General features: G+C 37.0%; 1 long non-coding RNA gene across 2 annotated transcripts; it reads left to right on the top strand.

Annotated features, from left to right (window-relative positions):
- Positions 1 to 2,726: 2,726 nt before the first annotated feature.
- On the top strand, positions 2,727 to 71,220 carry LOC123390427. 2 transcript variants are annotated; one of them, XR_006605018.1, is made up of 5 exons: positions 2,727 to 2,937; positions 7,219 to 7,306; positions 8,347 to 8,514; positions 9,904 to 9,960; positions 12,501 to 12,586. It is a non-coding gene; the product is annotated as an uncharacterized LOC123390427 (long non-coding RNA). The 2 variants fall into 2 exon arrangements; XR_006605017.1 differs by lacking the exons at positions 8,347 to 8,514; positions 9,904 to 9,960; positions 12,501 to 12,586 and adding exons at positions 65,684 to 65,786; positions 70,830 to 71,220.
- Positions 71,221 to 108,970: the final 37,750 nt, after the last annotated feature.

Raw genomic sequence — 108,970 nt, 5'->3', positions numbered from 1 at the left:
AAACTGTCATCAAGATTTGTGTCTCATTCTTTTTTTTTTTTTTTTTTTTTTAAGATCCTATCCATTTATTTGACAGACAGAGATCACAAGTAGGCAGAGAGGCAGGCAGAGAGAGAAAGGCAAGCAGACTCCCCGCCAAGCAGAGAGCCTGATGTGGGCCTCGATCCCAGGGCCCTGAGATCATGACCTGAGCCAAAGGCAGAGGCTTTAACCCACTGAGCCACCCAGACGCCCCTTTGTGTCTCATTCTTAATTTGTATTTTTCCTTTTTTTTTTTTCTTTGCACCAACAAAAGTCATAGGGAATGATTCTGATTCACCTGACTGGGTTGGTCCCTAACTCTGAGCTATTCACTGCAGCAAAGTCATGGACTAAACTCCTGGGTCAACTTTGTTCAGAAGCCTATTCTTAGAGATGGGGCAGTTGGGGGACTGGTAAGATCAGCCGCACTCACATCATAAAGACTGGACCTGGGTTAGGGGAGATTATGCAAAGGAAAATTGAGCTGCTCTGATCAGAAGTCCAAAGAGAGTCGGGTGGGCAAAACCAACAAATTTCTACCTCAGGGCAGTAGAAGTTTATATGTCTTTTATATCAGGAGAAATGAAACTGGATTGCCTATATAGAAACAAATGCATGGAGCACTGGGTGTGGTGCATAAACAATGAATCTTGGAACCCTGAAAAAATAAAATTAAATTAAAAAAAGAAATAGATACTTTTGCTGAACATGCTTTTTAAAACTGAAATGTGGTGAGTGAATAGTATGCTGGCTATGCAGCTGACACTTGGAAGAATAGCTGTTTCAATGTAGTAATTCATGGAACTGGAAGAGGAGCTGTTGCAATGTAGTAATTCATTTTAATCAAAGATAAAAGAAAGAACTTGCCACATCAAGAGCGTGTGTATCAATAATACATCTATCAATGTACAGAAGATGTCACATATGATTGAAAGCAATCGAAGTGATATTACATCTCTCAAGAAATAAAAGCCAAGGGTAGGTTATTCCATATTGAAATCATAATCATAATTATTCATTATTTTAGATAGTACTGACACGTTGAGAACTTGTTCAGAGAACAGTTAACGAGGTGACTATTCAGCCACATTCTAATCTATTTTATATAATCTGAATCAAACTAGTCAAATGGAAAAACTGATTCAAGTAGAAGCCTTCTTGTTTCTTGTTTCTCAGTTATGGTATTTATATGAAAAAGTTGGTAAGCGGTGATAAAACACATACAGTGATGTGTGTCTGTGTGGGTCCATTATGGACTTAGTTTTGTGATATATATTTCCATAACTAATAAAGTTAGATAAAACTAAGTATGAGCAGAATTATAAATCTTTTATTTATGTAATAGTGCACTAGATATTTGCTAAAAAGATTTTAAAATTTTGTAAGAAATGATCTTTCTCATTTAAAAGGTTTAGAGAATCATTTAATTTCCAACTTGGTTTGGTTGGATGGCATTAAGAAGCAAAAAATATTCAAGTAACCCTATTACCCCTCTCTTTTCCTTTACTTTTTTTTTTTTTTTAAAGAAAAAGTATTGACTGCAAGATGGAGAGAACAGTAAAATTTGAAACATGCTAATTTCCTGCCAAATTTCAGGAATCCGTTTCTGATTTTTAACGGGCATGACAAAACTGAAATTGGTGAGATCAAAGTCTCATAGGAGTTTAGAAGCGGACAGAAATTCGGTAAATATTACAATATATAACACATATAGACATATAAAGACAAATGCTGTAAATAAAAGTTTGAAAAGCATCTGCTTTTAATACAAACCACAGGTCAAAACTGTGAAGGCACTTCTAGATAATTATTTTCCTGAATCTCTTTTTTCAAGAAACTTGCCGGGGTATTTTTGATCTGTCATTGCAGAGTCTTTCCTAAGTTTCTGACCCAGGCTCACTGAACCTCTAATTCAGAGTATGTTGACACGACACGGTACCTACCACGTCCTGGGCACGTTACCCACATTTCTCAGAGAAGTGAGGAGCATTCAGGTCGGCCAGAATCTAAATTCCATCTGCAGGTTTTCAGTCTGTCATGGTGCCTTGCCTATCACACATGATATGGGTGGTTACGGTTGTGCCCCTCTGTTCCGGATGATTCTCTGTTAACTCCTCCCTAATATGCATCGGGGTCCCCATGGAACACTTACAGTCACCTGATCTCTGGTCCCTTACCTAGTTTCAAAATTGTGATGGGAATCATACTTCTTAATACTGAATCACCTTGGCCCGGAAGTCTCATAGGAAGCAAAGGGTTGATGTTAGTATTTTAGCTCTCTCATACTTGCTGTGCCATCTTGGACAAATGCCTTAATCTGTTAGTGCCTCAATCCTTTCTTCATTCCTCTCTTTTACCCATGAGATCCTCTACCCTCTTAGCTGAGCTTTGTGGAATTTCTAGTGATGCCAATGAATTTGACCTTATGTTAAATTATCTTGTATTTTTCCTCTCTTTTTAAAAAATAATTCTCGTGTATTAGGTATGATTTTGACTTGCAATTGGGTGGGGGGAACAATAGACAACATTTTTTTTACAAGCTGAATGTGGACTGGAGACCCTTACTTTTAGTGTAATCTTTTGTGTGTGGGGGTGGGGGTTGTAGATTACGACTTTTCTTTAGAGTTGTGTGAACACTCAAGTGTGTGGAAAATGGGAGAAGATCCTGTCCTTCATCCATTGTGTTGGTTGTCTTTCAGTACTCCTCTTATCAAGTGATGCTGTTGGGAAGAGTGGCTTCCCTACATTTTTGAGGTACCGCTGCTCTGGGAGAACTCAGGTGGCTTCACAGTGCTGACCTTGGAATTCATGGCAGACACTGTTCTCTGTAAAGAAGAGTCTTATGTCTTGGAAGCCAGGATTCCACAGATGTCCAAAAGCTTTCTCACCTTTTTTTCCCTGGCACTGGGCACACAGGTATATGAACATGCACCCCATATGAAAACCACAAAGTCTTCCAATTTCTTCATTAGTCTCCCAGGAGCCATTTTCTAAAATTACTCCAAGCACAACCTCTTTCCCCCCTCCCTGCTGGGATGACCCAACATAGTAATCACAGGTGCTTTAAGTCCATAACAAAAGCCTAAAAATTCTTGATGCCAGACAACCTCTTTCTGCCTCTGAAACCCAAAGCTGTTAACATGCCCTAGAAACAAAGCAAATCAGAATACAATGTGGGAAGTTCCCATTTCTAAGGGTTTGGATAACAGTAATGATATTAAAATTGCATTTCTTTAGAGAGTCTCATACAGGAGAGGGGATAAGACAGGAGTTATTATCTCAACAAATTATCCAGCAACATTGTTCTTCATGTATATTTTAAAAGGATGTCAAAAAAGTCTAAAAGTGGGGACAGTGAATGCTTAACTTTCATAGCCACTGCTTTCTGCCTCACCCACCACAGAGAGAGTTAATTACTCAGTTCTGTCAAAGGTCTACACTTGTTTGCTAATTCTCAGTGTAATGGATAGGACAGCCAGTACTAATGAATTTGATTCAGAAACTGAAATTAGAATACGCTTACCATCTGTTCCCTAAATATTATATAATGTGGAAAATTCTAAAATGTAGTGATGGTGCCAAAGGAGTAGGGCAAAGGGGAAAGGTGAAGGGATGACTGATCAAACTTTTATGTTTCAGAAAGGTCCTGGGGAACATGTACCCACTTTAAACCCAGAATTTGCTCTGCGGCCTTTGTTCTGAGCACTTTCGTATTGTGAGTCCATCCAAGAAAAAGTGTTGGGAGATATATATATTCTAAAGAAACATTTAAAAATCTTGCAAATTCCTTGGTGAAAAACGAAATTTCTAGATAGAAGCTGGAAAAAATATTTTTGCTGGTCTACCTATTGAGAATGAATCAGCACCATGGAGTTAATAAAACAATTCAAAGAAAATAGAGAAGAGTTGGATGTTCCTAAAGCATGCTACCTTCCACATAGGATAGCATCATGGACACTTCTCTAAAATAGAAACCTATGTGATGAACAGAGCAGTGAACTAACGTGAACGGCCTAGTATATTAGGGTTCTCCAGAGAAACAGAAGCAGTAGGAGATAAAGATAAACATAAGCATTCCTATGATTTTTGGCTTTTCTTCCATTTATTTATTTTAAGGAATCGGCTTGCTAGAATTTAGAGGCTGAGAAGTCCCAAGACCTGCAGGGTGAGTCAGCAAGTTGGAGACCCAGGAGACCTTGATGGTGTAGTTCAGGTGTGAAGCTGTCAGGCTTAGACCGGAAGAGCCAAAATTTGCGTCTGACGGGTGGGAACAAGTTGATGTCCCAGCGAAAGGTACTTAGGGAGGAGGAACTCTCACTTTGGGTCTTTGTTGTTCTCAGGCCTTCAACAGCTTCCAGGAGCCTGGTCCAGCCCCATTAGAGAGGGCAATCTAGTTTACTCAGATTATCAACTTAAATGGTAGTCTTACCCAAAACACCCTCATAGGAACACCCAAATAACTGGGTACCCTGTGGCCCAGTCAATTTGATACATAAAGTTAGCCATCCCACCTGGGAACTCTTACCTGAATGAAGAGAGCTCATGAACTAAAGACAAAGGGATTTTTATCCTTCGGGTCTAGTTTTTTGAAACATCATGCAGATTGCCACTCATTTTTTACTCTTATGTATCTATTTATCTAGATGTCTAGCTTCCCTAAAAAGATTTTACTTATTTTTTTTTAAAGAGTTAGTTTGTTTATTTATTTATTTATTTATTTATTCTAGACAGAGGAAGAGAGAGGGAGTGCAGGGGGAGGAGCCGAGGGAGAGGGAGAAGCAGACTCCTCGCTGAGCACAGAGCCCTAGGTGAGGTTCAATTCCAGGACCCTGAGATCATGAGCCCTGCAGAAATCAAGAGTCAGAGCAGACAGAGCCTTGCAGGTGCCCCTCTCTGAGCAGATTTTAGTAGATTATCCAGATTCACTAGCCTTACAATTACCAGTGTTAGTTCAGGCTATTACACAGATAACTGATGCTCATTAAATAAAAGCCTGGTCAATTCCAGTTCAGAAGATGACATTATCTAATCTAATTCCAAGAGGCAAGCCTATCCAAAGACTAACAGCACTGCTGCATTATTCATATGTTTGCAGTTTACTTACGTTAAGGTCTCATGTACATCTAATTTGTGTTTTTAATTTATTTAAAAATTTTATTTATTTATTTGACAGAGAGAGATCACAAGTAAGCAGAGAGAGAGGGGGAAGGAGGCTCCCTGCCGAGCAGAGAGCCTGAGGCAGGGCTCAATCCCAGGGCTCTGAGATCACGACTTGGGCTGAATGCAGAAGCTTAAGCCACTGAGCCACCCGGGTGCCCCTAATTTGTGTTATTTAATGTGTATAAGAAATCCACACAGAGGCACACTTATACACACACTTAAACCATGCAATGAATTTTAAAGTAAAATACCCCTGTAGAATTTTCCGTGTATCTATCTTACTCCTTTATGCCCATTTTCCTTTTTTCGCAATTCATCTAAATGGCATTTGACAACTAATTTCAGATACTTGGTAAGCATTCCTAAGATTTTTGGCTATCCTTTCCTCTATTTTCTAATGTAAAAGACAAGCAGCTGAGAGAAAACAGAACCAAGTTTGACTGGCCCCGATACGAATTTCAACTATTTCTATTCCATAGCTACCAACCAGACTTACTGTTAGGAAAATATTAACCTTAGCCACAATCTCAATTTTATCATATCAGCAAACGTTGGAAACTCTGAAATCAAAACTAATTACACCAAGAATTAAATCTAATTTGGTGGGCATGTGAATTTATAAAATAACAAAGTCACAAGAGAACCCTCACTTCTCCGATTCTTTTCTGGAAAATGCATTATAAACACACTGTATTTTCCCACAGGAACCTAAAATTGCGAATGCATTCCTGCTCAGTTACTCACCATCAAATAAGTCATGGTTGTGACTAGCGACACATGATAAAAGCAAAGATGAAATGATAAACTTGTAATAAACTAATACAATTATTTTAGAAGTGCTATAGGATTGGGAAAATGTTTTTTTCAATATTTTCTGAGATTTTTACTAAAAAAACAATTCTCCAAAATGTTGGCAACTAATTTAAAATATTAAAACCAAAAATGAATAAAAACCCAACCATGAACAACACTCTGGCGGTCACAGAAAACATGGATACTGGCCAGATAGGGCATCAGTCCCTAAGCTTCCTTGCAGTTCAACCACGGGCTTGAACAAACAAACTGATAGCCAGAGAAGTTAAATAACTTGTCCTCGAACACACAGCAAATCAGAATAAGAGTTGGGACTAAAAATCAGTCCTTGTGAATTTAGCTAATGTTCTTTCTACGTCAGAGAAGGAACAGTTGGAGATGCATTTTTAAAAATGGGCAAGACTGTGGGAAGAGAGAGGGCATTCTGCCCCAAGTGTCCTGCTATTAGTGGAAGCAGCCAGTTCCCAGTGTGAGCAGGAAGGTAGTCCCGACTGCAAACAGGGACTGCCTTCCGAGCTCTCTCTCTTCCACAGGCCAGGGGCAGGCCGGACAAGGCAATGAATTCCTTTCTCTGCTCGGGACTCCTGTCATATGGCCTTTTAAATTCATTTATTCCAACGTCTTTCTTTGTTTCATGGCTGCTATATTCTATATTCCTATGAGAAATATAAATGTAACAACATGTTTTCTGACATCCAGAAATGGAAAAAATTTAAAAAGTAAAGCTAACATACATTGGACATAGATAAAATGAAGAAGATAACTACAGAGCCACAAAACAGTTCAATAGTAAGGTTGATTGCCTTGGAATTGATCTCGGCTCAGGGACTGATGGGAATGAGCCAGGCAGCTTAAATGGTACCTGGGGAAGTTTTACTGAAGACTTGTTTCTGATCAATTTTCTTGTAGCAAGCAGAAGCACTTAAAATTATGCTGTTAACCTTACTCTATGCTCAATGTTATGTTTACCTTCTTTTAATTTTTAATTTTTTATTTTTTATTAGCATATAATGTGTTATTAGCCCCAGGGGGACAGGTCAGTGAATCGCCAGCTTTACACACTTCACAGCACTCACCGTAGCACATACCCTCCCCAATGTCCATAATTATGTTTACCCTCTTAAAATTTAGACCTTGCAGCATTTAAATATGTGAAGGCATCATCAAGTACTTCAGAGGTGGAAGAGAGGTCGCTTCTTACTGATCTCTTTGTTCTATCTTTAGGTCTCTTGTTTTCTACATCAACTTTACACATAAGGGACAGCTTTAAAAGAAAAGCAAATTCAAGATGGATTTATTCAAGAAGAGGCAGGTAGGTGCCCAAGTCATTTACAGACTGCTGGGCAACATAGACTTTCTTTAGCTGGGAGGTCTGCCTCCTTTTGCCTACCCTTTCAACCTGGGATGAACCTTCTATGGACATCATAGACCAAGCAGGTAAAGGTGCTAAGAAATGAAGCTCAGGTGTCAATCAGGCAGACCTGAATGAGTTAGAATACCTAAAATACTAAACAAACAAACAAAAATTATGCCTGGTACTATTTCCTTGTTGACAACTAAAATTATTCAGATTTCTTGCTATATACTCCAAACAGGGTCTATTTTTAACCAGAAAAAAAAAAAAAAGCAAAACTTTTAACAGGTTTCCTTTAACAGGAAGATTTTTCTTCTATATTTAATAGTTTCCTACTATAATACATCATATTTCATAATTACTGAGTTTGTGCTACTATCTACTCATGTGTTGGTTTTAGATAAACATGGACATATAGTGACTTTCTTTTTTTTGATGAATGACTAATAATTTCATTTATATTCTTTTGATATTTGAGGAATATCTAGTTTCTCTAATGCAGATCTTAGGTTTGCTTATGAATTAATAATATGCCATATCCTATGATATATATGTAATCCTGAAATGTTCTCCTTTGGTGAACAATGGAAATTCCACCATTTGGTGGAAATGTTTTCCCTTTCTCTGTCTGATCTTCCAATACAACATGGTCATTTGGATCCTGGCTCTGCCACTCGCTGTCTGTGTGACCTTAGACCAGGTACTTAACCTCCATGGGCCTCAGTTTCTTCAGCTGAAAATGGAAATGATAGCAAGAACATCTTCTTATAAATTATGAATTAACATTATAGAACATATAATGAATTAACATTATAAAACATATAAGCACTGCCAGACACATAGTAAGTGCTACATACATGTTTGTAAATAAGTAAAATACTTTTCCATCATCTAAATATATATGTAAATATCTATGCAACACAAGATTGCTTTCAACTTAGAGATTAACTTCTTTTCTTCTCTGGTCCTCCTTTCTCTTCTTTTCCCTCTTCTATTAGGCTTTAGGAGAACAAAACAAGACATCACCAGGGAAGACTGACTTTGTGTATGCCATCTTTTCAAACCTGAGATTACAAATTATAGCAAGTAATAGAAAATTCGATTCCATCCCGAAAATTCGATTCCATGCACGAAAGCAGAATGGGTGTCAGGGTTGGCTTAACTTAGTGAGTATAACTTTTCTCTTCTTTTTTCTTTTTTTTTTTTTTTTTCATTTTCCTTGACTTTGTTCCTTTTAGTACAATGGGCTTTTCTTTAGTCTGACTTGCCTCATGGAGGCTCAAGGCTCCTTATAATGGGGCATATAGAAGATGAGGGATAGTCTATTTTGCTTTTAAAACCAAAGCAGTTTCTTGCCAGAAACATCCAGAAAAAATTCCTTTATGACTTCTTGGTCCATATTAGGTTACAAGCTAATTCCTGAATCAATTTTTGAGGCTAGGGGGACTATCGTGAACTAATTAGATTAAATGAGCTGATCTTTACTATGGAGGATGGCATTACTTTTAAATACATGAGGCCCAGCTCCAGTGCCAAGGTCCATCAGCTTCCTTTTAAACCACTGGTAATGGTGTGAGGAGTAGATGCCTGCGAGAGTGGAATTGTGTTAGAAAGATGGAGGAGGAGGAGATACTAGTAGACAACCATTGATGTCTACTACATAGATTATGTTCCCAAAGGAGGAGACTGGAAATGCATCACTGTCAGTAGTAGATGTCTAAATGAGGAAGCAGTTATGGCCAGGCACCTTCAAATTCCACAAATCATTTTTTAAATTATATACGTCATTTTTAGGATTTTTGTGGTTATTAAGACCACGGATAATCAGGATTCCATAAGCAACCTTGTCTGTCCATGGAACTGACTTGGGCACCAGGGTCACACAAATCTAACTGCAGCTTCTGGGCTTATTATTGTTTTTTTAAATTAATATAGTATTAAATGTGTTTCTTTGTATTTTGAAATAATTTTAAGTTTGTAGGAAATTTGCAGGAGTAGTGTAATAAACTTTTTTCTCAGAACCATTTGAAAGTAAGTTACTGAGATGATGCCTGTTACACACCAGTACTTAATGTGTAATTCCAAAGGCAAGGATGTATTACTACCCAAATATAATCATCAAAGTCAGGAAACTAATATTCCCCCATTACTTCTAGCTTGTTGCTGATCCCATTTATGTTTTTTCAGTTGTCCCAATAGGATGATTTATAGCAAAAATATCCAGTTTAAGGATCTTTTCTTAGTTCTTGTTTCTCTTCAGTCTCCTTCAGCCTTGAATCTCAGTCATTCATGACCTTTATGGGCCAGTTATTTGATAAAATACCCTCAATTTGGTTATGTCTTATGTTTCCTCATGATTTGATTCAGATTATGTATATGTGGCGGGAATGTCCCAGAATCCCGGAAGTGACAGTGCATTCTTTTTATTCTGTCCTATCAGGTGGTCTGTGATTTTAATTTGTTCCATTATTGGTGATGTTTACTTTGACTCCTTGATTGAAGTGTGTCTGTCAGGTTGCTTCACTATTGGCTTACTCAATTCTCTTTGTAATTAGCAGGAATTGGGAAGAGTTTGTGTGCAGAAGTAGACTAGACTTCAGGGCAAGCTTAATGTAAGTTTTTTTTTGGGGGGGGGAATTTCTTTGATTCTTTTAATATACAATTATGTAAATATCCCATTCTCTGTCAAACTTTCACCCATTTGTTTCAGTATCCATTGATACATTTTGGCTAAATTCATTGTGTTATAATGGTGACGGTTGCCATATATTTGATTTTTCTAATTTAAGCATTCTTCTATATTTATTAGTTGCCCTTCTAGTGTAAGATTCTTATTTACTTGTTTATTGCTTTACATTGATATGGCCTCACAAGTTCATATATTATAAAATGGACTGTAATGTAATGTGATAATTTTGATGCTCATATTGTTCTTTATATGGTTAATCGAAGTTCCATCATTCTGGCTTCTGTGTCAGTTTGGCACATCCTTTTCATTCATTAAGTACTTCATTACTTTCCAACATGAAAGGGTGTTCCAGACCCATTTGGTAATTTCCAATGCCAGCCCCAGAATCAGACATTTCTGTAGGGGGCCCTGCTTCTTTTAATGGAGAATGGTATATAGAAACCAAGATTTGAATGCTGGTTATGCTCATTCTTATAGGGTGACCCTCTCCCCAGGATCTCTCAGTAGCCAGAGGTAGAGAAAATATTTGAGTTAAGTACTCTGTGTCTCAATTTAGTGTGCTCCAAATCTAATTTTAGCTTTGTTGGAGGGATACTAGTCTTAATCGTGTAGGAGATATTGGATTACACACAAAATGCTTCCATGAAATGTCCAACTGTATTAGTTTCTGATGGTTGCTATAACAAATGAAACTTGGTGGTTTAAAGGAACACAGATGTGTTCTAATGCTATAATGAAGGTCAGAAGTCTGAAATCAGTTTCACTGGACTGAAGTCAAGATGTTGCGAGGACTGATTTCTTCTTGCAGCTGTGGGGCAGAGTTTGTTGCCATTTTCCAGAGACCATCTATATTCCCTGGCTGATAGATCCTTCCTCTGTCTTCAAAGTTCATTCCTCTAATTTCTGCTTTTCTCTCCCAGTCTTTGCAATTGGCTTTCTCTCTCTCTCTCTCTCTTTTTAAAGATTTTATTTGTTTGACAGAGATCACAAGTAGGCAGAGAGGCAGACAGGCAGAGAGAGAGAGGGGGAAGCAGGCTCCTTGCTGAGCAGAGAGCCCGATGCATGCGATGCAGGGCTCAATCCCAGGACCCTGAGAGCATGACCTGGGCCAAAAGCAGAGGCTTAACCCACTGAGCCACCCAGGTGCCCCGCTTTTTCTCTTTCTGACTCTGTCTCCTGCTTCACTCCTTTTAGAACTCTTATGATTATCCTGGTTATCCAGATAACTGCCTCATCTCAAAATTCTTAATTTAATTCCACCTCGAATTCCGTTTTGCCATGTAGAGGGACATAGTCATAAGTTCCAAAAACTATGACATGAACATTTTTGGAGCCACCACCCCACCAATACTCAGCTAGTCTCTTTGCATTTTCTAACTATTTGTTTAGCATAAATGTCACTTCTGAATTGTATTAAATAGTACACTTGGATTTCCAAGTGTTATAAAAGAACAACAATTTGGTATGAAGAAAAAAAAAGGGGGACTTTATTGGCTCCCATAAAGGAAAGTTTCAAGCCTATGTTCTGCCCTGATGAATCCAAGGAGTCCCAGATGTTGGTGGCATCTTTCTCTCTGTCCTTCATCTCTTCTTTCCCTTGTGTGTCTTCTCAGCCTGGCTCTCATCTCCTATTGGCAAGAGGGCCTCTAGTACTCCAGAATTTATTTTTCCATTTTGGAACTCTAGGACATAGGGAGATTTTTTCCCCCCCCATATTGTCAATAAATTCTAATTAGTGAGTTTCATTGATTTAGCTTTAATGGGACTCTATAAATCAAAATGTTAGCTATTATTAGTGAACCACAACCATTTTATGTATTTTTAGTTTATTTACCACTTGATGTATTATTAATTTGCTTATTCGTTTTTCTCAACTTCTTCTACCTCCCTCCTCCTTTTTTACTTCCTTTCCTTTTAAATATTCTTATTTCAAAAAGAATCAGATAGTATATCTATGATTCTTGCTGTCTCTTAACTTTTTTTACTTGTTTTTTGAGACAAAAATAATTTAGTAAGGAAATACAATCTTAAGATTTATTTTGTGGGTGATAACTATTATTTCACAAGTAATAATGGACTAATTTAATTAATAATTACTACATTTAATAAATTTGTTTTTCTTAATATGATTTTTTAAATAATGAATTTAAGTTGATTAAAGTTCCTTTCTTATGTGTTGGTGAGCCCAAGATGAGAACAGAATGCATAGTGTTAAAGATAATTGGATACATGAAATACAATTGAAGAGGTTAAAATCTGCATATGCTCTTAGCATTTTCTGTGGTGTTGATTTTTTTTTTCATTTGTTTTATGTTGCTGTTTTCTTTTGTTTCTATAATTGAAAGTTTTATGAAGTGTAAAGAGATTTGGGCCATTTACTGATCTGAATAGGTAATTTATGCTGTCTTTACTGGTAGCTCTTTTTCAAAATTTTCTAGTGCCACGTATCCTATTTATTTCCAGGAATAAGCCCATGTCAAATTCAAACAAAACCAAGTTTACTTGAATATTAAGATACACTTTTAAAATAATGGAAGTTTTTATAAGGTAAGCTTTACCAACTTCTATTATATTTTTTAAAATTTCCAACTCTTATTGTACTTTTAGTTGGAACTAGACCGTATAAGTGTTTTAATGCCTCTTTCATCAGAATTTATACTCTTTTGAGGGAGAAAGCAGGAGAAATGGGCACAAAAATGGAGCTTGACCAGTACTTTTAGACTAATTGATACTCACATTATAAAGCAGGACTCTATTACAACACCTCTTTAACTGAAGCACCATAATAAAAACTTATATTTTTCATACTGTGGATATATCAATTGCTATTTTACAGACTATGATTGTCAAATACTTGTTGCCTATAGATGCTATTATATTTTGCATAATAAAAATAATTGTTTTGGTTTAGTGTAGAAGAATTATGTTGAGATAGTGGGACACAGTGAGAGTGTACAATCATGGAGCGATGAGTTTTCTATCTCCAGTATTTTTAAAAACTTTTCTATGGAGTCAGTTCTCTTCTTGCCCTATGGATAAACTTAAAGCTAGTTTCATGACTTTTCAGGTTACTTTCAGGCCCTTTTAGTCCCACGGACAATCTCAGGTCATTGGAATATTTATTTTCATGAAATAGAATTTTCAAGTTCACTGATGCTAAAGATTCTCCCCTTCCCTAGGTTGTGAGACCTGCTGTGGAAAGAGGTGGCTAATTAGCTTCTTTCTTTTATATCTTCAGAGAGTGCTTCTTCTCTTTTCTCACTCTGGAGACTGCCTCTCTGCTCCTCCTTTAGAGCTGAAAGAGGTATGGAGAGGGGAAATACATTTACTGACACTACTTGTCTGTCACTGATATTTGTTAGTTTCCTCTAGCCAGGTCAGGTGTATAATGTCAAGTTTTACTGGCAAAGTGTTTTTGTGTGTTCTCTGGAGAACACCACACCTTCCTTCCTCCATTGTTGGAGGTCTCACATCTATATTTCCTTGATGCTAGTGAGTACATTTTTTGGCTGGCTGTTTATAGTTTCTCTGTCAGCTCTTAGGAATCTAGGTTTACTCTCTGTTGGGTTATCTCATGTGGGAAGGCAGTCATGGGCAGGACAACACCCAGGCCATTTGTTTCTTTTGTCAGGGATACATCAGATTCACTGGAACAATCTTTCTGGACTCTGCCTTCACAGCGAAGTCAGCTATGTTCTGCCATCAAGCAGGTTTATCAGGTGTGGTTCTGATGTCAGGCAGTTGTGATCTCCAGACTCCAGAAAAAATTTGTCAAGCTTTCTGACTAGGTCATCAATGCCCCTTTCCATAGTATACCTTCCAAAGTAGCTATAAGAAATCTGTAGGAGAGGAGAAAGATGAATTTTACCTATATAAACTATAAGTAAATATTTTTGTACCAAGTAGTTGGCTCAAGTTCCAAGGCATTTGCAAAATGATTGCTTAATCAAGTTCATTCAGCTCAACAATTAGCTCTTATTGGTACTGTAGTTTCATTCATCAACAGTTTGTAAATAATAACAGCTGGTTTATAAATATTATGCAAATCACAAAATCATTTATTATCAATAGTTTGTTAATGGACTACTAAGAAGCCAGGAAAAGTATTGTCATTTCAACAATTACTTCTGTAAAAGGGACAAATTATAAATTATAGGCATACAAGTATTAATATACACTTGACTCCAAAATCAAGACAATAGCTTTTTCTTAAAAAAAAAAAAATATATATATATATATATATTTTTTTTTTTCTTAGTTTGGTATGCTGTGAGATTTATACATTATTTCTAGAATTTATCATTTTGCATCATTTACATGTACATTCTTTTAATGTCAGCCATTCTTCCTGTAGAAATTCATCCTTAAAAGATTGATAAGTATGCTGTGTGTTTATGTGTATGTCATTTACTACTTTTTTTTAGTACAGAAAATCAGAAAATAGTAATGGTAGATAGAAATGGTACATATTAATAGTAATATCTATTACTAGTAGATATTAATAATGGTAGATATTAATAGTAATGGTAAATAGAAAATGGTAGATGTTGGTTAAGTCAATTAGGATAAGTATATGTAATATTTTGCAACCACTAATAATTGATGTATACCCTTTTTTTTTTTTTTAAAGATTTTATTTACTTATTTGTCAGAGAGAGAGGGAGAGAGAGTGAGCACAGGTGGACAGAATGGCAGGCAGAGGCAGAGGGAGAAGCAGGCTCCCTGCCGAGCAAGGAGCCCGATGCGGGACTCGATCCCAGGACGCTGGGATCATGACCTGAGCCGAAGGCAGCTGCTTAACCAACTGAGCCACCCAGGCGTCCCTTGCTGTATATCCTTATTTATTCACACTTAAATAATTTCCCAAAATATTGTTAATTGGGGAAATAGCCTACAACCTGATGTGGATCGTATTATTCCATTATTGTAACAAAGAAGATAAATATTTTTATATATGTCTGGAGAATTGTGGAAGGATATGCATTAGATGTTTTGTACTGGTTATTTCCAATGGTAAGATTCATATATTCATATATATTTATATATATATATTCATATATATTTCTTTAAATGGGCCTGAACATAACACTAGAAACTGGGGATACAAAGGAGAAAAATGTTGAAATTTTTGCCCTCATACGGCTTCTGTTCTATACACTAAATGAATAAATATAAACTAAATAAAGTTAGTATAAACTCAAAGAATATTTTATGTAGGCAATAGCTATATCTCATAAACTGTGATATATTTTTATTTTCATTTATTTCAAAATAGTTTATTGTTTCTCCTTTGAATATTCTTTGACCCAAGATTTATTTATAACTGTGCTATTTAATTTCTTAGTAATTGGAGACTTTCAGATATGTTTTTGTTATTGAACTGAACTCAATTTAAATTGAATTCCACTGTTGTTATAAAACATACTTTGTATAACTTCATTTATAGCTTTTTAAAATGAGTAGTACATTAGAATTAGTCTTATTGATTCAGCCTATTTCCCCCTTAAAACCTTCCTTAACTATTCTGGCTTTCCTGACAGCCTGCTTTCTTCTCTTAAATCATCAGTAAAAATTTATTTTTTTCCCAGTGCACATTCTTCCAAGTTAATGGGTGTTCGTCCCATTGGGGGATGGACTGGGAGAATCATCATGGTATATAATGCAGGACTTTATTTCTAGGGGTCTAGCTGTCTTTTTAGGCCAATGGGTTCCATTCTAGACCTGCAAATCAGCTCAGGTCCAGGAACTGAGCAAAGGATTGTACATTCTTATTGGAGTGGTCACCTTCAGTATAATGTCTTGCTCCCCTGGCCTCCTGGTTACATGTTAAGTAGCACCTAGGTTGGCTGCCTATCAATTCTGCTCATTGAAGTTCCAAGTTCTCTAAAACTGCCTCAACGTATTGCAGGTCCAGAGGCTTCGGTTGCCTCTCTGACTTTGCTGGTTCTCATAGTAATTTTAGCTGCTTGAACATTACGCTGCCTGTCCTCAACTACTTCAGGATCCCTTTATCTCTGAAGATAGTAATGAGCCCAGTTCTGTGAATGCATTTCTTGCCATCATACTTGGTGTGCCAAGGAGAACTACCACTGAATTTCTCAGTGGTGCTTGTTGCCTCTCTCTACCACATTTCCTGATGGCCTTTGTGAATGGTTAGTATTCTGGGTTATGGAACATAATCCTGTAATCCTTTTTCTGGCCTCACATGTTATTCCTCTTTTACCAGTGTCTCTATTCCTTTGTCTATTTCCTGCTGTAAGAAATCAAGCATTTCTACTTTGGTGACATCATCTTTTTCCAGTCCTCCAAGAGCCATCTGAGCCGTGAATTGGCCATTTCCTGGAAGTTATAAGGTACTAAAACCCATGTCCCAAGAAAATGTCCCCAAATAAGTGAATTCTTGCTTTTCCAGTCTTCTATACCTTCCTGGCTTGATCAAGTGCCTTCAAATATCAATCCTAGAAGTTCTACTTTCGCTTCTGCTTGTCAATGCTTAGAAATTCTTGCAACTCTCAAGGCATATCATTTATTTCCTCTCTTATCAGATCCATTATGTTCCTAGTCAGGTTCCGTTGGGTTTAGCCCTTGGTCATTATCAGCCTTGTCAGTCAAATAGGAAGTTCCTGAGAGGAACATGAAATGCCTTGTGAGGAGGAAGCCTCCATATCATCTTCTAGCAAAGCACAAGTGATAGATTTTAATAGGGAAGGGTGTACCATTTGGTAAATCCACAGGTTTCAGGGGTTACGTTGTCAACAACCTCAGGGGTATCTACTCAGATGGCCCTATCTCATGTTTCAGGATCCTGAGTTTCCTCACCAGAAATCTGACTTATATAATGCCCTGCATTGGCTGAGCATTCAAACATCTCTGGGATTCTGAGACTAACAACAACTAACAAACATCTCTGGGATTCTGAGAATAGCTTACCCTCAGCTATGTCTGCTCTTTTTCTGTCTGAGATAGGGACATTCTGTGGGCTATTAGAGAGGACACAGTGCTTTCACTTTTAACCATTTACAGCCTGTGACCAGCCCCCATTCTCTCATTAGCCTTCTACGTGTCAGAACAGCTTAGCAATGAGTAGGATTGTTTTTCAAATGCTCACCATTGCACATGGCATAGTATTCTCTTCCACTGGCACATTTTCCCAGCCTACTACTGTTAACATTTTAACATTTGTGCTGCCACCTATGTTAAGGGCAATGTGTGCCTGCCTACTAACCAGGATGACATCCTATTCAATTGCCAGGTAGTAGGTAACTAGTCCAAGTATGCTTAAAATTTATTTTTTACTTTTAATATAACTTTATTATTATTATTATTATTATTATTATTAGAGAGAGAGCATGCATGCATGGGGTATGAGGAAGGGAGGCGCAGCGGGAGACAGAGAAAATCTTAAGCAGGCTCCATGCCCATCATGGACCCTGACACAGGGCTCAATGTCATGATCGTGAGTTCATGACCTGAACTGAAATCAAGAGTTGGATATGCTTAGCCAACTGAGCCACACAGGCGCCCTAACATCTTGGTCTGACTACCTTTACCTTGGTTTACTTTTCATTCAGTTGGGTTGGTTTGGGTCATTAAGAAACAGTTGCCAATGTAGGGTTCAAAGTAGAAGAAATTAATTAACTAGGGAAATGCCTGACATCTGTCATAGTCTCAACACTAATATTAGCGACAGTTTCAGAGTGCAGCAACTGGGGTCCTCAGTGATGTGAGGTACTTAGACTCCCTGCAGTCAGATCTGAGAGGCATATTCTCATGTCCACCACACATGCCAAATGCTAGAAGAAACAAGTTCTGAATCTATTTTTACTTTGAAATCTACATGGGTGATATTAATTATATATCTAATTTAGAAACAAGGTGAGGAATGCAATGAAAAAGGTAGGTTTAAGTATGGAAAAAAGTTAATCTTGCGGGACATCAATCTTTTAGGAGTGATAATTTGGGAATCACATGGAAAGAAAGAAGTGGCCGGAAAAGTCAGAGTAAAATTGTAAAGAGGCATCCAGTTACTTCTCTCCATCTCCATCACCACCAACCCACTCTAAAACACTATCATCTTTTAATTGAACTATTATAATAGGCTGCTATGTAGCCTGTCCACACATTCCACTGCACCATTTTTGTGTGTGTGTGTGTGTGTGTGTGTGACCATAATCAGAGAGGTCTTTAAAAGAACAAATTAGATTATATCCCTCCTCAATTTTCACCCTTCCTTCTTAGGATAAAATGTAAAGTCTTAAAAATGGTCTTCATGACCTTGTTTCTACCCATCTTTCCAGCTCCTCTGGTATGCTTGCCCACACTAGATAGTCCATTCACAATGGCTATCCTTTAAATTTCTGAACTACTTCCCTTTGCCTTGGAGTTTTTATATACATTGCTTTTGTTTTAAGGCTTTTGATTCCTCTTCATTCATCCTTTCCTAACACAAATAGCAAGGAAGGAGAGACTGTCAAGAAGATGATAGAGGGGCGCCTGGGTGGCTCAGTCGGTTAAAGCCTCTGCCTTCGGCTCAGGTCATGATCCCAGAGTCCTGGGATCGAGCCCTGCATCGGGCTCTCTGCTCAGCTGTGAGGCTGCCTCCTCCTCTCTCTTTGTCTGCCTCTCTGCCTACTTGTGATCTCTCTCTGCCAAATAAATAAATAAAATCTTAAAAAAAAAAAAAAAAGAAGATGATAGAAATCCATTTTGTCAAAGGCCTCTCCAAAGTCCAGTGATGCAAAACTGAAAAACTCCTATTGGGGTTATAGATAAAAATGTCATTGATTAAATCAGCAACTATTATTTCCAAAGGCATGGCAGAAGCAAAAGACACAGTGGAGTAGGTTGAAGGGTGTTTTAGAGGTCCAAAAGTGGGCACAATGATTATAGACTGGTTTGGGGAAGTCTAAAGAAAGAAGCAAAGAATATTGTCTTTCTAAGTAGGACATAGGGTCAAGAAACATTTGGTTTATTTGTTTGAGATCTGAGAAACCTGAAGAAATGTGGAATATAGCCTCTTCTAGGACTTCTACAGACTTGTTTTTCCGGGCCGGCTCCCTGCAATTGGGAGGGAAACCTCCTCACCAGTTCTCTCCTTTGAATTGTCTCCTCATTTTTTATCTTTATTTTCCATGAGCACTTAAGAATCTGAGCTCCATTTTTGCCTAGCACTCTTCCTTGGCAGAATTGATGACTTTTACATTTCCCTTGGATTTCATTCTTTTTTGGTGCCCTGTTCTATGGTTCCTTCCACTTGTCCTAAGAACGTAACATATACCTATCACGTTCATGTTAAGAGGTAATTTAGAATATGAATTAATGCAGTGATTTTCAAGCTTTTGAAAACACTAGAATCCCTTATTCAAACAAATTGTCAATGCATTGCACTGACAAAATCACAAATGACCTCAAGAAGAAGGCAGGTGGGAGAAGTAGAGACTTACCACCCATTCCATATTCTAGGAAGTTGCCAAGATACTTTTTCAAAACTTGTAGGATTCAATGGAATATGAAAATTTCTGTGCTAGATCATGCTAATATGATTATTTTATTACATGAATTCATGTACAGTGCTCATAATTGAAAAAGTTACGAAGGTTTCTTGGAGAGAACACAATGAAACTAACTATAGAAATAGAAAATTTAAGATAGGAGTACCCAGCTGGCTCAATAGGTTAAGCATCTGACTCTTGATTTCTGCTAAGGTCATGATCTTAGGGTCCTGAGAATGAGCCCCCTGTCAGCTTCTGTACTGCGCATGAAACCTGCTTAAGAGTCTCTCTCTCTCCCTCTTCTTCCCCTCCACCCCAGCCCCTCACTTATGGCGTTCTCTCTCTCCTTTTCAAGAAAGAGAGAGAGAGAGAGAAAGGAAGGATGGCAGGAAGGAAGGAAATTAATTTAAGACAGGGTAAAAATATTTTAAGGCTGTTGGGCCATACCATTTAGCTTTTTAAAAATATTCATAAGATTATTCTTTCTCTTCAAAGGATTTGAACACCCCCTTTTCTTGTTTTATTTATAAAGGAGATGGAGAAAATTTGGTTTAGAGAAAAGATTCTCTTTATTCAGGTACATGCCCAAAGTAGGCACTTAATAAATGTTGTTGATGATGTTCATGAACCTGGTTGGATTTGAGAAGTGCGAGTGTCAAGTTAGAGTGCCTACCTGCTTCCAGAGCAACCGTTAGGGCCAGGGTGCTTATACTAGTTTCTTCTCAGGGCCGCAGTTCTTGTTTGTGCAAATTTTGGAATATACAACTCCATGGAGCACTCTTTACAACAATTGACATTATACACGTGACTACAACCAATTTCTCATACATAGCGATCAAGTGTCTTGAGGGAGGAGAACACTTTTCTTACTTACCCAGTCATCTTTTTCAATTAACAGCTTGTTCAGTTATTGGCTGGCTGCATCCGGGGGACTGACTCAAATTCATTGAATGCTGAAGAATTTGAAATGTAAACCAGATGCTGAGAACAATAATTGGGAGTGGATGGAAATAATTCTGTTGGTGGTATTACCTTGTTTCCTCAACAGGAGAGTCTATGTGGGAAATAAGCCTTATGTAGAAGCTTGTGTGATGAATGTGTCTGTTGCAGATTTCTTGTTTTCTCTGTCCTCTTTCCCATTGGGAACTGCTCTTACTCATTCCATGTAGCTCTTAGGAACTGCCCATAACAATGTCCCTCTAGCAGGCTATATGGCTGGGAATGGAACCTAGAGGGGGCCTGTCATAATACCCCATTCCCTCAGCTATAGTGTTTGACTGAAGAATAATAATCCTAGAATGGCCCAAGCTAGGCCAGTATAAAGTGTATAAGAAAAAAGAGCTTTCCTTTTCCTCTTGGATCATTTTAAGTAAGCCCTCTGTCCTCTACCTCAGAGAGGAGTAATGAAGTAAATGCACCAAGAAAAAGAGAGCTTGGAGACTGGATGTTGGAGGGGACAAGAGTAGAGAACAAGTAAGGAAGAACAGATGACAGTGAATTCTTGAAGGGCCTGGGACCAGCTCTATCCATAAATGTTCTAACCAAAAGTTTTAACCAAGAAAGTTCCCTTTCCTACTTAATCTCCTTGAGTTAATTCTTTTTCACTCACCATTGAAATGTTTCTGATGAATGCAGTTTGGAATTAGAACAAGGAGTCTAATCTGAGGCCATTAGGCCTGCTGTTCTCCAAATGACATGAGCTGCACCAGCCACATGAGAAGAGACCCTTTGGAGCACCGTTCTTTGGAAGTGAACTTATACATCCCGTCATCTTTGGCTCTACCCCTTAAGTTGCTGGTAGGACACCTCCCTCTGGCCACATATTTTTCTTCAGATAGAGGCTGGTATAAATTATTAGATTATAGCTTTGTTTCATCATGATCTCTATCATTTTGAAGGATCTTGTTTTTCCCTGTGTCTCTTTAGACACCCCTTTCTGAAACATTTATTGGGTTCATTTGTGGGTGCCCTTTTTCCTTTATTTTGCTTTGCTATGGATTGTAAGCCTATCATTTTCTTAATAACAGCCTATTTTGGAAAAACGACAGCATCAACAGTATTATGCATTACAGGCTAACTAATGTTAAAAAAGTCTCAGAATTCTGTAAGTATGATAGTAAATTTCATCCTTCAGGTGTTCATTCTTCTAAATTTCATTCCCGTTAGATCATTTTGTGTCACTGCTTTGGGAACATCTAGCCGAGTCCTCTGTGGTATCTTCTATCTCTACTCAAAACAAACTTTCTTAGAGCTGAATTTTATTAAGCTTCTTTAGTCTTTTGTAAGATAAAATTAGATGCCTCAGGTAAAGAAGCCCAGCCGCAAATGGTGCTTTTAAAGAGACTGATGGAATAAAGAATAAATTTCTTCTAAATTATGTCACGAATCTCTTCCTTGGCGTCTTAGAAAGACACTGGCAGAGCCACAGAGTAATAGATGTTGGGTTTGGGACTCACTTGTTTCACTCTTTGCCAGGAGCTGAAACTGCCGAAGATTTCAGGCAGACTCTTGTGACCGTAGCTAAATGTCAGAAAGTAGTACCAATGCAGGAAAAAAGGAGGGAGACTGATTTCTTCCTTCCTTTTTACCCATGAACAACCCTCTGCTCTATTCCACCCACTTCTTATTAAATGAAATGATAATGACATAATATATGTGAAAAGGCTGTGTTTAATGTTAAATGCCCGTTTAAAAAGACATTATTCCTTATTTCAGTACTGTAAGCCCTTCTTCGCTCCAGCAGTTTTCTCTGATTATGTTTCTCTGGTATGGTGGAGTCGAGAGAGCGTCAGGTTTAGAGGAGAGAGACCTGGGTTTCAGTCTTGGGTCTTCTCTATGTTTCACAATTTCTCTCCAAGCCTCGTTTTTTGTTTTTGTTTTTGTTTTTTTTAAATTTTTTATTTTTTATAAACATATATTTTTATCCCCAGGGGTACAGGTCTGTGAATCGCCAGGTTTACACACTTCACAGCACTCACCAAAGCACATACCCTCCCCAATGTCCATAACCCCACCCACCTCTCCCAACCCCCCTCCCCCCCGGCAACCCTCAGTTTGTTTTGTGAGATTAAGAGTCACTTATGGTTTGTCTGGTTTTTTGTTTTTGTCTTTGTGAGGTAGAGGAGATTATGACTCTGTCCTTTCTCCAAATAAAATGAGAAAGGCATATCTACAAATGCACGGCTTTAGAGAGAAAAACTTAGAACAACGTACACAGGGCTCAGAAGTCTGATTTTTCACTGATAATCCCAGAATAACATTCATGCAAACATATACATATATGCACACATACACAGGCAAATGCACATATACACGTAGGCATGCACTATCTTTCCAACACATTCTTACCCTTGCTTATTCAGAATGACCAGAAGAGGTAATTTCAGATTTGAGCCATCTCAAGAAACACTTTTTTAAACAATTTTATTTTAATTTATTTTTTTTTTATTGTTCCAAAATTCATTGTTTATGCACCACACCCGGTGCTCCATGCACTACATGCCCTCTACAATACCCATCACCAGGCTCACCCCACCCCCCCCAACACTTTTTTTTTATATTTAATTTTTAAAAAAATTTTTATAAACATAAAATATATTTTTATCCCTAGGGGTACAGGTCTGTGAATTGCCAGGTTTATACACTTCACAGCACTCACCATAGCACATACCCTCCCCAATGTCCATAACCCCCCTCCCTCCCCCCAGCAACCCTCAGTTTGTTTTGTGAGATTAAGAGTCACTTATGGTTTGTTTCCCTCCCGATCCCATCTTGTTTCATTTATTCTTTTCGTATCCTTCAAACCCCCCCACATTGCATCTCTACTTACTCATATCAGGGAGATCATATGATAGTTGTCTTTCTCTGCTTGACTTATTTTGCTAAGCATGATACCCTCTAGTTCCATCCACATCGTCGCAAATGGCAAGACTTTCATTTCTTTTGATGGCTGCATAGTATTCCATTGTGTATATACACCACATCTTCTTTATCCATTCATCTGTTGATGGACATCTTAGGTTCTCTCCATAGTTTGGCTATTGTGGACATTGTTGCTATAAACATTCGGGTGCACGTGCCCCTTCGGATCACTACATTTGTATCTTTAGGGTAAATACCCAATAGTGCAATTGCTGGGTCATAGGGTACCCCCCAACACTTTTAAGGCTCCTTTACAGGTGTCCAGGAAACTTGCTTCAACTTCTCTGACTCATATCATATTGATCACTTGATGTCCCAGGGAACTTAATACCCAGATACATGGTATTGGGATGGGATTCCTTTAATAAATATCCACCAGTCCAGTCCAGTAAGAACTGTTGGGTGTAGTTGATAATCAGAAGGGTCAGGAGGTGAGACATTTGACTCTTGCTTTTTTTGAAGTGAAAAAAGCTGCATGACCGGCTGACATTTGACAGGCCCATCCTCCCTCAGCAGCTTGTTGTATACCTATCTGACAGGCCCAAACCACCTCAGTGGCATGTCCACTTTGCTTCATTCTCCTTCACAGAAGCTTCAGCCTCTGTTTAGTGGTGGGGGAACACACTTGTAATTTCTCCAAATGAAACAATGACATGTTTCTCATTTGTTCTGCAACATGCTGACAGTTGTTATGTTATAGAAAACATGATCTAACAATAGCTGTTAGTAAAGTTAACGATTATATTTTAATATATAATGCCTCACATTATCTCACCTGATTACTGAGAGGATGGAATTAAATATGGTCTGAGGAAGTTTTGTTTGGTCATCTTGCCCTGACTTGGTAGGAACAATTAGAGGCTGTTGTTCACCTCAGGTTTTTTTTTTTTTTTCTTCTTTGTAAAACGAAAGGGTGAGACTACATGACTTCTCAGGTTTCTTGCAGTTATAATAATCTATGAATTGATAAATAATAGAAGGAATGCACAAGTAAGTGACATTAGTGATCAAATGGACTTAAGGGAAATCAGTCCAATTTCATTTTCAAGCTTTAAAAAATTGCTCTGGACCTTGGCTTCCAAGGATATCTAGGTATATATTACATAGAAAATAAGCTTAGTTTCTGAAAAAATTGGAAATATCTTAGTAATTATGTTATTAAAATTTTATTCACTTTTGATACTAAATTTCATTTTCTCTATCATGAAGATGTATCTACATCTCCCTGTCTGTATCTATACCTTCATCTACATATACATGTATATGCGGCTACTAATGGATATTGAGGCATTATCCATTAGCACATTTAATTTGTTTTAAAACATTAATATCAAAATTAATATTTTCATCCAGTCGTCTTACCTTCTACGTATCTTTTTCAAAAAGTAAAAGCAACTGCTCTGGACTTTATAGACTCATATTGCTCAAGATGTGACAGGAACAGAAAATGAAGTTTTAGGAAGGCAGCTGAAGGATTCTAAGTAAAAAGGAATATGTCAGATTAAGTAGATCCCTTCACCTTCTCTCCTGTTAGTATTGTCATAGTAAAAAACAAAACAAAACAAAACAAAAAAACAAAACTAATAATAATGCCTCAAAATTGCCAGCAGAGGTCCTCAGTCTCATAGTTTATCAATTCCATTTATTGAAAAATCTCTTTCCCCATGATGTAACAGTGATTTCAAGGACTCCTTTGATTCGTCAGATAATGAATGATCTACAGGTTTAAACTATTAATCAAAAAAGATATATGTAAGTTAAAATACAGTTAATATGTACAACAGGATATAATGTGTTAGAAAACATCCTACAGGTGCAAAAGAACAAGGACAAGTTATGTGATTTTGAATTGGGGGGTTTTTAGAGAAATTTAACAGATAAAGGTTAAGAATAGGCATCTGTTTTGTTCTTTCCTCAGTTTGAACTATTTTTCTATTTCTAGGAGAAAAAGAAAACAAAAGGATTCATTTAGGAACTTATTTAGGTAAAAATTCTGAATTGTTTGTTTTTCATTAAAGTTGAACTTTAAGAAGGAAATAAAATAATCAGAAATAGAAATAGCAAGTGGGAGGTTATTGCTATCTGAAATAATTAGATAATTCCTGTTTGAAATGCCAATCTTCCTTATCCCTTTCTCTTTGTCTTCATAAAAAGACACACGAATTATCACTGTAAACTCTCTTAAAAATGAAACAAGATGGGACCAGGGAGGGAGACAAACCATAAGAGACTTTTCATCTCAGGATACAAACTGAGGGTTGCTGGAGGGGAGGAAGGTGGAGGAAAGGAAAAAAAAAAAAAAAAAAAGAGAGAGAGAGAAATGGTAAATCGAGGTGCCGCCAGAGAAACTTGGGCATTTCTGTTGATAGAGCTTACTAGTTTCCTGGTGTTGTGTGAGTGTTAGTTGAGGACAAAAATCAATTTTTGATACAATGGCCAACGTTCTGTCTGGGCCTCAGCTTCCTAATCTATGTGATATCTGAAGGTGTGGTTCTGTTTGCATAGGGCTTGTGTGTCAAGGAGGCGGGGCAAAGGGGTGTAACTCCAGGACCCGACGCGAGGGTCCCAAATACGAGGCACATGGAGTAGGTATTATCTCAGGGCTAAGAAGCAGTATGGTGGGAGTCAGATAAAGAGGGAGGAATGATTCCAGGAAGTGAAATTATGATCATTTCAAAGTGAGGAATAAAGACTCTTCTAAACAACTGTCTTCTCACTTAAAAAAAAAAAATCTTTTTGAGTTTTTTTTGCCGATTTCCTTTTCTGATATTTCTCTGCTTCCTATCTTTTTTCTTTCTTATTTTTTGGTGGTCCTTGGCTGCCTTGAGAATTGCAGAGTTTTTAGGAGTCAGACAGAGACAAGCTAATGATGGGCATAAGGGAAATACGGCTTTTCTTAAGGGTTATCTGGGAGACTCTAAGTATCTATGAAAATGAAGTAGTCCTTTAAGATGCTTTTTTAAAAGCTTCTAGAAACAAAGTAGGTGTTAGTTAGTTAGTTGAATTCTTTTAGAGTGCATGAACATCTTTGGAGAAGGACTTGTCTGTTTTACTTCCATACCTCAACCAGCAGGAACTAACTGAGTGAGAAGGAATAAGCAAAAAGAACGGTGTTGTCACTTTCAACCTGTCCGTTGAGTGTGACTCTTTATTTTCTTTCTAAAAAGGGGGCCTCTCAGATATTCTCAGGGCTACCCAGAATGATTTGAGTAACTAATTTTCATATACACAACAATATAGTAGGCATAGTTATACACAGAGGTCTTTGAAGTCAGCTAGCTATCAAAGGCTTTGGTTTTACGTGAAGATGTTTGTGGTATATGTAGTCTTTTATTCATTCAAATGCTGTATGTACACAATGTGGCATTTTCCCACTGCATTAAAAATGCTGTTTAGGAGTCTATATTTTATTAATTTTTACGTCTTTTTCTCTTAAAGCTCTTTATGTGATGCTGCTTACCTGAAGCATTCCATTTTATCGGATGTCCTTATAAACAATATTTAAACTTCTGAATAGCAGTACCAATATCTAAAATATTTGTTGACCAAGTGAAAAATATAACAAGGTGAAACTTTTTGATAACCTGTTGCAGAGAGTTATACACAAACTCATAAACATGTCTGTTTTATACACAAATTAGTTCTTAGAGTACGTCCAGCCATATTATAGAACACTTAAAATAATATTTCATGAGATCCAGAACTTATGTATTATTTTATAATTAAATTCATTTACATGCTTAAATTCTCTTCAGGTAGGAAGGGAATCTATAAATTTCAAGACTTACATTGGTAGATTTTACTTCAGTTCTTTGGCTGTTACCCTAGTCTGTTTTGGTGTTTTTCTGTGCTTTGGTAAAGGTGAGAGAATTGGATTTTATTGTTCTCAGTTTTCTCCCTTCAAGTAACAATAAATATCTTAAATCTCATGGGTTAAGAAATTTTATCCCTTTCTTACCAACTAAACTTAAATAAAATAAATAAGACTACTCATTTATGAATCAAACCTGAGGCATTTATCGCTCAAGAGTCACAGATGCCCTTTTCTCTGTATTTCTTAGTCAGTGGGACTTTTAATCGGACATGGTATCTACTATTCTTCTAAAGGGGAAATGAAAGGCCAGTGTGTCCCTCAGGGACTGCCATCAGACAAGCACTAAACACTGTCCAGAGTGTGACAGAAGCTGCTTATAGTTCCTTCCTTACACAAGCAAATGTTATAAGACACATCCAGAAGAGAGTGATATGGAAATTCTGAAATTAGTTTTGAGGGGTGAGTTTTAGAAGCATTATTTTCTTTTAGTGCTTGAAAATTTAGTCAGTAATACCCAGAGCACAACTATTTGTTTTCACATATTTCAAAGCCATTTTATACTCATTTACTCCTGTTTAGTTCCTAGCTGATGAGTTACTCACAAACCTTAATCTTTCTCACCTCATTAGTTTTCAGTTTTGCACATCAAATATCTTCATAGATGATTGCTGCTTTTCTGTAGAGAAATGCTGATGTGCTCAGGCTAAGTTATAGAGAGGAGTTGAAGGAGGAAGGAGACAGAGGGAAAAGCAATAGACAACCTCTTCAGCAAGGCCACTTAAGTGGCAGAAGTGGATTGGTTTCTAAATCCCCACACTGGGGTTAGATGTTGGTATTCTAGAGAGTGATGATGATAGTGTTGGGACAATTTGATCTTCTGATTATATTAAAAATAGAAATAATTTTAAAAATGAAGTTTAAGTTTTAAATTTTCTCATTAATATTGATTACTGGTTCCCACCATTTTTTTTTTTTTAAGATTTTACTTATTTATTTGATAGAGAGCACAAGTAGGCAGAGCAGCAGGCAGAGGGAGTGGGGGAAGCAGGCTCCCTGCTGAGCAGAGAGCCCAATGCGGGGCTTGATCCCAGAACCCTGGGATCATGACCCGAGCCGAAGGCAGCCGCTTAACCAACTGAGCTACCCAGGTGCCCCCGGTTCCCACCATATTATGTGAGCAGAAGCATTATTCGGAAATTGAACCAAACCAAGCCAAAGCAAAAACCAAAGAAAACTTACAGCATTTTGTGACTGTGTTAAGGACTTTTAACCCTGAGATAGAGACAAATATCCTGAGCCAGTATATAGTCCAGATTATTATTATTACTATCATGAGTCATTTTTATGCCAGTCATTATTTTCAGTAACTTAGTACAGGCATGTGTCCAAATAAAGAGATGGTCTTGTTATTTTTTTAAGATTTTATTTATTTATCTTGAGAGAAAGAGTGAGACAGCATGAGCGAGGAGCAGAGGAAGAAAGAGGAGAAACAGACTCCCCACTGAGCGGATAGCCTGATATTCCCAGGACGCTGACTGTGTTGAAGGCAGACTTTTAACTGACTGAGCCTGAGATAGGGTCAATTTATAGATCTCCTGCTTTTAAAATTATTTGTGACTTTTAGGTATTTATTATTTCTGTTTTGTGGAAAAAAAAATTATAATCTATTTCCAATGCTATACTAACTTTGCCAGGATGGGAAAAGTGTTAAATCAAGGAAGGATTAAATTTAACATTTGTTATATAAGTATCAAATTAGATACGGTGGCATAGTGGATGAGCTGACTGGTATGTATCCCATTTCTTCTGGTTTTTTGCTTGTTTGCTGTTTTTTGTTTGTTTTTGTTTTTGTTTTGTTTTGTTTTTTAATAGCTTTAGTTCCTAATGTTATATAGCCAATAGGGTCAGTAAGACTGGATCTATTTTTTCCACCTGTTTTTTTTGTTTTGTTTTGTTTTGTTTTTCGGTGGAGTTGGTCTGCCTTACCATCTTACTGTTTTGGGCCATGATAGAAGATGGATAGTTAGAGAGAAAACAAAAACTTCAGAAAAAGAAGATTATGGTGGCCATGAAAGTTGGGAAACCCATACACTCTCAGGATGTTTGCCTCTGTCCACAGTTTTGCCCATCTATCTTCATTAAATATATGAGGAATTAATTGAGGCAGAATATTGAAATAGATCTAGATTTTAGATTATTCTATAATGCTGAAGTTTAAAAAATAGAGTTGACAAGGGGCTGGTGGAAAAGGACATATTTGTTTATAAACTCTTCAAGTTTCCTATTCTTTTCATTTTAGAAAATAGCATGATCAATATTTTCCTCCACACTTATTATTTTCTCATCATCTAAATATTGTCATTAATATACAAAATATTTCACTTAGAATTTCATTCATTATGAATTTACATTAATTTGAAGAGGAATTTAACTGAAATTTACCTTTATGTTCTTGATGAAAAGAAATTTGCTAAGAAAATTAATAGTAAGTGACATTTGAATGGTACATCTTCCTAATTAGGTAAACTAATTATTTTCAGCCAGTTTAGAAATGCTTTAAACATAATATAGTGTAATTGCTATTTATGAAATAAATATCTAAATTACATTTCAGGTACATCAGTAATTTAATTAAAGTCATTCTCATCAATTCATTAAAATAAGACTTTAATGTTGGGTAGCTTGTTAATACATACAACTGGAATAATAAAGCTGTGTACTTAAATTTATTTTATATTTATAATTAGATATATAATAAACACTTTTCATTATATAAGATAATTATTTTTTTTACAATTAATAAAAACTTGATAAAGTTTTACAGTCTCAGTTTTTTCATAACACGAACGGACAGGGAGGATTTTGAAACAGTTAAAAGATCAATTTATTTCTTCATTAAACTCCTTACAGTTAAAAGCATTACATTACAAGTTACTTTTACACACTGAAGTGGAATCTTGCCAGAATATGGTTTTTTAAATCCCTAGGGATTACAGTATTGATCATGGAAGCATTCTAAAATAATGGCTGGAAATGGGGGTACTTTGCTTATTCTTAACAGAAAACACTGTACAGTGTAAAAATAGTATCAAAAGGGCAATAGTACAAAAAAGTGTATTATTACAAAATAGTATCAATTAATCTTGTGATGAATGAGTCTCAATTTCCTAATCCACAATATGGAGAATTTGGATCAAATGATCTGTGTTGGGCTATGTATAATTCCAAAATAATATATATCTATGCTATTGCTATCACATAGCCTCAAAGAACATCAGTATCATGAAATTTTGTATTTGTTTAAAACAGCAAGACTTTTGGGTTATGAGTTTATTCATGAGGTTAGTTTATGAGATCAAAACATTTCATTTTGAGGAAACTACCGAATTTTTACGACTGTTGCCACTGAAGGAAAAGCTACTTTATTTCCTGGTGGCATAAATGATAGGCCGTCTGAAGTTTGATTCTGTTGTTGGCACTGCTGTTTGGGGACACCTGAAGAAACCGAAGTGACTTCTTACTTGCAGTCGGTATTGATGCTATCAAAGGATGTAATCAGTTATTTGGAGTGAGATGTTCAATACTTTCCTTTCAGCATGCAACATTTTAAAAATGCTTGCTTGAAAGAGAAGTTTATATTTAAACGGAACTAGTGATCCTTTTGAAATAGAATTATGCTTGTGTCGTCATGACAACACAGAATTCCATGCTCCTGCTTCCTATAATGTGTATTGCTCCGAGTCTGGGTGTTTTTAAGTGTTTCATTCATTGGTGGCAGTGTGTGGTGATTGGCATCGAGAAAATAGATCAGCCAGATGACATCTATGGTGTCTGCCAACTTTGAATTTCTAAAACACATCAAGCATTTCAAAGAAGGTAATTACACTGTCTCTTTTAAGAGGGAGGTGAGATACTTTTATTTTCTATACTAATTAGTGTATTTAGCGCTAGTGGCTATATCAGTCAACTGCCACTAGTCAGTGGCTTAGCACAACAAAAAACTTTTCTTGCTTAAGGCAGATGTGAACAGGGCAGTTCTCTACTAGAGGGTGAGGTCTTTGTGGACCCCAAGAGACTACTGTGAGTGCTCGCTCCACTGTATCTCTTTCATCTGCCTAGCTAAGAAGGTAAAAGAGAAAACATGCAGAGTTGTACAGGTTGTTTTATAGCTCATTTTGGAAGTGACATCCGTCTGTTCTGCACACGTGTCATTGACCAGAACCCAATCACATAGGCATTCCTAACTGCAAGAAAGGCCCGAGGATGGTATGTAGTTTTAACGAGGCCCAGAAAGAGAGACGGGACCAACAAGCAGCCTGTCTCTGCCATTGTGACTTTTTGTTTACAAATGTTTTATGTTGAATTAGAATAGCTTTGGAGAAATTCAGATCTCTATTTAAAATTCTCTTTGAATCATGAACAGGTGGTAGCTGCTATATTCATCAAAATTTCTTGTTGCTTTTTCATGAAAGACTTTTTCACCTTTATTTACAATTTAGGCTATTCTGAATTTAACCATTAAGTTCTTTCTTTCTTTCTTTCTTTCTTTCTTTTTTTATTAAGATTTTCTTTATTTATTTGAGAGAGCAAGCAAGCAAGAGAGCACAAGCAGGGGAAGCAGCAGGTAGAGGGAGAGGGAGAAGCAGGCTTCTTGCTCCATCTCAGGACCCTGGGATCATGACCTAAGCTGAAAGCAGATGTTTAACCAACTGAGCCACCCAGGTGCCCCTAAATTCTTATTTTTTGTATCTATTGCTACCTTACAATCTCACTGCTTCTGTTGAATATAACTCCGTAACTTACAAAGTAATCATCATAATAGGACTTTTGTAATTCCTTAGAGGCCAGATAAATTTCATTTGAAGTAATTTGAATTATTTCGTTCTGAAATATCACATTTGGTTTATTTATCTGATAATACAAAAAAGGTGTTCTTTTTTTTTTGAGAGAGAGAGCATGTGAGAGACTGCTGTGGGGAGAGAGGCAGAGGGAGAGAGAGAGGGAGAATCCCAAGCGGACTCTACCCTTGAAGCTCAACATGGGGCTCAGTTCCATGACCTATAATCACAACTCCAGCTGAAATCAAGAGTCTGATGTCTAACCAACTGAACCACCCAGGTACCCCCCGACCAAAATGTTCTTAAGGATGTCTTTGATGTTCCTTAAATGTGCAGTGAGTATACAGTCATGCATGACCAGTTGAAAGTGTCCACAAATTCTTTGACATTTCTCCATGGAAAAGTGGAGTCTGTGTTCTTCTCCTTGAATCTTGGTGAGCTCTGGGTCCTCTTTGACAATAGGATATGGAAGGGTTGGTGCTGTGCCAGTTTTCATGCCTAGATCTTTTAAGAATGGCAGCTTCCACTTTTGGGATCTTGGAATAGATGCTCTTAGAATGAAGCCATGGTACTGTGAAGCTTAAGCCACATATGCAGAGCATATGTAGGAGTTCTAACTAACAGCTTCAGTTGATCTCCCAGTCTGTAGCCAGTATCAGTTTTCAGCCACGTGAGTCAGCCATCTTGGATGTTGTTCCAATCGATCCTTTAGATGACTTTAGCCCCAGGTGCTTTCTGGATATAATCGATAAGATACTTCAAGCAAAAACTGTTTGGCTTTTCCAGTCAAGTCAGAAATATGAGACATGATAATATATTGTTGTTTTATGGGATGCTAAAAACTTGGAGCATCATATTTTTCTTTATTAAGATTTTACTCCTAAAAAGCTCTTAGTACTATCACAAGTTTTTACCAACCTTTGGATATGGTTGAACAGTCTTTGAATTTCGGGAAGTAAACATGAATCATATTGCTTTCTATTCTCTATCTATCCATTTATTTATTGGTCTATCTATTTATGTTAATTGCAGTGTTGCTTCCAGCTGGGACAAGTGGGTAGATTAATATTTGAGGCTGAGTGACATTGCCAAGGACTGAGTTCAGTAAGATATATTTCTCAAGGTTGGCAGCAGGCAGTATTCTTATAGTTTTCTGGGTCATTGTCATAAACCAGAATCCTAAGAACATAATAATGTAGTTTAAGGGAACATGAAGCTGAATAGTTTGTCTGTGGTAGCAGTGTCAAAATATAGTTGGCGGGAAAGTGTTGTACTCAGGGAAAAACAGACTTGAAGCTGGACAAGAAATAGGGGATGCAATCATTACTAGACCAATAATGTGAATACAGGTAGGTCAAGCTCTATGTAGATTATAATGGTTTATATTCCCTATGTAATCCTTATATTGCGTGACTTGGAGCCAGTAAGGATCAGATTACCTTAAGTACTTCTCTCAGATAGGAGTCTAAATCCTAAAATACAAGCACCGCAGATCAGTCGTTTGAGTTGTTCATGTTCTGGCCTCCATGAAAGTGTGAATATTCCTTGGAGAATATCACTTGAACAAATTCATGCTCAGGTATTAAGGATTTTCAGATATAATCTTTCCTCTCTTGGGAGAAGAATTTTCAAAGCATCGGTGTTTTTATTTAAAGAGCCTTTCAAGAAAGCATTGGTATTGTTCTTGGGTAGATGGTGAGTATTGAAATAGAGAAAAAGAAGAGATGATCTATATTGTGTACTTCATAGTTTTATCTGAGTTTATGCTAAAAGTCTTTGAATTGCTTACAATTCTATATATGCTGCATTCTGCTGGTCTTCTTTGAGTTCATAAATTGTACATATTTTAAGAAAATAGTAATATAGTAAGTCAACAGCATTTATTAAAACCTACTATTAACTAGTAAGCATTCCTTTTATCAGTTTTATTCCAGGGTATATTTAAACTTTCAGAAAATGCCAATGTGAATCCTGAACAGACTATGATAGCGCTTTCTTCACCATGTTTAGAATTATTCTTTTGGTAGTTCCTTAATGTGTTATGTGTAAATGGAATAATAACCTAGGAGAAAAGTTTGTCTAGATAGTACAGCTAAAGTAATTTCACTGGCAGACTCCCCTTCTTCCTATCGTTCCAGTCTTTGGGAGCATGTAGCCGTCTATCGAGAGACTGCATTTCCCAGAATTCTTTTGGTTGAGAGTTCCTACATGACTAAGTTATCACCAGTGGGATGGGAATAGAAGTGATATGGACAACTCCTGCCTTTTTTCTTAAAAATTAAAAATAACCCAGATTTCCTCTCTTTTGCTCCTTGTTTTGAGTATCAACATAATGTGTGTTTGATCCAGTTTCAAGTGTGGAGATGAAAATAATACCTTAAGGGAGTGGTGGAGCAACTAGATAAAAGGGTCCTATAATCCTAAAGGACCCTGTGGACCAGAGCTATCCTAGCAAACTTGAATGCTCCCCTTGATATCATTATATGAGAGAGAAGTAAACTATATCTCATATAACCATGGGTTTTTGAAAATCTCTTTGGTAAAGTACCTTAGCCTTTAGTGTAACTAAAATACCACAGCTGTTATGATTAAAACAAATATTCTCTTCTGTGAAATAGCTCAACATATAGTCTAGTGTATATGGTTGCCAATTGCCTCAGTAATTCAGTGATGTTAAAAGAAGTTCTGAAACTGATACCCTAGGTTCAGAATGTAGACTCAGTGGGAAGGATGAACATTCAGGATGTAGACCCAGTGGGAAGGCATCAGATTTCTTCCTATCAACATATTCCTTATTTTTATTGTTCTCTTGTTTTGCTGTTTTTTTTTTTTAACACTTAGACTTCTATAGCTGCTTAATAAGTATCTCTTTCATTCACTTATTGTGTCCTTACTTTGTTCTAAGTATCAGAGAAAGCAAAGACGTATTGGCTCTGGTTTCAAGAAGCTCATGTTCTTGTCTATTTTAAAATCTCATCTCCCAGAACTAAGAACAGTACCTACCATGTAGGGTATTTGACAAATATTTGAAGACTGAATGAATATAATGGATAAGAAAAGATCTATACAGAAAAGCTTAGTAATACAAGATAGTATTGGAATACTCTCTTAGAGAGTCATCAGTAGAGTAGCAGCTCTGAAGGATGTATGAGATTTAGCTGGACAGAGTTTATGTTTGTAGAGACAGAAAGAGGTAGTATGCACAAAATTAAAAGCAATGTAGATACTCTCTGTCCAAAAGAACTTCTTCAATGATGGAAGAATTCTGTAATGGCAGCCTGTATGGTACCCAGGAGCCATATGTATATATTTAATTATATAAAGTTAATTTTATATAATTTCAGTTAATTATAATGAGCATTTAAATAGCCACATGTGGCTAACAGCTACCATATTGAGGGCACAGTTATAGATAATTCAACCATAAGGATGTATAAACAAACATTTAGCTATAAGAATGAGCTGGCTAAGTTTTGGGCTTAGCAAATGCCTGAACTCACTAACTAAAGTGCCTGACATGGAAGTACTGAAGTATAAAATCTAAAATAAAGCTGAGGAAAGGTGTACATCCTCATGTTCCCACCTGGAAAAAGCCAAGTTTGCACTGGAATTGCCATAGCACTGCTCTAGCTGTACACACACCCATGGCCTTGAAAGGAATTTTAATTGAGAAAATTAAAGGAGACAGTCAAGATTTTTAAGCTGGGGTCTGTGTTGTTTTCTCTTTTATGTCCCAGTTACTGGCTTTTAAAAAAAATATAATTCTGAGATTGTGTGGATCCAGACATTCAAATTCCCATTACATAATCTTTCCTCAAGTTACTTATTTCATGCAGCCATGGCATGCTAGCTAAATAATGAAATTATTTATTTCATGGAAAGCCAGGGACAGCAATCTTTGAGTCTAAGTATTGTCCAGGAAATTATGATTTGTGAAAATAGAATCTAAAATGTTTTTCTTAAATCTACTGTAATTTATTTGAAAGTTGTGCATTATTTATGTCGACTTGCCCCCAAAGATGTTTTTTATCCATAATAAGTGCTGATAGCTAAAATTTGGTGAGGACAGTTGTGAAATTTATTAATATAGTATGTCCAATTTTGTGCAATTATGTGATAAAGACAATTAAATGAGAAGGAAAGATGGAAATGAAGACAGGAAAGATGAGAAAACAGGACAGATGACATATTTCCTGACTTCCCTAATGGAATATCTACTTACGTTGAATATTTGAGTCCAGTTTCTCTATTCTTGAGATGCATGCAAGTGAAATGGAAGAGCAGCAAGTCCTCTCTAAACTGACAAGTATCAGAAAGTGATAAATCTCTCTCCCAGCTGTCATGGTGTACTGCATAGTATAAGCAATCTGCAGTTTCTGTGATATGGGAAAAAAGAAGTGGATGGGAAAATAGAATATTTTTCCTTTCAGATATCAAGGTCATTTTATGAGATGTAAAGACAGAAATGTTTCTGGGAGGCAGGCTGCTCCCTCCCAGAGAGCTTTTATCGATCTACTGTAAAAAGCCAATTTCTACTTTCATATGTGTAGAACTCCTATGGAGGTCAAAGGTAAAGGACACACCTGGATCCAAAAGAGATGTTTTAGCTTGAATTTTCTAAAATAAATTTCAGCTGGAAAAAAAGTTATTATGAAATATTAAGCCCAGAAGATTCATTCTACACACAGTGTTATCTCTGTAATGTTTCTTTCCTCGGCAGGAAACTTGATGCACTCTATATTTGTTTTCAATTGCTCTGTCCATCTATCTCACTTCCAAAGATTACCTTTATTCCCCTATTTGGCCATTTAAGGGAAAAGAGAGAAAAGAAAAGGTTTAGCACAAAGACTACTGGAAACTTTAGTTTTTAATTTGCAGCTATTTGTTTTACTATTAAGTAGTAACAGTTGAGTGCTTTGGGGCAAGCTACATTAAACTCTTTGATATTCAGATTTAGCAGTTTTAGATTGGGCATAATGATCCCTGTCAATTGTTGATGAAAGAATTCAATAGGGATTTTTGTGTTGCTGTTTTTAAATTGGAAATATTCATGCTTTGAGCTTCTATGCCCTTCTATTTGCAATCTTGCTTTCATTTATATTAGACCAGTTATTGGGTGGTTACTGTGTTAAAGATATTCTTCAGGTTCCACTGTAAAAATGAGTTTTGTGATTGGAGTAAAACAAGTTTTTGAGAGAAAGTCTAAAAAATATTTTTGGTTTATTCAGTAATTTTGTTTTTTGATGAAACGTATTTCTAAATTTTTAATTGATTTCTGACAAAAAAATTTATTCCCTACCTTGCTGGAACATTTGTAACTCTTTAGAATATAAAGAATTTAATCCTATGGCTCCAGTAGTCTTGAAAACTGATTTCCTTAGCAGATAGCCCATCCCTGACCTCTGAGGCCATCTGTTCCAAAATCTGGACCTGTAGAAAATCTGTGGACATCCTCACAATAATTTCATGCTATAGTAGTTGAATTATTCTCTCAGGGATAGTAATGACCTCTGCTCTAAGCCTTCTGAAAAGTCTGCTGGTACTCTGTATATTAGGACTGGAAGTAAAGGAGCTTCTCGGAATTTCTGATTTAGTTTGGGACTGAAGCATTATGTGCAGAATCAAGAGTTTCTGAAAGGCTGGCCAGGTGTGTGATTTATGGCTGTCATTATTCACCTTGTTATTTCCTATACCCAGGTTGGACTTAATCAAATCTAAAGTATATCCCACCATAATCTTGCTCCACTAGTCTTCCATTAGCAAGATATCGCTGAAAATGCTTCTTCCCAGTGTTAAACAAGGGGTCCTTTTGTCAGGAAGGGTATATATGTGTAATGCAAATTTATATCTTCTGTCTTCAGGTTGCTAGCTGTTTTCTTCTCCATTGATCCATGCCATGTAACCTCCCAAAGGCCATATTATTCAAAGTTTTGAGCCATTTAAAACAAGCCAAAACTTCCCTGGGTCCTTTCTTCTTTTGCCCAAATTTCCATTGCAACATTTGATGTCCTGTATATATCTTTAAAGGAGAATAGCTGTATTCAAGGCATTTTAAGAAAAAGAACAGGCTAATTTTTTACACAGATATTTAATTTTTTCAAAACAGAAATTTTAAAAAATACATAGAAGAGACTAATATAATGAGCCTATACCCCTCTTCAAAAATTATCTACATTTGCCAAATGTTTTGTCACCTTTTATCTTGTCAGTCTATTTTAAAGTTAACCTGAAAAATCATACCATTCTACATATACATACACTGCTCTGCATTTCTGACACATAAAGATAAATTTAAAATGCAGCTTTCATATAGTAATCATTTCTAACAAATTTAATAATAATTGCTTCAAATCATTTATATCTAGCCTTTAAGTTTTTCTGTGACCACAGTGATGTCATTTTGAAATAAAGGTTAAAAAAGGTCCATAGTTAACATTTAGTTATTATGTCTATAAAGTCTTACTGTATAAAAGTCTTCCCTTAGATACCACTTTTTTTTTTTTTTTTTAAGATTCATTCATCTACTTGACAGAGAGAGATCACAAGCAGGCAGAGAGGCAGGCAGAGAGAGAGGAGGACGCAGGCTCCCTGCCGAGCAGAGAGCCCGATGCGGGACTCGATCCCAGGACCCCGAGACCATGACCTGAGCCGAAGGCAGCAGCTCAACCCACTGAGCCAGCCAGGCGCCCCTAGATACCACTTTTTAAAAAATAATTGATTTGTTGGAGAAAGCAGTTAATTTGTCCAGTAAAATGTTCCACATTCAGGATTTGATTATTTCCTTGTGGTGTTATTAAATCTGCTTTCTTCCCTATTTCTTGTTCACTGGTCATTAGAACTAGAGGCAGTATGGGACCCAGATCTAAACTGTGAGGGAAGAATACTTCGTAGTGGCTACTGTGTGCTTTGTACTACATCATATCAGGAAGCCTGGTCTCCTTTGTTGATTAATGATTAATGACACTCAGATTAGTCAGTGGAGTTAGCCTAAACCCTCCATTTTACAGAAGATCGTATGGGACTTTAAACTGTAAAATGCTATAGTTATAAGATTCCTTGTAGTTTTAGCACCTGTGGATAGTTATTGTCTTGATTCATCATTTAATTGTGATTGTAATTTATTTTTTTTAAATTAAAGATTTATTTATTTATTTGAGAGAGAGAGAGAGAGAGAGAGAGAGAAAATCTCAAGCACACCCCTGCTGAGCGTGGGGCCCGAGGCAGGACTCCATCTGACCCTGAGATCATGACCTGAGCTGAAACCAAGAGTCTGACACTCAACTGACTGAGCCACACAGGCCGCCCTATTAAAAGCTTTAAACAACAACAAAAAAATCCTAAACTTACGGAAACATTGGAAGTACAGTACAGGAGATTATTTCTTCCTATGTCTTTCAAAGTTTGCTAAATGATGTGATGTCTAGCCATTCCCTAATACATCAGTGTGTATTTCTGACAACAAGGACATTCTCCTACATAACAACTGAATCATCAAAATCAGCAAATTAATATTGACATATTACTATCTTCTAATCTCAGAGCTCATTCAAATTTTGCCAAATATTTCAGTAATGTTATTTATAACAAAAGGATCCAGTTTGGGATCATGCATTATCTTTAAGCTTCTTTAGTCTTCTTTGATCTGCAACAATTTCTTAGTCACACTTTGATTTTCATGGCCTTGGCTTTCTTGGAAATTATAGGCCACTTATTTTGTTAAATGTCCTTCAACTTTTTGTTTGACTGATATTTCCTGGTGAGCAGATTCAGATTATGCATCTTTGGTTGAAATACTAAAAAAGTGATCATGTTCTTGTTGCATCCTATCTGGTGACTCATGATTTTGATTTGCCCCATTGCTGATGATGTCATCTTTCATTACTTGGTTAAGGAAGATGGGGTTTGTCAAGTTTCTCCATTGTCAAGTTACTCTTTAACCCTTTGCAATCACTCAATATTTTATGAGAGATACTTTGAAACCTTAAATATTGTACTCTTCCATGAAATTTTAAATGTATTTATTAAGGGCTAGCAATATGGACTCATACATAATCTCTTATTTTACTCAATGAGCTATAATCCATGAATATTATTTTTAATTTTTATAGTCAAATCCATTGGACTAGAGTTCCTTGAAAATTGGCCCCATGTCCTTTTGACATGCTCATGTTATTTTTCAAGTACTTACTTACTTTTTGATATAAGATGATCCAGGCATACCATGGTCTTTCATTGCTCAGATTTGGAAGCAGCTATTTCTCCTAGGATCTCTGGTTCTTTTTGTGGAGATTAGTATTTAAAAACCAAGATTGGATACTGGGGTTGCTCAATGCTAGTGGAACATCACTGTTCCCAGGTTCCTCTCAGTGAACAGACCTACATACCTACATAGATGTATATACACATATTTGCGTCAACATTTATTTATTATCTGAATATATTGAAAATCACTCGACCAGATATGAAGATGGCGGAGAAGTAGCAGGCTGAGACTACTTCAGCTAGCCAGAGATCAGCTAGATAGCTTATCTAAAGATTGCAAACACCTGAAAATCCATCGGCAGATCGAAGAGAAGAAGAACAGCAATTCTGGAAACAGAAAAACAACCACTTTCTGAAAGGTAGGACCGGCGGAGAAGTGAATCCAAAGCGACGGGAAGATAGACCCCGGGGGGAGGGGCCGGCTCCCGGCAAGCGGCGGAGCAACGGGCGCACAAAATCAGGACTTTTAAAAGTCTGTTCCGCTGAGGGACATCGCTCCAGAGGCTACCCGGGGCAAAGCCCACACGAGGTCAGTGTGGCCTCAGGTACTGCAGGGTCACAGAAGGATCGGGGGTGTCTGAGTGTCGCAGAGCTTTCAGGTATTGGAACGGGAAAGAAAATCACTCTAATACTTCTACTGTTGTCTAATGTATGGGATTTATTCTAGTTTTCTCCCTCTTTTCTCTGAGAGAAATTTTTTAAAAAACTTTTTTGATTACTTCTCCTTATGTGCCCAATTGCTCATTACTCCAATAACCCTTTTCTGGGCAGATGCTTCTCCCCAGCTTGAGCTCTGACATTTTAGCCAATTTGAGAGTCTGCATGGATGTCTTCTTTACCCTGTGCCATTTCTGACAGTTCTTTTCAAGCCATCCTTCCAAAGGACAACTTTCTCAGTCTGCTTGAGTCTGATACCCCATGACTTACCATTCTGAGTGTTGAAGTTGCCCTCACAACTGTTCATGCTCTCTGTCCCCATAGTGGTCCACCCCAGCGGGTGGATATCCTCTGATTCTGTTCAGGTTCTGATATCCCCACTGTATAAGGATGTCATCCTCCTTCTGCTTAGACTCTTGTGGGGATGTCCTCTACACTTTACTTAGATTCTGACATCTCCACCATGTGAGGATGGATTCTTAGTCTTGGAGTCCCTGTAACAGGTGACTCATTTGCACATGGTTTGAGTTCTGACACTCCAAATACAACAGCCCTCTTATGCAAACATTATCCTTATTGTGGTGGACAGACTCTTGAGGTAGCCCTATGTTCTATGCCTTCTTGTGTCTAGTTCCTTGTGTGAACCACTCTTCTTGAGTGTGGTTGGGACCTGTGACTTGCTTCAAACTAATAGAATATGGCAAAGGTGATGGGATATATATTATTGTGTGAATATGAGTACCTAATTACATTGCTTAAGATTGTTGGGCCATCCTGATGGAGTCTCAGTCCCTTGCTGGCTGTAAGGAAGCAAGTGTCCATGTTGGGGAATTCTGTTTGAAAGAAAACCTCTAGGAGCTGATGGTGGCCTCCTGTCAATAGCCAGCAAGAAACTGATGCCTTTACACTGTTAGAAAGAACTGAATTCTGCTAACAACTTGAGTGAGATGAGTGTGCCTCCTTCTCTAGTCAGATAACACCACAGCTCCTGCTGAAAGCTTGATGTCTATCAACCTTGTGGGACTATAAACAGAAGACCCAATTAAGTTGTGCCTGGACTCCTGATGCACAGCTACTATAAGATTATAGATGTGTGGTTTTTAAGTCTCTCAATTTAAGGTCACTTATTAGGTAGCAGAAGACAATGAAAACACTTAACCTGCTTAGGGTATTCCACTCTGGAACAGCCTGGGTCCCCCTCGCCCTCAAGTCTGGGTGTCTACTTGCAATGGCCAGACTAATGATTCTGGATTGGATTGTTTGGTAAAGAAAGGGGATGATGTGAGAGGGAAGAGAAGGATAGGAGACATGGAAGGAAAAGGAGAAGAGGAAGGAAAGGCAAGAGAAATAATAAGAATGATGACTTTCTAAATTTGTTATTCCTTCTGTCATTTTTACCTGCATTTTTATTTACTTTAAATAAAAGTATTACCTCAACTAAAATTACTTTGCTCTGCAGAATTATATTTGTATAGAAAAAGAAGAAAAATGCTTAATTTGCTCCTTTATATTTCAGTGTTCAGAATAAGGAGTTGGTGCCCTAGCAATATCTAATAGTGATCACGGAGTTTCTTTAGAAAAATATAATTATAAAGTCATGAAGTTTTTCATAATTGAATTTGACGTGTTTCAATTTATTGTTGTTGTTATACCTTTTGATGTTCAAATTGTCCCATTTTGAGGTTATTGTGAGCCCCTTTATGTTGATTTCAATGTCCTATTGATATTGGCCCCATTTGTCTTTGATGGCTTTTTACTTTCTAGCACAGCAAAGTGATCCAATCTGTGGTGTAAAATTATGTTCTAGATATGGAATAATCAAAGAAGCCTACTCAGAAATGTTATTTAAAAATTATGATCTGGGAACTAGAAGGATTATTACTACTAGGTAATCATTTTTTCTAGGCCTTTTCAGTGGATAAAGTGTGAAAACATGTAAAGTTTATTCTTTAAGAGTAAAAAAAATTGTGAGTTCATACTGATTTTTTTTTCTTTTTAAAGCTGATTTTATTTAAATTCAATTAATTAACATAGAGTGCATCATTAGTTTCAGATGTAGAGTTCAGTTATTCATCAATTGCATATAACACCCAGTATTCATTACATCACATGTCCTCCCTAATATCCATCACCCAGTTACCATACTGATTTTTTAAAATTCAAATTTAGACTTTGCAAGTACTAAGAGTTAGCTAAACTTGAAGTTAAGGGCATAATCCTCCAGTCTGGAGGCCACATCTATGCAAGACTTTTGACCCCAGCTGAAAGTTTGGGAGTCCCCAGGGCCATCCTGACTTCATGTCAGCTGGCTACAACTTTAGAGTCACCATAGACTTCCTCAGAAATGAAAATTAGCTGTAATGAATCAGAGAATTCATGAAACTTCTACATTTATGGTTATGGTTTTATTACAGAAAATGTACAAATTAGAATGGGACAGAGGAAGAGACATGTAGAAGAAATGTCCATTTGGGGAGTTCCAAGCCTGAAACTTCCATGTCCTTAGTGGCATGTTACTTTTGTGACAATATACACATGCGATATTGCCAACCCCAGAAGCTTCTGTGTCTAGAGTTTTTATTGAGGCTTCATTACCTGGGTATGATTGATCAAATCATTATGCACATGGCTGAACTCCGTCTCCAACCCCTTCAGTTTCTTGGTTGTCAGGCTGTTATCACATGATTCAAAACTCCAACTCAGAGCACATGGTTGGTCTTTCTGATGTTTCCAGCTAACATCTTGAGTCATCTCTTTAAGATAATCTACCTAGAAACTCACTGAGAGTCTACCAGGTTGCATAAACTGCCCAAAGACACTCCTACCATTCAGGAAATTCTAAGAGTTTAAAGTTACTTCCTAGGAATTGGACAGATCTCTTTTTGAGGAAAATTAATACTTTACTACACAGTAAAGTTTTACTTAATGCTTTTCCTTATAATCATGTCCCTTTATGGTAAAACTCCTGGTTTATGCTCTTGGATAAGATTATTCTCGGTTTAAGGAATTAAGGAAGTAGAAAATACAAGAAGGCTACCTATAAAATGTTATACCAAAAAAAAAGAGGTCATAAATGAGTGTTGTAAGATGTATAATATACAAGGGCTTGATATGTGTGAATGAGAATAATCATAAGTAATTTAATGGAAGAGGCAGATTAGAGCAAATCGAACTATTATAATGAATAGAACCCCAAATGTAAGTTTCAACATAATGGAAATTCATTGTTTGCTCATGTAGCAGTCTGGGGGCTTCTTGGTTCCATATAGTTATCAAAAATCCAGGCTAGTGTCAGAAATTGCAGCTTTAATACAATTAACCTTAACTTCTAAGGTTAATCTGTATATCATCATCCTGGTCCCCTGGTTGTAGGAAAGAGCATGAAGCAGTGATTTCAGGACTCTTAATAGGTTATACCCATGAGTGGCTCATGCTACCTCCCTCGCATTTCATTGGCCAGTCCTCATTCTTAGGGCCCCAACTGTGAGCAAGGGAGGCAGAGAAATTTGGTAAAGATATATTCCCAGCAGGAAGGTAAAAATTAATTTGGTGGTGAGTAGGCAGTCTCTATCACACAGAGCTTGAGTTAAACTTTGAAGAAGAAATACGATTGGAGAGAAAAAAGAGAACATATTTTTGGGGAAGATGGAGAACAGAGCAGATAAAGGTCAAATTACACAGTTGTGAAAAAGCAAATTGTTGGGAAGGGCTAGAGGCATGATTTGATAGATTGTTCCTTGGTTCACATGGATTTCTAAGTACTTGCTTCAAAATTAGTTTCTTCAACTAGATTAGGACCTTCTAGCCTAGTCTCTGTCACATGGTGGATATCCAATTAATGTTTTAAAATCAGGATGCTAATTTTGATTACTTAAACACTTAGTTTAATCAGAATAATGTTCCCTTTGAGAAATAACTTATCTGCCATCTTTAGGATTTCATGAAGATCAAAAGCTTTTGCACAGCAAAGGAAACAGTTAACAAAATCAAAAGACAACTGACAGAATGGGAGAAGATATTTGCAAACGACATATCAGATAAAGGACTAGTGTCCAGAATCTATAAAGAACTTAGCAAACTCAACACCCAAAGAACAAATAATCCAATCAAGAAATGGGCAGAGGACATGAACAGACATTTCTGCAAAGAAGACATCCAGATGGCCAACAGACACATGAAAAAGTGCTACATATCACTCGGCATCAGGGAAATACAAATCAAAACCACAATGAGATATCACCTCACACCAGTCAGAATGGCTAAAATCAACAAGTCAGGAAATGACAGATGCTGGCGAGGATGCGGAGAAAGGGGAACCCTCCTACACTGTTGGTGGGAATGCAAGCTGGTGCAGCCACTCTGGAAAACAGCATGGAGGTTCCTCAAAATGTTGAAAATAGAACTGCCCTATGACCCAGCAATTGCACTATTGGGTATTTACCCTAAAGATACAAACGTAGTGATCCAAAGGGGCACATGCACCCGAATGTTTATAGCAGCCATGTCCACAATAGCCAAACTATGGAAAGAACCTAGATGTCCATCAACAGATGAATGGATCAAGAAGATGTGGTACATATACACAATGGAATACTATGCAGCCATCAAAAGAAATGAAATCTTGCCATTTGCAACAACATGGATGGAACTAGAGCGTATCATGCTTAGCGAAATAAGTCAAGCAGAGAAAGACAACTATCATATGATCTCCCTGATATGAGGAAGTGGTGATGCAACATGGAGCCTGAGAAGAATCAATGAAACAAGATGGGATTGGGAGGGAGACAAACCATAAGTGACTCTTAATCTCACAAAACAAACTGAGGGTTGCTGGGGGAAGGGGATTTGGGAGAAGGGGGTAGGATTATGGACATTGGGGAGGGTATGTGCTTTGGTGAGTGCTGTGAAGTGTGTAAACCTGGTGATTCACACACCTGTACCCCTGGGGATAAAAATATATGTTTATAAAGAATAAAAAATTAATTAAAAAAAAATAAAAAAAATAAAAAAAAAAAATAAATGTAAAAAAAATAGGATGTATCACTTTTAAAAGAGATCTCATCAACTAATACTTTAATAAATGTGCTATTTATTAACTTATTTTTTAGGCAGAGACTTTAGGTATATTTTAGAATTATATCACCTGGAACTACCAGTTAACCTTTCATAGTGTTTATTTGCTCTTGTGTTTAGGTACATTGAATGTGTGCCTTTATGAGACAGATCAAAATGATCTACATATTAGGGATAGAGATTGAAATAAATTTTGTTTACTGAAAACACAGGTATTATGTTTACAGTGAAAGAAGATATCTTTAAAATAGACCACAAATAAAGCTATTCAAAAGAAGAAAAATGTGGAGAAGATGGAAGAATAGTAAATGATTATAGAAATACATGAGATATAAATATCTTATCCTTTTTTATTCTTATCTCTTTATTTAGCTAGAAGATGAAAAATTATTCTGAGTGAAAGTACTTTGATTATAGTATTTACCATGATTTTGTGTTTACTGATCTAAGCTTTGTTCTCATTTGTACTCAGAGCACAGCATCTAATAATAAAACATAACAGTATGGTTAATTTTTATTCTAAGTACATAGCTTGACTTACTTCTTCAGGATCTGCAAATGTGTAGGTGAAAATATTGCTAGGGAGGGGAATGACTGGGAAAAACAATGTGTGTTGCTTGTCCTTTACATCTGATTGAATTTGTTTAGAATGGAGAATTTCAGTTACTATGCAAGATCTTTCCTTTGACCATCCAAATCCACTCTGTCCTTCTCTACCATTTACTGTGGCCTGAGAGGCTACACTGGATAGACTGCCTTGGTGGGGTTTCTTGTCCTCTGACTTTAGTTTGGGTTTGTCAGTGGGAGCACCTGCAGTATAGGTCAGAGAGAGAGAGAGAGAGAGAGGAAAAATTATTCTTCTAGTTTTTACACTGTGGCATTGTGTCAGAAGATGAATGTATCCTTTGTCCAAAATTCACAGCTCCTTTTATTTTTATTTTTTTTAATTTTAAATTTTTTAAAAAAATTTCTTTTCAGCGTAACAGAATTCATTGTTTATGCACCACACCCAGTGCTCCATGCAATACGTGCCCTCCATAATACTCACCACCTGGCTCCCCCAACCTCGAGCCCCCCGCCCCTTCAAAACCCTCAGGTTATTTTTCAGAATCCATAGTCTCTCATGGTTCACCTCCCTTTCCAATTTCCCTCAACTCCCTTCTCCTCTCCATCTCCCCATGTCCTCCATGTTAATTGTTATGCTCCACAAATAAGTGAAACCATATGATAATGGACTCTCTCTACTTGACTTATTTCACTCAGCATAATCTCTTCCAGTCCCATCCATATTGGGTATTTGGGTATTCATCTTTTCTGATGGAAGCATAATACTCCATAGTGTATATGGACCACATCTTCTTTATCCATTCGTCCGTTGAAGGGCATCTTGATTCTTTCCACAGTTTGGCGACTGTCGCCATTTCTGCTATAAACATTGGGGTACAGATGGCCCTTCTTTTCACGACATCTGTATCTTTGGTGTAAATACCCAGGAGTGCAATTACAGGGTCATAGGGAAGCTCTATTTTTAATTTCTTGAGGAATTTCCACACTGTTCTCCAAAGAGGCTGCACCAACTTGCATTCCCACCAAAAGTGTAAGAGGGATCCCCTTTTTCCACATTCTCTCCAACACACGTTGTTTCCTGTCTTGCTAATTTTGGTCATTCTAACTGGTGTAAGGTGGTATCTCAATCACAGCTCCTTTTAGGTAGCCCTGCCTACACAATGCTCTCCCTCCCTCTCTTTCTCTTTTGGTGTATGTGTGTGTGTGTGTGTGTGTGTGTGTGTGTGTATGTGTTTCTCTGTTTCTCTCTCCTGGTTTCTAGTAGATAATCCTTATGACCCTCATTGCTTCAGGCCTCCAAGTATTAACATTACCCCACTGTTACTGGCCCCAGGATACTGCACTACCTTTTATGGTTTCCTTACAACTTCTCCACACCTTTGTAAACAGACCTATTCATGAAATTCTCCTCACATAACAGATTTGAGACTTCATTATTTTTGGCCCAAAACCTGTTTGCAATAATTGGAACCAGGGATTAGAAGGGATACTGGGAGTGAATTGCTCACTTAGTTCAAGAGAATGTTCTTTCTAGGGGGTGTGGGACATGGATAAATTTTGTCCTACAGTAACAGTATGATCATCTCAATATTCATAGTAGTGGCATGGGATTACGTCCAGGTAGAGGGCAAGTCACTGGGAGATCAACTGTGAAATTAGTTGCTATCATGGCAATAATGATGATAGAAGTTAGGGTCCTAGAGAGTGTATACATGGAAATGGAGAATTTTAAAGCCTAGAATATGTATAGAAAAGCCAAACAGCCTCAAAGTCTATTTAGGTGTGCTAAATAGGTCAGATAAAACTGACAAAAGTAGGGGCACCTGGGTGACTCAGTGAGTTAAGCCTCTGCCTTCGGCTCAGGTCATGATCTCAGGGTCCTGGGATCGAGCCCCACATCGGGCTCTCTGCTCAGCAGGGAGCCTGCTTCCCCCTCTCTCTCTGCCTGCCTCTCTGCCTACTTGTGATCTCTTTCTCTCTGTCAAATAAATAAATAAACTCTTAAAAAAATGACAAAAGTAATTGACCTAGCCATAAGAGGCACAGAAGTTCAGCCCCAACTAAATGTTCAGCATTGTCAGGTCTATTAGTTAAAGTAAGAACAATAAAGGAAAAGCATGGGGATACTGAAATATGGGAAAAAACGATTTGGGTAGATGTAGACAAGATTGACCCAAATCCTTATATGCTGGCAAAGCCAGAATATCTCCTTTATCTGAAAGAACTAGACTTACCCTATAAAAAAACACTTTTGATGATGGTATCTGTTGTCTCCCAAGGAGATGCTAATAACATAAGACATCCTCTCAACAAGGCGGACCCAGCAAATGCTACTGGTATACAGTACCCAACCTGGACTGTTCTCTGGGGCTAAAAGCCAGTTACCTGGTCAAAAGTTGATTGCATGATACTTGCATGATCATCATGGAGGGGACAAAATTTAGTTTTTCATGATCTGGGTATGGACTTGCATTTCTTGCCCTATGTGCTGGTGACATCACTGTTAGTGCATTTATGCTATGGGATAGCATGCTAAGGGTTGCCTTAGCCATTGCCTTGGTATTCTTTATGACATTGCCTCCAATCAGAGGACTCATCTGACAAGAAAGGAAGTGTGACAGTGCACTAATTTCTATGGAATTAACTGGTTTTATCATGTGCCCTAATGAATAGAAGCAGCTGGAATATAAATGGAGGAATGGCTTGTTGGAGCTTAGTTACAATTTCAGTTGAGAAGTAATATATGCCAGAGAAATGAGTCCTGTAATGCTGCTTTATCCTTTATGATTTTCCTACACCTCAACTTTTATGACATTCTCTTTCATTTATCAAATAAGTCACTTTTTTCCTCTTATTTTCTGCCTTTCTATGTAGCTTGATTTATAACTGATCAGTTAAAGTCAGGGTGCATTTCTTGGGATTTATGGAACTAAACAGATAAAGGGATAGTTGTGAAAGATTTGGCTTTTTAGCTGTAGAATGTTGCTAGTAATTAGGAAGGTACTTTTAGGACAATACAAAATTTAATCTGAGAGGTTAAATTTAACTTGTAAATGGAGCAAACTCTTTGTTCCAAGTGTTGTATCTTCATTATTATGACATCAGGGGTTTAAAAAAGTTTAGATACATTAAAAGTACAGGTGTGTGCGTCAATGGGTGAGAAATATAAGTAGTAGGAGATTCCACAGCCCTTGGTCTCTATTTCAGAGACACATGAAGTAGCCTCTCTGAGCTCTATTATGGCACAGTTCTTTGCTCAATCTCTGTTTCATTTGTCTAAACAGGAGCATGTTGGGGGAGGGGTTTAAATACCTGGGCCCAAAATAGCAAATGCCACATGGAAATCATACAATTTCCCTCCTATTGATGGTGGTGCTTGTGGGGGAGGTGGTGCTTGTTTTGGTGACACAAGTTTGTAAAACTGAACGTCTTAGTCTTGAGAATTTATTCCTCAAGGTTACTTGAAGGTTAACTTAAAATTTAAAAATTAATGACTTTTTAAAATTTTAAAATATTTTATTTATTAATTTGAAATAGAAAGAGAGAGAATTGAGGGGAGGGGCAGAGGATGAAGGAGAAGCAGACTCCCTGCTCAGCAAGGAGTGCAATGCTGGTCGCCATCCCAGAACTCCAGGATAGTGACCTGACGCTTAACTGAATAAGCCAACCGGGTGCCCCAATTAATAACTTTTTTTAAAAAAGATTTTATTTATTTATTTGAGAGAGACAAAATGAGAGAGAGCATGAGAGAGGAAAGGTCAGAGGGAGAAGCAGACTCCCTGTGGAGCTGGGAGCCCAATGCAAGACTTCATCCCGGGACTCCAGGATTATGACCAGAGTTGAAGGCAGTTGCTTAACCAACTGAGCGAGCCACCCAGGCATCCCAATTAATAACTTTTTAAAGTTAGTGCTGAATCATACTTACTAGCCCATTACTCCATGACCTAGACAACCCTTTGAATTTTATTTATTTCTCTTAATAGCTGCACTCATTTTTCTGGTTCTGTCCCTTTTGCTAGAATTCATAACATTGAATGGTATTCTGTAATCCTGAAAATTACAATTTGGAAAACTCATCTGATCATTTCTGATGATTCTACAAACTTTACTAACATACAGTTATGCTGGATCTCTTAACTTGAAATGCCTGACCACTACTGGTGAAAGCCTAGAAGTTTTAAAGGGTAAGTTGTACTTATTGCCCTAGACAGAGACCAACCCATTCATGGTACATACCAGCAGAAGTTTACTGCTCTTAGAAACCATATACTTTCCTGATCATATTTTACTGGAGGCTCTTCTTACAGATCATATTTTAGGGATTTTAGCAGGTTGACCTCTAGCTTTATATTCTTTTGGACTAAATTGTTGCCAGGTTAGAGTATGTCTAATGGCCCCAACAGAGAGGCTCCAACCATCTATGAATAGGATGTGTCTTAATGCAAGGTTCTGATGCCAGCCATCAGGCCCTCTAAGTCACATGGAATTACTTGTGGTTTTTCAGAGACAATATACTTCTCTCCATTTACCCTAAAATATCCTTCTCCTTTTTGTACTTCATTTTTCAGGTCCCATTCCATGGAAGACATTCCCCAGTGGCTCAGTTCTGTGGTAGATTTTTATCTAATGTGCCCTTATAGATAGTGTGCATCTATTGTCTATTTTGAAGTTGACTATTCATTCCACTAAATTATGCACTCCTTGAGGGAAAGAACTATAATTATATTTGTGTTTCTAGTAGTAGTTTAATGCTTTTGGAATACCATTTTTTTTTTTTTTATCTCTGAAACCTGGATTCAGGTTCCAATGTACCATTCATAAAGTGATTTACCCTGGATGAACTATTTTTGAGCCTCAGTTTCTTCATCTGAGAAATGGGAAAAATGGTTTTACCTAATACAAGTATTTCGAGGATGAGATTACATATATACGAAGCACTTAGCTCAGACCCTGGAGGATATTAGATGCTCAATAATTATTATAAAGTATTTCCAACGATGTAGAATAAATATTTCAGTTCCCATACATACTTATTGAACTTGGAAGCTTAACAAATATGGAACCATGTAATAATCTTGAATCACTGGCCCATGGGAAAAAGTGTTAATCATCAAGCAAATAAAAAATACAGACAATGAGCAAGATCTGACAATTAGTTCATTACCGTGCCGTTGCAAACATTACCCTACCACCCACACATGTATTATTACATTTGTGTCAGTTACAATATTGCTATGAAGTTGCTTTCAAAATGCTGAAATTGAGAGTTGTTATAACAGTTAGCTTGCTTTTGACTGATAAGAATGTTGTTGAAAGAATGGAGTTCTACCTCATTTTTATGACACAGAGAGTTTTTCATGGTCTTTCTTCTTTGTCACCTAACCTAGTTTCTCTGCTCTGTTCCACATTTTTGGATTCCTGTCATAGACAGTTTTATCATGAACACACTCATCTGGTAGTTTCCATTCCTCTCAATTTCCATAGCAAGATACTCAATCCTCTTTCAGGATTTGGATCATGAGGTGGTTTTGCTGATACGGCTTTTCCAATAATCTAGTATATAATTTGCCATTTTATTTTTTGTGTTCCTACCATACCCTATAGAATTCATGTCATGTTTCTTCACAGGGATATGTCTTCCTGCAAACCACATGTGGGCAGAACATGGTATATAGCAAATGCTTACTATTATCTAAGCAGAACAATAAATGATACAGTATTTGAAGCATATTTGAGGCACATTATAGACTGTAATGCTTTCATTTCAATTCCACTTGTTCTCCATGTCCATTAATAAACATCTATTTATTGCTCATATTTTCAAAGGTGTCCTTAGGTTTCTTAAATATGCATTTGGATGTGTAGATTAACGTATTTGCCTATAGTGATTTGGGAAGATAATCTCTACAGGAATCAGGGAGATATGCTTATAATATTTAAGGTTATTTTGTTTAAATGGAAATCTTATTCTGCCTTAGACACAACCAGTATGTTGCCAGATGAGTAAGGTAATGAAATATGAGAACAGTGAAAATAAAGGTAGGATTTCCACACAAGACCTACGGGACAGTATCCAATTTGCATATAAAATGAACTTATATAATTTGGTCAACGTGAAAACACTAAATTTAGATATGGGACCATGGTTCAAGTCAAATCAGACCAATAGAAGGAATATTCCAAAGTCAAACTAAGATGAATACTGAGTTTGATCAGTATGCATGCAACTGAGTGAAATCAGTTGCAGGGCTAGAATTTAGGTTTTTTCCATTGTGCTCAAAATAAGATGGAAACTTGCCCTAGCCTACTTTGGCTGCTCCCTGTATCTGACCTATGTTTGAAGTGCAGACATCTTCTCATTCTTTTGCTCTCTCCTATCTGTCATTTTACCCTGGCTGTATGATGGGAGCTGGGTTTTGGTTGCCCTTCCAAAGTACTTATATAATCTCTCCCTGTTCTTCCCCTTGCCCAAGGGGTTGCTCAGATATGAAGGTTGAGATGTGAATGGAAGTCCAGCCTCCACTCATTGGAAGTGGGATCTTGTACAAGTTTCTTAAACTCCCTGAAGCACAATTTCTGCCCTTCTTAAATGAGATTACACATCTTCACAGGGCATTTATAAAACTCTGTGGTGGAATGCATATGAAAGCAGTATGTAAATTGTCAAACACGATGCAAAGGTGAGTTTAATGTTATAAATCTGTGTTACATTGTGCCAGCAGACAAGAACGTTTTATGCTGAACTCTCCAGTATTTTTTTTAAAAGGGTGGTATTGGTAGAAGACATTATTCTGTTACAATCTGTTGAGAGGTAGAATGTGAACATGGGAACGTATCATGTTCTAGTCCACTCACTGGACAACATTTGGGGTAAGAGTTTGTCTATAGAGCCCAATTTTCTATGTAGTTGAAGATTTAATCTTTTGTTTCAACACTTAAAAAATATTCTTGATGGAAATTGTTTAAAAATATATTTAAAGGTTGAAGGAGTTAGTGAAAAAGGACTGATGGATTATTTATTGTGAACAGAAGGAAATATAAAATATATTCTGGCTCTACCTTATTGCCTTGTAAAGAGCATAGTCACCATGATTTTCCATTTTATTAGTAATTCAGGGGCATCATTATGAATATCAGTTACACTCTGCTATAACAGTATAATGACTTCAGGGAATATACTGCATATTGGGTTATCTGCCTTTATATCCTATAACTCCAAACTGCATTCTGAAATTTGATTGTTTTATAATTTTTATTTCCTCCTCTGCTGTCTTTTCTCTTCACTATGGGGTAATACCTATATTAGCCTTGTTTTTTGCTAATTTATTACTTTCTCATAGAAGTCAAGAGAGAGCCAGTGTTTTCCAAATAGGTCCACCTCTCTATAGGGCTCCCTCAGAAGAAGGCTATCGGGCACTCCAGGACTCTGAGAGCTGTAGAGAAACCTCCAACCCTCTCTACTCCATTAGATGCTCAGAAACTTGCCCCCAGAGTGTGTCCCAGGAAAGTCAGAACTAATAATCAGGACAAGAAGCCAATGCTTTCCAGGTTATCACTCATTTCCTACGCTTTAATCCTCTCTGTCCAAGATATGTCCTTTTTGACCTCATCTCTTACCTCTGAATCTCCTCTAAAGTACCTTCTGGAAGTCATGAATGAAGGAGACAAAGTCTGTCTGGGGCTGAGAGAGCGACTATTGACTCAGATTGAAAAGCAACCCTGCCATTTGGGAGGTCAGCTGGGGGCAAATGTAGCTACAGAGTTAGTAGGACACAGCATGCCTGCAGAGTTCAAGTGGCAACTGTCAAATTCCAGGATTCCCCTTTCTGAGTGACTATTACATTTTAGATCCATGTTGCTATCCTCATCTATTGTTGGGGACAACCATTTGCTAAGCCACCCTCACTTCATAACAGCTTTTAATCCCTAGTTAATTCTTATTTCTCCACATTTTACCTCAGAAACTGCAACCAATCCAGAACCGATCCTTGCTTCCATTCGATGTTCCCTAGAATCCTTCAAGCAGGAACCCAGCCCTTATAATGCAGGCTTTCTCCTCCCTCTTGTTAAAAGCTGAATTCCATGGTTCTTCTGGAGTTCCTTCCCTTGCTGCATCAAGTCATTAAATCTGATTTTTTCGGACTACAGGTTTGTTCTTCCTGGTCTTTGGACAATTAGAGTGTAACATGATTTACTGACAAATCCCCGTTATCACTAACCTCTTTTCTGAACATAACATTAATATCATATTCTGACTGGATCTGAACACTTCTTCCCCTGAAGCCCTCCTCAAAGTAACAGCTATATTTTCTTTCATGTATCTTATACCACTGGGCCTACAGATGGACTGTATGTCCTCTTGGCTGATTTCAGATCATTCTTCTCCTTACAAACATTCACTTTTAAATCTTATTTCATCAGATTACATTACTGGCCTCCCCCTTCCTTGTGGTAATCATCTACTGCCATCATCTGCCTCACCCCTACTCTGCTACCTTCTGTTCCCGGAAATGTTTAGCTCTTGGCTTATTGGCATTCTTTACCACAATATGGTTGTTTTAATTTTTAGTGACTTCAATCTGTGTAGATGATACTTCAATACCCTGGTTCCTCAGTTCCTTGATTTTTCTCTTCTTTGTTGACTTTTGTCTTTAGCCCTGCCTATATCATTCATTCCCATGGTTATGTTTTTGATGCTGTCAATACACATAATTTAATTCCTCCATGATCACAATTTCAGCTCCCTGAATACCAGCTCCTACTTTCTTCTCATGCTCTTGACTATCTCAGCTCCAATAATTTTTCAGTCCTACTGGGTATAATTCTACCAGCATTTTAGTGCCTTTAACCTCTGTGCCTTCAGTTCCCTCATTTTTGTCTTAAATCACATCCTTTATCATTATAATAACTTCTTACTTGATCATAAAAATCATGTTTAATCCAACTCTCCCCCTGCTCTATGTCTGCATGACTGAACATGACTGCAGAAGAACGTAAAACCATGCTGTTTGATTTCATTTTATTTTATGATTTTTGCTTGACAAATTGCATTTTGTATTGTGACAGAAAATATTTAACATAAAATTTACCATTTTAACCATTTTGAAGTATACAATTCTTTGGGATTAAGTGCATTTACACTGTTACAGAACCACCACCACCATCCATCACCAGACCTTCATCATCTTCCCAAACTAGAATCTGTATCCATTAAACAATGGCTCTTCACTCCTCAACTCCCCAACCTACTGGCAATTGCCATGCTACTTTCTGTTTCTATGAATTTGACTGATCTAGGTACCTCAGGTAAGGACAATCATACAATATTTGTCCTTTTGTGGTTGGCTTATTTTGCTTAGCATGAAGTCTTCAAGGTTTGTCCATGTTGTAGCATTGTGTGGAATTGTGTTCTTTTTTTTTTTTTTTTTTTTTTTTTTTTTTAAAGATTTTATTTATTTATTTGACAGACAGAGATCACAAGTAGGCAGAGAAGCAGGCAGAGAGACAGAGAGAGAGGAGGAAAGGCTCCCTGCTGAGCAGAGAGCCCTATGCGGGGCTCAATCCCAGGACCCTGGGATCATGACCCGAACCGAAAGCAGAGGCTTTAACCCACTGAGCCACCCAGGCGCCCCGGAATTGTGTTCTTTTTAAGGGCTGTATGTATATATCATTTTTCATTTACCCATTTATGATTTTTTCCTAAATTTGTTATCACTTATCTCCTTTGAGACTCAATTCTGCCAAATTGTCTTCTCCTTTCCCACATTTATTTTACTCTGTCTCTTAGACTGTTATTTCATATCTTATTCTACTTTTTCAAATCCAAAAGACTTTACTTTCAGCTATTGATTTTGCTTTTTTATATTACTGAGAAATTAGAAGCATTCAAGAAAGAATGTCTGTAAGATTCCAGTGCCATATCTACCAATGAGCCTTAGCACTGACATACACTGTTTTCCCACCTTTCATTACCATCTATTTTGCACCAGCTCACTTTTCCTTTTTATAACTACTTAAGGTCATTGCTATAACAGTTGTCTTCTCTTTTGCCTACATCATCAGGTTTCCTTTTTTAAAAATTTTAATCTTTTTCCTGTTTTATGTATTTGACATTTAACACTGTACAGCATAATGACTTGATTTACATATATTAATAAAGTGTCCCCCACAGACAGTTTGATTGACATGCATCATCTTAAATAGATACAATTTTTTTTTTCCTTTGAGATGAGAACTGTCAGGATTTACTTTTTTTTTTTTTAAGATTTTACTTTTTTATTTTAGAGCAAGGGGGTAAGTATGGGGTGGAAGGGCAGAGGGAAAGAAGGGAGAGAATCTTTAGCAGGCTTCACGCCCAGTGCAAACCCCACACAGAGCTTGATCTCACCACCCTTAGATCATGACCTAAATCAAATTCAAGAATCAGATGCTTAACCAAGTGAGCCACCCAGACACTCCCAGGATTTGCTTTCTTAATAACTTCCAAATATACCATCCAGCAGTGTTAGCTATAGTCATCATGTACATTATATGGAGGGGAGGTATTTTCTGTTTTTTTTGTTTTTTTTTTTTTTTTTTTTCAGTTGAAAAATTGTGAACAGGCCAATTCAGGAAGACCTACTACCAAGTCACCACGAAGTCTAAGAATTACAGTTCTGAATTATTAATTGATCTAAAGCATATGCCTTCAATACTTTTTTTTTCCAAATTTTTATTTAAATTCTAATTAGTTAACATATCGTGTAATATTGGTTTCAGGAGTAGAGTTTAGTGTTTCATCACTTACATACAACACCCTGAGCTCATCACAAGTGCCCTCTTTAATAGCGACCACCCATTTAGCTCATCCCCACACCCACCTTCCTCCATCAACCCTCACCTTGTTCTCTGTCCTTAAAAGTCTCTTATGGTTTGCTCCCCACTCCCCTCTTTTTTTTTTTTTTCCCCTTCTCACACGTCCATCTCTTTTGTTTCCTAAATTCTACATATGAGTGAAATTGTATGGTATTTGTCTTTCTCTGGCTTATTTCACTTAGCATAATACACTGTAGCTCCATCCATGTTAACGCACATGGCAAGATTCCATTCTTTTTGATGGTTGAGTAATATTCCATTGCATATATATATACCACATCTTCCTTAACCATTTACCAGTTGATGGATGCGTGGGCCCTTTCCATAGTTTGGCTGTTGTTGATAGTGCTTCTATAAACATTGAGATGTTTTCCATCAGCATACAATGTGCTGGAACTTCTCTCATCTTAAAAACAACAAAACTCTTCCTAATTTATTTTTTTTTCCTATCACCACTAGCTTTTCTCCTTAACTTTGCTATCAAGCCTCTGGAAAACATTCTCTATACTTCCTGCCTCAATTTCTTTTCTTAAGTTAGTTTTAGTATATCTTTTGCTCTACCACTCTAGTGAAACATCTCTTATCAAGGTCACTAATGGCTTCCAAATTGTTAAATACAATCCAAATCTCAGTCCTCATGTTACTTGAGACTTCTAAAATATTTAATACCACTGATCTTTTCCTTTGCTCTGATGCATTTTTCTTGCTTGGCTTTCTAGACAACTACTGTTCTTAACTTTTCTCCTATCCCACTGAATTTTTCTTATTAGTCTTCTGCTGCTTTCCTCCCCTGTCCCTGCCCTGTCCCATTTTTCTGATTTTTAAATGATAGAGGGCCCCGGTCCTAGTCCTTGATGCTCTTTGAATTTCTATTTACTCCCAAATCTAAATGATCCTTCAAGATCTTAATGAGCCTTATATAACTATAATCTGGCCACTTTACATAGTTTCTTCCTTTGCTTCCTAAATGTCTTTACTTAAATAATACTTTCTCAGGTTAGATCACATTGGACCCTCACACCCAATCACAGCAGTTTCTATTCTTTTTTTCCTGTTGGCCTTTATTACTATTTAGCAAACTGTAATTTTTAGTTATGTACCTTTTGTGTTGCCCACGAGAGCAAAGATTTTAATTTGTTTTGCTTTGTATCATAAACAAATACTACTGTACCCCCCCAATGCTTAAAACAATGCCTGACACATAGTTGGAGTTTAGTTAATATTTCTTGGATGAGTGAATGAAAAATTAGTACTGAGAATTAGGAAATGTAAGATATTTAGAGCCATGTGTACAAGAGAAAACAGGTCCTTGGTTATTATCTCGATGGTTTTCCTGTGAGTAAAATTTTAGCTTTATGAAGTAGCAGCTTAATAACAAAAATAACAACTGAGTACTTATTATGTGCAGAAGCCATCCCACATGCTTTTTTCACTTCTTATTTAAGTCATACAATCATAAGAAATAGCTATCATTACCTCTGTTTTATAAATGAGGCTAAGCAACTTGTTCAGGATCACCTTGCTAGTAAGTGATTATGTTGGGATTCAAGATCATTTCATCTGACTCCAAAGTTCAATTTTTTTCCCACTATAATAATGGTTTACTTTTTGGCTCTTGGCTGGTGTTTTGGTTAATGGGGTATTAATGTAAGCAATAAAGTAGTCAGAAAAACTGAATGATACGCCATTAAACCTTTTGAGTTTATCATTTTCTTTATTATGCAGACTTAGTATAATGCAGTTTTAATACCTTCTGTATTTGTGGGAGATCTGAATAGTCAAAATGTAGGGCAAGCTTTGTTTTCATTTTTAATTGAAAATTAAAGGTTGCCCTTTATCAAAATCTGCATGCCTGTAATAATAGAAATAGATATGCTTGACTTTTGTTAGTATAATATTTGGTTATTAAAACTGGAATTTTATTTGGTTTGACTATTTCTCTTGCATTTAAGAGTCAATAAAAAAGCTCTCCTGCAGCTAATTTAAAAATAACAACAAATTCTCATGGATGTAATGCAAATATCTGCTGTGAGGCAAAGCCTGCTTCATTTTATTTATTTATTTCTGCATTCATTACATTGATTACACTGTAATGGGATTCAGGGACCCTAACAATGGAAGAGAAAATTGGATAGGTGCATGTGAGAGAAAATTAGTCAGCTATTTGTCCTACATTTGGACATGACATTGTGATTTTTGTTTTGAGTTTTGTAAATCATTTATTTTGGGACCATAATAAGCAACAAAGGTATCATTCAATTTTCCAAATGTAATTTGGAGCAATTTTTTTCTTTTGATACATTCATTTTTGATTATGGGATAAAATGTATTGATAAATTAGTCTTTTATATATAAATCAAAATAAAAAATGTTCATTGTCAATTATACATACTTGAGTAACTGAATGGTTTAGGCATTAAAAGAACCGATTCCTAGCTCCAACGTTTACATTTTCTTAATCTCTGTGCCTTGACCTCCTCCTCTGAAAGCTCAGCATATCCCAAATCCTGTTTATTTTATGGATATTTTGAAACTTTCATCAGGTAATTTATGAAAAATCACTCTGTGAGTTGGAGTTCCTATGTAAATGTAAAATGAAAGTGGTTTTATTACTATCCTTTGGCATAAAGGGATTATTAAATTTTTTATCAATTTGGGGCACCTGGGTGATTCCGTCAGTTAAGCACCCAACTCTTGCTTTCATCTCAGGTCATGATCTCATGGGTCATGGGATCAAGCTCCAGTTTGGGCTGCATGCGCAGCAGGGAGTCTGCTTGAAGATTCTCTCTGTCTCTGCCCCTCCCCAACCCCACAGGTGCATGCTTATGCACACATAGTCAGTCTCTCTGAAGTAAATAAATAAATCTTAAAAAAAAAAGGGTTTTTCAACTTTATACTTTCTCCAAAATTGATGGAATATTCACCTTTCAAAGTTGTTTGTTAGTTAATGAAGAATTTCCTGGAGTATTGAGTAAGCCCTTTGTGGATTTACTGTAATGGTAAGGAATTAACATCCTAAAACTTACTCAGATTACATTTTCTTTCTCATGTTCCTTTTTCTGTTACTAAAATAATTAATGTTGATATTTAAATTGTTTCTACTTTTTGTGGTTATAAAAAAGGCTGTAATGCATTTTTTGAGTGCATATGCCTCCCAGTATCTGTATAATTTAATCCTGACTTTTCTGGTTGACATGGTATGCAGTTTACAAGAGAGTCTGCCTAGACACTATCTGGACTCAAATGAAAGAAACTTTTGTTAGTCTCTCTCCAGTTCTATTTTATTTTATATTACTATTTTATTTCTTTGAAAGAGAGAGAGTGGTAGAGAGAGGGAGAGAGAGAGAATCTCAAGAAGACTCCCCACTGAGCACAGAGCCTGATGTGAGACTCAGTATCACGGCTCTGAGATCATGACCTGGGCTGAAATTGAGTCTGCTACCTAACCAACTGAGCCACCCAGGTGCTGCCAATTCTTCATTTTAAATCTGTAATTTTAAATCTACAAGATGATCATCTGAACATTGTATGCTACAATATATGTTAAGTATTGAATCATAACTTTTTTTGTCAAAAAGGAAAAGGAAAAAATAAGACTTTTTGTTATTGATTTCTAGTTTCATTCTATTGTGGTCAGAGAATATACTTTGTATAACCTGTGTCCTTGGTTTTATGGCCCAGAATATGGCCCATCTTAGAAAATGTTCTGTTCTCACTTAAAAAGAATGTATATTCTGGGGCGCCTGGGTGGCTCAGTGGGTTAAGCTGCTGCCTTCGGCTCAGGTCATGATCCCAGGGTCCTGGGATCGAGTCCCACATCGGGCTCTCTGCTCAGCAGGGAGCCTGCTTCCTCCTCTCTCTCTCTGCCTGCCTCTCTTGTCTACTTGTGATCTCTCTCTGTCAAATAAATAAATAACATCTTTAAAAAAAAAAAGAATGTATATTCTGCCTTTTGTTACGTAGAGTGTTTTATCAATATCAACTAGATCAAGTTGGTTGTTAGTGTTATTCAAGTTTTCTATATCTGTATTAGTTTGCTAGGGCTTCTGTAATGAAATACCACAAAGTGAATATTCAAGGGTCTGAGGTCAACGTATGGGCAGAGCCATTCTTCTTCTGAAGGTATTAGGAAAAAGATTTATCCCAAGCCTCTCTTCTAGCTTCTGGTATTTTCCTGACTTGAGTTAGCATAACTCTAAAATTCACATAACATGCTTGTCTCTGTGTCCAAATTTCCTTTTTTTATGATCCAATCCAATCATATTGGACTGGGGACTTATCGTACACTGATAAGATCTTGTTGTAATTTAACTAACTACCTCTGTAATGTTCTATTTCCAAATAAGGTCATATTCTGGGATATTGAGGGTTAGGACTTCAACATCTGAATTTTTGAGGGGACAAAATTTAACCCTTAACAATATCCTTACTGATTTTTGGTTTACTTTCCTATATATAATTGAAACAGGTATTAAAATCTCCAACTCTATGTATTTGTCTATCTTTGTATTTCCTTATAGTTCTATCAGATTTTCTTTATGTATTTTCAAGTTCTGTTATTAGGTACATAAACTCTTACAACTGTTAAGTTCTCTTGATGAATTAACTCCTTTATCATTATGAAATAACCTCCTTCCTTCTTGGTAAATATATAATATTTTTTGTTTTGATATTGATTTTGTCAAATATTAATATAGACACTCAGCTTCCTTTTGATTTGTGTTTATCTGTATTCATGTTTATCTGTATATCTTATTAGTCATCTTTGCTGTTTTTTAATCTCTATCTCATTTCTCTGAATTTATGAACTATGGATTCTTAGAAATGTCTTGACACATAGGCCGTGTAAAGATTTGAAACAAAATGCTTAATAATTTAAATGCTCCTCACTGTTTGAAGAGACCTCAGTAGATGAAGAGGTCTCATTATTTTCTATTATTTTCAGCCAGCAACATGCACATGATACATAAAAACGATCTTGGGGAACCATGCAAGATGTCCGAGTTATCTTCCTGCTTTGACTGTGGCCCTTAATTTTGGGTATCCTTGAAATTATTAGTAAAGTTTTATAGTCAGTAAGAACTCTAATTTGTGGGAATCTGATCCTTTTGATAATCAGATCCCTTTGTTGGCTCATATGCTTAAACGTTTAGATGCACACCTGTCAAAAAAAGAATTTTAAATTTTCTAAAACATTTTGATTTTTTTCAAAAAGATTTTATTTATTTATTTGACAGACAGAGATTACAAGTAGACAGAGAGGCAGGCAGAGAGAGGAGGGAGCAGGTTTCCCACTGAGCAGAGAGCCCGATGAGGGGCTTGATCCTAGGACTCTGAGATCATGACCCGAGGTGAAGGCAGAGGTTTTAACCCACTGAGCCACCCAGGCACCCCTAAAACATTTTGATTTTAAGGTCCCATGGGTGATAGCTGAGGTATATGGCTTGAGGGATAGTAGGGAAATAAGCTTTCCAATTAAAGATTTATTACTCTCTTCAGATTTAAAACAGACGAATAGCAACTTTAAAACTGGCAATAGTTATCCCAAAGTTCTTATCCCTAGTAAATCTGTTACTGTTTTCCCCTTTTCTATATTCTAACATGGGTTCTACAGGTAGAAGGAAGTTTACTTGATCTTACTGAGAAGAGGGATGATTTGTGTAAATGAGGGTCCTCTGCTATTAGCTGAGTTCCCTCTTGTCTTCCCTGGTCAGCAGTGCTTGCTGGCATATGCTGCTATGTTTTGAGCTGGTGAGACTTATCTGATTTCTCTGCAAGACCAATGAATAGGGGAATGTCTCTCTCTGTCTGTAGACTAGGCATCATCTTGAAATCTGCTCTTCCTGTAGGTCCACTGAGACTTAGCCATATCACCTCTCAAACCCCAAGACCTTGAATCACTCATCCCTCACCATAATGACCTTATGTCAGACCCACTAGCTTCAGACTATGTGTGAATGCTTGGATATTTTTTGTAACCCATGGACTCAAAGGAATCATGCGGACAAAGGAGAGGAATGCTTCCTCCTACCCTCTTTGGCTGGCTGAAATGTTCTCCACACAATATCTAATTTTTTGCAGCTGTTTCATATTGTGATAGATGATTTTCCTCTAGAACCTCTAGGGGTGAGTGAGGCAAAAGCCTATAGAATTTCAACTTTACCCTGTCTTATGCTTTGATGTCACTGACTCTTACTAATAGGGGGAATAATAAAGAGCTTGACATCCAACGTTTTTCCCTCTACTCTTGGTACTTGCTATCCCTTTTAGCTTATCTCTTGCAATCTTCTTTCCTCTGTTGAAGGAGTTTCTCTGTAACATAAACATGTACTTTCTATTTCATGACCTTCTTTGAACCCATCTTCTGCTTCCTGATGCAGTAAATCTCAAACTAATACTTAATGACTGAGCACTGTAGGAGGACATGATTTATGGGATCATAATCATATATTGGTTTGAGATTTCCAAAGTTATTGTCCCCAATTTGCAAATCAAACCTACAACAAATGAAGGAAGCAGATCAGAGAGTGTTCAAATTTTATTAAAAAGATTTCCAGGGGTGTTGGAACTAGATGAAGTTGTAGGGAAATGAATTGCCATTTATTTAAAAAAAAATTGTCTGCAAGGGGAGCTAGATGTTGTTGCAAAGCATAGTATAATTGGGGCACCTGGGTGGCTCAGTGGATTAAGCCGCTGCCTTCGGCTCAGGTCATGATCTCAGAGTCCTGGAATCGAGCCCTGCATCGGGCTCTCTGCTCAGCAGGGAGCCTGCTTCCCCCTCTGTCTCTGCCTGCCTCTCTGCCTACTTGTGATCTCTCTCTCTGTCAAATAAAATAAATAAAATCTTTAAAAAAAAAAAGCATAGTATAATTAAATGAGGTATGAGGGTCCTGCTGACTCCTTCAATACACAGGACACTTATCATAGCTTACTTCATATAATGCTTTTCATTAACTTTGTAAGTTAGATTTTTTAAGCATAAACACTCCTTTATCTGTAAAGAGCTGGTAAAGAAAGTTACAACCAAGCGTGACAGGGACAGAATATGGATTCAGAAATCCCCATTTTGTGAATCCCAAACCCGTGTCTATCTATCATATCATTCTATAGATGCTGTAAAAAACCCAAGGCTCATGTCTGCAGAACTATAGACAGTCTATAATCTACCCCATAACACCCATGAAAAGGAATAAACAGGCTATCGTGGTCTATGTGATTTTTTTCCCATTTAAGTAAAGCCTGTACACACCTATTTTTCTGATTAAACTCTTATAGATAGACACATTGGTAGGGAGACTATTCCTGAGTGTTGCATAGCTGTAGGGAAAAAACCCTGACAACTGATAAGTGAAACAAAGTTTAGGATTTGTAAAGGAGATAACTATAAATGTACATTAGTGTTTGGGGGTAAACAAAATGAAACATTTTTAGTAAAGGATATCATAGATGCTTAAAAATATGTTGCTATAAAAAACTTAAATTGGGCTCAACAGTTCTTGAGACTTTGATCTAAATCAAAAGGTTTTTGGACAGCTTATGGATTTTTTCTTCCCTGAAACTGTTGGAAACCATAGATTTGAAAAGGAATTTCACACAGATATGATTATCACAGCAGTGATAAGCTGTTATCTCTACAAAACAGAAGGAGTCAAGTCAGTGTTTTGTGGGACCAGGTTTTTTAGCCATGGAGATACCGGAGGCTGGTGTGGCAAAGCCAACTGAAAACATGGGATATTATGCATGTTAAAGGAATCCCAGTGAAGTTTCACCAAGAGAAACTTCACCAAGTCACTTAAATATAAATAAGGTGCTTTCATATTGAATGGCTTGGAAAAGGGAACTTTTGCTCTTTCTCCATGAATTTTAATTTAACAAGAATGCATAGCCATATGAGATAATGTTATCATCTATAGCCATAATCTCCACATTTTCCAAATTGCACCTCTTATTAGTAAAATATTTTAAAGCACACTTCTGCAAATTATATTCCTTTTATTTATCTAAAAATTTTTGGCATTAACATATATTATAAAAGCACACAAATGAAATTTAAAGCACAAGTAAAATGAAATAATAACATAAAAATTTTTAAAACTTTTTGCTTTTACTTAAAATACTAATATTATTAATACAAATAAGATTGAATGTATTTCATTCTTTTTGAAATAGGTGGTTGAACATTTTTGTGATCCAGTTTTTTGGAGGTATTATTCTAAGGCCATAAAATGTGGAGGAGATCTAATGCCATAGCTAGATTTCTGTGGATTCTCAAGTGAGTTAAGAGTTTTATCATCAGTTTGGCTTTAAATTGTTATTCTTGTTGGGTGTCATTTACAGATCTGACCTCTAAACTGCTTTGTGCTCAATGCAGAGAATCAGTAACTTTCTTTTTCACAAACTGCATCAGGATGTTTGATATCTCTGCTCTTAAATGTTATTCGGTTCTCCTAATATCAAGACTTTCTCATGGACCAACTTTGCCCATGGGTTCGGGCCTCTTACAAGTGGATTCTGCTTTCTCTCAAATCCTTCTCTGTTGTTACTCTTACTCAGCTCCTTCCATATCCAATTATATTTCATATAATTTATATAATGTCATATAATAATTTCATATATATATTTGTTTATATATCACAAACCACTAGTCACAATAAAGCATTTACAGAGACTTTAAATGTCTTCCTTTCCTTTCTTCCTCCATCATCCCTCTTTAGAAGGAAGGAAAGAGGACCTAGATGCAGTTTACACTCTGAATGATGCCATTGCCTTCAGAAAGCAGAAATGGTTAAAAATAGTTTTGTTTTTAACTGAGCTGAAATTCACATAACATAAAATTATCCCTTTTCAAGTATACAGTGTGGTAGCACTTAGTACATTCATAATGCTGCACAACTACCACTTCTGTCTAGCTCAAAAACATTTTCCTTAGCTCAGATGCAACCTCATTCCCATTAAACAGTCGTTCTCTATTTCTTCTTGTCCCAGCCCCTGGCAGCAACGTCATAGAACATATGACCTCCTGTGTCTGATTTGTTTCACTTAGTACAACATTTGTGAGATTATCCTTGTTGTAGCATGTATCAGCACTTTATTCTTTTTAATGGTTGAGTAATATTCCATTTCTTATACATACCATATTTGTTTATCCATTCATCTGTTAATGGACATTTGGGTTGTTTCTACCTTTTGGCTGTTGTGACTAGTGCTACTATTAAGTACTTTGTGTACAAGCATTTGGTATAATCTTGGTTTTTAATAAAATTTTTCATTCCTTAATACTGTTTTCTCTTTTGTATGTTTAATCAATTACTACAGTGATCTGATATCTAATGGGGTATTTGAATTTTTTTTTTTTGAATTTTATACTGATCACTACTTTGGCTTTCCATTCACACCCCTATTCTACCTGCTGGGGAGCTTCTGTTTTAACTCTTTTCTTCAGGAGGGTGCGGAGACTAGATTTGGCCAATGCTTTGGTCCTGGAACACCTTATGCCTCATTGTGTAAGTGGGAAAGAATGTTGAGTCACTGCCGGAAGACATGCAGTATGGAGCTGAGGCAAGAGTGATCATTTGAAGGGAAGACCCAGGAGTATTGGGCCTTGGAAGCTGAAGGAAACAGGGGCAATAGTTTAAAGCCAGGTTCTGGGATTCAGTGGACATTATTTAAGACAAAGACACATTTCTGTCCTATTCCTATGTTCTTTCAGTGCATATGTCTCATATTTCTGTGACTTGCCTTGTCTTTTTGAGTTAAAGGTAACCTCAGCCATCAGCTAGATGTTAAGTATTACTTCTTCTTATCCCATAAATCAGAATCAAAAGACTGCTGTCATCACTTTTGTTAGTGATCAGTTGTATTGATAAAAAGTTGACTTAAACTCTGTTACTTTTCATCTAAGGCTTCTGCGCTACATTGGAAGCATGCAGGGATAACAAGTGAGAAGCAATTGTAAGGAGAGAGCATTATTAACACTCAGTTACAACTTCTGAGCCATGAGTTAACAGCTTGTCTACAAATCTATGTGTATGTGTTTTTTTCTTCCCAGCTAGTCAATTCCTCCTAAATCTTTGAGCAATTGTATAATCAATGGCTGCTTAAACACTTAAGGCAGATAGAGTCAATAAAATTTCCTAAAGAAATTGGAATTAACTCTGTGTTGCCTTTTATTCTGTGGGAAAAGAGATCATGTTTATTGTCCATTTGACAAGTTTTTATTTGCAGGTTTACTTGAGGGAGTCAAAATTAAAGCAAATAAATGTTAGAGGGAGAATATTGCTTATAGTGAAGACTAAGAATACTATATGGATTTTTCATTGTTAACGTTTTTATTTTTTCAAGTTTTATTGAAGCATAATCAACAAAAAATTATATATATATATATATAATATGTATGATAGTTAAACAAGCATAAACATTGTGAAATGATTACCACACAAATTAATTCATACATTCATCATCTTTTATTGTTACCTTTTGTGTGTGTGTATGTGTGTGTTGAGAATAGTTAAAATCTATTATCTGCTAAATTTCATGTATCTAATGCATTATTGTTCACTGTAGCCACTATACTGTACATTAGATTCCCAGAATTTATTCATTTTATAACAGAAAATTTATGCCCTTTGATCAACATCATCCCAACATCTATCCTCTATCCCCTGGTAACCACCATTCTACTTTTTAGTTCTGAGTTCAACTTTTTAGATGGCACATATAAGTGACATCATACATATTTGTCTTTCTATGTCTAGATTGTTTACTTAGCATGATGTCCAATCCATGTTATTGTAAATAGCAGGATTTTCTTCTTTCTTGTAGCTGAATAATATATAAAAACATATATGTATGCATGGTATATACATATATACCACACCTTCTTTATCCATTAAAATGTTTGGTGGACACTTAGGTTGTTTCCAGGTCTTGGCTATTGTGCGAGAAATGCTGCAATGAACATAGGAGTGCAGATAACTCTTCAAAATACTGGTTTCTTTTGGATATATGCCCAGAAGTGGGATTTCTGGATCATATGGTAGTTCTATTTTTAAATTTTTGAAAAACCTCCTAAATTTTGAAAAACTGAATACAGCCATTCATCAGTTTACATTCCTACCAACAGTGTACAAGGGTTCCCTCTTCTCCTAGACAATACTTTTATCTCTTTGTCTTTCTCATATAAGCCATCCTAACAGATATGAGGTAATATTTCATTGTGGTTTTGATTTGCATTTCCCCGATTAGTGATGTTGAGCTTGTTAGTTGTCTACATATGTGTGAGTCTGTTTCTGGGCTGTTTTCTATTCCAGGGGTCTCTTGATCTGTTTTTATGCAAGTACTATACTGTTTTGATTATTATAGCTTTATAGTGTAGTTTGAGATAATTAAATGTGATGCCTTTGGGTCTGTTCTTCTCTCTCAAGATGGCTTTGTCTATTTGGGGTCTTTTGTGTTTCCTGTAAACTTTAGAATTATTTTTGCTATTTCTATGAAAAAATGCTATTGGAATTTTGATAAGGATTGCATTGAATCTGTACATTGGTTTGGTTAGTAAGAACATTTTTACAATATTAATTTTTCTAATTCAAGAACATGGGATATTTTTCCTTATATTTATGTCTTCTCATTTTTTCTGTCATCAGTGTCTTATAGTTTTCAGTGTACAAGCCTTTCTTTTCCTTGGTTAAATTTATTCCTAAGCATTTTGTTCTTTCTGATGCTATTGTAAATGGAATTGTTTTCTTAATTTCTTATTCAGGAAATTTGTTGTTAGTGTATAGAGATGCCATTGATTTTCTAGTGTTGATTTTGTATCCTATGACATTATTGAATTTGACTATTATTCTGTGTATTTTGAAGGGCAAACTTTTTAATTTGAATAAACCCCGACTTCTCGATTTTTTTCCTTTTATGGACTATACGTATTTTTGTTGTGTTTTAAAGATCTTTGCCTAATCCAAGGTCACAATTTTCCCCTAAAGATTTTATGACTTTCATTTACATTTAGGCCTCTGATTCATTTTAACTTAGGCTTCTAATACATTTTGGTACCAATTATAATAGAAGACATTGCATATACGAGTTATAATAGTTACTTTGTTGTAAGAAGCATGCACTTACTTACGTGTTTCAAGTAAAAGTAAATTTATTGAATGAATACTGGGAAATCTGATGGTGGCTAATTTTAGAAGTATAATAGGGTCTCATGAGAATTGGAGTCATTAGTATCTTCTCTCTCGTTCTTCTTTCTTATTTGGCCACATAAACTCAGGTTTGTACTTTGGCCAAAATATCCTTTTTCTTCAACACTTGAGAGACCCGGGTCTGTTGGAAGCATTTGCCATGGACTACTCATCCGTTTTCTCTGTATTCTGTCTTTATGTCACCTTCTTGGCTTCCAGATTGTTGGTTTACTATTCATTTTTGTATGAGTGTGCTTTTGCTTCATATACTTTCCTGATTTCAGTAGATGTGGACCTTACTTAAAATAATCCCTTTTCTAGCTTGTTCCCACGGTTTTGCATGGGCTGTTACCAGGTTTCTCAGTACTATTGGGTGAAAATAATCCAGATGTTTGACAGTTTTTTAGGATCATGAATCTTAAACTTGCCTAAATGGCTAAAAAGTGTTATCCTTGGGGCGCCTGGGTGGCTCAGTGGGTTAAAGCCTCTGTCTTCAGCTCAGGTCATGATCTCAGGGTCCTGGGATCGAGCGCCTCCTAGGGCTCCCTGCTCATTGGGGAGTCTGCTTACCCCCCTCTCTCTCTGCCTGCCTCTTTGCCTATTTGTGATTTCTGTCAAATAAATAAATAAAATCTTTAAAAAAAAAGTGTTATCCTTTACTGCATTACCATTTAAAAAGAATTAATGTGACTATTTGACAATAAAAGAAGGCCTATTTCTTATTTTGCAGATCAACTACAGCTTTTATCTTCATTCAGGAAATAGAATCTGGATGACCCTTATTATAACATGTTATATAGTGACTATAATACTGACTAGAGAATAGTTGAGGCATTAGGTGACATATTTATATTGCAAATGCTCAATTCTGACCTCCATCCTATTCTAAGCCATTTATTGGGAACTTGGGAAATTTTAATTGAAAACTTTCTACAAGCCCGTCCATAAAGGGCTAGTCCTCTTCTGTTTCCTTCTACATCTATGTTACACATCTCACTCTGCTTTGTGCCCCAGGAAGCTGTTATGTGGGCTATATAAATAGTTCCCTAGATCTCTGGATTTTGTCTGGGTTTGGTAAATTGGAAGTCCTAATCAAAATGAGTAACTATCTTTTTTTCTTTTTTGCCACCTAGAAAGAAAAGTATGATTTGAACCTCTGATCTCTTCTTGTGAAATCTCTTGGTGCATGTGATCTGGATGGTTGGTGCAAAGCTGCTTTCGTAAAGAAGTACCAGTCATCAGGAGTACTACTGGCCTTTCCCAGAAGACAATGTTTTTCTTGCTATTCCTTCTTTTCTTCTTTATCCTCACTTTTTTCCTTTTTATTTTTGAAGTTGTGCCATACTGTGTACATAGAATTTTCTATGCCAAAGTGAGGGTCAACTAAATCCTTAAGTGTCAAGTGTCAAGAAATACACTCATGACTTTTGGAAACTTTGGTCAGATCAAGGATTTAAAAAAGAGGTCAAAGTGTTGCCTGGGTTATCCAGTTAGTTAAATGTCTGCCTTCAGCTCAGGTCATGATCCTAGAGTCCTGGAATCAAGTTCCCCATCAGGCTCCCTGCTCAGTGGAGAGCCTGCCTCTCCCTCTCCCTCTGCTGCTCTCCCTGCTTCTATTCTCTCTCCCTCTCTGTCAAATAAATAAATAAATAAAATCCTTTTTAAAAAAGGAAAAGGAAAGAAAAGAGGTCAAAGAGTTAGAAGGGCTTTATTAGAAAATTGTCCTGGTAGACTTCTGTTGTCATTCTGTGAATCCCTTCCTAAATCTCAGACACAAAGGGATGCAAGAATTGAGAAGGCTGTCGTACTTATACATGACAAGCTGATTTAGTCTATGATTGCAAGAGGAAAGTCAGATTTTAGCCCACAGTTTAATAGAATAAAGGAACCATGAGTGTTTCCTGTGGGTCAGAGGTAGATCCCATAGGGAAGAGCATGCCAGAGATCTGGTTTTGGTTTTACCCAAAAGAGGGAGTGATGGGATTCCAATGGTGAGAGTCTGTGTACGGTGACATCAGACAACCAGGAGCAGACTCATGAAGGAACAGAATATATCATTAATGTTATAGAATTTTAAGTCAGTAGGGCCTGGGAGAGGAGCTTCTGATGGGTTCAAAAAAGCATCCACAGGAGAAGAATCAGCTTGAAACATCTGCTGTGCATGTTGTGGTCTAGTATACAACACATTTAAAAGTGTCCTATGGGCATACGATACTCTCTGTATGATATAAAGTTAGGAATAATGTTTTTCCATTAAAAGTTTATTATTGAAGTATAGTTTACATATAATGTTATATGAGTTTCAGGCGTATAAAGTAATTCAACAATTCTACACATTACTCATACACTAACCATGATAAGTGTAATCACCATCCATTACTGTACATTTTATTCTTCTTAATTAAAATTGAGTTCCTTTATGACACTTATTTTTACTTACTTGAATGAACATAAATAATTGGTTGTTGAAGACTGCCATTCAAATTTTGTTTCTTGTCTTTGCATCTGGTAGCTTTTGTTTTATAATTTAGTTTGATGCATGAATATTCAAAACTGCTATATCTTAATTATAAAAACTGTCATGATCCCAATAAATAATTGATAAAGGACATGGAAAGTTCATTTGTAAAAGAGAAAAAAGAAATGCAAAAATGTATATGTGAAAAATGTTAAATGTGAGTAATAAACAAAACAGTAAATTACTGTGTTCATTGAAAAATATTTATTAGCAAATTTTTTTAAAGGGTTTTATTTATTTATTTGTCAGAAAGAGAGAGAGAGAAAGCACACAAGCAGGCAGAGAGGCAGGCTCCCTGCTGAGCAAGGAGCCCAATGCGGGACTCGATCCCAGGACTCTGGGATCATGACCTGAGCCGAAGGCAGCGGCTTAACCCACTGAGCCACCCAGGCATCCCTCATTAACAAATATTTATTGAGTATCTATTATGTGTCAACCACTGAGTTGCCCAGTGGAGGCACACGACTAATATCAGATATGGTCCTTGTTCTTATTGTGCAGGTGGAGAATAATAGGTCATATTTTTATGTGTTCTTATTTTGCCTAACAGATCAGCAAGTATAAAAATTGTAACGCGTAATGTTGATAAAGAAGCATTGGTTAAGGTATCCTTGCAAACTGGTGATCATAGTTTTTGGAAACTTGTCAATATTGGTCATACTTTTTAATCTAATTATTGTATTTGTAGGGGTCTTTAGTAAGAAAATAATAAAGAAGTTAAAAACATGAATAACAATTTTTAATAGCACAATTTATCTTAGCAAAATTATATAACGATGTTCAGGTAATAGTCAGAGGTTATGTTATGGAATGCTTATGATAAATTGCTAAGTAAAAAGTAGATTATAAAATTTTCTGTATAATTTCCACTATGTAATACATCTATTAAAAAGATACAAAGACAATACATTAAAATGAGAATAGAAAATTAAACAAGAAGCTCTCCTTATGGTTTGGGTACAGGCAAACAGACTCACCTTCACTTCCTAAACACATCTTGGTGAGATTTCAGCTACGAGGACATTGATGGAAGCTTGGTGAACATTTCATTCTGATGAGCATGGCAAGTAATCCCAAGACTCTTTCCTTTGGAGGTCGATGTCTATAACAGCTGCTGTTCTCTTTCTAGGTTGAAATAATTTTTCCTGTGTTCCAGCTACAGAATTTGGGTTTGTGCTTCATTTACTCACTTTAGAAACTCTGGCAGACTTCATTTAGCTGTTTGGATCACTGGAGAACCATATGATATATAGGTTATATGATAGTAAATTGACAGGTTAAACAAATATGACACCAACTTATACTGTATATTAAAATAGAAATTAAACCTGCAATTTTAGCTAATGTAAAATCTAGAAATTGCTTTGAAGATCTTTCAAAAAGCTAGACAGTACTGTGGAAGGTACAGTTGCTATACTGTAGAGATAATTACCAGAATAAACTCCATTTATTGCTTTGTCAGCAAGAAAAATGCTAAAAAAAAAAAAAAAGCCATGGTAATAGGACAAATGTATAACTTGGGAATGAGCATCTAAAACCAATGAATTTTGGTTTGATCAATGCCTTGTTCTTTTTTGCTGCTGTCTGGCTTTACTAGTCATTGAATATCACCAAAAGAAAGCCAAGGGAGGAGAAAGAAATGGAAGAAAGTTTGAATAACGAGCAAATGCAAAAATGTATTCCTATTTATATATACTTGCTTTCATATAGAGGATATACGAAATATGTATATTTCGTATACATATATGTATAATACGTATGTATACGTATTATATGTATATATATATATACATGTATATATGTATATGTAAATATGTATAATACGTATATGTATATGTATTTATGAGTTCATGTCAAAATTTTTAAACTTTACAAACTTCCAAGTCCTCCTATCATGATTTTATGATACATATCTGAATATAATTAATGATGTCAAAGTAAATGTCTCTGGGGACAATTAAATGTTTTACAAACTCTACTTATTGGCTTAGTCATTTTAAACAGTTTCAAAACAGCCCAAATCCTAGAACAATGTAAGAATGACACATTTGTGGAGGTTTAGTTCAGTGTAATGTGACCAGAGGGTAATACTAAATCTCACCTTATTTGCTTATCATTGTCTTTATAAAACTGTGTCCTTAAGAGCACATCAGACATGGTAATGACTGAAAATAAGAACATGGTAAACTACTCCCAGAATCTGAAGTGTCAGACTGTTAAGAGTGAATGAGTAATTGAGATTAGCCTGTTGATGATGCCATTCAAGAAAGTTTCAGACTGTGCCTCCGGAGGGGCTTGGGGTCCTTGGGATGTAGCATAAGAAAGTGTTGATAAGTGTGAGTGTAACTTGAGACCTCAATCAGTTGTACTCTACTTCAGTCAAAAGAGAATTATATATTAACATACAGGAAGAGGGTTGTCAAGAGCCTCAAAAGGAGGAGCTCAAGCTTTTGTTTATCTCTGCTTGGGAAGGGAGAGTCCTTCCAACCACCTGAGAATTCGAATTTTGTACATCCTTCTCTCTTAAAGGGTTGAGTATGTTGACCATCACAGTTCAGTGGCTTTTGAAGCAGTGAATCCTCTTACTCTGATTCTACAATTGTCAAGCAAAAATTTGTAGATTTTAACTATAGAATTTTTATCAGGGAGACAAATAACAGATCTTTTCTGTTCTAGCATCAAATAAGTTAATTGAATAATTCAATAAATATTTATTGAGCATCTGTTGTATGTCTGAGTCTTAGGTCTAGTTTAGGATTTATCTCATTAGCGGTTATTTGTCATTATTAAAAACGTTATGACACAATGTTATATTTATTTGGACTTTATTTTTATTTAGACTCTATTTTTATTTGGACTCTTATAATTTGATTAGCACATTAGTCACACTGACTTGTGTTAATGTGTAAGCATTGTCCAAAACTTAGTTTTTAGAGATGCAGAGAAGAACAAGATTCTTGACTATTGTAATGTCCCCCAAATGGTTATAACAGAACACAGATCTTATCTGCATGATTAGCTTGTCACCTTCAATGACATTTCTACCTTCTTTCTTCTAACCTGAAACAATGTTTTCAGAAGCTGTGATGAGACAAGATTTCAAATGAAGTATGTCAAAAAGTGAAAATGATCTTCATACCACTGTTCCTGAGTAAGGATAATGTAAGAGGGGATGTATTGATACTCAGATTCTTACACAAATTAGAATAAATACAAGTAAATCACATTTTAAGTCATCTAATTTGCTCTATAAAATATATCATTTCTCCATTTAGAAAATCAAAGCACAAATGTTACTTTAAAGGAGTTTCTTTAAAACAACTTTGTTTATAATGTCATATTTTATTTGAAATACATTTTTTCTTAGCTAAATTTTTAAACTTAATTTTCTTTTCTTCCTTCTTTCCTTTCTTCCCCCCCTTCCTCCTTCCTTTCTTCCTTCCCCATAGCTCAGGTTATACGAACCTCCCTTATGATCATGATAATCTCTGTCTATTCTGGTCTACACTGTAATGCTATGTAATTTTGTTCAGCCGTAGTATTAACTGCAAGTTCTTACACATACAGAGACTGCTTACTTGCTACATCCATTCTAAGTTGTAGATGAGGCTTTATCTTTTTTTTTCTGCACAGCTACGGTTAATAAAAACTGTATGTACACCTTTACTTAATATACCTCGAAATGTTCCAGTGTACTTGGCTTTTTCTTCATTTATATAGATGGTTTTTGTTAGATAAATAACTTCCGTTCTGAAATCTGAGCTCAGAGGACTACACTTAACTCCCCCCTTTTTTTTTTCTTTTTAAAGATTTTATTTATTTGAGAAAGAGAGAGAGGGAGAGCGAGTACAGGTTGGGAGGTGGAGGCAAAGAGAGAGGGAGAAGCAAACTTCGCACTGAGTATGGAGCCCAGCTGGACTTGGGGCTTGATCCCAGGACCTGAGTCGAAGGCAGATGCTTAACTGACTGAGCCACCCAGGTGCACCAGGATTACGCTTACTTCCTCTATGTCATAAGTAAACATCTCTTTGGTTTGCCCGTATCTGTAGGTTATAAGGGGTTCCTTTGAGGACAGGCAGTTTTCATTTTGAGTAACAGGAAAACACACACACACACACAAACACACACACACACACACACAATGTAGGTGCAAATGTGTCTGAGTAGGTCTGTGTGTTTTTATATATTGCAACTTTTATATTTGTTAATGTTATGGATTCTCAGAGAGGTTATGAATGCAAATCATAAACCGAATAAAATATCTGTGGAGTAATAGCCCAGAGATCTGACTCAGATCTTTTTGTTGTTGTTCACATATGTTATGACAGCTTCTTCTCATTATGACAAAAATGAACCAGTCCCCCAAAATTATGCCAAAAAACAAAGCAACAGTAAAAACAAAACAAAACAATGCTGCATATGTAGAATTGGGAATTTATCAATTAAATTATTGTATATAAAGCTAAAGGCATGTTATCCAGGCCTTAAACTGCTACTTACAAATAATTTTGCCTGTAAATTTAAAAAAGTCAGTAAAAAATGTCTAGTGTTTTTTTAAAATGAAAGACAAAGATATACATTAAGTTATTAATGTTTGCTATTTCAGGGAGAGCAAAATTATATTTTATTTTAATATTTTACTTTGTCTATCATTTACGTATCTATACTAAACATGTTCTTTATACTTGAAACCAACAAACCTTATTAAGATAATTTAGATGTATTTATTTTGTAGTTTCCTTCTTTACCATACCATATCATTCACATCCCTACTTATATGAGCAAAACCAGAAGCCTTCAAATTTCTTTTTAAAAATTTTATTTATTTACTTGATAGTCAGAGATCGCAAATAGGCAGAGAAGCAGGCAGAGAGAGAGGATGAAGCAGGCCTCCAGCTGAGCAGAGAGCCCTATGCGGGGCTCAATCCCAGGACCCTGGGATCATGCCCTGAGCTGAAGGCAGAGGCTTTAACCCATGGAGCCACCCAGGCGCCCCAGAGAGTAGCTATAATTTCTATTTCCTAGCTCTTTTGTGTTAATTGTAAGTTTCTTTATAAGGAAGTAATACACTATTAAATTTAAAGAAAATTATTAAAAGTGTCTTTGTCAAATGGAGAAACACATATAAAATAAATTTTATTATGTGTTTTCATTAAATAGATTAATAGACATATAGTTAACTATTCCTGTAATTGGAGATGGTTTTTCAAATACTGAATACTTGAACTGCTAGTTGATGGAGTTCCTCACTCTTCTATACTACTCATGCTCGTTTAATACATTAGCTATTACATACACACATCTAATCTTTGCACTGTTTTTTCCATTTTATCTCATTAATACAACATTCTATGCAATAGGTATTATCTCACCCATATTTAAAAGAGGAAAATAAATCACACAATCACACAAAATAACTAGTTCAATGTCAGAATGATAGTATGTGACAAAGAAGAAATTAGTACCTAAATCTGTTTGACCTCTAAGCCATGAGGTGGTATGCATCTCTCAAAGAGAAGGGATTCAATTTGCAAACCAACTTCAGTATTTTGTTATGCACAGTGAGACTCAGTGAAGATCCTGTCACTTTATTCCCAGCTGATTTATTTTTTGGATGAAAAGAAATCTTAGAGCTGTCAGTATACCAGTTTAGGGACAATTTTTAGACCAGAACATCCTAAGATATCCTATATTTCAGTTATTCTTTATGTGACCATCTTTTTTTTTTTTTTAATGTTAAGTTAGTTGCCATACAGTACATCATTAGTTTTTGAGGTAGGATTCAATAATTCATTATGTGAATGCAGTCGGTGGCAACCATTATGATAGAAGACTAAACAAAGTAAGATTGTCATACGTATACAAGGATGAGGCAGGATATGAAAAATTAATCTCCAGAGGCTGCAATAGGGTAATGTGGATGCTTTAGTCTGAGGGGACATAGGAGTGTCCTGAGTGGGAGTGTCACCATGGAGCAGTTCATAAGGTTCCGGAAAGTAATGGGGTATTAATTCATGTCACTTCTCCTGGCCAATCCAAGAGCATTGATGGAAGGCATTCACCAGATAGCAGCTAGAACAGGTTTCTCTTTATCACAGGACAAGAGATGGATGGTTTAGACCTTGCTTGTACTTGCACAAATTTCCCTGGTGTGGAGACTGGCTGGGACTGGAAATGTTTTTTGCTAATTTTCTTCTTTCCACATACCTCCTCTCCCTTCCCCACCAGATTTAGTGGCTTGTCCTAGAACTTAAAAACCGATCTAACTCCCTTTTTCCCTCCTAGCCACATGACTCTCACCTGGCCTCCTGACTTTTCCTCACACTTTTGTCTGGAGAATATTATGACAAAAACACACCCTCGTGCTGAACTTCCTTCAGGGGCTCTCTTTCAGACTCCAGCTTTTTTTTCCCTGTCAACAAAAGCTCTCACTTTTGCAAATCAAAGTCCTCACATTTGAAACTTGTTTGTGATAATGGCTTCAAAAGTTTATTTAGTACACGCCTCTGATGGCTACTAAGAACAAAAGGAAAGAGGAACAGAACTATAAACACTTCTTTTTTTTTTTTTAAGGAAAGTAGTATCCATACATAATTATAAAATCAAATAATTTTACAAGTCTTATGATTAAATACCTTCATCCCTTGCTCTTTCCCTCACCACCCCCAAGTTTTTCTCTGTAGACACAAACATTTCAACATTTTCCGTTTGGTTCTTTTGGCATTTGCCTCTATCATCCAAAAGAACATGCTTGGTTTTCAGTTTTGTATATTGTGATAGGCAGAATAATGGCCTCCAAATACATCTACTTCCTAATCTCCAGAAATCGTGAACGTGTTGCAAGTGGCAAGGGACAGGTGAGGGAATGGATGGAATTACAGGTTCTAAATAACTGGCCCTAGGATTAGGAGAGGAGTCTGGTTATCCAGGTGGGGCTAATGTAATTACAGTTTCCTTTAATTGTAGAAGAGGGTCCTAGAGATTCCTCATTAGAGCGATGGGTTGTGGGAAAGACAAACATTTGTTCCTGGTTTTGAAGCTGGAGTTGAGCCTACCCATGATCCCAACTCCCCAAGCTGGGAAAGCCAAGAAAACTGGCTTTTCCCCTCCAGCAAGACACACTGACGTACTGCACACCTTCGGTTTGACGTAGTGAGAGACACGTTTTGGACCTCTGCACTCCAGAACTGTAAGTTTCTAAGTTAATGTTTATTTAAACCGCTGAATTGGTAGTCATTTTTCTTATTAGCAGTACGGAACCAAAACATGTTACCAGTGGACTTCATTCAGCTAAAGGTAAAGATGTAATTTTCTTTTTTTTTTTCCCTTCTCAACTTTTTCCATCGCAATATTGGTTATCTTTAAATTCAGTGTGTATATTTTCGGGGCTATTTCTTGCTTTTCTCAGGCGAACTGTAGCCCATCTCCTACAAGTGCTCATTTTCCTCAGAGGGACTGCGGCCGTTGGTGTTTGCTTCGTGTTTGAAATATCAGGAGCTTTCTAAGAGGACTTTTTGGAGACCTGGAATGTGTGAAATGTCTTGATGCTACTTTCATGGTTGACAAATAGCTGGGTATGGAATTCCACGTTGGAAAAGAAAAGTTATCATTATTAATTTTTTGTTATTTTGAAGCCATTGCTTTGGTTTGCTTGGGTTTCTTGGATCTTTGTTTTTTGTCTCCTTTGCTTTAAGCCTTTAAATAACACACATACACACCCACAGAGAGTAATAGAAAGTATCCATGTGTTTTATAACCTAGTTTGAAGTGATAATGGTATAACTGTCTCTTGGGTCAACAAATCCTACGTTGCTGGCTCCAAGGCCATCTCGGGATCTCCTTTGTGATTTTACCAACTTCTCTTTCAAAGGTAGCCATTCTCCCGATGTATTTATTAATTATTCTCTTCTTTTTACGAGCCATAAATGCTTTTCTAAACAATATATTTTAGTTTCCCCCACTTTTTACATTTGCTGTCAACAGATGCAGATGATAATACATTTGAGTCTTGAACTACTGTGTTGCATTTCAGGATCATTAAATTTGTCCATGCTGTTCTGAGAGGCTACATTTCGTCCATTCTGTTGCTGTGGGAGTGTGCCATGGCTTGACTTAGACCACACTTTCCTTTTTTTTGGTGGGCATTTTGGGTTTTTTCATATCCATCTGCCTTTCATCTTCCAAATTGCTATTTCCTTTCTGCTGTTGACCTTAATTCTTTTTAGTCATTTATAATAAAATCCTTCATGCCTTTTTTTCCTTTTAATGATATTTTACTTTTATTTTCATGGGTGGGTTGGGGGGAAAGGGGTGGGAGGTATATTCTGTGTTTAAACGAAGTAAGGATTGTTAAAATATTATGTGGTACAGTAGCTATGGAAATTATTTTCAATGTCTTTTTATACACTTGAGTTCCCTTGTTCCTTTTGCGCTCATAAAACCAGGCTGACAATCTTGGGATTATGTTGAAGCCACTTTTTGTAAAACATAAAATTATTATTTGATTGGTTAAGGAAGATCAGTTACTGTGTTTGATGTAAGGATTCTGCTCTGTAAAGAGAGGGGACATAGCTGCATATGTAAGAGGTAAAATAACCACAAAGGATTTAAAACTTGTTTTTGAATTTGAAATACCTTCTAATTCTCCAGTACTTTTTCTTAATGTTCCTTTAAGAAATACTACCTAGAATGATCCTTTGTTCACAAAGAAATACACATTCTGCAATACTTAATAGAAAGAAACAAAAGTGTGATTTAAAAAAAACAAAAACGAAACAAACCTTATTCTCTGACCTGCAGGGCATTTCAGTATCCTCTGCTTTTAGTAAATGAGCAGTCCTTTTCTATTTTGACCACTGTACATCAACAGCTGAGCATACACAATGGCCACTGGATATTCTGGCCATGGATAGTACTAACTCACAGTAACACACAGCAAAAGGGAAAATATAGGCAATTAAATACAAGTGATATAAACACACCCTTTGCTCTCTTGTTGCTAAATATAATATCACATGTATCACCAATTGAAAGTTTTATTTCAAAAAGAGCAATCTAATTATTTCTAAAGCCCTTTTGTAACCACAGCTATGACCTTGATGATTACACAGTTAAAAGAAGTTGCATTTGAATGAGTGTTTTTCTGTGTAAAGAGTATTTTTTTTTTTTCTCAGTTCATTAAAATCATCATGAAACACTGTTTCCTCTTTCAGGTTTTATGGGATAAGGGTAAATACACCTGCCTTACATATTCTTCAATTAACCATTGATGCTTAAGTCTGAACTTCAGAAAATATGATACCTATCCGATCTATTACTTGCAGGAATGGACGTTATTTAATTTAAAAGATACTACAGACATAAAGGAAAAAACAGGTGTCTTAGGGGGGTGGGGATCATAAACATGAGGAATTCTAGCTGTGACATAGTGGGACATAATGATCATTTTTATGGTGTCTTTAAACTGTCTGATACTCAAAGGAAGGTATTGTGCTATTTTATTTATGGAAAAACAGGTTTACATGGACTCCTGTTCTTCTCATGAAACCATGAAACTAAACTTTGATTTTTCCCCCCTTTTTTTCAGTATGAATGAAGCATTTTTCAGAAACTGGCAATAATTTTTCCAAAGCTGGAATCTTTTTTTTTTTTTTTTTTGGAATGTTTTAGTTAACTCCATTATGATCCCTACTGGAGCAAAAGACTTGGTTATTCTGTCTCTTTTCTTTCTTTATATTCTTTTTTGGTAAACAGATCTAGCATTTCTGTGGAAAACAGAAGGTGGCACTCTGCCTTCTATCTTGTGATATTTTCTGCTTGAGTGTTTATTTTAATTCTGTTAAGATTCTGAACAGCACTCTGTTGGTGAGTTGATTGTTTCTTTGTGGTTAATGACCACTTTTGTACTTATCAAAAGGCAGGGACACATTCCATGAAGTATTATACCAAATGAGGCACCAACTGTCATGGACAATTCAACAGTAAACAATGGTTAAAGTTTGACAAGGTCCCTTATAGTTTACTTGCCCATATGAGCAACTTGTCTCCTGAATGATTTTCTCCTCATTCTGTTTTATAGACATGGGTAATAAAAAAACATTTAGGTGTATAAGAGCACTTGGAAAAGATTTGCTATTACCAGTTTTACAAATACTGAAATTGATGGTTGACTAAATGAGCATATAGTGATGTAATCTGTGACCTTTGAGGAAATTATCAAATTAAACTTCATTTTGAAGTTTTTTTTTTCCTTGTATTGGTTCTGATCTTGGCTAGTTTACATGAATAAAGTTGATTACCTCATGTATGGCAGTAAAAATCAATTTGATGTCTTTACTTTGTATTTATGGTATATTGTTTTCCAAAGGTATGAAAACAGTTAAAGATACAAAGTATCCTCAAAAAAAATTTTTTTTTCAATATTATTGATAGAGACCACATGTGAGAGAGAGAGAGAGAGAGAGAGAGAGAGAGAGAGAGAGAGAGAAAGCACAAGCAGAGGGACAGGGTAAATGGAGAGGGAAAAGCAGACTCCCTGCTGAGGGATCCTGATGTGGAACTTGACCCCAGGAGTCTGGGTTCATGACCTGATCCAAAGGCAGATGTTTAGCTGACTGAGCCACCCAAGCTCCCTGTTAAAATGATGTTATCTTTCATTGAGAATTAATCTATTCTATTTTTTTTTGAAGGTTGACTCTTTAATTATGTATATAAAACAGACCCAGCAGATTTTCCAAATGAAACCATTTCAGCCTTCATTGTTACGTTATTTAAAAAAAAAAAAAAAAGTTTCACCTTTTTATATTCCTGGTCCCAAGTAAGTCTATTTAAATTATGAACATGACTGTGTCTGTTAATAATATAAACTGTCAGGACATACGTGTTGGGAAGTTGTTGGTTAATTAAAATTGGAGTCCCAGTCCTATAACTTGATTTTTTTTTTTTTTAACCTTTTACCTGATATCAGTGTAGAGTTGGTTCACTGCTTTGATATGACCTTTGGGAAACTGGTCCTAGCTGAAGATCATGGGGAGCTGTGTGGTTTTTAAGAGCTGGCTATAGAACTTCAATGTTTTTACTAGGAATCTTTTCTAGGACTCAGAACCTCATTCCTGGGGCACCTGGGTGGCTCAGTGGGTTAAGCAACTGCTTTTGGCTCGGGTCCTGATCCTGGAGTCCCAGGATCGAGTCCAGCATCAGGCTCCCTGCTCAGCAGGGAGTCTGCTTCTCCCTCTCTCCTCCCTCTTCTCATGCTTTCTCTCTCGTTCTCTCTCTCTCTCTCTCAAAAATAAATAAAATCTTAAAAAAAAAACCATACCTTATTCCTGGTGGCTTCTCCTGCTGGACTGAAGTAAGCTACCTGGAGTTCTAGCCACATGGCCATGGGAGAAGAATGAGGCACAAATAAGTCAGCTTCAAGAGAACGGGAGCAGACTGCTGCCCAGAACAACTCCTCAGTCCCATATTTATTAGATACAGATAGCAATCAACAAAGGAGTCCAAGGAGATTATAGATAAGCAAAGTATGTCTGATCAAGTAGTATAGGATTTGTGGTTGAGTAAACACATTTAAAGGAATCATCTAATTAATACAGCTGATCTCTGGAGAAGGGGAGATAACAGAAAAAAGCAGCAGCAGCAGACAGCTGTTCACCCTGAGTGCCACCCTGAGCCGGCAGGGTATTCCCAGATGCTCAGCTTCAAGAATGTTTATCATCCTCTCCCCCAGAGGTCTCTTGCTGGTACATGTTCAAGTGTGTTTGGTCAGTACATTGTTCTGAGGGACGGTTACACACACCTGTTTCCAAAATCTCTGCAAAACATTTGCCATCCACATCCCAGATAGTTGTGGTGCTATGTCAATTACAGCACTCACTGTTTTTGCTAAATTAAGACTTAAGCCTTGCACCATTGTAAAGGCACATTTCTAAGCAAACAAGCCAAAGTTCCCAAGTTGTTCACTGCTTTACAAGAACTAGATCAAAAAAGGGAAGCCTGGGTGTCTTAGCTGGTTAAATGTCTACCTTTGCCTCAGGTCATGATCCCAGGGTTCTGGGATTGAGTCCCCAGTTGGGTTTCCTGCTTTGCAGGGAGTCTGCTTCTCTCTCTGCTCCTCCTTCCACTCCCACTCATTCTCTCAAATCTCTCTCTCTCTCTTTCTGACAAATCAATAAAAATCTTTAAAAAAAAAAAAAGTAGATGAAAACAATGTTGCAGTGTTGAGATCCTTGGCCACGTTGAAACATAAAAATCATAACTTTGGGTATATGGTTAAAAGCTCATGGCTAGGGGCGCCTGGGTGGCTCAGTTGGCTAAGCGACTGCCTTTGGCTCCGGTCATGATCCTGGAGTCTTGGGATCAAGTCCCACATCAGACACCCTGCTCAGCAAGGAAGCAGAGAGTCTGCTTCTCCTGCTGTCTCTCTCCTCTCATGCTCTCTCTCTCAAATAAATAAGTAAAATCATTTAAAATTTTTTTTTAAAAAAGCTCATGGCTAGTAAGCAAAGTGTGGTTCTAATAACTACCCAGAGTGAGTTGCTTGGATGTCATGGTTATCCTCTGTCTTTTGTCTTTATTTCTACATAGATAACATCTGTGAATGCTTCTTCTGTAGTTGAACAAGTAAAATGACTGCCCAATACAGATCGTGTACAAAATCTAATCCTGTGGAATAACTGAGCTGTTTCTCAATCTTTGTGAATTTGAAAGCTACAGTGTCCAGAGACCAACCTGTAACTTTTTATTAGGATCAGGGGCATCTATACAGTAGAAGTATAGATTTTCCCAATTAGAAGGCCGGTGGTGTTTTGCAGAGATTTTGGAAACAATGTGGCCATATGGCTAGAAGTTGAGGTCTCTTGGCATCAGTCCAGCAACAACAGCCACCAGGAAGGAGGTACTAAGTCCTAGGAAAGATTCCTCATAAAAACAGTGAAGTTCTGTAGCCGGGGTCAGCAAACTTTTATAAGGATCAGGTCATATTTTAGTTTTTCCAGGTCAGTTGGCAAACAGAGGATATTCTACAGGTATTTGTGTAACAATTAAAAATGTGATATCTTGGGGTGCCTGGGTGGCTCAGGTCATGATCTCAGCTCAGCTCAGGTCATAATCTCAGGGTCCTGGGATGGAGCCCCGCATGCGGCTCTCTGCTCAGGAGGGAGCCTGCTTCCCCCCTCTCTGCCTGCTTCTCTGCCTACTTGTGACCTCTCTCTGATAAATAAATACAATCTTTAAAAATGTGATATCTTGACATGTAAAAGCCATTTTTAGTAGCCTATACGAAAATAGGCACCAGGCCTGACTGAGACTTCAGGTCTTATTGCCCTCATCCTTACTGGATTCAAACATTTTGTGTTGTGTCTATGTTGTCTTTAATAGTTGAGGCTAGCATTAAAAATACTTGCTTGGTGAGATAGATTAGAACAATCACATGGTTACAGGTCCACCGTTCGTTGGAATTTATAGAAGAACTAGAGCTGATTAGACAGATGAAAATTTTGAATCGATTGATTTGCCTCCAGTAAGGACAAAATTAAATCTGGTAAACATGAGGTCAGGTCCTCAACAATCAAATAGCATTTATTTAAGCTATTAGGGAAATGTCAAAAGTCCCACTAGAGCCAAAACCTTGTTGCTGTGGATAGTTTCTGATGTTTTACAATTTTATGCTTGGGAAAGAGTCTGGCGTAGTCGAATATGTTAAATCATTCAGGAAGATTTAAAATACTGCTTATTGAGGAGGAAAAATGTAAAAGAGTTCAGGAATTAAATTTTGTCTTGAAGTTACAGAGGCTTTTTATTGATTGGTCAATACTAAAGCTTTTGAGAATTTGCCTCAGGTAGTTTGTGGGATAACTTCACGCAGATTGGCAAAAGGTCTTGTCTGGCGATTTTTAAAAAACTCACATTATTTTACCCTGTGCCATTTTTTCCTGTTTTGGGACTTCATCTGCCATATGATAAGTTTTATTGTCAAAATCCTTGGGCTCCTCTTAGCTGTTCTAGTTTCTCACATTTTCCTCATTTTTGTTAAGACCGTTTTGAAGAGTATTGGCCAGGCATTTTATAGAATGACCCTGAGTTTGTAAGTTTGTATTATATCTATATTATATTGATAGATAGATTATATGCATATGTATGTGCATATATATGCATAAATATATACATACAAATATATAGAAAGAATTCTAAAATAAAAATCTAGCATATATGCAATTAGATTTCTTATTCTTTTTCTATAAGGGATAGTCTGAGCCAAGTTTATCCACTTATGCTGGATAATTTTTGCAATGTAGATCTAATAGTGAAGGAAGAGGTCTGAATCCTATGCTACTAGAGAAAATGTTCTAATAAGGACACAATCAAATCTTTAAAAATTTTCATTTAACTGGATTGGATTTAATATTTCACATTTAGTATTATGATAAGTGAGTCTTTAAAGTTCTTAAGTCAGACCAATCTTCACTTTCCTTGCATTTTTCTATAAACCCCAAGAACTTTGGTCTATTTTAAGACATTTAAAAAAATATATAAATACTAGTTTAAGAGGTAGAGGTCAGTGATTCATCAGTCTTAAATAATCCTAATAATCCTTAATAATCATGACATCCTGTGCCCTCCTTAATGTCCATCACCCGGTTACCCCATCCCCACCTCCTTCACCTCTAGGAACCCTCAGTTTGTTTCCTATGATTAAGAGCCTCTAATGGTTTTTCTCCCTCTCTGATTTTGTCTTTTTTCCCCACTCTTGCCCTATGATCCTCCATTTTGTTTCTTAAATTCCAAATATGAGTGAGATCATATGATAATTGTCTTTCTCTGATTGACTTACTTTGCTTAGACTAATACCCTCTAGTTCCATCCATGTTGTTGCAAATGGCAAGATTTCTTTCTTTTTTTATTCTTTCTTCTTTCTTTCCTTCCTTCTGGCAGCTGCATAATACTCCATTGTATATATATCACATCTTCTTTATCCATTCATCTGTGGGTGGACATCTGGACTCTTTCCATAGTTTGGCTAGTGTGGACATTGCTGCTCTGAACAGTGGGGTGCAGGAGTCCCTTCAGATCACTATATTTTTATCTTTGGGGTAGATCCCTAGGAGTGTAATTGCTGGGTCATAGGGTAGCTCTATTTTCAACTTTTTGAGGAACCTCCATACTGTTTTCCAGAGTGTCTGTATCAACTTGCATTCCCACCAACCATGTAGGAGGGTTCCCCTTTCTCTGCATCCTTGCCAACATCTGTCATTTCCTGTCTTGTTAATTTTAGCCATTCTGTTTGGTGTCAGGTTGTACCACACTCTGGTTTTGATTTGTATTTCTCTGATGCCAAGTGATGTTGAACATTTTCATGTGTCTGTTGGCCATTTGTATGTCAACTTTGGAGAAATTCATGAAACAAAACATGCTGTCTAGCCATTTTATAATACTGCATGTATATATGTATGTATGTATATATACATAGATATGCTTTATATATATATATATACTTGCATACACACTATTGTGGTTAGACTGGTTGAGTTCTTTTTTTAAATTTTTTAATTTTTTTATTAACATATAATGTATTATTAGCCCCAGGGGTACAGGTCTGTGAATCACCAGGTTTACACACTTCACAGTACTCACCATAGCACATACCTTCCCCAGTGTCCATAATCCTACCTCTCTCCGCCCCCCGCAACCCTCAGTAGACTGGTTGAGTTCTTTAGAATTTTTATCAACATCTTCTTTATCACACCCAGCATTCAGTGAATGCTTCTTCTAGACTGTGTCAGAAACAGCATTGTGTAAGACCTAAATTAGAGTATCCTGAGGAGATGCTAGAATGGATCCAAGTTCTAGGTGTGAGGACATAAAAGCATTCCAGATGGGAAAAGGGCTTTCAGAAATGTTAGAAGTCCAGAATGGATAAGGAAGATGTGGTCCATATACACTAAGGAGTATTATGCCTCCATCAGAAAGGATGAATACCAACTTTTGTAGCAACATGGGTGGGACTGGAAGAGATTATGCTGAGTGAAATAAGTCAAGAAGAGAGAGTCAATTAACATATGGTTTCACCTATTTGTGGAGCATAACAAATAGCATGGAGGACATGGGGAGATGGAGAGAAGGGAGTTGAGGGAAATTGGAAGGGGAGGTCAACCATGAGAGACTATGGACTCTGAAAAACAATCTGAGGGTTTTGAAGGGGCGGGGTGGGGGTGAGGTTGGGGAAACCAGGTGGTGGGTATTAAGGAGGGCACACATTGCATGGAGCACTGGGTGTGGTGCAAAAACAATGAATACTGTTATGCTGAAAAGAAATTAAAAAAAAAATGTTAGACGTCCATGAAGGGAGAAAAGATAATGTCAGTAAGATGTCATTTTAGGGGGTTCAAGACTAATCCTAGGGGAAGTGGTGATATGGTGGCTTAATAGACTGATAAGAGCTGGTAGAGAGAACTCTGTGCCAGAATGAAGAAGGAAGGCTCTGAGAAGCCATCAAGCACGTTTAAGGGAAGGGCTTCTCTTTAATCTCTGCAAAGCCTTCTCTTGTCTCTGTGGTTTCCTGCAGCTTCTGTCCTGGTTTCTTTTGCTGCCAACACTCAAAGTTGCTATTTACTCCATGTCTTCAATAAACTTGTATACCATACAGTTTGCTTCCCCCTGTATCCTGTTACCCTGAAACTGTTCTCAAGTGTCTGCACATGAAATCCATTTTACCTCAGCAATGCCATGTCTGATACTCTGGAAAATTGCCATTGTCAAGAAGATAACTGATGGCCAGAGAGCTTATATGACCCATCCAGTGTTACTTAGTTCTACGTGTCGTATCTCATTCTGAAACTAGACTTGTTGAGACTCCTCTGGTTTTTTGCTCCTTTATGTGCATTCTCATTGCTGCCTGCCCAGGACTGCTATGATCCCCCCGGCATACAGATGCCTCGAGAGAGATCTCACCAGGTCAGTCATCAAAACATTCTTCCCTCAATTGTATTGCCTCACAGCTATAACCTAACATCAGAATACAAGTAAGAGCTAGATGATAATAATAGGTAAGTCTTATGTAACATGCTAGAACAGGAAAACCAAAGATTAGAACTTTAATTTAAAGACTTAAACCAGTGGAAGCAGTTGCCAAGCTTCTGTATTATGATTCACACTCTTGATCACTAATATTGTTAATAGAAGCTCTCAAATGATTTTAATCCATGTGTTATCTTTGCCTTAAAAGTCTTAACCCATAAGACACAGTTAAAGAATTTTATGAATGACTTGATTGATTTGGTAGGTTACACTCTAGGAAAATTTGTTAATATTTGTAATGATTATATGTTGTGCATATTTTGTCCAAGCATGAAAATTATGTTAACATTCAATTATCAGAAATCCCTAAATTGGCAATACCAAAGGCTTCCTGTGAATCCAATGGTCGTCTTTTCATCCTCTAGTCCTAACCTTGTGGGCACTATTGCTTTACGTGAGAGGACCCTGGATAACAGAATTTTATTTTCACAGTGTTCCTTTGAAGTTCCCCTAAATTTTAAGAGGGATAAGCCCTACTCTAAGGTGATCTAGTCAATTATCAATTTTGATAAACTGAATTAAAGTGTGTGTCCAGAGGTTCAATTGATGAGTCTACTTACCTATATTTCTTGGCAAGTGACCATAGGTTCTGGTTTGTCCGGAATACTTCAGATCTGTTTTCCTGGAAGCCTGTTAAGCATTTGTTCTTGGATGAAATTGTCTTATTTTAGATCATGAATTATGTGGTGGTTACTCTATATGGTCCCTGAATTGGTCTTACACATGTTGCCCATGTGGTGGCAGGATGGACCTTAGCAGTCCCAGGTGGGCTCCTGTTTCTTGGTCTGTCTCTTTCATTTTGGGTCTTAGTTCTTTGCCTTTTTTTCTGCATTTCACACTAATTTTACCTAACTTCATTTATTCCACCATTAGCTTTTATTTGCAAACTCCTAAGCCTCACAATAATAGATTCAATTGTTTCTTGGCAGTCTCCACCAGAGACTGGCGGTCTCCTTTGACCTCTTTTGACTCATATACTTTTGACCCCCAAGTTATCTCTGAAGACTGAACTCCTTATCTCCCCTCCTACACTGACTTCTCCTGCGTTCTCTTCTACTGTACTTCAGTAATCAAGCACAAAACTTAGAATGCAAGCTTGAAAAAAGGCCTTTTACTTACAGTCAATCAGGACTGCTGACTTTTATTCTTCAGTGTTTTTTTTCTAGTTTTCCTTGGGTATTAGTAATTTCTACTGTTAGTTCTTTATCTTAGTGTTTCAAGTCTTATGGGCTATTACATTCTTCTTTGCTTTGCAGTTATTTTTACTTCAAATTCATGTTCCACATGATAGCTGAATTTGTTGAAGACACAACCCTAAACATGCTGCTCCCTCCTGCTTTACTTTGAACCCTTCAGAAGCTCTTCATTAACTGCCTGGGAAAGTCCCAAGTCTTTAAGAAGGTTTTGCTTGATCGGCTTGAATACGCACTTTCTTGCTTTTTCACAAGCTTATTTTCTTTTACCTGAAAAATAGGGGCAATAATGTGAATAGAAAGATAAAGGCATTCTCTGGGTAGAAAGGGAGTGGGGTGGATACTTTCCTAGTCAATTACTTGTGACAGTTCCAAAATAGATTATAGATATGGTCTTTCATAATTTGATTACCCACCCCCCCCCCAAAAAAAAGTGAAAGAAGTAAGAAGTGAAAGAGGAGTTGATAAGTACTTTTAGAAATCAAGTATCATTAGAGTCAGAGTTCTGATCAGATCATTCTCTTCCCTCATTGGATTAACTATTGAATATATTTCCTGGTAAGATGCTAAGGAAACATGTGTGGTTCATGGGGAAAATTAGTGGGTTTTTAAGAAGTTGAGTGCCAGGATTTTATAGTATGTCAGACCAAGAATTGTCAGGCCAAGATTAGTTTTCAGCTGGTGCCCATTTCAACTTAATAATTTAATAATAAAATTTAAGTACGAATATCTTTACAGATACCTGGGTTTCTACTTTATATTCTGGTATTGCTAAGAGAACATGATTTCTGCACTGCTATGTTGCCCTCCCTCTTTTTTTTTTTCTTCCCTTAGTTAACAGCACTCTCAAGTTCACATGTTGATGAATGGATTCACAGTAATCAGACTCTGAAGACGTGGATTTGTAAACCAGAATCCAGCTTATTTATAAAGGAAGATCCATCTAGTGCAATCTATAATGGATACCAAGTGTCTTCTCAGCATGTCACTTTTGGACATCAATATATGTGGGAAACCCAATTTGTTCGTAATAGATGGCTTTGGCACACATAGAACCAGCCAGAGCAAAGGAAAGTGGATGGATTTAGGGGCCATCTCTTTTAAGTTGAGATACAGCTTGAAGGAATGATGCTTCCCCACAATAAGGATAGATGCAAGTAGTAATCAGTGTCTCTACTGACCAGGTCAGTTCCTGGCAGACACTGGTAAATTTCTTATACTCTATTCCCGGCATTCCTTTTGACTCTAAAGGATTCTTATTTTCCCACATTTTACTTCCAGGACTGAGTCTAGGTAATATTGGGACACAGATAAATTTTCTGCGTGTGTTTTTGATAATTTTTTCCTAATCTCTTTATTTTAATTTTTAACTTTTTGTCAAAATACAGAAAGGTGGGGCACTTGGGTGGCTCAGTCAGTTAAACATCTGATGCTTGATTTTGGCTCAGGTCATGATCTCACTACTGTGAGATCAAGCCCTGCATTGGACTCTGTGTTGGGCATGGAGCCTGCTTAAGATTCTCTGTCTCTCTCATCTTCTGCTCCTCTCCCTCTTAAAAAAAAAAAAATAAAAAGGAAATCACACATTAATGTGCAGTTTGTTGAATTACTAAAAACTGAACATATTCATAAACAACAATATCCTATTCCTTTTTTTTTAAAGATTTTATTTATTTTTTTGACAGACAGAGATCACAAGTAGGTAGAGTGGCAGAGAGAGACAGACAGGAGGAAGCAGGCTCCCTGCTAAGCAGAGAGCCCAATGTGGGGCTCAATCCCAGGACCCTGGGATTATGACCTGAGCCAAAGGCAGAGGCTTTGACCCACTGAGCCACCCAGTTGCCTCTCCTATTCCTTTTAAATAAGTCCTCTCTCACATGTGATCTGCTGTCATTTAATCATTTTTCACTTTGGTTTCTGTGTTTTATTTATTTTTTAAAAGACTTTATTTATTCATTTGACAGAGAGAAATCACAAGTAGGCAGAGAGTAGCAGAGAGAGAGGGAGGAAGCAGGCTCCCTGCTGAGGAGAGAGCCGGATGTGGGGCTCAATCCCAGGAGCCTGAGATCATGCTCTGAGCTGAAGGCAGAGGCTTAACCACTGAGCCACTCTGGCACCCCTGGTTTCTGTGTTTTAAACAAGCCCACAAAGCAAGATCAGTACTTAACACAAAGTGATGAATTGCTGAATATGGAATGTCCAGTGCATCAGGGAAGCTAAAACCTGTGCAGAATTGCCCAATGTTTCCTTGGACAAATGCTGGGAGATTCGAAGGCAACAAAATGCTGTGGGAGTTGGGAAGACTTTATGGAAAAAACTGGGAATGAGTCGAATAGAATATACTAGAAGGCAGGGGAGAAAAAGTGAATACACATGAAGGGGATCACACAGGGCATTGTGGAAAACTGGATAAGGAAAGAAGAAAGAACGCAATTGTGGGTAGGGCACAGCAAGCAGGCCTTGGTATAGTAAGAGGAAATGTTGTAGAGGTACAGAGTCCTGCAAATGGAAAACACAAAATACGAAGTAGAGACTGAATCATGGTTTCTAGCAAGAATGACCATGACAGATATGTTTGAGAAATAATGGTTTGACAGTAATTTATATTGAAGGGCTTGGAGGGGACGGGAGTAGCATTGAAAAGAATGTGACTATTGCTCCAAGGAAGGTAAGGTCTGATTTAGATTTGAATTATAGAAATGGAGAGAAAGGAACAACTCCTAGATATGTGGAAATAAGAGTCAGTAGACTTAGGTTACACACTGAATATATGAATATAGATAACAAGAAAATTAAAAGACTTCAGATCTGTATGATTAAGAACAGCTGGTTTGGGGGCAAAGAGTATTTCAGTTTGGCATATGCTGTGTTTCCATAGCTGACATGACACAGAAGTGAAAGAGTCAGGTGAGCAATTGAAAATACAGTCTGCAAGCAGAAGAGGGGAAGATGAGAGATGTATTTGGAAATGATATGCCCTGAAGATTAGGAAAAGGAATACATTGACATTTGAATGCTAAGATGGGCAGAAGGACAGTATCTTAGACTTAGGATCTTGACATGGAAAACAGGACACTTCAGACAGAACTGAAGAAATAAAAACACAACAAGCAGTTTCTATACTTGTGTACTGTTCTAAGTATTTTAAGTGTATTCATTTAACTTACATCCTTGCAAAAACACCTGAAACACTAAGAAAAAAGCCTTAAAAATCAAAGGACTCAAGGGTTAGACTTGAGCTAAATGCTATAGAAAAGTTAAATATGGGGCGCTTGGGTGGCTCAGTGGGTTAAAACCTCTGCCTTCGGCTCAGGTCATGATCTCAGGCTCCTGGGATTGAGCCCCACATCGGGCTCTCTGCTCAGCAGGGAGCCTGCTCCCCCCACTATCTCTGCCTGCTTCTCTGCCTACTTGTGATCTCTGTCTGTCAAATAAATAAATAAAATCTTTAAAAAAAAGAAAGAAAAGTTAGAGACTATGAAAAGTTAAATAGCCTATGAAAGATCATTGTTGAATTTGAGATAGTAGTTTGATTATTAAAGATTTATTTTAGAGAATGCTAGTGGAGTGGGAGTGCAGAAGGAGAGAAACTTAAAGCAGTTTCCCCACTGAGTGTGGAGACTGGGCATTGGATCCCATGACCCTTAGATCATGACCTGAACTGAAACCAAGAGTTGGATACTCAATCAACAGAGCCACCCAGTTGCCCCAGGGGTAATAGTTTTATAAATATCTGTTCAGAAAATGAACTTCAAGGAAGTAGAAATATTTAGAAGCACTGGGAAGGGAACCAGTATGTAATAAGTCTGACATGGAATGGAAGGGCATTAAACAGGATGAGGAAGAAACCATAGTGTTCTTGGAAAGGAGAGGCTTAAATAAAAGGAGATGGGAGAGGAAATACAAGGAAAGAAAAAATACTGTAGATCCGTGATGGAGGACACTAGTGGGAAAGAGACCTCCCGGAAAATAGGAAAAGAAGTGGAATCTAGTTGTATGCATGGGAGCATAGGAGGAATAGGAGATGTGTTTGTGGTTAGTTCTATGGGAAGAGAGTGTGAGGGAACCTGGTAACAATGTAATCTTGTAATGAATTACTACATGTAGAGCTCACAAAAGGCTTCTTCTTCTTTTTTTTTTTTTATAAACATATATTTTTATCCCCAGGGGTACAGGTCTGTGAATCACCAGGTTTACACACTTCACAGCACTCACCAAAGCACATACCCTCCCCAATGTCCATAATCCCACCCCCTTCTCCCAAACCCCCTCCCCCCAGCAACCGAGGCAAAAACCAAAGGAGGCAGTACTAGGAACTAAAGTTTAAGGAATGATAGGAGAGAGAGGATGGGTAGGAGGAGAAAGCTAATGTTCATTGACAACACACTTGGTGCCAGGTTCTCTGATGAAAAACTGACAAATTGGTCACTGTGATTTTTTTTTTCTTTTTCATGCATCAGTTTTTGTAAAATTGAATGTCTTCTCTGAGGTTATCTATAATTTTTCAATCTTTTATTTTACTTGGGAAAATTTGTCCTCTTCTTTCCTCTTCCATATTTTATCTCTCATTGACTCTGGGTTGACTTCCTTTATTCTGTAAGAAGAATTCTGCTCAAGATGAATTCCAGTTTGGATGTTCTGTGTGTAAACATAATCTCCTGTACCAGTAATTTCCTTGAATTTGAAGCTTGCATAAATACACTTTTGGGTTCTCCATCATCCGAGTAGAAGTCTTCAATCTCCTTAATGCAATCTTTATAAATTACTTTATATCTTGCCAAATGTTCATGTTTTATGGAGAAGTAGATGGGTTCTTATTCTTTGGCAGATGAAAAGAATTATGTTCCCAGGAATAAGAAAGAAATAATAAGTTTATTATGTACTTGACAGAATTTTACCTGGTGTCTTTATCGTCTTGAATATGATATAATTTTATCAAAAAGAAGTGCTTGAATATTCTAGGTTATAACTGTACAAGAGACTACATTCCTATATAGTTAAATTTGTATTTGTTTGCTGTTTTTGGCCCTTTTTACCTGACCATAGAGCAATGGTGCCTCTCATGTATTTGGGCATTAAAAATGGTACGAGCTACATTGGAAAGACACAGGCTAATAATAGGAAGACTGGTGTTTGAAAGTCCGTGAAAGGATTTCCAATGGTCAGTTACAGCTATGTTTGCCTATTTTGTCTCCTAAGCCCTGGAAAGCACCTTCTGAGGGTAAAGTTCCCCTTGTTTCTTGGTTTTGCATACGTTTTACCCCTGGTATTGCTACCACTGATTGCTCTGTCTTGTAGATGCACCCAGACTTCTCAGTGACAATTTAAAAACCATTGCTTTTGGCCACAGCATTATCAGACAGGCATTTGCAAGGACGCACATAATCCATTAATTTAATTAGCAGGAGCGTTCTTCTTAGGCAAGGCACAGGATTTGTAAAAATTTACTCTGGTATGTATCAGAATCACTAATGTAGACCCCTCTTACAGATTCCTATCAATATATCTGAGAAAGTTTACTGAATGTGTGTTTTGAAAAATCTCCCTTGATAATTTTGAGGGATACCAATCAGTCAAGTGAAATCATGTATTTCGCAGCTGAGTATTCTGGGACATTTTGTAAGTAAAGACATTTAAGCTTTGGGGAGTTGAGAATTCCTAGTTATCAAGATAAATTTCCTAGGTGGTTGTTAATTGATTAAAAAAATTTTTATTGTCTCGGTACTTCTGTGAATTTTGGAATTCAGTCACTGGGACTTTATCTTTAAATCTTTATGTATATTAAACAAAATAGTAAAGCATTTTAAGAAAAGTAAAACAAATGTAACAGATTGGATATAAGCTGAATTGCTGTATCAAGAAAGCCAAAAACAAGGACTAAGTTTCCCGAGATTGTTGGTGTATTTTTCAAGGTGTTTCTCCTGCTACATGAACAGATGAAAAGCTATCTCCCCAGCAACATATTTGCATTCAAGGAATAGGAATAGGAAAGAGAGATGGGGATTTCTAATAATGTGATCGGGAAATTGCAATCATCATTTCTGCCCATTTCCTGATGATTCAAATTCAGTCACATAACTGCCCCTTGCTGCCAGGGCAGTGGGGAAATACTCCTTTGCTAAAACAGACCAGTAGACCATCTGAAATTCATGAAGCTTTGTTTCTTAAATAAAACAAAAACCAGCCATCCACCCAGCCAACCAATCAAACAAAAAGCAGGAATGGTCAATACACTGAGGCAAATTAGTAACAATCCATGAACTCAAAATTTTGAAGTAATGAGAAGATGAAGAATTATCAGGAGAAAGTAGGGATTTCCCTGAAAGTGTGAAACTTCAACTCAGCCTTACTATTGCAATAAAATTTATCAGATGTTTTACTACTAGGTTATTTATAAACTAGGGAAGTATAATAAACAATGTTAATAGGTAGTAGTTTTTTATTTTTATTTTTTCCTGGTGTATGGAAACAATTGCAATGCCCAAAATGTCAACAGGTTTATAATTCCTGCCTCTACCTGTAGAGAAGACTTCTCGGTGTTTAGCATTCATCACCTTATTTTTCTTCCTTCTGAAAATGCTGGACAGTAACTGTGCTTCTAATCCACCCAAATTATAAAACCGGGAAAGCGCTGTAGTCTTGTTCATTCCTTACAAAGGCAGAGTGACAACTCTGACAGCTGAAGTTTAAAAACCCAGTAAAAGTTTCCCATAAAGCAATACCCACAGTTAAAACTGCTCATCACTTTCTACAACAAAGCCGAGCTCAAGCCTATAATGAATTTTGACAGCTTTTCCCTTAGAGCTAGGGAATAAAAAAGAGATGATAGACAAAAACACAAATATAATTTGATAACGTGCATCTTTACTTGGTTTCTTTCTTTCATAATAATGCTAACCTCACTTTTTTTGTTGGTGCTGTGTAGTTGACAGAAATGTCCAAAGCTTATCCACCTTCGGAGACCTGTAGACCCTTGATCAACTCTACCATGATTTTATATTCATGCTTTTGGGTTCTTGGCTTTCATGGCTCCATAGTTACTCCAATTTACTCCCACTATATGGACATATGCATGTCCCCCATACCTGTGTTTTAGAGTCTTGGTGTTAATAGTAATATGATTAATAGAAAGATCCCTTTTAGTTTATATTCAAAGTACTGGTTCTTGGCATTGGGAGTCACTAGCTTCTCTGTGCTGCAAAAGAAGGCAGGTTGAAGATGATAGCCCGTCTGATACCGTCTCATCTTTGCTCTTCCATGCTTAGAATTCTTGGCTATAACCCCTGTACTTTCCCTTCATCATAACCAATTTACTTCTTACACTGAAGATGGAAAAAGGCAAATGTTCATCTGAGGAGCCCTAAACAGACTTGAACATGAGACTCACTGATACCTGGCTGATCTCCTTTATTTCAGTGTGTGCATCCCATTTAATTACAGTAGAAGACAGGTAACATACAGCTCACAGACGAAGATGGATAACTTGATTACATTTTATAATTTTTCTGACTAGACAAGTGTTGGCAAAGGCAATACATTAGTCTCCCTGTCGAGGGCATCAAATGTCATAGTGATAATGGGGTTTGGGGCCGCGTGTTTCCTTTGACAGGCTGCCACATGCTGTTCTGTGGTTTTAGACTAGTGCTTGAAAGAGATGAGAGAAGGTTGCAAGGAAGTGAGAAGTAGATGAATCAGTTCCTGGGGTGTCCTGGGGTTTGGAAGAAAATGACTTGAAACAATTCCAGCTCTCACTTTTTTCCTTCAATCAGTTCCCAGCTGGGCTGTGACAGAAGGCAGATGATAAGAAAAGAGAGGAGAGCAATAAAGTGCAGCCACTTTATAAAAGAAGTCCTTGTTTCCCAGAGGGAAGGAGAAGAAAAAGAAGCCGAAGAGTGGGGGGTGGGGGAGGGGATGGGAAGGAACAGAGCTTGCTCGGAGGAGGGGTTCGTACAGTAAAAATCTTTCAAGGTTGTGAACATCAGCCGTTACAACAGTTAAGACGTTGAAACAGGTGTCATGGGGTTGGGTGGAAAAGGGCTTCGCTGTAACTGTACACTGACGAGAGCAGTCAACATTCACGTCTTTGACAATAAAAAACAGCTTTGGTGGGTTGAAAATGAAGATAGAAAACACAGTCCCAATTACCAGGTGAACTTTAGTATCATTCACAAGGCAGGTTGATTTCTGCATCACCAAGAAAGCAACCAGCAAACCACCAGGGACTCCACAGTCTTCAGAAAAATTAACATACAATTTTATTTGAACTAATTCCTTTGTTATGTGTACTACATATAACATACATATACAAATACTACTACTATTTCTGTCATGGCTTCACAGATCCAAGTTCTAGAGCACTAGCTTGATCTGACATGTTGTGAAGAGAAGCGCTAGAGCTCTTCTGTGTCCCCCATAACCTGAAGCATTGCTGGACGTGTGCAGGCAATGCACGCTTGGAACAGGTAAGACCAAAGCATAGGAATTCTGCAGATTCTGCCATTATACATGAGTCACTTGTTCTTCTGTCCTCCTCTGTGATGTATAAAGCGAAGTCAGATTGAGGGGTATGAAATGTTTTACACAGAACTTTGGAATAGTGGAATACATGTTGGAGCCTAAAGTATAATAATACTTAGAATGGAAATTAAGTTGAGGCATATTTAAAAGGAATCCTAGCACTATGGGGAGAATACCCTTTAAAATGAGCCACTAAGGGAAAAAGAAATGTTCTTCATTTTCTCTCTCTCTCTCTCTTTATTTATTTATTTACTTATTTTTTGGTTTGTTTGATTTTACTGGTAAAGCGATTTTCTAGTTGGTCTTATCTAAGTCAGAATGTTAGAAACATACCTGAAATTTCTGGTTTTCTTGGGAAAAGCAATTGATGAGTTATTTTCTCTGACTTTTGGTAGCATAAATGAATGACCCCAGTTGACATAGGAGAGAAGACAGAAGAGGGTCTGCTGCATGACTAAGAATAGTAGTAGTAGTAGTAGTAGTACTCAGATCTGTAGTAGTTTTAATGATGGCAAGATCTAGGTACCCTTACAGGATTTAAGGAAGTAGCCATCCTGCTTTCCCAGTTTAGATTTAAGTACTGAATGCATTTTTTCATGGTATTCAAGGTCTTCTCTAGAAACACAGGTGAGGCTTTGCTTCTAATGCACAGAATTAGAGCTGTGATTTGATTCTCTTCGATCCCGTCTCCTCCCAAGACTTTGGAAATACACAATCCCAGACATGAGGTGTATGTTCAGTAACTACTCTTTTTGGCTAAATAGCTGTGAATCCGCCACCTACATATAAGTACTCCTTTGCACCATGAACATATATTTTTTTGAGGGCTCTAGGTTTGCTAGCATTCTCTCTCCACCCCACCCCCCATGCTCCTTACTAATACCACACTGATTAAAAAAACGTTTTCTACAACCATAGTCCTGCCACCAAAGAACCAAGCAAGAGGATTAAAGTTGAGGCAGATCCTATTAATGTATATTCTATACCTCTGTTTAACTCTTCCTCAGGAGTACTGGATTTCAGTGTTTGCTTATGGTCAAGTGGTTATTTTCCTAACCATGGCAATAATTTGGAAAGACTGTATTCTACTAGTAAGGAGAAAGAGACATGGAGGAATTTTCTAAGTCTAGCTTTGTCACTCTGAGAGATCCCAAATGGATGTCATTAAGAAATTGAAGTTAGGTTTTATTTTTATTTAATTTTTTAAAGATCTGTTTATTTGAGAGAGAAGGGGAGGGGTAGAGAGAGAGAGGAAGAGAGAGAATCTTAAGCAGACTTTGCACTAAGCGTGGAGCCCTGTGCACAGGGCTCAATCTCACAACCCTGAGAAACAACCTGAGCTAAAACCAAGATTTGGATGCCTAACTGACTGTGTCACCCAGGCACCTCTAAAGTTAAATTTTCAAAGCAGAAATTCTCTCAAAAATGTAGCTCATCAACTAATTTCTTCAGCATTAAGAAACAGATTTTCTAATAAAGTAGTTTTCCTGTTGATCTTCAGAGTCCTAGATTTAATCTTTGTATTTATTTTTTATCTTAATCTCCAGAGAGATTTGCTAGTGGGCTGGGCTCAAGATATGTAAATATGATACAGTGATAAAGCTAATAAAATGCAAATCCCACAAGGTCCACTGATGACAGATAAATGTCAGGTTTGTTCTCAGTAAAACGAAAAATGAGTGAGACTATTATTGGGGGGAAACTCCATTTTTTCCTCCCCCCAGAGGTAACACTGATTTTTTTTTTCTTCTTTTTAAGCCCTTATTTTCTCTAGCTATCACTATACACTGAAATGTTAACCTAATACTTCAATGCCTTTCTTCAACACAGGTTTCAAGGTTAAGAAAAAATCTTCCGTCTTTTTTAGAAACTGCATTTGCTTATTCCGTTACACAAATAATCCTGTTTTCTTTCAACCAAGACTGAATTCTGACCCTGCAAAAATGGGGGTATAAATACCTAGCGGTGAACAAAGCCCAGAGAAGTCGAACGTCTACATGAACTGACTGAGCAAACTGACCTGTGAGAATTAACTAAATTGCAGTGTTCAGAATGCCACAATACCCCCATGCTGTGCGAGCTGTGAGGTCAGGAAGATACAGTGGTCCTAATGGAAAAAAAAATTATTATGCATGAATCACTTTTCTTATGTTGTGTCTGGAAGACGTTGTGCTAGGCAGTCGGGGGCTCATGGGAGTTAGAGCTGTAAGTTCTTTATAACTTTAAGTCAAAAATCGAACATGATGGTCTCACATGGCAGAGCTCCTTTGAACTCTTACCACATCTCAAATGGAACCTGGTCCTTTTTAATTAATGGACACATGTTAGACCAGCTGACGGAGAACCTTTCTCGGGGTCATTACAAGACCACTCGATAGCCTGATTTACTCAGGGGTTCCTAGGAGGCTTGTGTTTTTTGTTTGTTTGTTTTTGTTTTTAAATCAGTGGTATAAGTAATTTCTCAGTTCATGAGAAGTTGGCATAATTTGTGGCGATCCCTGTTATGGATCTTCACGTGGTTACCATGGTTGATTCTAAGTGGAAACTTCTTGCAAGCAAGTTAGTGTTCTAAGTTTTAAAAATAATGTTTTTGCTTTCCATGAAAACATATTGGATTTTACTGATTTTTGAGTGTTTTGCCCAAACCTTTATAGGGAGATTCTACCCATGTCTGTCAAATCTCTCTTGGGAGCCTAAATGCTACCTTCTTCAGAGCCTTTGCTGATCTACCCTTTGTATAGGAGACTCTCTCCCCTTAAAAAACTATTTTTTTCCTGCATCTTTTTCTTAGAATACTTAGAACACGCTGCCTTGGGTGCCTGGGTGGCTCAGTCCATTAAGTGTCTGTCTTCATTTCAGGTCATGATCTCAGGGTCTTGGGATCCAGTCCCACATCAGGCTCCCTGTTCAGTGGGGAGTCTTCTCTCCTTCTGCCCTTCCCTTGTGCTTGTGCTCTTTCTCTCCTGCTTTCTCTCTTAAATAAATCTTTAAAAAACAAAAAATACACGCTGCCTTGCATTAAAGTAATTGGTGCACCTATGTTTTTCTCGATGGTATTTTGGGCAGTTCACTGTTACATCCTTTCTTCCTCTTTGTGCCTTCTCCTTTTTTTCCCATTCAGGCAGCAAGGTTACCAAGTGAGCCTTGCCTCCAGGGAAAGATGTGACTGAAAGGAAGGCACATATAAAACGTTTTCTTGACTTTGGTTTCTAGAATTCTAAGCCCGTAGGGGAAAGAAGTGAATTTATGAGTTTAATCAAAATTTTAGAAGGTTTGCAGAGGGAGAGAATCATCCTCTCCATCACTAGAAAAATTTTCCTAGAAGTTCAGGGGAGGAAAAAACAGGGGGCATAGGTAAGAGATGAATGATAGAAGTTGGTGGCTCCCAGGGGGCCCTGCTTCTGGGTTTGGGTCTCTGGTGTTGGAGAGGGAAGTGCCCAGAGGGTGGATAAGCTCGTAGAGATTTCAGGATTTCAGGGTGTAGAGTGACCCACAAGGAGAAGAACCATTCTTTGTTCTCAAATAAGACTCAGTTGGCAGAAAGGAATACACATTTTCAGTTTTTCTTCTGTAACCTTAAAATCAAGTAGTTGATTCTCCAGACCTAAAGAGACAAAAAGCAGTGGCATCACAGTTTGCTCTCGGCTTAGATGAAGGATTAAGGAGAAGATAGAATGATGGATAATACAGAAGAAAGAGGACCAAGGGCAGCGAAGACCAGATAATTGTCCTTCCAGTTCTTTGATGCTTTTGTATTTTTTTTTTTTTTTTAAGGCTTCAGGAGCTGGTATACAACTTGAAAAAAGACTGAATGCTGCCAGTCTTTTGTTGAAAGTATAGGTGGACCATCCTATTTGGGATGGGAGAAAGAAGAAAATTTTTTGAATTTCAATAAAATAAGACTATTTGGAGGGGCTTTGGATACATTTGGGTTTATGAGGTCAGCTTCAGGTGTCATCTCATAATTTTTACAATGTTGTTATTTATGATGTGCCAGAATTTCCTTACTCATTTTTTGAGTGTGAACTGATGAATTCTCCCCGTTCCACCAAGGAAAGATTGTATTTTTGCCTCATCTCCTTATTTTTAAATAGGGAAATTGAAACAGAGGGCAATAATGGAAACTACCCAGATGGTTTAAGGGGCAGGTGATGGGATTGAAATCTGTTATGTTTCTGTAAGCTACTCTGCTTCCTCTCACAGCTCACAGTTTTTTAAAAAGCAGGGCTATCGTTCAACTATCTTTGCTTTACCGAGAGTCCCTGCTATACTATTCTGCTAAGCATCTAATGAAATAAATTTATTGACATCTACAGGTCAAGTAGCCAAGGGGTACTAAATAAACACCATGAAAAAGAAAAAAAGAACAAGGTAACTTGGGAGAGTGCCCAGGTCCACTGAGCAAGTGTCATTCTGTTTTCTTGATCATAAAACACCTGTGTGCTGGCATGGATCTGCAGTGAAAACCTCCAGAATTTAAGTGTAGGTACCATAGAACCATTTTTATTACGGTGTTTTTTCCCACCTTTTTTAGGTGGAAAGCTGTATTGCATATTGTAGCGAAGTGGTAAATGGTGCCGTTAAATTTGAGCTAGAGCTGTATGTGACATTCTGAAAGCAGGAAAGAACACAATGGAGCCATGTTTGATGAAAAGTTGTCCTGTGGTCTTCTAAAGTCTCAAAACCGTGTTTTTATTTTGGTTTGTTAAATTTTTTGGTTGCCCTGTATTTTGGAGGAAACTGATTTGGCCATCAAAACACCTCAATAATTGCTCAAAGCTGCTTGTGCTCAGATACTGCCAGAAGTCATTGGTCAGTCTTTCAGGCAATCCTATAAGAGCACCAGTGTGGGGACGCCTGGGTGGCTCAGTTGGTTAAGCCGTTGCCTTCAGCTCAGGTCATGATCCCAGAATCATGGGATCGAGTCCTGCATTGGGCTCCTTGTCCAGCAGGGAGCCTGCTTCTCTCTCTGCCTCTGCCTGCCACTCTGCCTGCTTATGCTCTCTCTATGACAAATAAAGATAATCTTTTTAAAAATCTTTAAAAAATAAAAGAGTAACTGTGTCAAGGTGCAAAGTCTGTGCTAGTGGTGATGTGGGCCAACTTTGAGAGGACATAGTGAAAGCAGACTAGAGTTTGCCATTCATGGCCATGGATGCTGGGGCAACAGACTGAGCTTGAGTTGCAGCCAGAAGATTGGAGTTAAAAGAAAAAAAGCTTACAGACACAGAAATGTGTGTACTTTTAAAGACTTAATTAATTTGAGAGCAGAGGGAGTAGGGCTCCCTCTGAGCAGGGAGCCCAATGCAGGACTCCATCCCAGGACCCTGAGATCATGACCCTAGCTGAAGGCAGATGCTTAACCGACTGAGCCACCCAGGTGCCCCAAATTGGAGATATTTTAAAGCCAATCCTACTGGACTATTTTTGAAACATGACAGTTCTCTGGGTGCTATTTTTGGCAATTCCCATATGGCTCACTGAAACATTGTTATTTGACTTGTCAAATAGAGCAGTTTCTGTCTTTAGAAGACAATATTGTGTCCTTTGACTTTGACACTAAAAGCCTAGCTCTCAGAACTGCAATACTGGAGTCCTCGAAGACCTTGTTAGATATGCAGAATCTCAGGGACTTGCTAAACCAACTCCACTGAAATCTGCATTTTAAAAAGATCCTCAGGAGATTTATATACACATTAAAATTGGGGAAGCCCTCTTCTGTGTAAAATCCCGTTTTTCTTTATGACCTAGTGGCATAGGTGTCATGAAAGCTTATCTAGTATAATGACAGCAGAAGTGAAAAGTGGACTGAAATCTACTCCAGGGCTTGTCTCTAATCGCCCTCACTTTGCCTTTGATATTCTCGAACCGAAGAGTGAATTACAATAACCTGGACTTGGATGAACACAGGTGGTTGGGTTCTATCTTTCTAGTTACTGATTTAGTAAGTCAGGGAGAAATGCAATAAATGGAGTTTCTAGAATGTTTTCAACTGATGCTGTTGTTGATGATTCAGTTTAGAATCATTGCTCTGAAATCAGATACTGATCTGTGGTTTACTTTGACTGAAACAGACTGTAAAACCCACCATGGAGGGTAACTTTATTACCTGTGGACTTCATGGCCTTAGGGAAGTTTAATCTTTTGGGGCTTCAGTCTTTCCATGTGTTCAGTGGGGATGAAATGAAAGAACAAAGATAAACAACTAGTAGATAACAAACTAACATGGTGCCTGGCAAGAAGAAACTTCTCCATATGTATTATTTATTTTGCTCTTCTCCTGTGGGATTTTAATTGCTTTTGAAACCATTAAAAGCTACTTGCTCTCACTTGAATTTCCCTCCTGGTTTTTACCCTATTAAACTCTCTGCATTAAATCCTGGGCTCTAGCACTAACAAATTTTTGATGATTTTCGTAAGTATATGTGTTACATATGTTAATATCTCTGTTCTCTATTTTTGTTGCTATTCATAATCAAATCATTCTATAGTTGCATAATCTCTGTTAACTCAACACTCCCATCAATGTAGATTTTATTATTCCCTTCTCTATGCTAATAGTGGAACTTGTTTATTTCTGTATTGCTGAACTGACAACATTGCATTTAACTGATGAGTAAATTAACTTAATCATCACTTAATCATTTCTCTCTCCCACCATGGCCCCCCAGGATACTCTTCGCTTTATAGCAGGGTCACAACTGACTCATTTGTGTTGTGAACATGTGCTACATTGCTTGGTGCATAGTAAGTGTTTGATGGATTTGCAGGGATAGAAGCAGTCTATATGAGATCTTCTAATTTCTTTTTAGGTGTTCTCTGTCACCAGCTCAAGGGCAACGAGATTCCCAGTATGGGTTTTAATGAGTTGGCATAGACATAGCTTCCAAGGGAGCAAGGAAAAGTTTTCAGTCTTTAAAATAGAGACACCTACAAATGAATATGAAAATGAACATGATTTTTAAAGATTATATAACAGTTGAAATAAAATCCATTGAAAATAAGATGCTAAACTTATATTCTAATCAGCAAAAAACTTAAGAAATTGAGCTATAGGTTGAACAGATTTTCTTCCTACATGCCTATAATACATTTATCATGTATTTATCCACTGTAGTCTCTTATTTGAATTTCTAAGAATAAGATTTATATCACTGAATTGCAATGAAGGTGAGTTTGCCAGTATTGAAACTGCAATAAGTTTTTTAGATTTGGAATGAAGTGTGGGCTGTTGATAGACTTGCAGAACTCTTGAATCTCCTAACATGGAAGACAGTGTAAATTCTACAATTTAAGCATATGTATGCCAGACTAAAGGCTCTTTACCATCACAATTTACGATAGCTGTAAAATATCTTCATAGAAGCAGCAGTGGGATGATTTTAGACACTTTAGTTTTGGTCTGTGTGATTCCAGATCCGTTGTCTTTCTTACAGTTTTCTTTTTAAAGTTTGACAAAATGCCTAAGAGTTCTGAAGGAGGCTACATAAAGCATGTCTTAGGAAGAAATGACTGTACTTACCCCTTTATTTTTTGAACATAGAAAATCTCATTTTTAGTATTTATCCCACTAATAATGACCTTGATATTCTTTTATTAAGAAGTATGCCAAGGGGCGCCTGGGTGGCTCAGTGGGTTAAAGCCTCTTCCTTTGGCTCAGGTCACAATCCCGGGGTCCTGGGATTGCAGGGAGCCTGCTTCCCTTCCTCTCTCTCTGGCTGCCTCTCTGCCTACCTGTGATCTGTCTGTTAAATAAATAAATAAATAAACAGATAGCTAGCTAGCTAGATAGAAGGAAAAGGGAAGAAGTATGCCAAAATTTGATCTTTGATTGTAAGTGTCCCTTAAAGTTACATACCAACAAAATGATCTATAGATAATATATATGTAATGTATATATCTAATATATATAATATAATCTATATATATATTAGAAGGTACATATATTAGAAGAGCTACAGAAGAAGTTGTCTCTGATTCTGGCTTAAATAAAGAACTGGAGATAGGTCTCAATGAAAACTGTCAACCAACAAGCTAAAATGAAAACTGTGCTGAAGGAAGGCACTAAGTACAGATCCATATCCATGAATTGCTGAATATGGAGTTTTTCAGTACATGAATGTTTTTGTGATACTTCACTTGTTTACTCTGTGATGGCCCAGCATACTCAATTCATCCAGACATGGCGGTGGATGAGTAGTTCATTATCACCATAAATTGGTGACTGGAGTCTGACTAAGAAGGGACATAATTAGCTGCCATGCAAATGAATTTGGACTCCATCTGGAAGGAGTTAAATATGGTGGCAATATGAATGGACTGACTTTTTTTTTTTTTTTAAAGATTGTTTTAGTAACAACATAGACTTACTTTATTTGGTTATGTAACATCATTGGTTGCTAGGCTTTCCCTAGGGGACTATATGCCTCAATGTAGGTTTTCTCCCTGAGACTATTGGAGGGGATTTTTCTTCCTACGAAAGACCTACCTACTCCATAGTATTTCTTTCATCAAACGGATGAGTCTTTTCCCTTTTCTGGTTCATATTGGTGGTCTTTTACACTATAGATGCTGCAGCATAGTACAGTAATTCATTCCTGTAATAGGCGTTCAGCAAAGGCTGAGTGAACTCATGAATGAGTGTTTGCTGTCCCTAGACACTCAAGGATACCTGGATGACAAAAATGGCTCTCTTAAAGAAAGTTTTTCTTTTTGTACTGTAGAGTGTTAAAAAATAAAGCCCAAATTAGAAATAGATAAATTCTATAAAACAGGACTATTAATAAAGTTTTGTAAGTAAAATTACAGTAGCAGTGCTCAGAGGGGAAAATGTGCTACTTAATTAAAAAATGTGTTGTGACTTAAACTCTCTTACTGGTATGTATTTACGTAAGTATGTTTTCAGGGTTTTTTTTTTTTAATTTTTTTAAAGATTTTGTTTAGGAGAGAGAAAGAGAGCATGAGAGTGCACAGCCCAGGGGTGGGGCAGAGGGAGAAGGAGAAGCAGACTCTCTGCTGAGCAGGGGGCCAGACATGGGGCTTGATCTCAGGACCCCGGGATCATAATCGGAAGGCAGATGATTAACTGACTGAGTCACACAGGTACCCCTTTACCCTTATCTTTAGTAGCCTAGGTACATTCTAGGTTGCTGTCACTAACCGTAGCAAACTAGGTTGGAAAGTGACCTTTCCCCATTTTGCCCTCACTGCACTGATGGTGCAGAATTTTAAATTACTTGTGCCAAATACTCTTAAATTAAAAAAAAAAAAAAACTTTTTCAAGAAGGAATGGTTTTCATATGGTAATCAGTCCAGTTCTAAATAATCAAAATGCAATGGTTATGTTTATAATTGCCTGATTTCACAAATATTGATGACTAGTCATTATTCTCATTTACTACATTCTTTTCTAAGTGCTATAGATCGGGACATTTACCATGTCTCTCAATTAAAATAAGTTACCATGTTAAATAAGGACACCTTACTATTTAGGAAAGAAACTCAGTGAATTGCATCTGCTTCTCGTTTTTCAAGTTTACTGTAATACTCTTCTCAGTGAAGGTCCTATAACAACCTTTGCTGTATATGAATTCTTAGCCCTACTTTCTTATCTCTTGAAAATGCTGCTTATTACAATCTCATATAAAGTCAGGCATGTTTTAACCTAATTTTCCTCTCCACCTTCTAGTAAGAGACAAAAAAGAAAATGCAGGTAAAAGCAAATGAGAATAGTCGGATACCTGGTAAATCTCCTTTTATATCTAACTCCAGTATTTGAAGTCATTTTAAACCTACTGGAAGGAGAATCATGGTTTGAACAGAAATTAAATTCCTTTTCTTTACCTTACTCCAAGGCAAAAACCTCATTCTGATTTCATATTTGAAATCAGAAACAAAAATCAAATACTAATCTCTTACATATAATGATTAATTAAACTTGCCTCAGTCATAAAATTTTGGTTCAGTTTTGAAG

Source organism: Mustela putorius, unplaced genomic scaffold (genome assembly GCF_011764305.1).
Source record: "Mustela putorius furo isolate JIRA1106 unplaced genomic scaffold, ASM1176430v1.1 tig00537350_pilon_pilon_pilon, whole genome shotgun sequence".
Classification (NCBI taxonomy): domain Eukaryota; kingdom Metazoa; phylum Chordata; class Mammalia; order Carnivora; family Mustelidae; genus Mustela; species Mustela putorius.
The sequence above is the reverse complement of the archived record's forward strand: the minus strand, read 5'-3'. Positions and strand labels throughout refer to the sequence as shown.